At 44.5% G+C, this 144,179-nt stretch overlaps 2 protein-coding genes and 1 long non-coding RNA gene across 3 annotated transcripts; 1 reads left to right on the forward strand and 2 right to left on the reverse strand.

The window, feature by feature from the left end:
- Positions 1-5,225: 5,225 nt before the first annotated feature.
- LOC121550481 (neurabin-2) lies at positions 5,226-78,890 on the reverse strand. Its single transcript, XM_041862749.2, has 11 exons — positions 78,580-78,890; positions 74,136-75,669; positions 17,960-18,092; positions 14,826-14,946; positions 14,626-14,730; positions 11,968-12,103; positions 10,045-10,188; positions 9,860-9,913; positions 9,510-9,739; positions 7,440-7,536; positions 5,226-7,258 (listed from the first exon to the last, which is right to left on the reverse strand). The coding sequence occupies exons 2-11, from the start codon at positions 75,597-75,599 to the stop codon at positions 7,205-7,207; spliced, it is 2,538 nt and encodes an 845-aa protein (XP_041718683.2). The 5' UTR covers positions 75,600-75,669; positions 78,580-78,890; the 3' UTR covers positions 5,226-7,204.
- A 6,204-nt stretch (positions 78,891-85,094) lies between these two features.
- Positions 85,095-107,242, reverse strand: LOC121550483 (collagen alpha-1(I) chain). Its single transcript, XM_041862751.2, has 47 exons — positions 107,030-107,242; positions 104,638-104,829; positions 104,090-104,112; positions 103,807-103,842; positions 102,495-102,587; positions 101,742-101,813; positions 101,129-101,173; positions 100,573-100,626; positions 100,002-100,055; positions 99,772-99,825; positions 99,539-99,592; positions 99,220-99,273; positions 99,047-99,091; positions 98,841-98,894; positions 97,772-97,816; positions 97,580-97,633; positions 96,829-96,927; positions 96,661-96,705; positions 96,388-96,486; positions 96,176-96,229; positions 95,867-95,974; positions 95,016-95,069; positions 94,710-94,808; positions 94,437-94,490; positions 94,199-94,297; positions 93,734-93,841; positions 93,384-93,437; positions 93,215-93,268; positions 92,969-93,013; positions 92,528-92,734; positions 92,183-92,344; positions 91,794-91,847; positions 91,396-91,503; positions 90,941-90,994; positions 90,758-90,811; positions 90,223-90,384; positions 89,954-90,061; positions 89,496-89,657; positions 89,174-89,281; positions 88,796-88,849; positions 88,571-88,678; positions 88,298-88,351; positions 88,052-88,159; positions 87,664-87,946; positions 87,225-87,415; positions 86,855-87,097; positions 85,095-86,422 (listed from the first exon to the last, which is right to left on the reverse strand). Exons 1-47 carry the CDS (start codon positions 107,109-107,111, stop codon positions 86,276-86,278), a joined length of 4,350 nt encoding a protein of 1,449 aa, XP_041718685.2. The 5' UTR covers positions 107,112-107,242; the 3' UTR covers positions 85,095-86,275.
- Positions 98,836-99,819, forward strand: LOC121550484. The gene is made up of 3 exons (XR_005996963.1): positions 98,836-98,922; positions 99,016-99,125; positions 99,735-99,819. It is a non-coding gene; the product is annotated as an uncharacterized LOC121550484 (long non-coding RNA).
- Positions 107,243-144,179: the final 36,937 nt, after the last annotated feature.

Genomic DNA, 144,179 nt, shown 5'->3' on the forward strand with positions numbered 1-144,179 from the left:
CATCAAAGTCAGTGGGCGGGGCTAACGCGAATCTAGTCTGATCCATTGCTTTGGTCTGAAGTAGAGTAGGCCAACCTGGATAGAGACAATGGAGGATCTCCGTGAACTTTCCAGGGAGTTGGTTAGAGACATTTTAAACTTAGCAGAGGATGTAGAAGCAGGACCTGCTGACATTATCCGGAATTGATTTGTCTTGGCTTGATGCAGAGGGTAACCAATCAGGCGTTAGGTTCCGCCTACCAACTTTTGATGGGTCAGTTTGACAGTTTTAAGTAATTCAGGAAGCACTCCAACGCAGGACCATGAAATGTAAATGTAAATAGTGAAATTATTATATATGTATTTTACATAAAATGAATCGGTATTTGAATTAATTAATGACACATTTAATAACACATTTATGTATTTAATTCTAATTTTAATTAATTAATGACACATTTAAGTAATTATTTAATGGTGTATTTATTTATTTAATTGTGGCACTTTTAGTCCTCCATAATTTGAAGAATCTCAAATATAAAATATATTTTGATTTGTTTAACACCATTTTTGGTTACTACATATTTCCATGTGTTATTTCATAGTTTTGATGTCTTCACTATTATTTTACAATGTAAAAAATAGTAAAAATAAAGAAAAACCCTTGAATGATTAGGTGTGTCCAAACTTTTGACTGGTAGTGTATATGTTATAGGCCTCATGCACCTGATAGGATAGGTGCTATCCTATACTGCAACCACTGTAGATAGCCTATTATTAATAGTGCTTACATATAAGACTAATATATGACTAATATGCCTATCAATATCAGATGTTATGATTATTACAACTTTTCATAATTAATTAATAGGCTAATGATTGGCAAACGTACTGCAAATTGAGAAATCATGTGACTAAACTGAATAAAAAGAAGAAATTACACTATGAAACAAAGATAAATGACAAAGAATGATAGTAAAAAGCTTTGAGCACCTTAAATGAAATTTTGGTCAAAAAGGCAAACTCCGCTCCATCATTCATTGATTCAGATAGCCAACCAATCAGTCTGTTACCAACCCTTAGTAAACTTTTGGAAAAAATGGTGTTTGACCAGATAAAATGCTATTTTACAGTAAACAAATTGACAACAGACTTTCAGCACGCTTATAGGGTAGGACATTCAACAAGCACAGCACTTACACAAATGACTGATGATTGGCTGAGAGAAATTGATGATAAAAATATTGTGGGGGCTGTTTTATTAGACTTCAGTGCGGCTTTTGACATTATCGATCATAGTCTGTTGCTGGAAAAACGTATGTGTTATGGCTTTACACCCCCTGCTATATTGTGGATAAAGAACAGAACACAGAGGGTGTTCTTTAATGGAAGCCTCTCCAACAAAATCCAGGTAGAATCAGAAATTCCCCAGGGCAGCTGTCTAGGCCCCTTACTTTTTTCAATCTTTACTAACGACATGCCACTGGCTTTGAGTAAAGCCAGTGTGTCTATGTATGCGGATGACTCAACACTATACACGTCAGCTACCACAGCGACTGAAATGACAGCAACACTTAACAAAGAGCTGCAGTTAGTTTCAGAATGGGTGGCAAGGAATAAGTTAGTCCTAAATATTTCTAAAACTAAAAGCATTGTATTTGGTACAAATCATTTACTAAACCCTAAACCTCAACTAAATCTTGTAATGAATAATGTGGAAATTGAGCAAATTGAGGAGACTAAATTGCTTGGATTAACCCTGGATTGTAAACTGTCATGGTCAAAACATATTGATACAGCAGTAGCTAGGATGGGGAGAAGTCTGTCTATAATAATGTGCTGCTCTGCATTCTTAACAGCACTATCAACAAGGCATGTCCTACAGGCCCTAGTTTTGTCGCACCTGGACTAATGTTCAGTCTTGTGGTCAGGTGCCACAAAGAGGGAATTAGGAAAATTGCAATTGGCTCAGAACAGGGCAGCACGGCTGGCCCTTGGATGTACACAGAGAGCTAACATAAATCATATGCCTGTCAATCTCTCCTGGCACAAAGTGGAGGAAGTAGTTCATCACTACTTGATTTGTGAGAGGTATTGACATGTTGAATGAACCGAGCTGTCTGTTTGAACTACTAGCACACAGCTCAGACACCCATGCATACCCCACAAGACATGCCACCAGAGGTCTCTTCACAGTCCCCAAGTCAAGAACAGACTATGGGAGGTGCACAGTACTATATAGAGCCATGACTACATTGAACTCTATTCCACATCAAGTAACTCATGCCAGCAGTAAAATTAGATTTAAAAAACAGATAAAAATACACCTTATGGAACAGTGGGGACTGTGAAGCAACACAAACATAGACACATGCATACAAACACACGATAACATACGCACTATACACACATGTATTTTGTGTTATAGATATGTTGTAGTAGAGTAGAGGCCTGAGGGCACACACTTAATATGTTGTGAAATCTGTTATGAATGTATTGTAATGTTTTTAAAATGTATTACTGCCTTAATTTTATTGGACCCAAGGAAGAGTAGCTTGGGATCCATAATAAATACAAATAATATGCCCACTGCCGATTATAGCATTATAGCCTACTGATTGAGGCTATAGAGGCCTAAAAGTCTTTAAAACATTTGAATTATGTTCATAAACTGTTTGCACCACCACAATGAGAATATATAGCTAAATATCATGAATTATTAATGTTTTTATCAGCGGTCTCAGTCACAAGATGATGCCTCAAATTATTCCTGCTCTGCATTGGGCTGAGGGAGCTCGTTCCTGCACACGATTGCTTTTTAGCTTCATAACAGGACACACTTATCCAAGTAAAAACAATCCATAGGCTACAAGCCATCACCAATAACCATACCGCTATTGGAATATTTTAGGGCATAACATCTTATTTCCAATGCAGTCAATCAGAATAATCTTTTATATAGGCAACTTTTGAAATCCCATGTATTTCAAGGACTAGGCCTACCTTATTGTTATCCATAATTGATCACTTTAAGTTCTCGTCCACGTCTGTCTCAGCTACATGGAAGAACAGTAATGATGACTGATGAAAAGTAACAGACTTTATAACGGTATTGCGTCATGCAACCTAATGTTGTGCATGACCTCATACAAGTAGTTTCGTTCCTGAGGAGTTCGGGGGCTGGGAACAACATGGGGGGGCAAGGAGTTAGGCATCGTGCTGTGATTATAAGAGCAATAATTCAAGGATGTGTTGGCTATGTTCCTTGTGATACCTTTAGGCCAACTATTAGCCTAAAGCTCCTATAAGACTCAGGACAGCTTCCACTTCTAAAAGGATCCACTATGAGGAAATAATTTAAAAGTGAAATAGCCTCTGTTTTAGAACCTCTTGACTTTTGTGAATAAATTGAGTGCATCAAATTGAAACAGACACCAACATTACTATACCTTTAATTTATGAAAACGATACCCCTTTCAGTGATGTATTGCAGGTGCAACAGGTTATAACACAAAACAAGCCAACATGACCCTTGAGCTCTTGTTCAACACATCTGCATTTATTAACAAAGACAGTAACTTATGTGAGACAAACATGATGATTTCTGGACTTTCTCTCTTACTCATTGTGTTTGCAAACCACAAGGCAGAGATTTAAAAAAAATACAAAAGGAATGTAACCAGTTTCCTTCCCCTCAGAGGGCAATGCTTTTACACTGTACTAATGGGCCATGGTCAATAATGCAAGTGTCTCTAGTATGAAGCAGAGATCCAGAATGAGTTTCCAACAGCATTTATCTGGCATATTGAATGTCATGCACTCAAAGTAATCACAAAGTGTACAATGGAATGTTAAAAGATGAGAGTTCTGTACGATTGTTCTGGTCTGGAACATAATATAGAGCTCCTGTTTCATGGCCTCATTGGCGTGGTTTATGTATACATGTGGTTCCCCTTTCCTATTCTGAAGTATAGATATGAACATGCATTTCCCAGCATATTCTAATACTGCCTCGAGGGGTACTATCAGAACTGAAATCATAAAGATGCTAAATGTTATGTCAAATTCAAGGATCCACTTCAGTAAACCACATCCCTTTTTCACCCAGCCATTTCATTGGTCAACTATCCCATTTCTGACATGTTTCCCATGGTTGTAACTTTACTGACAGCATAGCTAGCCATGGAATGTTATTGTGTGAACATATTTGATTTAGTCCAGTTTGTAGTTAAATTACACTTGTCCAGTGTCTGCCTGCCATCTGAGAGGTGAGAGAAGGAGTCCATTTTGTGATGAACACTGTACAGGCAAGTCCCTTGGTTAGGTTCGTTTGAGAGTCATACAATAAACAGACACAGTATCTATCTGAATGTGTTCTATGCACAGTTCTCTTTCTTTTGGTTAGTAGAGGTCAACCGTTTTGATTCACAACTGTAGGCAAGGTATTCACTATGAAGATGGATTTAAAAGGTAAACATATACAGCATATAGCCAAGAGGAAAGCGCAAAGTAGCAATAATACAATTGGGAACAGTGGATATAAATGTCTTGAGATGAGAGAGGCACTGCTTATCTCTAAGGTGGACAGTGTGTGTTCCACACTGGCACACTCACTATGTAACGATCAGCATCCTATACAAGCATACTGTATGGAGTTAATAGGCCAATAATGGTTCAATGTCATACAAGACAAACACACAAAAATACTTTTTTGGAATGTGTTTCCTTTTGCTTAAAGGTCCAATGCAGCCATTTTATCTCAATATGAAATAATTTCTGGGTAACAATTAAGTACCTTACTGTGATTGTTTTCAATTAAAATCATCAAATATAAACAAAAATACTTTCTTAGCAAAGAGCAGTTTCTCAAGCAAACATTTTTCTAGGACTGCCTGGGGGTGGTCTGAGAGGGGAGAGGAAAACTGAAAACTAGCTGTTTGGAATTCCCTTATTGGTCTATTAACTAATGAGGGCAGGGCAAAACTCCATCCCACCAAAACAGGCAGAAATTCCCAGGCAGTTTTTTCAAACAGCTCTTACACTAAAAGGGCATTATCATCCTTTTCACAACTTTACAGTATTATTCCAACCTCATAGTGTGGAAATATAATTTAACACAAGAAAATCATGTTTTGACTGCAATGGGCCTTTAAGTCCCTTTTAAGTTCTCTGTTCAATGCCACTTCTCAGCATGTGGAAGTTGTGTGTACATCAACTCCAATATGACCTAATACTGGAAAACAGGATCAGAAAACGTGTCAGTTTATTCCAGATGGTACACCAGGAATTAGCCACTACCTCATGACCTAGTATTCCTTCTCTCAATCAAACTCACAGAAAGAGTGACACCTCCTGGTTTAGAGCAGTACTGCCACATAACAGATATAATGTAACATTGGGCCCATGAAAACTGTCAAATACATCTGTTTTCAGTTAAAATAATATACATTTGACATTAAAACACAAATAAAATGATACAAGATTAAATTAATAATAGGGCAATTTTTAAGATAAAAAATTAATACATACTGGGGGAAAATGAGTCTGACCCGTTTGTGCTACTAGGGGACAGAGAAGTAAGTTATGACAGGAAGTTCCAAATGCCTAGTCTTGGATAAGAAGACACGCACGACTGAAAACGTAAAGCCCTGAAACAGGAGACTGTTGACAAACATGAGCAGCACAGAGGGAGCAAGGCAGCTGACTGGTATTAATGGAGATTCAAGCGAGAGCATCGTGTCGACAGACAAAGACCTTTTACTGCACCTCAGTAGTCCACAGTGGCCTCCTCCTCCTCCCGTCTCCTTCATCTGCACTGACCTGAGATACCAGAGGACCTCTTGTCACCTGTCCAGTGTAGGAATCAGATCAGACACACTGCTTTGCTTTTACCTTCCCTGTGTTTTTCAGATCAGATGAAATGAAGGAAAGGGGACAAGGAGATAGGAAGCCACTTGAGACTATTGAGGCATGCTGGAGCATTCCCCCCCTGCCTCCGTCGATCTCGCTCTCTTTCATAAAGCTGCTATGTAACATCAACATTATCCCATGGTTCTAGTTACCCCAACATCACACAAAGATTGACATCCAGTCCCCAAATCCGAAGGGGGGCTATATCTAACCCCCTTTGCTAAATTAGCAGTGATTCCAGATGCAAATGTGAGAGCGTGAGTAAGACCTTACTGGTTGGGGCAGGAAAAACCCAGATTCTGAAATTCATATAGAGTGAAGCACAAAGTCAAATAATACTGACACTGAGTTATCAGAACCCAAGGTGAGACATACGCAAGTAAAACCACAAGTAACACATTGAACTGTTAAGCTTGCACATATTCACACCCTGTTTGCCATTTTGCTAATAGAAAAGGAAAATGTGCCACTTTGCGTGGCCTATATCCACATGGAATTAGACCATCTTCTGTATACCCAGTGTTCTCGATGCTTACGTCGATTCCATTCAACGCCCTCCCACTCCCAACCCAGCCACATTGCTTAAGCTTTTTAAGCAATTTTAAATATATGTAAAGAATATATACAAAACAAGCATATCATCACTGTACAAATGAATTTGAACCCAACCTGAGTCTTTCCATCATACAAGGGGAGCAGTCGAGCAAAAAGGGGAAGCGGCCATTTTCTTTTGTTCAGTTAGTAGAAATCAAGAGAGATCATGCCATACAGCAGAAGCACTGTCTGTCACCAGTAGGCTATACCAGTATTTGAGGAGTCTCTGTCATCATATCAGTTTCTTTTGTCCAATTCTGTTTCCCATATCCAGTTGATTTATTATTGAACCAGTAAGTCTAGTTTAGAAGCGTTAAGTCAGTAGGGGCTGTATTTCCTGGTTAGTTATTTTACAAGTGATAAGACAGAAAGAAGCGCATAGAAGACAAGCAACCTTCTTCACAGATTGATCAGTTGGGTAGTCAACTAGTTGAATGTGGTTCGATGCAACAAGGACTCCAGGTATTGTTGACGCGGCTCGAAGCAAATGACAGACATTAGTTGAAAACACACATTTCTTCTTCAATTTTCCCTTGCAGGTGTCTTTTAAACAACCCCCCCCCCCCACCCCTTCAAACTGCTGCCCCTAAAGTCTTTCTTTCTCCATTATTTTTCTTCTTCTTTTGTCGTTCTTACTATCCGTCAGGGAAAACGTGGATTCGAAAAAGGATGGCCCCAGTGTGAAGGCATTGTTCCTCCTTTCCCTCTCTCTGCCAGAGGTTTAGGAGGGATCAGATGTCTTCAGAGCATCCACCTTGGTCTCCAGGTCTGTGATCTGAGGAGAGGACAGAGAGTGAGGGGGCTTATATTACACACAAAATGTCAAGGCAGAATGATCATAACTCAGTAGCATCCTCTTGCTACGCGTCTTGATTAATCACAGCAAAATGTCTTACATAATTATTGAGAATGTCATAAAATATTTCCACATACAGTAGAAACTAAATATACAACACCTTATCCTGGAGGTTGTCTGCCTCTTCCTTATGAGTGGCCTCTGTCTCCTCTTGGGCTCTGCGCTGAGCCGTCTCCTTCTTCAGATACTCAATCTCCCTGAGACACACAGCGTGGTTAGGCTGAATCCTGCCCATCCATCCTCCTACAAATCCCAGAATCACCCATTCCTCTACATTCCACAAACCCCAGAAATCTTCCTCCTACAAACCCCATAATACTCCATTCCTCTTCCTCCTACAAACCCCAGAATCCTCCATTCCTCTTCCTCCCACAATCCCCAGAACCTCCCATTCCTCTTCCTCCTACAATCCCCAGAACCTCCCATTCCGCTCTTCCTCCAACTCCTGAATCCTCCATTCCTCTCTTCCTTCTACAAACCCCAGAACCCCCCATTCCTCTTCCTCCTACAAACCCCCATTCCTTTCATCCTCCGTGCTGAGGGATTAGTGCTTTTTTGAGGTCGGTTCGGTTTCGGTTTCGATTATACAAAACATTATTACGGTTTTCGATTTTGATCCAAAACCAAAAATAGTGAACATTCAATTGCCAAAACATTGAAAACATTCCATTGTCTCTGTCTGGTCCACATTGGGTAGACATCAATAGAAAAATAGGACATTACTATGAAATAATACAATATTTCAGTTGTGTTTATTATTTAGTTTTTATTTGATGACTTCATTATTTTTCATTCAGTCATCATCTCATCTCTGCTCAGGCAATAGCAGCCAGCCAGCCAGACAACCATCTAACGTTATCTCTGTGCTCCCCATACTGTACTGTCTGACAAACCTAGTAGCTGTAGCTGCCTAGTAGCTGGCTAAGTATGCTGCAGAGCTGTCTGACAATCATTTTACTAGTTCCCTTTCAGTCAGTCAACTTTGGTACAATATACTATGGGGAGTCGCACTCTCGTGACTTCAGTTGAAGGATCTACAATCCCGCTTGACAAGGCCAATGAAATCCGCGCCTCGCTGGAAGCCCTGCCTTCCATTGGTGATAGGTGTGAGGGAAACGAGGTACAACATACCTTCGGTTGAAGGATCTACAATCATGCCTGACGAGGCCAATGAACTTGTGGGCCATCGTCGTCTCTGGCGTTTTCTTAGCCATCTTACTCATTGCACCAGCAAATTGAAGAATAACTCATTGTTTGTGATTAGAAAACTTATGAGAACAAATACAACCTTCAGCACACAACATCCAGAGGATTAGCATGCTTTACCACTATGGGACAGTTTAGTTGGTGCAACGTAAGACAGTCTCATTTTCGAATTGTTTGTTTTAGTAGCGTGAATCATTCCAATTCATACTGAGCTGAATAATTGAAGGAATGAATCTGAGCCTCACCAATATCACCTGTGGAAGGCGGGGCTTCCAGCGAGACGCGGATTTCATTTGCATCGCCATAGTATGTTGTACCTCGTTTGCCACTTTCAGGGAATAGTAGTTATAGTCATAATGCTACGTTCGTCAAAGTAGGCAAGTCATCCTTTCAAGACTGCTTATTACCAAATACTACAACTATCAAATCAGGTAGCGCTACCTCACGAACTGTCTCTATCCACCTTGTCGTTGTGTTGTGTACATTCCTCTCTCGTGTGTGTCAGTCTCTGTCCGAGCCGGAAAGAACATGCGCAATTGATTATAGTCATTGTAGTTAATTACCACGTTTCTGCGGTGAACTAATTTGCTTAATGAAAACTACAACTCCCTTCAGCCCAGCATCTCACATAGTTCTTGACTTAATTTCTCTCATGAATTATTTGATTTCTCGCTAGAGAAACGGCACGTTGAGCTAAAAAAGTAATTGAACCGACGTAGGTTGTTAAATAACAAAAAAAAACGCAATTTCGGTTAATCGCTCAACACTACCTCATACAAACCCCAGAATCCTCTATTCCTCCTACAAACTCCAGAATCTTCCATTCCTCTTCCTCCTATAAACCCCATAACCCCCATTCCTCTTCCTCCTACAAACTCCAGAATCTTCCAATCCTCTTCCTCCTATAACCCCCATTCCTCTCCCTCCTACAAACCCCAGAATCCCCCTTATTTATCAGCCTTACTTCTGCTGGTATTCCTTGATGAGGCGCTTGGCCTTGCTGTACTTGCGCTCCAGGGTCTGGTACTGGGCCTGTGTCTCCTTCAGGTGTTCGTCCACCGCCTGACACAGACTCTGGGCCTCCATCCAGTAGCCCTCCAGCTTCTCCATGCGTTCCTTGTTCTCCCGAACGCTCTGTTCCAGCTGGGCACGCTCCATGCGCCAGCGCAGCTTGTCCTGCTCTGCATGCGCCAGCTAGATGAGGGGAGAAAGTGTAAAGTTTACTCCTGGACTGTGTGTTTATGTCCAGGGTTAAGGTGGGTCTGTGAAACCAGTCCGATGTTTGTTGGTTAATTGATTTTGGAGCAGGTCTACCTTTCTCTTCAGCTGTTGAATCTCAGCCTGGGTGACGGCATGCTTTATCTGAAGCTATAGAGGGAGAGAGAGAGGTAAAAAAATGGACACCATGGCTCATCTCATACACTCGCTCAACAAGAAGTTGAATTGAATATCCATTTTGAGATAAACATTTGCCTTTGGCATCAAGCCTCCCTGCTCACCTCTTTGAACTTGTGGGCCAGTTTCTCAGGGTCCATCTCCATGGGGGAGAGCATGTCCTCATTCTCCGCCAGGTCAAACACCTCTATGGCGTTGGGGAACATGGGGCTCATCTCCTCCTCCTCGTCCGTGGCATACTCACCTGTCTGGAGGACATTCAGAAGATTCACAATATATTCAGAGAGTGTATATAGACAAATTCCTGTCATGTTCCTGTCTTGTTGTGAACCACCAATGTCACACAGTAACCATCCCTGCCTATGTAACTACCATGTGAAGTAAATACATGGTTTCACCAAAGTGGAACCAACGTTTTTTGGGGGTCCTCGCAGGATAGGCCTACATTTCTATTTCTCAATGTTTTCCCTCTACCCTAAAATGGCCACTAGATGGTGAAGTTGAGCTTAGTGGAAAAAGCCATCCAGGAGTAGAACGCCAGTGGGCCAGAAATGACACCCTAGAATTGGGCAACCACCATTTTGTGTTTACCAGGGAAGCCTGTCAAAAGGCAAAGCTTGTCAGGGGACTCCGTGGATGCATTGATGTGAATCTTTGTGGACAAATAGTGTACATAAAAATTTGTCTATAATCAATTGTTCTGTTGATTGGTGCAATAAATCCCACTCTACTGTACTGTCTATATGGACCTGGTGAGGTCAATAACAAAACACACACACAAACCTCTGTTCGATAAAAGGAAATTCCCCCTTCCTTCACACACAACACACTGAACTCCAACACACTCACTCCTAACACCTCCCACCTCATGCACACACAACACACAGACAGACAGCCATTCCAAATCTTCCTTTAACAACAGCCACCTGGGACAAGCCCCAACAAAGCTCTCCTAACCTTGTCACACCAATGAGTAACTCTCTGAGGGAATGCCACACACACACACACATCCCCCCCACCATCAACCCTGGTCTGTCTGCCCGTCTGAACCCTCCCAGTTGGACCAAGCATCAAAGCCCTGAACGCGCCTGTCACAACAACACTGTCTGATGTGTCAACGCTTCAAACGTGCTGAAAATTCAAACACTGTTTGAATGTTGCATAGCCAACCAGAGTTGGGGAGAAACAAACAAAGCACAGAGACTAAGGGATGAGCTGGAGTCACATAGGACAATGCCATCAAACGATGCCTACCCATAAAAACAAGGCCAAATAACAAGAACTATTCATTTTTAAACGTATTACAAAGGACGTGTATGTTACTGGTAATGCATCTTTAGCAGGAAATTATATTGATTCAGGCTTAGATCTGTTGGGAGGGGGGCATGTTCTGATGGGGAGACACAGTGTGATGGAATACCAGACCTGGGTCATGGCATCTGGCCCACACTTGTCTGTCTTTCACACCCAAGCCCAGACATATATTGAACGTGATTGAATTTAACAAGGAGACGGATTCAATTATTCAAGCATTTCCTCTCCATGAAAGAGACTGAGGGGAGATAAAGAACTGAGAAAATTGCTGGGCAGGGTTTAATTCCACAACACTTTCCCGTACCGTCTCTGTCCTTATTCAGCCCCTTTCAAAGATCTGAGATGACTGGGCATCTGGTGCACCTATGTTCCGTCATATTGCTTACACCTATCCAGTCCTGTTAGATCAGTGAAGGGGAGGTGAACAGGGAGTGTTCTTTCTAGAATTATATAGTTGTATTATTCCATTGTGAAGGGAGCGTGATGGAACATCTGTTAGCGGTGGGGAGGAAGTGTCAAACGCTTCATTAGCACCATCTTATTTTGTCATATTATTGATTGATGGAATGAATGAAGATGTTTTGGATGGGCTGAACTAATATTTTTCATGGTGTGTGTGCGTTTGACCAGGGCCCTATGGTATCTGGCCAGAAGTAGTGCACTATAAAGGGAATTGGGTGCCATTTGGGACCCAGACATTGTGAGCCCCTCACCTCCTCGTCCTCCTCCATGTACTGGCTGTAGCGCTGCTCCATCATCTCTTTCTGCCAGCGCTCCTGCTCCAGGGTCTGCTGGATCAGCTGGGCCACCTCACTCTGCTCACCTGGCTTCTCTCGGCCAATCATGAACCTGCATGGGCAACAACAACCAATGGGGTGAGTGGAAAGGCAAGTCTGTCAAGGAGTAGCCAATGGGAAACGTAGGGTAGGATTTAGTGGGTAGTAAGGTAAACCTAGGGTAGGATAGTTTAGGTCTAGTGGTTGCAACTTCAGAAGATACACCGTAGATAGATATGCTATAATCACAGTCGGGCCATACTGTAGAATTCAAATAACTCATCAGTTACATTTGCCAAGAAAATAGCCCTCACAGTTTACAATCAAGTGCAAGCCAGGGCAGCAACTTTTGACGGGAAATTAAAATTACAGCTTGTGCCTGGAAGGAACATGACTCTCACTGTACATGGACGGATGAGTTGACATCACTAATGAGAATCAAGGAAAATGTGTAACCAGTAGAAAATGTGATAAGATTGCTCTGAGGGAGAAAGACAATTCAGGGAATAAGTGTGGCATGCTATCAGGATAGAAGGTTATGGCTGTGTCTTCAATTGGCACCCTATTCCCTATATAGTGCACAACTTTTGCCCAGAGCGCTATATAGGGAATAGGGTGCCATTTGAGACACACCTCTTTGTATGTATCACAGAGAATAACAATAAAATAAACAAATGTCAGTACTGGGGACCAGAAAGCATGAGAGGACATGCATGTTGTTTTTTAGAATGTGTGACTGAAGCATCTACAGAGCCATTTCAACTGTCTGACAGAGTTATCCTGTTGCAGATGGGACCCTTAAGACCGCGACACCAGTTCTGGCTGTCACATGTTGTCCAATGGAATGATCGAGCGGAAAGACCTCAACTGGACGGTTGCCTGGAGATAATTTTTTTCACACCCAAGCATGTGTGCAAAGCAGCCAGATGCACATTGACACGTAAGACAAAGAAAAACATGTGGCTGTAGATAATGCCACGTTTTACTAAAAGGGATTCTTTCAACAGAATATCATATTCCTTGATGTTAGTGCACTAGACAATATGATGAAAACAATCATTTCTAAATCTATTATAACGTCATATATTTTTGTACACCTAATATGGTTTACTGCAGAACAAAACGGCATTGCTCACTCCGTCTACATCATAAAAATCCCCTACGTGAGATTTGAACTAACAACCTTCTGGTCGCCAATCTGTCTCCCTGCCTGAGACTAGACTACCACACATGCTCGATGAGACCCCAGAGAGCGGTAACTACATAATTCAACACGGCCGCCGGCACCACTGTGGCATTCAGTGTGAGCGGGGGTTCCGTGATGATGATGTGAGTGTGTGAGGGTTAAGAACCCACTAGAGTGCCCCTTTCTTGCCTGAGGAGAAATAACTCAGTGGCGGTCAAAAGGGCGGAAGAAATGGTGACTAGGAATCTAACCACCATGTGGAAAAGCCAAGCTGTGCACGGAAAAAGATGTCAAGCAAATATGACACCTAACCTCTCCAGCATTTTCAAAACAAACCATGCCATCTATTTTCTGTGACTATGCTGAAGCATATTCGCCAAAGAGACGGCGCTTCTAATTTTGGACCAATCAAAATATCACCACCTGTCAGTGCACCCAGTCTGCAGCCTGTGAGGGTGATCGACGGATGTGCTAATCAGTGAATATTCACAAGCTCAGAGACACGCTCCATCCAGCCTTCAGGACATGAGGCAAAGTGGAAAACAACCAGGCCTTGTCTGGAACTGTCTGTACGTGTGAATGTGCAAGTATCCCCCTGCCACCATCTGTACAAACCCATCCGACCTTGGATGAGGTAAAACACCAGCATTCTCCACAGAGATTGTCTAAATCTATTTCTTAGGGGGGAGGGGGGGTGGGGGACTTAACAATAGGTGGCAAATTCACTTTGAACAAAGGTGCTTCCACAAGGGGAGACAAGAGTCCGATTTGGTAGGTGATTACATTTTTGTGGCATCCCTCCCTCCCTCTCTCCTTTGGTTACAGTCCATAGTGTTAGACAGCAACCTGAGCTTGGTCCGAAAATCAGGCTGGACCAGGCTGTTTTATAAATAGCGTCGCCACTCCTTCACTGACACCGGGCTCGCCGCTATCTCCCTGGGATCCAGGCTCATGTATTAATCAGCCTCTCCAATCTCTGGGTGGCTGTGATGTGAAAACAGGGAGAGACGTCTCGCCTAGCTACACTACAGTCAAACTGCCCCGACAATTAACACAAGGACCCCCACAGGCAGTTAATAATGCAGGAGAGAGGGATGAGAGCGGAGGGATGAGGGGATGAAGGGATTAGAGGTGGTGAATGGGAAGAGAGGGATTCCAATTGTGATCCGGTCTGAAGGGAGGTAGAGTTATGGTACTTGTGTTTGGTTCCTTACCACCAGTCTTCGTACAGTTCTGTATCTAGACCCCCTTCAATTCAATCCCATGCTTAGTTTCTCATAAAAAGATTTTGTCAGGGTACTGTTAAACCATATTTGACCAGAGTGCAGTGAACACACAATAGATATTGTACCAATAGCTTGATGTTGAAACTAAGTGTTTATTGACAGCTATTGAGTAAGGGTTCTTACTTGACAGTGCCGGTGGTGTTCCTGAGGACGGAGGCAGCAAAGGCCTGGGTCACGCCCACCAGACTGGTCCCGTCCACCTCCACGATCAGGTCATTCACCTGGATCCTGCAGGGGAGGGAGGAAGAGAGTGATAGTGAACAAGGGGCATAGAGGGAAAAACACTTTTGGGATACACTGCTGAAACACAGATTGTTCAGAACCTTTCATCTCGGTGTGCAGCTCCTCCATCAGTGACCGTCTTGACGAAGATGCCCAGTTTCTCCAGACCCATGTCCGCCCCGGCACCCATGCCGATGATGCTGATCCCCAGACCGTCCCCATCTGTGGAGAAGAGGGGATAGGATATGGGGAAATTGTATTTGATCAAATGCTACAATAACCTCATAAATATGAGAATGGCTTACCAAAAAAAGCTTCCAAAAGTACTAATTCGAGGTAACAAGGAGTTGGAGCACTAAACAAAAAAAGGCAGAGATTTATTTATTTTTGCTCACTTTAATCCATTGTACAGGATCCATTGTTGTGTCTCAATGGGCCATTAGGCTATAAATAGGAGCTAAGTGCAATGGCCAGGCCACTCTAAGGAAGACGTCTGCTTGACATCGAAACGTCAGTCACCCGTTCGCATTCTGTACAATGAATTAAAGTGCCAAAAATAAATCAAATCTCTGACTTTTTTTGTTGAGTGCTCCAACTCCTTTTTACCTCGAATTAGTCCTTTTGGAAGTTTTTCTTGGTAAGCTATTCTCATGTCACTGTTATTAAGTACCCCTCCTTTCCTTTGTTTGCTAAAGCGTGAAGGCCCACCTGAACTCTAACCTCATAAATATGTTACCTTCCAAATGTAAGGAAATAAATTGATTAAAATGGAGACCTTGGCTTAAAGATACAGTGCATTCTGAAAATATTCAGACCCCTTCCATTTTTCCACATTTTGTTACGTTACAGCCTTATTCTAAAATGGATTCAATTGTTTTTCCCCCCTCCTCAATCTACACACAATGCCGCATAATGAACATTTTCTTGCAAATTTATTAAAAATAAACAACTAAAATATCACATTTACATAAGTATTCAGACCCTTTTATTCAGTACTTTGTTGAAGCACCTTTGGCAGCGATTACAGCCTTGAGTCTTCTTGGGTATAACGCTACAAGCTTGGCACACCTGTATTTGGGGAGTTTCTCGCTAAAGCTACTACGCCACTTTGTATACGTAGGCATTATCCGTATTAGAACCCAATTAGCCACTGCTAATCTAGTGTAATATAAATCCAATAAGGAGAAATGGGCAACTCTGGATTCATTAGTGACCATTAAGGACTACCCAAGGGGTTAGCTCGTCATGTAAATACAGTGAGGGAAAAAAGTATTTGATCCCCTGCTGATTTTGTACGTTTGCCCACTGACAAAGACATGATCACTCTATAATTTTAATGGTAGGTTTATTTGAACAGTGAGAGACAAAATAACAACAAAACAATCCAGAAAAACGCATGTCAAAAATGTTATAAATTGATTTGCATTTTAATGAGGGAAATAAGTATTTGACCCCTCTGCAAAACATGACTTAGTACTTGGTTGCAAAACCCTTGTTGGCAATCACAGAGGTCAGACGTTTCTTGTAGCTGGCCACCAGGTTTGCACACATCTCAGGAGGGATTTTGTCCCACTCCTCTTTGCAGATTTTCTCCAAGTCATTAAGGTTTCGAGGCTGATGTTTGGCAACTCGAACCTTCAGCTCCCTCCACAGATTTTCTATGGGATTAAGGTCTGGAGACTGGCTAGGCCACTCCAGGACCTTAATGTACTTCTTCTTGAGCCACTCCTTTGTTGCCTTGGCCGTGTGTTTTGGGTCATTGTCATGCTGGAATACCCATCCACGACCCATTTTCAATGCCCTGGCTGAGGGAAGGAGGTTCTCACCCAAGAATTGACGGTACATGGCCCCGTCCATCGTCCCTTTGATGCGGTGAAGTTGTCCTGTCCCCTTAGCAGAAAAACACCCCCAAAGCATAATGTTTCCACCTCCATGTTTGACGTTGTGGATGGTGTTCTTGGGGTCATAGGCAGCATTCCTCCTCCTCCAAACACGGCGAGTTGAGTTGATGCCAAAGAGCTCAATTTTGGTCTCATCTGACCACAACACTTTCACCCAGTTCTCCTCTGAATCATTCAGATGTTCATTGGCAAACTTCAGACGACCCTGTATATGTGCTTTCTTGAGCAGGGGGACCTTGTGGGCACTGCAGGATTTCAGTCCTTCACGGAGTAGTGTGTTACCAATTGTTTTCTTTGTGACTATGGTCCCAGCTGCCTTGAGATCATTGACAAGATCCTCCCGTGTAGTTCTGGGCTGATTCCTCACCGTTTTCATGATCATTGCAACTCCACGAGGTGAGATCTTGCATGGGGCCCCAGGCCGAGGGAGATTGACAGTTCTTTTGTGTTTCTTCCATTTGCGAATAATCGCACCAACTGTTGTCACCTTCTCACCAAGCTGCTTGGCGATGGTCTTGTAGCCCATTACAGCCTTGTGTAGGTCTACAATCTTGTCCCTGACATCCTTGGAGAGCTCTTTGGTCTTGTCCATGGTGGAGAGTTTGGAATCTGATTGATTGATTGCTTCTGTGGACAGGTGTCTTTTTATACAGGTAACAAGCTGAGATTAGGAGCACTCCCTTTAAGAGTGTGCTCCTAATCTCAGCTCGTTACCTGTATAAAAGACACCTGGGAGCCAGAAACATTTCTGATTGAGAGGAGGTCAAATACTTATTTCCCTCATTAAAATGCAAATCAATTAATAACATTTTTGACATGCGTTTTTCTGGATTTTTTTGTTGTTATTCTGTTTCTCACTGTTCAAATAAACCTACCATTAAAATTATAGACTGCTCATTTCTTTGTCAGTGGGCAAACGTACAAAATCAGCAGGGGATCAAATACTTTTTTCCCCTCACTGTATATGTGGCTAGCAGATTTGTGAGGAAAAGGGTAAAGCTTACTTAAAGACTTCCACTAGCTAGTTGAAGCAATTTTGTGATTTAATGGGAACAACAGACTTCACTGAAAATGTTTAGCTACTAGTTGTAACTTTAATAGTTACAGTTAAATGTTTACAGTTAATTCTCTCTCTTTATGTTGTATTGGTTTATGCTATTGAACTCCAAAGCGACAGTCATGTGTGCATACATTTTACGTAAAGTTGGCCCCAGCGGGAATCGAATCCACGGCCCTTTGTGTTGCAAGCACCATGCTCTAGCGACTGAGCCATGCAGGGCTAACAATATACTGTGAGGTTCTGTAATGTTCTAGAAGATTCCACCAGGTTTTACCTTTCTCCAATTCCACAGGGAAGAGGTCCAGTCTCTCCACCCTCTTCTCCAGCTCGTACTCAGCCGACGCCGCCATGGGGTCCACGTCATCGTTACGCCGGTCGTAGTCCTCATTGGAGTACGTGGTGAACACCTGCCAAGAGAAGACAAAAGGTCATAGGTCAGTTCGACACTCACCAACACACAATATTTACACCACAACAGGTTTCCCATAGAGAAGACGTCCTCTAGAACTGTGGGGTGCGCCCCTGAGGGGTCGGTCCTTTTTAAAAGGAACTCAGTCCGGCTTTAAACTTACTCTTGAAAGTTGTAATAGTAGAATGCACAAGGTGCAATTTCGAAATTGGGTAGTGAATCATCAGTTCCTCTGGTCATGTCAGTCATTGCATACCTTAGAGAGCTATTTATAACTTGTCTGCTAACGTGTTGTAATTTATGTTTTTTAGCCCATAGATTTTGTTGTAATTTTTTGTCACTCAAATATCACATGAATACACATTAGACATGGCAAAATGTATAGAATTGCAAGAAAATTCTTTTTAAAACTGCAACATTTTCTTTGTACCTCTTGACACAATGTGTACAATTGCAGGAAATAAGCTTTAACCCTGCAAAATTCTCTCCACCAACAAGAGGGGTGTAAACAGTCATGAACAGTGTGTCATGAACAGTGCTTGTGCCCATAGAAATAGACGTGGCACGCGCGCAGGGTAGGCACGGGGATGTTCCCCAATGCTGGAAGGGGGCCCCCCACCCGAGTGAAAAGGTTTGGGAACCCCTGCTCTAGAAAATGATCTAAGGTCAGTTTAGCATTTTCACCACTAATGGTTAAGGATACGACTATGGGAAGAGTAAGCTGATCCTAGATCTGTGCCTACAGGCGTACAGACCTCTACCCGGAGCTAAAAGGAGAGCCAGGCAGGCAAGGCGCTAACAGGGCGGAAGGCGACGTCTCCAATAACCAGACAGACAGACAGACAGGGGTGGTGTTATATACGACCCGCTGATACATACACACACCCTCATTGCTTCTCGCTGAGCTAATGGCTTATCATCCAACCTATAAAGTCTATCTAGTTGAATGTGTGTGAGTGCGAGAGAGGGGAGAGAGAGAGCATGTGAGTGTGTTTAAGTCCTCTCTCATCCCTCTGCAGCGAGGAGATACTTCTGGGTGGTGTTGGTGTTGGAGTGCCCTGCTACACTGGCAGCTTGTGGGTGTAGAGAGCAGTGGAGAGGGTGCTCCAGTGAGCGGCTAGGCTAGGTGGGGTGTACTACTCAGGTTATTGTTTTTAGTGTTACTTAGGTCATTTATATTTAACAGGGGGATGTATTTTTCATAACCTCCCATCCTGCATTAGTGCATTAGAGAGGTGTCCGGGCAGGTCTGGAGAGGTAGGGGCATTTTTGGGGATGTGTTCCGTTTTCAGAGGGGTGAGGTTTAATATTTGAAATGGGGTCATTGCATGTGCACACACACACACACAAACACAATGGTCATGGAGTTTCACATGTATTATTCATATCATAAATTGGGAGGAATCCTTTATCCAGTTATTTGATCTGATCCAGGGTTGCCATGCCAACATTTTTAATATGCATTTGTTATTTCCATAGTAAAAACCCTCCACCAACGAATTACCAACAACAACAGCTCTAACAGAGTTATCCACAAGCGTGCTAAGAGGGTCAAATATAAATAAGGTGGATATCCTCTTGCTGAGGTTAAAGGATAAACAATCCTCAACCTTTAGGATTTTGTACTGCTAGAATTCTAACCCGAAATCCCATAGTGGCCTAGTCCAGTTCTATGTTATCTAGGCCCAGTGAGCATTTTTTTTATATATATACATATTTTCAACATCTTGTGCTCATAGGAGGGGAGTAAAGAAGGTAGATGTGAGAAATAATTAAAAGTAGGCAACAAGGGAATTGAGTTCATCAGCTGGTCATGGGAGAATTTAATGAGCCTTGTGGTATTTTACGGGAAATTGAGGTTTACTGTGTGAGAGGCAGAAGGAGAAGAGGCAAAAATAAGATGTGATAAACAAGGATTTGGAATTCAGCATTGGTTCAAGTCCTCAAATCTCCTCTTCAAGTTTCAGTCTTCCATAGAGTGACATGAACACTGTCTGCCTCATAAGCTCTTACTAAAAGAAGCCGAGACCTGACACTTCAATTTTCTAGTTTATTTGTCACATGCACAAGTACAGTGAAATGCTAAAATGCTTAACTTGCCCAATAAAGCAGGATTCAATGTCAAAATAGTACAACTACTTTTTGTTAATACAAGATGACAGAGACACCGAAATAAAGTGTAGGAGTGTGATGAGTCTTCTTGTCAAGTGAAAGATGTCACCTTATCAGCCGCTCTTATTCAGGGCTGCTAGTAGGTGTGCCACTTCCCTCTGCTCCAAAATGGCAGAAGCTTCATATTTACTACTGAGAAAGCCAGATCACTACCCCTAGAAAATACCAATACTTGTTAGCTTTCTTTTACACCAGAGACAGAGTACTTATCACAAAGCCACACTGAACCAAGACCAACCGTAATCACCATGATTTTAACTGATGAGGGCTTCATTTACATATCAATCATTTACATAACTCCTCCCGAATGGAATATAAGCCTACAAACTATGCCTCTGATTTTACAGCTCATTTCAGCTGGTGAAAACCCAGCACCGCCATCCAGATGTTTGAAATACAGAAACATTTCGTCCTGAGACAGCTCTGGATAAGTTACTTTACACTACTAGCATAAGAAAAGGAACAGCCATTTCAAAGCACATAAACCAGAGGTGTGTTATCGCATAATATCATACGATTGGGCCTATGTAGCAGCCAGCGAATATTTTTTTTTTCTACACCTATTAGATAACTACAACCAGACAGTCTATGGATGTGTCCCAAATAGCAACATTAAGGCAGCCCTCCGCCCCTCTGTGATTCAGAGGGGTTGGGTTAAATGCAGAAGACACATTTCGGTTGAATGCGTTCAGTTGTACAACTGACTAGGTATCGCACTTTCTCTTTCAGAAAGTATTCATACCGCTTGACTTATTCCACATTTTGTTGTGTTACAGCCTGAATTGAAAATTGCTTAAATTTATATTTTTTTCTCACCTATCTACACAAATTACCCCATAATGACAAAGGGAAAACATGTTTTTAGAAATGTTTGGTAATTTATTGAAAACGGAAATATCTCATTTACATAAGTATTCACACCCGAGTAAATGTTAGAATCACCTTTGGCAGTGATTACAGCTGTGAGTCTTTCTGGGTAAGTCTAAGAGATTTGCACACCTGGATTGTACAATATTTGCACATTATTCTTTTAAAAATTGTTCAAGCTCTGTCAAGTTGGTTGTTGATCATTGCTAGACAGCCATTTTCAAGTCCAGCCATAGATTTAAGTATATTTAAGTCAAAACTGTAACTACGCCGCCAAGGAAACTTCAACGTCGTCTTGGTAAGCAACTCCAGTGTATATTTGGCCTTGTCTTTTAGGTTATTGTCCTGCTGAAAGGTGAATTAGTCTCCCAGTGTCTGTTGGAAAGATTTTCCCTGTGCTTAGCTTTATGCGTTATTCCGTTTCATTTTATCCTAAAAAACAACCTAGTCCTTGCTGATTACAAGCATACCCATGATGCAGCCACCACCCTGCTTGAAAATATGAAGAGTGGTACTCAGTGATGTGTTGTGTTGGATTTGCCCCAAACATAACGCTTTGTATTCAGGACATAAAGTTCATTTCTTTGCCACATTTCCTGCAGTTTTACTTTAGTGCCTTGTTGCAAACAGGGTGCATGTTTTGGAATATTTGTATTCTGTACAGGCTTCCTTCTTTTCACTCTAACATTTAGCTTAGCATTGCAGAGTAACTACAATGTTTGTAACTGTTTTAAAGTCACCATTGGCCTCATGGTGAAATCACTGAGTGGTTTCCTTCCTCTCCAGCAACTGAGTTAGGAAGGACGCCTGTAGTATCTTTGTAGTGAATGGGTGTATCGATACACCATCCAAAGTGTAATTAATAACTTCACCATGCTCAAAAGGATATTCAATGTATTTTTTTTCTACCAATCTACCTAGAAGGTGCCCTTCTTTGCGAGGCATTGGAAAACCTCCCTGGTCTTTGTGGTTGAATCTGTGTTTGAAATTCACTGCTCGACTGAGGTACCTTACAGATAATTGTATGTGTGAGGAACAGAGACGAGGTAGTCATTCTAAAATCATGTTAAACACTATTATTGCACACAGAGTCCATGCAAGTTATGACTTGTTAAGCACATTTTTACTCCTGAATTTACAGTATTTAGGCTTGCCATATCAAACGGGTTGAATACTTAAAGCGAGAGGGAGATAGAATGATTGGTTCTGTGAGAGAAAATATAAATAAAACCATAAAAATCCTTAAATATCCAATAGGCCCCTTCTTTCACAACCTTGTTTTTGCCCCCTCCCCACTCCACACACATCCCATAATTCTCTCTCTCTGCTTAGGAGCATCAATATTTTATCAAATGCATTGTAACCTCGACTCTCTGCTTTTCAAGAATCTCTCGCTTGCGCTCTCTCTCAACAGCTTCCCTACTCTGTGTGAATACCATCACCATGGTCACGTGGTGCCCGTCACCATAGCAACCCGCAGCTTGGCAAATGTTACTTTGACACCAGTTTCTCTCTTTGTCTATCTCTCCCCAGGCTGCAGTCAGAGGGCAGTTTTTTTTCAGTCTCTGCATCTCTCTCTGTCTATGTTTTACACATATGCACACACACACACACACACACACACAAACACTTTTTAAAACGTGCACGGCACACACATTGAAAAAAACTGTTTTCAGTGTCTCCACTATCATGGCGTATTGCTCAAATAAATTGTGAAAATCTAATTATTTGACATTTGAAAACATAACCTACAATAACTTTGACAATATGGTCTAATTAGCGGAAGCTTCCATATCAGGCAAACAAAAAAGATACTGCCCTCCCTCACTCGATATGAACAAGCTGACCAGCTCAATGATATCTCTATACTAATCTCTCTATCTTCCTACAGAGAGTCAATTATAAATGTGCTGTCCTAAAACTATAATGGAAAAAAGCTAAGTAATGGCTTTATTAAGCTGCCCTTCTAGAGCTGTAATGGACCTTATGATTGTAACATGAGAATGAGGACAGACAGAGAGTGGTCTGTACTGTAGCTCAGTTAGTAGAGCATAACGCTTGCAACGCTAGTATAGTGGGTTCGATTCCCGGGACCACTCGTAGGTAAAATGTATGCACGCATGACTGTAAGTCGCTTTGGATAGAAGCGTCTGCTAAATGGCATATATTACTGAACAAAATATAAACGCAACATGTAAAGTGTTGGTCCCATGTTTCATGAGTTGAAATAAAAGATCCCAGACATTTTCGATACGCACAAAAAGCTTATTTCTCTCAAATTCTGTGCACAAATTTGTTTACTTCCCTGTTAGTGAGCATATCAAGAAGATGATTAAACAGCATGATCATTACACAGGTGCACCTTGTACTGGGGACAAATAAAGGCCACTAAAATGTGCAGTTTTGTCACACAACACAATGCCACAGATGTCTCAAGTTTTTAGGGGGTGTGCAATTGGCATGCCGACTGCAGGAATATCCACCAGAGCTGTTGTCAAATAACGTAATGTTAATTTCTCTACCATAAGCCACCTCCAACGTCATTTTAGAGAATTTGGCAGCACGTCCAACCGGCCTCACAACCGCAGACCACATGTAACCACGCTAGCCCAGGACCTCCACTTCCGGCTTCTTCACCTGCGAGATCATCTCAGACCAGCCACCCAGACAGCTGATGAAACTGAATAGTATTTCTGTCTGTAATAAAGCCCTTTTGTGGGGAAAAACTCATTCTGATTGGCTGGGCCTGGCTCCCCAGTGGGTGGGCCTGCCTCCCCAGTGGTGTGGGCCTATGCCCTCTGAGGCCCACCCATGGCTGCGCCCCTGCCCAGTCATGTGAAATCCATAGATTAGGGCCTAATGAATTTATTTCAATTGACTGATTTCCTTATATGAACTGTAAGTCAGTAAAATCGTTGAAATTGTTGCGTTTATATTTTTGTTCAGTATATTATGGATAGAGGCCTTAGCAATGGTATATTGGCCATATACCACAAACCCCTGAGGTGCCTTTTTGCTATTATAAACTGGTTAGTGGTTACCAGCATAAATACAACATGAGAATGAGGACGGATTGAGAGAGCAGATTCCAGATGAGCTCAGAGATCCAGGTATGACCAGTGGAAAATGAACACAGCTTCCCAGCATGATTTCACAGCCATAAAACACCAGCAAAGCTGAGAGTGAAGTTATTGTAGTGACTCAGGGTGGCTAAGATAGTTACAGTAGCCAACAATTCTCAGATAATGTATCCACGTAGATGTGCAGTTAGCCTGTGTACCTGACTAGCTCTGCATTCACCAATGCTATATTGTAGCCTTGCCAAAGACACACAATGACACGTAGCAAAACCAGGCTAGCACACAGGCTATTGTATAGCACACAAATGTAAATAAATAATTTTGATAGTACGGTCCAGTATGAGACCAAGTCAAAATGTTGGGCCCTGGTCTGGCCTGATGTGACCAGCTTGGAAAGTCCTCAGACACATGGGCCGTGTCCGAATACCCGTACTTGCGTTCTAAATAGTAGGCATTTTGGGTATGCAAAAATAAAACGTTTTATAGTGTGACATTTCGAAAATGTTGTATGCTTTAAATGACAATCAATGTAATTGTGCATTAGATTACACATTCTCAGTAGGAGGAGCCTATTATGTTGATATGTGTTGCTTACTGCATTCTTTCTTACTAAACAGTGTGTTCTAAATAGTATGTAGTAGGAGTAGCACACTGTATGTATCTTTAGTAAGTAGTAGGGAAGAGAGATTTCTTACACTGCCATGGACTAACCCAATTCACAGAGAGAGAGAGACAGAGAGAGAGAAAATGAGGGAGGAAAGAAGGAGAGGAGTAGGATAAAACAGATGTTCTGGTTGTGTTCAGCTTGTGGGAGCTGTTCTTAACCACTTATACAGGATCAGCTATCATTCCATCAATCTCCCTATTGGTTGAGATGAAGAATGAGGGTAAATCTGAACCTAGAACTGTGGTTAAGGGCAACCCCTACCTTCAGCGGGTCACTTAGGGGAGAGCGAGGTGGGTAGAAAGTGTTTGCGTCCCAAACGGTCCTTTGGGCCCAGATCAAAACTATAGGGAATAGGGTGCAATTTGGGACGCAAACAGAGACAGTGAGGAATGTGGCTGGGCTGACCACTGTATTTACCCATCTCCCTGTTCCTGCCTTTCAGCCATTCCACAGGATTTAGCTGGCATGTGGCTGGCACTACGCTTGCAGCAGCATAGCATGTTGCTAATGCTAACAGCATAGCATGTTGCTAATGCTAACAGAATAGTAATTACAACCATAGCATAGCCTGTACCTTCTCTCTCTGCTCTGCCCAGCTGTGTGTGTACTGCAGTGGGGTGGAGGGGGTGTGGTGGCTGGCTGGCGTGGTAGTGGTGCAGGGAGGCAGAGACATGAGGCAACATTTAAAGGCAAACACAACAGACGAATGTACGTAAAAGCTCTGGCACAGTCAGCAGTTTCGACTTCAGTGAGGCGGGGAAGCCTGTATTTCACTAGCTGTTTTTCCTTTTAAAAAATGAAGCATATGGTTTCATGTGCCTTAAGAGCGGGCCGATGTTTGACACCGCTGGCCTGGTTACCATGGAGACTACACACACACACACACAGAGCATAGATCTCAGCCAGGCCCGTGGACACAGGGAATGTGACTAGAGTATTTTCAGCATCCCTTATGGAGGAACACCATATAAATGCAATCAGTTTGGGCAATAGGGCTCATGCATGTGATTAAAGCACGAGGCAACCCGCAGCGATTGTGATACTCACCAGAATGACTGAGAGAAAGAGAAACACAGTAGAGGGGGAGAGATGGTATAGAGAGAGGGGAATGTGGAGAGAAAAGAGAAGTCCACCACTACTCCACAAGAACTGCCACAGAGCTCCACACCCCCCTTTTCCAAGACTAGGTCAATTTCCCATCTCCTCAAGAGGTCTGTTTTTTTGGAACAGTCTCCCGGAACACCTCAAGCACTGCAACAGCTTCAACAAAACATATCTGGTCATTGCAATAACTTCTCTGCCTTTCAGCCTTTCATTTTAATTTTCATTATTTCATTGTACTTGAATTATTATTTTTTCTTTACCCCTTCTATATGTACATCTCCAATCCTTTGTTTATCTCTCTTAAAATTCAGACTGTTTTTTTTGTATGGTTTTGTTTTATAAACTTTGAAAGGGGAGGTGCCTACAAGCATCTCCGAGTTTCTTACCTCTCCTGCGTGCGCACACACACACACACACAGAGAGTGTGTGTGTGTATGTGTGTGCGGAGCAGAATGAAGCAGAGTGTATCATCACACACACAGCAGGCCTCAACAGTGTGTCACATTAGGGGACGTCCTCAACCTCTGCTCTGTACTGTCCCCTCAGTGAGAGGCAGGTCACTGTGACAATACTGTCCACACACACAGAATGCAGCAGGGAGGGAAGGGGACGTCACAGACACCATTATCCTATCAGGAACATGAATATGTCCACATGTATAGTATCTTAATTACACTACAGTAGGGGTGTCAAACTCATTCCATGGAGGATCCAGTGTCTGCTGGTTTTAGGCTTTTCCTTTCAATTAAGACCTAGACAACCAGGTGAGGGGAGTTCCTGACTAATTAGTGACCTTAATTCATCAATCAAGTAGAAGGGAGGAGTGAAAACCTGCAGACACTCGGCCCTCCGTGGAATGAGTTTGACACACTACAGCAGGGTTCTTCAATTCCGGTCCTGGAGGGCCGAAACACTTCTGTTTTTTATTTCTACCTGGTAGTTAATTGCACTCACCTGGTGTCCCAGGTCTGAATTAGCCCCTGATTAGAAGGAGAGGATGAAAAACAGAGGTGTTTCGGCCCTCCAGGACCGGAATTGAAGAACCCTGCACTACAGTATCTGGCTTAAAGGTAGACTCAGCAATATGACATCATCATACACAACGGGGAGACTTCCTGCGTACAGACAACACTGTTAAAATCTGCCAAAATCTTCCAATTTGCAGCCTCCCTTACCGAGTGTACATTTATTTAGAGTATCTAACTGGTTGCTAAACTAAATCAAATAGTTCCTTTTGGAAACAGTTGAAAACAATTAATAAATCAGATTTGACAAAATACGTTGCTCAAGGGAAAACAGCAGGTGTACGCCTTTAATTCAATGCCCGAATCACACATTATAACACCAACTTTGTCCCAGCCGCTATTTTACATTGCTGCCTTAGGCCTAAAAGAATGTTAGCATAGTGTGCAAACGGCTACCACAGCAGGGGCAGGAGGATGCAGAGGAGGAGGAGGGTGTTTGCCTAGCTAAATAATCCACATGCTGGTTTTAACAGTGGAGGGGAGGGGGTCCACGCTGCTGGGGTTTAGAGAGGGAGGGAGGAAGGCGGGGGGAGAGAGAGAGGGCGGGTGAGGAGAGAGACTATTTTGATGAAGATGTTTTCCTGTCTAGATGTGCAGGTTTAGAGAAAGAGGGGAGAAGGTTTAGAGAAAGAGGGGAGATAGAGAGAGAGAGAGAGAGGGTTGATTTCCGCGTAGACTTGATGTGACGATGATTTGGGGATGTTGACATCTCCATCTCCTCAGACAGACAGTGGGCAGGCGCGCACACACACACACACACACACCCCATTAGCCTCAATCTGTCTGTATGTCTCTAGGGGGTTCATGTGTCACTACCCCTGACAGCTAAGGCTGATGGGTTAAAAAAATAAAAATATGTCGCTAAGGAGTTGCTATGGCGTCACTATGGCGTCTGTCACAACGTGGCGCAAGCGCTGTATCATAGGGCTATATTCAGCAGAATACGCTCAAGACTGACTCTGGAACAGTTTCAGACACTATTTGGGAGAGACGGGAAGCACAACATGACGACAGGAAGCGGTAGATACAGATCGGGCTTGTGTTCCACCTCCCTTGTGATAGGTCTGTGTGTGCGTGCGTGTCGGTGTGTGTGTTTCCACTGTCAGACTTGGGGGATTATGGTGTCTTCTCTTCGTGTGTGTGTGTGTGTGTGTGTGTGTGTCTGTGTGTGTGTGTGAGAGACTGTGTCTTTGCATGCTTCCAAACGTTTTAAAGCTGTATCTTCAATAGAGCTTTTGGGTGTTTTCCTGAACTATAAGCCACAAATAAAGGAAAAGCATACAGCCAGTGCCCAGTCTTATGACTCAACCCAAAGAAATCCACCGCAACCCACCATTTAGGAAACACTGGTCTAAAGCATTGTGCATTCTCAAAAGATGGCTTCAAAAACTATTAGATTAGATAAACATACTGTATACAGAGATCTCCTGTAACTAAAAACACAATTCTAAACACTGTAGGATACTTTATAGCCTACAGTCTGATCTATGTACATTATCTACAGTAAACATAGCAACTAGCTATATAGCTAGCCATCAATGAGATAGCCATGCTAGCTACAGTAATGTGCCATCCTTGGCTATCAATATCATTGACACTAGCACAGACAATTCATTAGCTCCATTACCATCAGATCACAATGTAAAGTATTAGATTAGCAGTAAGAAATCTAGTCTTAGTAGAACACTGCAGGCACTACAGCTGTTTCCTGTGTAAGAGTGGGGATATATGTCAGACGATATGTATGTCATAGTATGTTAAAGCCTGGCAGGATAGCAGCTAGGAGCTATTAAATCATGTGTTATAAATAGTAGACCAAATCATTTATTAGATCCATTTCCATCATACAGCATCTCAAACTGTTAGATTAACAGGAAGAGTATGAAATACTATATAATAAAATCAGATCTATTATATTACATTATAAATATATAATAGCAGTAGGTTTTGTTAATGACAGACAGAGCTCTGATGTCCTGATAGGATGGAATATCCCACATTCCCTTTCTCCCCGCTCAGCACCGCTCTGTCCACTTCCCCAGCCCCAGGATAACTTATGAAGGGAAGAAGGGAGGGATAGACGCTCCTCGTTCTGTGAATGGAGGAGGGAGGAGAGGAGGGGAGCAGACTAGCTGCAGGGCTTCTGGCTGTCATTGTCATCAACACATGGTGCTAGCCAGGGCAGGGTACCAGGGTTGAGGCCAGATCTGGTTTGAGACGAAATCAGACAAGGGGCAAGATTCGAACCAAACAAACAATGTGGCTCGGGTCTGGCACAAACATTATTTGCATTCATATAAATAACGTGTTGTTATTTACTGTATTTGATATTGGCTGACTTGAATATCGATTCATACCAGACAAATACATGACACATTGTAGCTAAACCCCACTAGAGTCTGAGCCCATCGGGCCGAAGCGATTTCAATTTCCTGTTCAATTAACCTTCTTTGGTTTTACATTACACAAAGGTCATTTGTCGCAGAGTGCTTAGCCCCCCAAAAATGTGTCGCCCCAAGCCTGCAGGCCACAAACGACAACAGATCTACCAATGTCCAAAACCCCATTTAGGGTTAAAAGATCAAAGCTTAAATACATTTTATTGATCCCATGAAGTATGGCTTCTTTTAGTGGTCACCAATCAATAAACCAATCACATTTCATTAGGGTGTACACCCAAGCTGTAGCCAACTCAGTGGCCTTGTGTTCTGAGTGTACGCCCTGAGATTGGAAGGTTGGGAGTTCGATCCCCTGCCGAGCCATACCAAAGATTGTTAAAACAGGACCCGATGCGTCTCTGCTTTGCACTAAGCATTAAGGAGATAGATTGGGGGTAAGGCTAGTGTCCTGTCCAGGGGGTGAACTTGTACGCCTCGTGCTACAGAAACAGGCTCCTGCTGCTATGAGGCATTCCGGCTCGCACAAGCATTCCTTTGCACTGTCAGCACATTGCACTGCTCTCTCATCTCTGCAGGGAGAGACACAGGAGATTGACAAGTGAATCCTCTGTGTTCTGTCTGTTTGACCCTTCTGGAGCACACAGATACACAGACACAACAACTAGAAATGATTGAACCTATACAAACATGCTGAGGGAGGGAGAAAAGGAGTGTGAGGAAAGACGGGTGGGGGGTGCTGAGGGAGGGAGAGAGAGGAGGAGAGCAATAGAGGGCGTGACACTCTCCTCCCTGCTAATCAACAATGGAGAGAGAGAGAGAGAGAGAGACAGAGAGAGAGAGAGAGAGAGACAGAGAGAGAGAGAGACAGAGAGAGAGAGAGACAGAGACAGAGAGAGAGAGAGACAGAGACAGAGAGAGAGAGAGAGAGAGAGACAGAGACAGAGAGAGAGAGAGAGAGAGAGAGAGAGAGAGAGAGAGAGAGAGAGAGAGAGATGGCAAGAGGTATGCAGCATTCCCTCTGTTCTAATAACCCACTACTTCTCCCCAGAAGGAGTGAGGGAGGTAGAAAATGAAGAAGGATAGAGTACTCTCCATCTCCGCTAAAAGCCCTGTACATAATGAGAAACGCAGAGTGAGCAGTAGGAGAGAGAGAGAGAGAGAGAGAACTAGGTAGTGGATAGAGGGAAAGAGAGAAATACAATGAGAGAGCGAGAGCGAAAGAGCGTATCTGGCTGTAAACGGTGAGGTACTTGAGGTGTTTATTCCTGGTCCGTCCACCATGATGAAAGGGGACGGTACTGCAGGTCAGAGCGACCCACAATCGATTTTATAAATAATAACCATCAAGTCAACGCGCAGAGTTGAACACTCTCCATTTAGAGTTTAAAAAACAAAGGAATGAAGTGTTTTACTGGCAGGCCGGTTATCCATCTTTCTAATGGTTGAGCCTTGCTAACCCCTTTAAGTTAACCACATACAGTCTTGATGACATCTTTTAAAACGACAAGCCTTGCCCACCAAGAACCCAACATAGCAGAAGCCACAATAGTCAAACGCCTCCCCCAAAATTGCCCCCACTCCTTCTGCACAACTGCCATTCAAAATAGCAGGCCCTCGACTTACTACTATTAGCAGTAGTGTCACTGCAGAAGAGAGAGACTGTATTTAACTGTCTCCTCTCTTCTCTACATCTTCCCTCCTTTCTGTGAGAAAAACAACCTGGGAAGAAAAAAACATCTGTCCTTGCATTGGAGGGGTTCTGAATACTGCAGTGTCCCCTCCCTGCTCCCTCAGCCCCCCTCTTCCTCTCTTCTTCGTTCTCGCCATGCCGACCCAGTGAGCAGTACTGACGTCAAACCCCCCCCGTTGGGACAGCCCCCGCCACTGGAGCAGCTGGACCAATCACAGAACAGCACCGCTACTGCTGCCACAGAGCACCCTGGCTGTCATAGACCGTCCAATCAGCTTAGAGAGAAGGGAGGAGGGCTTACACACACACACACACATATATATATATATATATATATAAAACTACACGCACACACTTGCATAAAGGTACGAACACCCTCTTATTCATACTGGCCAGTCGGCCACTGATACACATTAAGAACGCACAATGGTCTCCCCCTTTCTCTCTCTCATAAATACACACAGCACACACACACACTTCTGCTGACAGGGCTGCGTGTGTGAATCCCTCGCTAACAGGGCAGCCATTGAGCTATGTCTGTCTGATGAAGAAGCAGGGGCACGTCTCTCTCTCTCGCTCTCTTTTTTAGAGGTCATGTCCTTCTCAGCCAGCAGCCATTTAGAGATGAACACCCATATATACCCCTGCTGCTGGTGTACTGTACTGGACATCTATCAGCAGTTTGATCCACTGTGGCCAGCTGGTAGGGGACTATTACTGCACATTATGTCACTGGGAAACACTAGCTGTAGAACTGTCCACACATTGGGTTACTACAATGTACAGTACCAGTCAAAAGTTTGGACACACCTACTCATTCAAGGGTTTTTCTTTATTTTTACTATTTTCTACATTGTAGAATAATAGTGAAGACATCAAAACTATGAAATAACACATATGGAATCATGTAGTAACCAAAAAAAGTGTTAAACAGATTCTTCAAATAGCCACCCTTTGCCTTGATGACAGCTTTGCACACTCTTGGCATTCTCTCAACCAGCTTCACCTGGAATGCTTTTCCAAAAGTCTTGAAGGAGTTCCCACATATGCTGAGCACTTGTTGGCTGCTTTTTCTTCACTCTGCCGTCCGACTCATCCAAAACCATCTCAATTGGGTTGAGGTCGGGGGATTGTAGAGGCCAGGTCATCTGATGAAGCACTCTATCACTCTCCTTCTTGGTAAAATAGTCCTTACACAGCCTGGAAGTGTGTTGGGTCATTGTCCTGTTGAAAAACAAATGATAGTCCCACTAAGCCCAAACCAGATGGGATGGCGTATCGCTGCAGAATGCTGTGGTAGCCATGCTGGTTAAGTGTGCCTTGAATTCTAAATAAATCACAGACAGCGTCACCAGCAAAGCACCCCCACAACACAACACATTTCATTTAGCAGACGCTCTTATCCAGAGCGACTTACAGTTAGTGAGTGCATACATTTTCATACTGCCCCCCCGTGGGAATCGAACCCACAACCCTGGCATTGCAAGCGCCATGCTCTACCAACTGAGTTACACGGGGCCCAACACCACCTCCTCCATGCTTTACGATGGGAACTACACGTGGAGATCATCCGTTCACCCACGCCGCGTCTCACTAGGTCTGATTCACACAGTCCCCTCTGAACAGTTGATGTTGAGATGTGTCTGTGACTTGAACTCTGTGAAGCATTTATTTTGGCTGCAATTTCTGAGGCTGGTAACTCTAATGAACTTATCCTCTGCAGCAGAGGTAACTCTGGGTCTTCCAATCCTGTGGCGGTCCTTATGAGAGCCAGTTTCATCGTAGCGCTTGATGGTTTTTGCGACTGCACTTGAAGAAACTTTCAAAGTTCTTGAAATGTTCTGTATTGACTGTCCTTCATGTCTTAAAGTAATGGTGGACTGTCGTTTCTCTTTGCTTATTTGAGCTGTTCTTGCCATAATATGGACTTGGTCTTTTACCAAATAGGGATATCTTCTGTATACCCCCCTACCTTGTCAAAACACAAATGATTGCCTCAAACACGTTAAGATTCCACAAATTAACTTAAGAAGGCACACCTGTTAATTGAAATGCGTTCCAGGTGACTATCTCATGAAGCTGGTTGAGAGAATGCCAAGCGTGTGCAAAGCTGTCATCAAGGCAAAGGGTGGCTATTTGAAGAATTTCAAATATAAAATATATAACACTTTTTTGGTTACTACATGATTCCATATGTGTTATTTAATAGTTTTGAGGTCTTCACTATTATTCTACAATGTAAAAAATAGTAAAAATAAAGAAAAACCCTTGAATTAGTAGGAGTATCCAAACTTTTGACTGGTAGTGTATGTGTGTGTTCCTCTTTTGTATTCGGGAGAGACGGGAGAGGTTGTGTTTTCTCTAGCAGGAGGTAAGCTTGGCTTCTTCTATGGTGTTGAGTAAAGCTTAAACCATGTATTTAGATTGTAGGTAGGTATTGTAGTTAGGTATTATAGGTAGTTTACTCAGGTAGTTATTGTAGGTTATTGTAGGTAATTATTGTAGGTAAGTATTGTATTCGGCGGACCCCGGCGAAGCACGAGGCTAGCTTACCCACTACTTGGACCAACAAAGCTAGCTAGCTAGCTAGCGGGTAGCTACTGGTAACTTTTAGCAACTGTGGTTAGTTGTTTCCAATGTTATTTCATGCTTAAGAGTACCTGTGATTGAGCCAGCTAGCTGCCACCATTCAGCTGTTTTTCTAACCTCATTATCCGAGGCATTAACGTTAGGTGGTTGGTAGCTGCTGTACTGTAATTACAGCTACTGATAACAGTCTGCTGTAGTTTACAACAATTCTAATTTCTAAAGTGGAAGTTGGGAGAGTTTTATTCGGGTGGTTCAGTGAAACAATTATAGTTTCTGAGGTGGAAGTTGGGAGAGTTATATTTCTTTTGGTGAGGGAGGCCTGCTCTCTCCTTTCCCAGATGTTTAGCTCATTTCATTCCGATCTCCTCTGCATTATTGTAGCCATCTGCTGCAGCCTGTCAACTATGCCTCTGCCTATCCCTGTTCTCTCCTCTCCGCACAGGCTACACAAACGCCTCACACCGCGTGGCTGCTGCCTCTCTAACCTGGTGGTCCCTGCACGCACCACACACCTGGAGTTCCAGGTCTCAGGCAGCCTCTGGAACTGCCGTTCTGCCGCCAACAAGGCTGACTTCATCCCAGCCTATGCTACCCTCCAGTCCCTCGACTTCCTGGCGCTGACGGAAACATGGATTACCACTGAAAACACTGCTACTCCTACTGCTCTCTCCTCGTCTGACCATGTGTTCTCGCATACCCCGAGAGCATCTGGTCAGAGGGTGGTGGCACAGGAATCCTCATCTCTCCCAAGTGGTCATTCTCAATTTTTCCCCTAACCCATCTGTCTATCTCCTCATTTGAATTCCACGCTGTCACAGTCACTAGCCCATTTAAGCTTAATATCCTTGTCATCTATCGCCCTCCAGGTTCCCTTGGAGAGTTCATCAATGAGCTTGACGCCTTGATAAGTTCCTTTCCTGAGGATGGCTCACCCTTCACAGTTTTGGGGGATTTCAACCTCCCTACGTCTACATTTGACTAATTTCTCTCTGCCTCCTTCTTTCCACTCCTCTCCTCTTTTGACCTCACCCTCTCACCGTCCCCCCTACTCACAAGGCAGGCAATACGCTTGACTTCATCTTTACTAGATGTTGCTCTTCTACTAATCTCACTGCAACTCCCCTCCATGTCTCCGACCACTACTTTGTATCCTTTTCTCTCTCGCTCTCCTCCAACACTACTCACTCTGCCCCTACACAGATGGTAACGCGCCGCCGCAACCTTCGCTCTCTCTCTCCCACTACTCTCTCCTCTTCCATCCTATCATCTCTTCCCTCTGCTCAATCCTTCTCACTCCAATCTCCTGATTCTGCCTCCTCAACCCTCCTCTCCTCCTTTCTGCATCCTTTGACTCCCCTGTGTCCCCTATCCTCCCGGCCGGCTCGGTCCTCCCCCTCCAGCTCCGTGGCTTGATGACTCATTGCGAGCTCACAGAACAGAGCTCCGGGCAGCTGAGCGGAAATGGAAGAAAACTAAACTCCCTGCCGACCTGGCATCTTTTCACTCCCTCCTCTCTACATTTTCTTCATCTGTATCTGCTGCTAAGGCCACTTTCTACCACTCTAAATTCCAAGCATCTGCCTCTAACCCTAGGAAGCTCTTTGCCACATTCTCCTCACTGCTGAATCCCCCCCCCCCCACTTTGAAAAGAAGGTTGACGACATCCGATCCTCGTTTGTTAAGTCTAATGACACTGCTGGTCCTGCTCACACTGCCCTACCCTATGCTTTGACTTCTTTCTCCCCTCTCTCTACAGATAAAATCTTGCGACTAGTGACTGCAGGCCGCCCAACAACCTGCCCGCTTGACCCCATCCCCTCCTCTCTTCTCCAGACCATCTCCGGTGACCTTCTCCCCTACCTCACCTCGCTGATCAACTCATCCTTGACCGCTGGCCATGTCCCTTCCGTCTTCAAGAGAGCGAGAGTTGCACCCCTTCTCAAAAAACCAACACTCGATCCCACTGATGTCAACAACTACAGACCAGTATCCCTTCTTTCTTTTCTTTCCAAAACTATTGAGCGTGCCGTCTTTAGCCAACTCTCTTGCTATCTCTCTCAGAATGACCTTCTTGATCCAAACCAGTCAGGTTTCAGGACTGGTCATTCAACTGAGACTGCTCTTCTCTGTGTCACGGAGGCTCTCCGCACTGCTAAAGCTAACTCTCTCTCCTCTGCTCTTGTCCTTCTAGACCTGTCTGCTGCCTTTGATACTGTGAACCATCAGATCCTCCTCTCCACCCTCTCCGAGCTGGGCATCTCCGGCGCGGCTCACTCCTGGATTGCGTCCTACCTGACCGGTCACTCCTACCAAGTGGCGTGGCGAGAAGCTGTCTCCGCACCACGTGCTCTCACCACTGGTGTCCCCCAGGGCTCAGTTCTAGGCCCTCTCCTTTTCTCCCTATACACCAAGTCACTTGGCTCTGTCATATCCTCACATGGCCTCTCCTATCATTGCTACGCTGACGATACACAACTAATCTTCTCCTTTCCCCCCTTCTGATAACCAGGTGGCGAATCGCATCTCTGCATGTCTGGCCGACATATCAGTATGGATGACGGATCACCACCTCAAGCTGAACCCTGGCAAGACGGAGCTGCTCTTCCTCCCGGGGGAGGACTGCCCGTTCCATGATCTCGCCATCACGGTTGACAACTCCGTTGTGTCCTCCTCCCAGAGTGCGAAGAGCCTTGGCGTGACCCTGGACAACACCCTGTCGTTCTCCGCTAACATCAAGGCAGTGACCCGATCCTGCAGGTTCATGCTCTACAACATTCGGAGAGTACGACCCTGCCTTACACAGGAAGCGGCACAGGTCCTAATCCAGGCACTTGTCATCTCCCGTCTGGATTACTGCAACTCGCTGTTGGCTGGGCTCCCTGCCTGTGCCATTAAACCCCTACAACTCATCCAGAATGCCGCAGCCCGTCTGGTGTTCAACCTTCCCAAGTTCTCTCACGTCACCCCCCTCCTCCGCACACTCCACTGGCTTCCAGTTGAAGCTCGCATCCGTTACAAGACCATGGTGCTTGCCTATGGAGCAGTGAGGGGAACGGCACCTCCGTACCTTCAGGCTCTGATCAGTCCCTACACCCAAACGAGGGCATTGCGTTCATCCACCTCTGGCCTGCTGGCTCCCTTCCTCTGCGGAAGCATAGTTCCCGCTCAGCCCAGTCAAAACTGTTCGCTGCTCTGGCACCCCAATGGTGGAACAAGCTCCCTCACGACGCCAGGACAGCGGAGTCACTCACCACCTTCCGGAGACATTTGAAACCCCACCTCTTTAAGGAATACCTGGGATAGGATGAAGTAATCCGTCTAGCCCCCCCCAAAAAAAAAAAAAAAAAAAAAATGTTTTGTTGTAAAGTGGTTAACCCACTGGCTATAGGGTGAATGCACCAATTTGTAAGTCGCTCTGGATAAGAGCGTCTGCTAAATGACTTAAATGTAAATGTAAATGTATATAGTGTACATTTCCATCTCAGCCTTAGCAGCTGTAAAAACCTGATTATGACTGCTGCCCTTTTAATCCTCACAGGTCCTTTATTTCTCTCTGGCCGCTGGACCGAGGCGGATCATGGGCGTGTTACACTGACCATAATGGCTGCCGTTTGGCCACACAAAACAGACAGTGGCGTGGAGGGAAAAGGGTCACGGTCAAAGGCATGCCGCACACCCTGCCACCCCCTCAGGGCACTGTCTCAGCCTCTCTGTCCGTTGACAGACTGGCTACTGCTTCCGAGGTCACGGCTGCTAGTAGCTACTACTGTTGTGTTAACTGTAAACTCTGCATAGTTTCAATTATGTTAGTGAGACAATTGCCAGTGCTTCTAGCCTACCGCTACTAGCAAAAATACAGCTACTTTATCTGAACTAAACTACTAAATACCAGAGAGAGAGAGAGAGACCCACCCCAAAGCTTCTATCAGTTACAACAAACAAACCAATCATGAAATCTCTCCCAAAACCACTGCATCCCTCCCTCCTTCCCGATCCTTCCTTCCTCTCTCCCTCCTTCCCCTCCACAACCACCCAGCTGGTGGCTAAATGTGTAGCTCCAGGAATCCCATTTATAAAACAGTTAACCTAGCGCACACACACAGACAGAGAGACACACGTAGACACGCTTAGTGGCAAAATGGTCCCTCCTGTAGCATGTGGATCGGAACAAAATTACCAACACGTTTAAAAAAAAAACATGACCCACCAGGCACACACAGCGGAGGGACAATAACTAAAAAATACACATACATAATGCAGGAGCAGTGAGCGGGCTTTCAGGATGAGTTTGACACCCAGAGGCAGTGTGGCAGCGATTACAATGAGACAATTTATTTAAATGGCTGCATTGAATGGAAACGCAATGAGATGGCTGCAGCAGGGGTGGAGAAAATAAAGAGAGAGATCAAGTGAAGACAAGTGAGAGGAGGACAGAGTAAAAAAGGGGGAGTGTAGAGGGGGAGAGAGGGGTGACAAAAAGCGAGAAGGGAGACAGTGGCACTAACTGACTGAGTGAGCTAGGGAGGTTGACATAGAGACAGCAGACAGAGAAAGAAAGAGAGAGATGGAAAGAGGGGAAGAGAAGAGAGAGGCACAGTGGGAGAGTGGCAGAGAGGGCAGGGAGAGAGTGGCAGAGAGGGAAGGGAGAGTGGCAGAGAGGGGAGGGAGAGAGTGGCAGAGAGGGTAGGGAGAGAGTGGCAGAGAGGGCAGAGAGAGTTGCAGAGAGGGCAGGGAGAGAGTGGCAGAGAGGGTAGGGAGAGTGGCAGAGAGGGAAGGGAGAGTGGCAGAGAGGGCAGGGAGAGAGTGGCAGAGAGGGCAGGGAGAGAGTGGCAGAGAGGGTAGGGAGAGAGTGGCAGAGAGGGTAGGGAGAGAGGGTAGTGAGAGTGGCAGAGAGGGCAGAGAGAGTTGCAGAGAGGGCAGGGAGAGAGTGGCAGAGAGGGTAGGGAGAGTGGCAGAGAGGGAAGGGAGAGTGGCAGAGAGGGCAGGGAGAGAGTGGCAGAGAGGGCAGGGAGAGAGTGGCAGAGAGGGTAGGGAGAGAGTGGCAGAGAGGGTAGGGAGAGAGGGTAGTGAGAGTGGCAGAGAGGGCAGGGAGAGTGGCAGAGAGGGCAGGGAGAGAGTGGCAGAGAGGGTAGGGAGAGAGTGGCAGAGAGGGTAGGGAGAGTGGCAGAGAGGGCAGGGAGAGAGTGGCAGAGAGGGCAGGGAGAGTGGCAGAGAGGGCAGGGAGAGTGGCAGAGAGGAAAGGAGAGTGGCAGAGAGGGAAGGGAGAGTGTGGCAGAGAGGGCATAGAGAGAGTGGCAGAGAAGGCAGAGAGAGAGTGGCAGAGAGGGCAGAGAGAGAGAGTGGCAGAGAGGGCAGGGGGAGTGGCAGAGAGGTCAGGGAGAGTGGCAGAGAGGTCAGGGAGAGTGGCAGAGAGGGCAGGGAGAGTGGCAGAGAGGGCAGGGAGAGTGGCAGAGAGGGTAGGGAGAGTAGCAGAGAGGGTAGGAAGAGTGGCAGAGAGGGCAGGGAGAGTGGCATAGAGGGCAGGGAGAGTGGCAGAGAGGGCAGGGGGAGTGGCAGAGAGGGTAGGGAGAGTGGCAGAGATGGCAGAGAGAGTGGCAGAGAGGGCAGGGAGAGTGGCAGAGAGCGTAGGGAAAGTGGCAGAGAGGGTAGAGAGAGTGGCAGAGCGGGAAGGGAGAGAGTGACAGAGAGGGCAGAGAGAGAGTGGCAGAGAGGGCAGGGAGAGTGGCAGAGAGTGGCAGAGAGGGTAGGGAGAGTGGCAGAGAGGGTAGAGAGAGTGGCATAGAGGGTAGAGAGAGTGGCAGAGAGGGAAGGGAGAGTGGCAGAGAGGGTAGAGAGAGTGGCAGAGCGGGTAGAGAGAGTGGCAGAGAGGGCAGGGAGAGTGGCAGAGAGGGCAGGGAGAGTGGCAGAGAGGGCAGAGAGAGTGGCAGAGAGGGCAGGGAGAGAGTGGCAGAGAGGGTAGGGAGAGTGGCAGAGAAGGCAGGGACAGAGTGGCAGAGAGGGCAGGGGGAGTGGCAGAGAGGGCAGGGAGAGAGTGGCAGAGAGGGCAGGGAGAGTGGCAGAGAGGGGAGGGAGGGAGTGGCAGAGAGGGCAGGGAGAGTGGCAGAGAGGGGAGGGAGAGAGTGGCAGAGAGGGAAGAGAGAGAGTGGCAGAGAGGGCAGAGAGAGAGTGGCAGAGAGGGAAGGGAGAGTGGCAGAGAGGGTAGAGAGAGTGGCATAGAGGGTAGAGAGAGTGGCAGAGCGGGCAGGGAGAGTGGCAGAGAGGGCAGGGAGAGTGGCAGAGAGGGTAGGGAGAGTGGCGGAGAGGTTAGGGAGAGTGCCAGAGAGGGCAGGGAGAGTGGCAGAGAGGGCAGGGAGAGTGGCAGAGAGGGCAGGGAGAGTAGCAGAGAGGGCAGGGAGAGTGGCAGAGACGGCAGGGAGAGTGGCAGAGACGGCAGGGAGAGTGGCAGAGAGGGCAGGGAGAGTGGCAGAGAGGGCAGGGAGAGTGGCAGAGAGGGCAGGGAGAGTGGCAGAGACGGCAGGGAGAGTGGCAGAGAGGGTAGGGAGAGTGGCAGAGAGTGACAGAGAGGACAGGGAGAGTGGCAGAGAGGGTAGGGAGAGTGGCAGAGAGGGCAGGGAGAGTGGCAGAGAGGGTAGGGAGAGTGGCAGAGAGGGCAGGGGGAGAGTGGCAGAGAGGGCAGGGAGAGAGTAGCAGAGAGGGTAGGGAGAGTAGCAGAGAAGGTAAGGAGAGTGGCAGAGAGGGCAGGGAGAGTGACTAATTTACCCTCTAAATACACCTCTGCTGTCTTCAACCAGGATCTCAGCGATCACTGCCTCATTGCCTGCGTCTGTAATGGGTCCGCGGTCAAACAACCACCCATCATCACTGTCAAACGCTCCCTAAAACACTTCAGCGAGCAGGCCTTCCTAATTGACCTGGCCCAGGTATCCTGGATGGAAATTGACCTCATTCCGTCAGTAGAGGATGCCTGGATGTTCTTCAAATGTGCTTTCCTCTCCATCTTAAATAAGCATGCCCCATTCAAAAAATATTCAGAACTAAGAACAGATATTGCCCCTGGTTCACCCCAGACTTGACTGCCCTTGACCAGCACAAAAACATCCTGTGGCGTACTGCATTAGCATCGAACAGCCCCCGCGATATGCAACTTTTCAGGGAAGTCAGGAACCAATATACACAAGCAGTTAGGCTAGCTTTTTCAAACAGACATTTGCATCCTGTAGCACTAACTCCAAAAGGTTTTGGGACACTGTAAAGTCCATGGAGAATAAGAGCACCTCCTCCCAGCTATCCACTGCACTGAGAAACACTGTCACCACCGATAAATCTACGATAATCGAGAATTTCAATAAGCATTTTGCTACGGCTGGCCATGCTTTCCACCTGGCTACCCCTACCCCGGCCACCAGCTCTGCACCCTCCGCTGCAACTTGCCCATGCCCCCCCCGGCTTCTCCTTCACCCATATTCAGATAGCTGATGTCCTTAAAGAGCTGCTAAATCTGGACCCCTACAAATCAGCTGGGCTAGACAATCTGGACCCTTTCTTTCTAAAGTTAGCCGCCGACATTGTCGCAACCCCTATTACTAGCCTGTTCAACCTCTCTTTCGTATCGTCTGAGATCCCCAGAGATTGGAAAGCTGCCGCGGTCATCCCCCTCTTCAAAGGGGGTGACACTCTAGATCCAAACTGTTACAGACCTATATCCATCCTGCCCTGCCTTTCTAAAGTATTTGAAAGCCAAGTTAACAAACTGATCACCGACCATTTCGAATCCCACCGTACCTTCTCCGCTATGCAATCTGGTTTCCGAGCTGGTCATGGGTGCACCTCAGCCACGCACAAGGTCCTAAACGATATAATTACCGCGATCGATAAAAGACAGTACTGTGCAGCCGTCTTCATCAACCTGGCCAAGGCTTTTGACTCTGTCAATCACAGCATTATTATTGGCAGACTAAATAGCCTTGGTTTCTCAAATGACTGCCTCGCCTGGTTCACCAACTACTTCTCAGATAGAGTTCAATGTGTCAAATCGGAGGGCCTGTTGTCTGGACCTCTGGCAGTCTCTATGGGGGTCCCACAGGGTTCAATTCTCGGGCGGACTCTATTCTCTGTGTATATCAATGATGTCGCTCTTGCTGCTTTTGACTCTCAGATCCACCTCTACGCAGATGACACCATTTTGTATACATCTGACCCTTCATTGTTAACAAACCTCCAAACGAGCTTCAATGCCATACAACACTTCTTCCGTGGCCTCCAACTGCTCTTAAACGCTAGTAAAACTAAATGCATGCTCTTCAATCGAACGCTGCTTGCACCCGCCTGCCCGACTAGAATCACTACTCTCGGCGGCTCTGACTTAGAATATGTGGACAACTACAAATACCTAGGTGTCTGGTTAGACCGTAAACTCTCCTTCCAGACTCACATTAAGCATCTCCAATCCAAAATTAAATCTAGAATCGGCTTCCTATTTCGCAACAAAGCCTCCTTCACTCATGCTGCTAAACATGCCCTCGTAAAACTGACTATCCTACCGATCCTTGACTTCGGCGATGTCATTTACAAAATAGCTTCCAACACTCTACTCAGCAAATTGGATGTAGTCTATCACGTTTTGTCACCAAAGCCCCATATACTACCCACCATTGTGACCTGTACGCTCTCGTTGGCTGGCCCTCACTACATATTCTTCACCAAACCCACTGGCTCCAGGTCATCTATAAATCACTTCTAGGCAAATCCCTGCCTTATCTTAGATCATTGGTCACCATAGCAACACCCACCCGTAATATGCGTTCCAGCAGGTATATCTCACTGGTCATCCCCAAAGCCAACACCTCCTTTGGCCACGATTCCTTCCAGTTCTCTGCTGCATATGACTGGAACAAACTGCAAAAATCTCTGAAGCTGGAGACACTTATCTCCCTCACTAACTTTAAGCATCAGTTGTCAGAGCAGCTTACCGATCACTGTACCTGTACACAGCCCATCTGTAATTAGCCCACCCAACTACCTCATCCCCATATTGTTATTTACACTGTTATTTATTTTGCTCATTTGCACCCCAGTATCTCTATTTGCACATCATCTTCTGCACATCTATTACTCCAGTGTTAATACTAAATTGTAATTATTTTGCATTATGGCCTATTTATTGTCTTACCTCCATAACTTACTACATTTGCACACACTGTATATAGATTTTCTATTGTGTTATTGACTGTACGTTTTGTTTATTCCATACAGTGAGGAAAAAAGTATTTGATCCCCTGCTGATTTTGTACGTTTGTCCACTGACAAAGAAATGATCAGTCTATAATTTTAATGGTAGGTTTATTTGAACAGTGAGAGACAGAATAACAACAAAAAAATCATAAAATATGCCTGTCGAAGATGTTATAAATTGATTTGCATTTTAATGAGGGAAATAAGTATTTGACCCCCTCTCAATCAGAAAGATTTCTGGCTCCCAGGTGTCTTTTATACAGGTAACGGGCTGAGATTAGGAGCACACTCTTAAAGGGAGTGATCCTAATCTCAGCTTGTTACCTGTATAAAAGACACCTGTCCACAGAAGCAATCAATCAATCAGATTCCAAACTCTCCACCATGGCCAAGACCAAAGAGCTCTCCAAGGATGTCAGGGACAAGATTGTAGACCTACACAAGGCTGGAATGGGCTACAAGACCATCGCCAAGCAGCTTGGTGAGAAGGTGACAACAGTTGGTGCGATTATTCGCAAATGGAATAAGGGCCAGAAAACGAGAATAGCGCTTTTCCATCTTCCCTCCTCGGTCTCTTTCCACTTCAGCCTGACCCCTTGTACCCTTCTTAACAACCAGCCCCCTGTGTTACCAGCCAAAGATAGACACAATTTTCTCCCACGCGGAGGAGGAGTAGGAGAGGAAAATAGCCTTTGTGTCAGCAGCATTAGCACTTCCTCTCCGAGACCAAAACAACCCTCTGGGACCCTCCTGCAACAAAACAAGAACAATAAGACAACCAGAAGAACCGCAGAAGTCTATTCAAAGTCTGCCTGTTATGTGAAGAGACACGCTCCTCTTCACATAGCATAATAGAGGTAAAAACAAAAACAACAGCGGCAAAGCTCGGCTGTCATCAGAGAAGAGGTACTTAGTGGAAATTATGAATGTGAAAGGTAGAAAAACAGGACACACCCGCACACACGATTAAAGCTTGTCTTAAAAGGGCCTCTTCGTTGTCTCCCCTCCTCCCCTCCTCCTTTTCTTCCACCTCCTCTGGGTCTTTTAGCCACGACGTGTGAGAGCAAAAACAGCCCTGGAGGCGACTGAGCGACAGAGCCAGAATGACATTCCTCGCTGACGACAGCCATTTTGGGGCCAAACAGTCACAATGTTGTCCAGAAAAGCCATTCTCCAGGCGAAAGCAGTCTTAAAGTGTTGCACAGAAACTAAATGCCAGAGAAATAGGTCTCAGTCTACCAATGCTACTGGGGATCATTGCTATTGAACAGACTTTACATGTCATAATAGAGTGTGCGTGGCGCGCACACACACACACACACACACACACACACAACTTATCTGCTACTGGGTAAAAAAAAGACAGACAGTGATGTCAAAAGAATGACATGAAAGTCAGCTATGCCCACTAACACAATTAACTTTAAGGGTAACACATTTGTAGTATTTGGCATTTGTAGAACAGACTAGGCATTAAAACCGCCACACAAATCAGGAGGTAAGGACAAAGCACCAAACATGATCTCAGATCAGATCTACAAGTGTCAACAGGGCACTGAGGACGACAGTATCACTTTCCATACAAACCTCCTCTATAGAATTTAAAAATAGACCAGACAGACACATAGATCTAGAATTACCAGAAAATACCATAATTCTCTCTCAAAGTTGAGTCAATGAGCTATTTCTACGTGGAAACAATTACCATACTTTGGTTGCGGTAATACCCAAGCTATTACTTATACATCTATGTTTTGCGCTGCCAGTTGCGAAAGCCGAAAACACCTTGGTTTCAGTGCACTTCCTCCTCCTCCCGGGGCCTCTTGTACCACAGTAAGACTTAGCTGTGCGTCAAAGGCACAACATGAACACAGCTCTCTCTCTTCAGCTCTAACTGCTGTTTCCTGCCTGCCCTTGGCTCTTGTAAACAAGTTCGTATTGTTAAGTCTTTCATGACCTCGGCCCTCACAAGTCATGTGATTAGACCTTGAAGTCAACAGGTTCCTGTTGGATTGGCTTTTGAAATGGCCGTTGTGTTGTCACAATCTGTAACATGGTGATAATGGTAACAAATTGTTAAAGTAAACGCACAGTGAAAATCTCACTTTTAAAAGTTCTTAACAAACACAGCACTTTACGGTTTATTGACAGTTTCCACACTATTTTCCACACTGGCCCATAGGACTCTGGCCAAAAGTATTGCACTATATAGTGAATAGGGTGCCATTTGGGACATCGACATTGTCACATTTTGTGATTTTGATTCCAATGGATGTCGTGTCTAGCTAGCTGACTTCCAGAGAACATTTTTGTTTGAATAGTGTTCCTTGTTTCTGAGAAACTGGAAGGAAATTACAGAACCATAAACGCAACAGAGCTGCCAGGCCAGTGGGAGGATGGAGGATGCAACATGTTTTTATAGACATGATTACTTATGCAGGAGCATTTTCATCACGTCTTAGCTACATTTAGTGTACATAGGCCTTTTAGAGATGATGGCTTATGACACTAGACATCTGACGTTCAACAATAGGTTTGACATTTGGTGATATCAACAGTCATCATATTCAGTGTTCATCTACAAGGTGATCACTAAGCAGTGAGCACGGACTGCCTGGTATAAGCCTGACTTGACAGCCATCCTTCATTGTAAGGGTCATCAACTAGAATGAATCGCTTCAACCATCACACACGCGTCACATACTAAATGCCCCCAAAATGTCTAACACAAGAGTAGAAATCTAAGTGTGGGTTGGATGAATTAAGAGGGTTGTGTCACACTTGGATAAATACAGTCACACTAGATAGTCTAAAATTGGAGATTTTACGTTGAGCTCATAGACCAAACAAACTACTCTCCTTAAGTCTTGTTTTCATACCACCAGGTGTTGGGAACACTTAAGGAAAGTTGAAATAGAAAATGTAAAAAATTATATTACTGTTCACTTTAAACTTGAAACACACCAAATGTTTGAGACTTCAATAGAAGCCCCAGCAGGTTGACTGTAGTATACTAAGCCTCTTTTCACTAAGGGCATGCCGAATAGGCAAAAATACTTCAAAAATACTACAAAAACTGGGGTGCAACAGGGACGGAATATATTCTAGGTTAGAAATGAAAGACCTTGCCTCAAAAAAGACCAGCTTGAGACAGACATCTAAAAGTAAAGAAAAGCCAACGTTTGCTCCTATTAAAGGGATGCAATATAGGCCTAGCATTGCCAGGTTGCATAAGTAATAAAGCAAGCATGAACTGATCAACAGCACTACCAGCTAACGCGAGGCTACAGTGTAACAGAAAGAGCAGAGTAGTTGTAGTGACAGGCGAGGAGACGGTGCAGACAGCTTGAGGACAAGCGGAGAAAATAATAACCGCTTTCTAAAAATGGAGGCTGTGGGAGTTCCAGGCCGCCACACCACAAGAACAAAGCATCTCCATCAGAGTTGGTCTATGGAGGGGAGCTGAAGTGGGCTGAGAGAGGCTGGAAAGGGGAACGGGGTGTGTGTGTCGGGGGGGGAGGTGCATGGGCAGGTGTGTGTGTGTGTGTGTGTGCGCGCATTTGAAAGGGGGGCTCAGTGTGAAAAGGAGGATTCTTCTATGGTTTAAACGGACAGGGCCAGCCAAAGCTGGAGACACTGGAGAGCCAGCATGATAACAGAGAGAGAGATAGACAGTGAAAGAGGGACGTGTCAGGGGTTCAGATAAAGTGTTCAAGTGTCAGAGAGAAGGATGGGTGTAAAAGAGAGAGGGAGAAATGGACTGGCTATGTGAGTGAGAATGCACTGCGCACTTCATTAGACTCTGCAGTCTGGGAGAGACCTCCTGAATCAACCCCCCTCGCTTTCTCTCCTTCCATCCATCCCACCAAACTCATCCTGGCACATATCACCACCATTAATTGCACTCTATGCTCTCTGATCTCTCCATTGCCCACCCTCCCTCTCCCTCTTCTCCACTCCTCCCCGGCACCGACTTTTCCTCCTCGCCTTTCCCCCTTTTTCTGGCGGGCGCGGTTCACACTTCCACGTGCCCTCGTAGGCGTCTCTCCCAAACACCAGGAAAACATGTCGGAGAGAAAACACAATAACACTAACAGCAGACTCTAGCCTAGCTTCTTTGTGTGTCTGGGAAAGTCATTAGCTAAGCGTGTATCCAAAAGGCCTAAAAGCCTCCATGTGCTGTCCACAAAAAAAATAAACTCACAATACAATACGGCAGGTGCAGCCATTATACTGGGTTCTTATGAATTGTGACATTGTTATGACTACATGGTATCTTTCAGAGTTGGGCTCAATCCCATTTCAATTCAGTCAATTCATGGTGTGGATAGAAATTCCAAATTCCCCTAGAAAATAAAAGGCACATTTCTTTTTGTGACTTTGAATTGACACACACACACACACAGAGAGAGAGACGAAGCGCTAAAGAAAGTGAGAAAGCAGTCGGTCAGAGCAAGGTAAAGAGCTAGAAAGAGAGGACAAAAAAGAGAGCAATATAAAGAGAGCATTAGAGGAAGAATGAATGAAAGCAGCAGGATTGAGGCATGGCTCAGAAGTTTCTGGAGCATGTTGAGACAGAGACCAGGGAGTGAGTCATAACTAGTGAGGGGGTTGCCAGTTGTTCCCCTGCTGTGACCTTCCTTGGACAGCCTCTAGAGGAACTAGGCTAAATCAAACCCAACCGCTTTAGAAATGGTGGATTGAAAGGATCAGTACTGGCAACCCCTGCTTGTTGCTTTGAGGAGAAAACGTGAGCCATAAGCAAGTCATGCTTTAGATGGCATTGGTGTTGATATCTTGGTAAAGAGGCAGATGAAACATGGGGGTATTGTGCAGGAATGCATTGAATGTGTTGTGTCAGAGAGCCTAGCAGACAGACAGGTAAATATGGTGTCAGAGAGGTGTGTGTGTGTGTGTGTGTGTGTGTGTGTGTGTGTGTGTGTGTGTGTGTGTGTGTGTGTGTGTACAGACGAGAGGAAGAAAAAGCCATGGATGCTCCACAGACAGGAAATTCCTAATATAATTGTGTGAGTAGGAAAGAGAGATAGGGAAGCATAAATGAGGGAAATAGCGAAAGCCATTCTCCAGGAGAGACAGAGAGAGAGATATATGACATTTGAATTGTCTTTATTCTTTTGGAACTTCTGAGTGGAATGTTTACTGTTAATTTTTATTGTTTATTTCACTTTTGTTTACTATCTACTTCACTTGCTTTGGCAATGTTAACATACAGTGGGGAAAAAAAGTATTTAGTCAGCCACCAATTGTGCAAGTTCTCCCACTTAAAAAGATGAGAGAGGCCTGTAATTTTCATCATAGGTACACGTCAACTATGACAGACAAAATGAGAAAAAAAAATCCAGAAAATCACATTGTAGGATTTTTTATGAATTTATTTGCAAATTATGGTGGAAAATAAGTATTTGGTCAATAACAAAAGTTTCTCAATACTTTGTTATATACCCCCTTTGTTGGCAATGACACAGGTCAAACGTTTTCTGTATGTCTTCACAAAGTTTTCACACACTGTTGCTGGTATTTTGGCCCATTCCTCCATGCAGATCTCCTCTAGAGCAGTGATGTTTTGGGGCTGTCGCTGGGCAACACAGACTTTCAACTCCCTCCAAAGATGTTCTATGGGGTTGAGATCTGGAGACTGGCTAGGCCACTCCAGGACCTTGAAATGCTTCTTACGAAGCCACTCCTTCGTTGCCCGGGCGGTGTGTTTGGGATCATTGTTATGCTGAAAGACCCAGCCACGTTTCATCTTCAATGCCCTTGCTGATGGAAGGAGGTTTTCACTCAAAATCTCACGATACATGGCCCCATTCATTCTTTCCTTTACACGGATCAGTCGTCCTGGTCCCTTTGCAGAAAAACAGCCCCAAAGCATGATGTTTCCACCCCCATGCTTCACAGTAGGTATGGTGTTCTTTGGATGCAACTCAGCATTCTTTGTCCTCCAAACACGACGAGTTTAGTTTTTACCAAAAAGTTCTATTTTGGTTTCATCTGACCATATGACATTCTCCCAATCCTCTTCTGGATCATCCAAATGCACTCTAGCAAACTTCAGACGGGCCTGGACATGTACTGGCTTAAGCAGGGGGACACGTCTGGCACTGCAGGATTTGAGTCCCTGGCGGCGTAGTGTGTTACTGATGGTAGGCTTTGTTACTTTGGTCCCAGCTCTCTGCAGGTCATTCACTAGGTCCCCCCGTGTGGTTCTGGGATTTTTGCTCACCATTCTTGTGATCATTTTGACCCCACGGGGTGAGATCTTGCGTGGAGCCCCAGATCGAGGGAGATTATCAGTGGTCTTGTATGTCTTCCATTTCCTAATAATTGCTCCCACAGTTGATTTCTTCAAACCAAGCTGCTTACCTATTGCAGATTCAGTCTTCCCAGCCTGGTGCAGGTCTACCATTTTGTTTCTGGTGTCCTTTGACAGCTCTTTGGTCTTGGCCATAGTGGAGTTTGGAGTGTGACTGTTTGAGGTTGTGTACAGGTGTCTTTTATACTGATAACAAGTTCAAACAGGTGCCATTAATACAGGTAACGAGTGGAGGACAGAGGAGCCTCTTAAAGAAGAAGTTACAGGTCTGTGAGAGCCAGAAATCTTGCTTGTTTGTAGGTGACCAAATACTTATTTTCCACCATAATTTGCAAATAAATTCATTAACAATCCTACAATGTGATTTTCTGGAGAAAAAAAATCTCAATTTGTCTGTCATAGTTGACGTGTACCTATGATGAAAATTACAGGCCTCTCTCATCTTTTTAAGTGGGAGAACTTGCACAATTGGTGGCTGACTAAATACTTTTTTTCCCCCACTGTACGTTTCCCATGCCAATAAAGCCCTTAAATTGAAATTGAATTGAGAGAGAGAGAGCGAGACAGGAAGAGAACAAGAAAATTATTAACATTCAGTGTAAAATGTCCTATATGTAGATTCATTTGCAGAGGTTTGTTTTGCTTTTAGCTCATAATGGTCATGGCCTTTGGTAGAGATCTGATCCTGAAACAGATGTTAGAGACAGAAAGTAAGAAGGCAGCAGCGATTGGAGTTGCCTGGGGAACAATCACATCAACAACCATTAGAAGGTCAAAACCTACCCTGAGGCTGATGGCTTGATTTACTGTGTTCACATTATCATCAAACTATAATGGAAACCCATGCTGGTGTAATGCTATGAACCCAGACTTTATGGGTCAAAATTAGGTTACTTAAACAGTTGCATTGAAGCAGAGGGGAGACAGAAGAGACACATGCAAACCATGGTTTTACTGTAACCAACATGCAAATACAGTATGAAAACAATGACTAGTGTTGTTCAGGTCACCACATGGCTAGGTTGTTAATTTAAAGACAGCCATAAAAAAGTTTAGTTACTGATCATCTACATTTGCATCAAAGTGCACCATCTTGTTGATCTTGGTTCATAGTGAATTTCTGAAATCTCAGATTCCAACATGGCCACCCTTCCCTGTATACACTAGTGAGTGTTGCTGTTATCGGATAGTCATAGCAGTAATCCTATTATGACGGTTACTATGTGGCTAACTTCACGTCGTACCGTGGCGTGGTAAGGGTGGGGTTAAAGTTGAATGGGTTACACAAGAGATAGTCATTAGCCAACATACATAGCCTTATAGAAAATGCAGTGACCTCTGCAGTGAGCTACAGTGCATTCGGAAAGTATTCAGACCCCTTGACTTATTTCAACATTTTGTTACGTTACAGCCTTATTGTAAAATTGATTAAATAAATAAAAATCCTCAATCTACACACAATACCCCATAATGACAAAGCGAAAACAGGTCTTTAGAATTGTTAGCAAATTTATAAAAAATAAAAACCAAATTTACATAAGTATTCAGACCCTTTGCTATGAGACTCGAAATTGGCCTCAAATGCATCCTGTTTCCATTGATCATCCTTGGGATGTTTCTACAACTTGATTGGAATACACCTGTTGTAAATTCAATTGATTGGACATGATTTGGAATGGCACACACCTGTCTATATAAGGTCCCCCAGTTGACAGTGCATGTCACAGCAAAAACCAAGCCATGAGGTCAAAGGAATTGTCCATAGAGCTCTGAGACCGGATTGTGTCGAGGCACAGATCTGGGGAACGGTACCAAAACATGTCTGCAGCGTTGAAGGTCCCCAAGAACACAGTGGCCTCCATCACTCTTAAATGGAAGAAGTTTGGAACCACCAAGACTCTTCCTAGAGATGGCCGCCCGGCCAAACTGAGCAATCGGGGGAGAAGGGCCTTTGTCAGGGAGGTGACCAAAAACCTGATGGTCACTCTGACAGAGCTCTAGAGTTCCTCTGTGGAGATCGGAGAACCTTCCAGAAGGACAACCATCTCTGCAGCACTCCATCAATCAGGATTTATGGTAGAGTGGCCAGACGGAAGCCACTCCTCAGTAAAAGGCACATGAAAGCCCGCTTGGAGTTTGCCAAAAGGCACGTAAAGACTCTCAGACCATGAGAAACAAGAATCTCTGGTCTGATGAAACCATGATTGAACTCTTTGGCCTGAATGCCAAGCGTCACATCTGAAGTAAACCTGGCACCATCCCTATGGTGAAGCATGGTGGTGGCAGCATCATGCTGTGGGGATGTTTTTCAGCGTCAGGGACTGGGAGACTAGTCAGGATCGAGGGAAAGATGAACGGAGCAAAGTACAGAGATCCTTGATGAAAACCTGCTCCAGAGCACTCAGGACCTCAGACTGGGGTGAAGGTTCACCTTCCAACAGGACAACGACCCAAAGCACACAGCCAAGACAACGCAGGAGTGGCTTCGGGACAAGTCTCTAAATGTCCTTGAGTGGCCCAGCCAGAGCCCAGACTTGAACCAGATCGAACGTCTCTGAAGAGACCTGAAAATAGTTGTGCAGCGACTCTCCCCATCCAACTTGACAGAGCTTGAGAGGATCTGCAGAGAACAATGGGAGAAACTCCCCAAATACAGGTGTGCCAAGCTTGTAACGGCATACCCAAGAAGACTTGAGACTGTAATCGCTGCCAAAGGTGCTTCAACAAAGTACTGAGTAAAGGGTCTGAATACTTATGTAAATATGATATTTCCGTTTTGTAGATTTAATAAATGTCAAAAATGTCTAAAAACCTGTTTTTGCTTATGGGGTATTGTGTGTAGATTGATGTGGGGGGGAACAATTTTATCCACTTTAGAATAAGGCTGTAACGTAACAAAATGTGGAAAAAGTCAAGGGGTCTGAATTATTTCCGAATGCACTCTATGTGCATTTATGGGTCACTTGGAGTGAATGTAGGTCAATCACATTGTCAAACTTCCTCGACCAATTACATTTAACTCAAATGTGAGAAAGTTGCTAGATATTGAGGTTTGATGAAGGCTATTTTAAGGAGAAAATATAGGGAAAAACTTTACAGGGAATAACTATTTTCGCTACAATGAGAGCCAAGAGGCGCTGGGTAGTCTATTAATCATTACTACACACTCGTTTCATTGTGACCTTATGATGACAGGGATGTAAAGGGTTCCTCAATTCAGACCCTGCAATGCACAACATGGCACTCCAGCCTCTTAATCAATGTGGCACAAACAATCCATTCTCACCATCCTCCATCTCTAAATGTCAGACTCCACACTATGGAGAGGTTACTCACATGAAGATAAAACAAGTAATGGCTTATGGCAGACACTGCCTATACCTGAGGCTATAAAATAAACACAGCCTTGGATTGAACGTCCACAGTCATATGGTTAAATGCTGTTCCCATCTGACCCTGAGGGCACTCAGACAGACACAAACACACACACACACTAGGGCTAGGCGATATATCGAATTAATTGGAATTTATGATTTTGTGCGATATTCCTAATGCCCTTATAACAAGAATCAAAGTTTTGTTATTGTTCATTTTTATGAGCGTTTATGTCCGCTTGTTCTCATGTTGTCTTGTCTCCTTCGCTCCTCTGTGCATCTTCCCATTCACACCAGAGCTCTGTATATAATGATGAGATGCACGTCTCCGCCCTAACAATGGGAGTCGTTGTCCCAAAGGAGGGAAGACAGGCGACAAGTTTAGGTCCAAAACAAGCCCATAGAAAAGCATTAGGCTTATTTTGGACAGATTTTAGCGAGAGTGAAACCTCTTTCTTTTTTTTTCTTTTTTTTTTAGGGGGTAGATCAGCTTTAATATTGCAGATTGATTGTAACTTCCATCAATGTAATTGTCTGCATCACTTCCAATCCCCCATATGAAACCTCTTGCTGCGCCTCTTCCTCTATGGTTTAAACACACACCAAGCCCCTCCCCCTGCCTCTCACGCCAACAAAGTTGAGAGGTCACATCTTACTCCCTGACAAGCGGTTTCAACTCGCTTTTTGCATTTGGTTTGGTCCAACAGAATCGGTCATATGGACACCAAAACACATTGAGACATTATTTTAATGTAATAGAGGAGAAGTTAACTTCTCTAACGATACCCTTTTTATATCTCAACTACTCAAATTGCGCGCAGAGCAGACACTATTAAAACGGGAGTATCAATGACCATTGATTCTGGAAAATGAATGCTCAGTTGGTTACGCACGGCACCGCTAGCAGCATTTTAGACTGTTATACTAGCTGTCTATTCTGCGTTTCATAAAAAATTTTCAATAAGCATAAAACACAATTATCTACCGAATTGGCAACTTGTTCTCATTCTGAGAAATAAGGTAGGCCACTTGATTTCAACATCTGAACAAAGTGGACAGGCTATCATGCTTTTGAAACTGTTGGAGACAGACAGAAGGGTGTGTTCATAACAATTCAACTGTTCAACCTTGTTCGATAGCAAATAGATCCAAGTTGGCTAAACTTAAAATATAAAGATTATCTGGCTAATCACTAGCACGTGGGTTTGAGAGATTGATGAGACCAGTGTTCATTTTCTATAGCCTAATGCCTGCTATGAGAAGTTAGTCATTATTAGTGAATGTGCATTATGCATGGTTCTAGTTACATTTGTAACTAAAAAGGGCATTTTTCATAGACAGACCTGAAAGTCAGATCAGTGATTATTTCAAAAATATGCCTAGGTCAGCATCCCGGAGTCGCCTCTTCACTGTTGACGTTGAGACTGGTGTTTTGCGGGTACTATTTAATGAAGATGCCAGTTAAGGACCTATGAGGCGTCTGTTTCTCAATCTAGACACTAATGTATTTGTCCTCTTGCTCAGTTGTGCACCGGGGCCTCCCACTCCTCTTTCTATTCTGGTTAGAGCCAGTTTGCGATGTTCTGTGAAGGGAGTAGTACACAACGTTATACGAGATCTTCAGTTCCTTTTTTCTTTTCTTGGCAATTTCTCGCATGGAATAGCCTTCATTTCTCAGAACAAGAATAGACTGACGAGTTTCAGAAGAAAGTTATTTGTTTCTGGCCATTTTGAGCCTGTAATCGAACCCACAATTGCTGATGCTCTAGATACTCAACTAGTCTCAAGAAGGCCAGTTTTTTGCTTCTTTAAATCAGCACAACAGATTTCAGCTGTGCTAACATAATTGCAAAAGGGTTTTCCAATGATCAATTAGCCTTTTAAAATGATCAACTTAGATTAGCAAACACAACGTGCCATTGGAACACAGGACTGATGGTTGCTGATAATGGGCCTCTGTACGCCTAAGTAGATATTCCATTGAAAATCAGCCGTTTCCAGCTACAATAGCCATTTACAACATTAACAATGTCTACACTGTATTTCTGATCAATTTGATGTTATTTTAAATGGACAAAAAAAGTGGACATTTCTAAGTGACCCCAAACTTTTGAACGGTAGTGTGTATATATATATATATATATATATATATATATATATATATATATATATATATATACACATACATACCAGTCAAAAACTTTGGACACACCTTCTCATTCAAGTGTTTTTCTTTATTTAATGAATCCTGGGAGAAGTAGGATTTTAATCATCACATTGAATGCTGAAGCACAGCCAAGACCAGTTCATGCGGCCCCATACACTGACTGGCGGTACAGTACAGTCCATCGCTGAAGTTAACCTCAGAAACGATCTATGTCATGTACAGTAAGAATGCCTCTACTTCCAGAAATGGGGCATGTCACATAGGCCTACATCACTACCAAGATGGCCGCCTCATGGCCAGGAATAACATTCTTCCTCCCTCATTCTGAGCATGTTTCAATTCAGGTTCTAGTCAGGCATGGGCGTCCACAGAGGAGTAGGCTGTCTCTAACATGAGGGCACAAGACAAAGACGATACAGTAACAATTCACGAGGAGCGTCACAAACCAGTGGTTTTCCAGTTGGCAAAAACAGTAGACTAACACCGGTGTCTAATTACATTGGCTTTTACGGGTAATGTTGAAGTCATGCTATATCCTCATTTGTTCCAAAGCTTCCACTGACTTCCCCCCCCCCCCCTGATTCTGTAATGGGGGATTACAACAGCAGGCAATTCCAAAGGCATCGGAGTGATGGCATGAGGTTCGGAGATCATTTGGATCATTAGGAGCTATCGTTCACACAGGCAGAACACCGTTAGCAGACTGGAGAGAGACTCCCAAGGTTAGGTTAATGAACCAGAACAAATACAATAGCATCAGTTTAAATGGAGTAATATTGTCTAGACGTGGCATAGAAAGTGGAAAAGACAAACCAGCCTGGATAGTGGAGAATAATGTTGTGGTGTTTGTGAGCAAACCAACTGGAAGAAATGGAACATGCTCTCTGTCTGATTCCTGTTCTTGGAGGTCCTACAAGGAACTCGGAAGCAGTCTTTAAGGATTCTGCTAACGAGTCCTGCCCTTTGGATGCAAACCACCGTCAGCAAAAGAGCAAACGTCAGACGGCGGCAGAAAATGTATGTTGTGGCAAAATCTGGGGAAACGATAATAGGTCATGTGAGGTTGTTTTCAAAACCGAAAATACCACACAGTGTGGAAACAAAGACTTAAAGCTATGCTGTAATTCTGAGGTGTATTAGGTGTGAACAGGCACAATGAGACTTATGGCCTATTTCCTGTTGAGGATTTGGGAGAAAGAAAGAAAGGGAGAGACAGGTTTTTAAATAATCCTTCTCTCCAGGGAGAGGGGAATGGCAGACTGAGGCGAGGTTGGGAAAGAGAGGGAGGTCTGCTGTGCTGCTCAGGCATGCCATTGGTATTGTTCTCCTTCCTCTCTAATATTATGCACCCAGTTTCTCCAAACTCACTGACACAAAATGCACACAGCTCACCATTCTACCTCCATCACACAGTCCACCCATAGACATAGATTTAGACCACCTGTGCCAAACACAAGGCCCGTGGGCCAGTGACACATTTCTAGCTGGCCCGCCTAATGATTTAGGTTGTCAATTCATTTTGGCCCGCTTCCATACCGCCCTACAAGTCACAGCAAGCACTGCCAACGTGCTGCACGCAAAACGGCATTACCACACACACCCTTCCTCCCAGACCCACACACTGTATCATATCATCACTAATGGCACTGACCGAATCTTCTACCAGACCGAAATGTTTGAAGGTGTTGTAAGCTAAATGTCCATGGCAGGTTTCGGTTCCAACAAGTTATTGCTGTAGCCTACAGAAAATGTCATCTTGGTTGTCAAAAAGTTATAAAATAAAAGGATTCACACGCGGGTAGAAATTACTACTAAAAGGACAATAGGACACACAAGCGAATATAAATGAGTTATCTACTTTATGAAATAACAGCCTGATGCACTGGCATCGGTGAAATCAACGTCAATTGCGCTGCTTTCGTGTGTCCCATTTACCACGCGCAGTGGAGGGAAAGTGCACAGACATGTCACAGTCCTAGCTAGGGTGCTAAAATGTTGCAGTCTGGCTTCAGTTTTTAAAGCTTGACAATGAATAACCCCCCCAAAAAACCTGCAACAAAACACCATGCAAAGGAGAAACATGTAGGCCTGTTACAGCAACGTTTTAGCAGTAGCCTAGGCTGGCTACTCAGCTACAAGACATTTTGAGTGCAACATACAGCAGTGCTGCATTCAACTGCATGTTGAACATGTTTTAAGTTGAAATGTTACAACAACCTAGCTGAGTTTTTGTTATTTGGAGTTATTAAATACCTTTTGATTAGGGTCGCAGCATATTATGCCCATCTGCAAGCATAGCAGCAAATGATGGACAAATATTATTTATCTCTAAATTTGTTTTAATATGTTAAATTCTATATACAGTATCCTAAGTAGACATTATAAAGGACCATATGTTTTAAAATAAAACAATAGCCAGTTTTGGTCAGAGTTGTATCCACGTTTCTTTGTCAAAACAAACATAATAGGCTATGTCTGGCCCGTGAATGTGTTGTGTTTTTTCAATATGGCCCTTGCGCTGATTGAGTTTGACACCCCTGATGTAGCCTAGGTTATGATGTGGATTTAGAATTCTGAATAGCCTTCTATATGTCACGAACACAGAACTTCAGTACATTGGTCCTGTCTGGTGATTAGTCTTATAGGATACTAAACTAGCTCAACCCAAACAACGAGTCATGAGAGTGTCACCCTTTTGCCATTCTTATACAACTGACATTATCAAATCAAATGTTATTGGTCACATACACATATTTAGCAGATGTTATTGCAGGTGTAGCGAAATGCTTGTGTTTCTAGCTCTAACAGTGCAGTAGTATCTAACAATTCACCACAATACACACAAATCTAAAAGTAAAATAATGGAATTAAGAAATATATAAATATTAGATCGAGCAATGTCGGAGTGGCATTGACTAAAATACAGTAGAATAGAATACAGTATATACATATGAGATGACTAAAGCAGTATGTAAACATTATTAAAGTGACTAGTGATCCATTATTAAAGTGGCCAATGATTCCAAGTCTATGTATATAGGGCAGCAGCCTCTAAGGTGCAGGGTTGGGTAACCGGATGGAAGCCGGCTAGTGATGGCAAAACAGTGTCATTATCAGGTGGTGACGGAGGGGACAGGAGCTGGAGACGTTAGGACTTCCTGTCTATTGACATTATTTTTTATTTTATTTTATTTTACCTTTATTTAACTAGGCAAGTCAGTTAAGAACAAATTCTTATTTACAATGACGGCCTACACCGGCCAAACCCGGACGACGCTGGGCCAATTGTGCACCGCCCTATGGGACTCCCAATCACGGCCGGTTGTGATACAGCCTGGAATCGAACCAGGGGGTCTGTAGTGACGCCTCAAGCACTGAGATGCAGTGCCTTAGACTGCTGCGCCACTCGGCCCCTCCCCCCTCCTAAGCCTTAGGCAACATTGTAACCAAGGCTGCCTCTTTAAAGACTATAAAAAGCACTGTCATGGAATGCAGAAACTGACTGATAACGATCGAAAAGTGAACAGAAAGGCTGCTGACTGCAGAGCACAGCCTCTGTATTGGAAAGATACGGGCCTCTGCATAAGGGGGAGAGAAAGAGAATAAAATATCCAAGGTACAGCAGTGTTACGCTGCCGTCTATTGTACAGTACGTCTACCTAATCTAAGTGGCCTCTAGACCTGCCCCCCTGCAGCGCCATGCTAGCATCCTGACACAGGGAGAAGTCTTTAAATAACCCCGCCCGGCAGTACAGGAGGCTCTAAGAATCAAGCAGTGGATTACGGGAACGTTCAGAGCAGTAGACCTCTATTTATAACCACTAGGGCGTTCCGCTAATCTGTTTCACTACTTAGAATGTGGCACTGTACAAGGCCTGGGTAAGACAATGGACCAGGTTATGATACTATATAGCGCTTATAGCACAATGCTATGGATAGATGTTGATGAGAAGGTCATTCGTTCAAATAAGTAATTTCATTTGGAATGCAAAAGCTAGATCTATCAACCAAGGCGATTTAGATGATGCATAAAAAACAGTATTGTTTACTGAAGCAATCATGGTAGCTGACGGTTAGTTGGACACATACAGTGCATTCGGAAAGTATTCAGACCCCTTGACTTTTGCGTTACAGCATTATTCTAAAATGGATTAAATTCCTCATCAATCTACACACAATACCCTATAATGACAAAGCAAAAACATTTTGTTAGACATTTCTGCAAATTTAAAACTGAAATATCACATTTACAGAAATATTCAGACCCTTTACTCAGTACTTTGTTGAAGCACCTTTGGCAGTGATTACAGCCTCGAGTCTTTTTGGGTATGATGCTGCAAGCTTGGCACACCTGTATTTGGGAGTTTCTCACATTGTTCTTTGCAGATCCTCTCAAGCTCTGTCAGGTTGGATGGGGAGCGCCGCTGCACAGCTATTTTTCAGGTCTCTCCAGAGATGTTCGATCGGGTTCAAGTCCAGGCTCGGGCTGGGCCCCTCAAGGACATTCAGAGACTTGTCCCGAAGCCACTCCTGTGTTGTCTTGGCTGTGTGCTTAGGGTCGTTGTCCTGTTGGAAGGTGAACCTTCACCCCAGTCTGAGATCCTGAGTGCTCTGGAGCAGGTTTTCATTAAGGATCTCTCTGTATTTTGCTCCGTTCATCTTTCCCTCGATCCTGACTAGTCTCCCAGTCACTGCCGCTGAAAACATCCCCACAGCATGATGCTGCCACGACCATGCTTCACCGTAGGGATGGTGCCAGGTTTCCTCCACTCGTGACGCTTGGCATTCAGGCCAAATAGTTCAGTCTTGGTTTCATCAGACCAGAATCTTGTATCTCATGGTCTGATAGTCCTTTAGATGCCTTTGGCAAACTCCAAGTGGACCGTCATGTGCCTTTTACTGAGGAGTGGCTTCCATCTGGCCACTCTACCATAAAGGCCAGACTGGTGGAGTACTGCAGAGATGGTTGTCCTTCTGGAAGGTTCTCCCATCTCCACAGAGGAACTCTGGAGCTCTGTCAGAGTGACCATTGGGTTCTTGGTCACCTCCCTGACCAAGGCCTTTCTCCCCCGATTGCTCAGGAAGAGTCTTGGTGGTTCCAAAATTCTTCCATTTAAGAATGATGGAGGCCACTGTGTTCTTGGGGACCTTCAATGCTCCAGAATGTTTTTGGTACCCTTCCCCAGATCTGTGCCTTGACACAATCCTGTCTCGGAGCTCTACGGACAATTCCTTCGACCTCATGGTTTTTGCTCTGTGAGACCTTATTTAGACAGGTGTGTGCTTTCCAAATCATGTCCAATCAATTGAATTTACCACAGGTGGACTCCAATGAAGTTGTAGAAACATCTCAAAGATGATCAATGGAAACAGGGTGCACCTGAGCTCAATTTCGAGTCTCATAGCAATGGGGTCTGAATACTTATGTAAATAAGGTATACATTTGCAAAACATTCTAAAAACCTGTTTTCACTTTGTCATTATGGGGTATTTTGTGTAGATTGATGAGGAAAAAAACATATTTAATCAATTTTAGAATAAGGCTGTAACGTAACAAGATGTGGAAAAAGTCAAGGGTTCTGAATACTTTCTGAATGCAGTGTATAATCTACCAGATGCATTGACGGATGCCAGCTTGTAATACTACGGATGGCAGCCAGTTGTTATTCAATGTGAGGAAGGTGAGACATTGACCTGTTACAAGACATTGTCTGCAGGTTCAGATCCCAGGTTAGAGACACAAGCCCAGCTGGCTCTGGTGATAGGGGACTCATCAAGGGGCGCTACCCCAGCAGTGAGCCAGGTGTCCACACACTGAAACTTGATCTCCCTCTCCCACCCTACCTCTCGAAATTGGGCTATATCCTGCTCTGACACATGGCCTCACCCAGCCTTCCTTCCCCCTAAACTGCCCCCACGCCCCAGCCCTCCTTCACGCTCTACTGCTTCCTCCCTTTGAGAGGATAAGAGGGGCCGCCCAAGTCTGTCTGGGATCAGGAAACACCTAATAACAGGGTCACTCTCGCTCACAATCACACACAGGGATGGACAAATACAAACTCTCGCCTCACATACAAATACTCAACCACACTTCAGTGACTTCAAGTAATGAGTTAATTCATTTTCATACTGGTCCCCCGTGGTAATAGAACCCATAACCCTGGCGTTACAAGTGCCATGCTCTAGCAGCTGAGCCACACGGGACCAACACACAGAGCAGCCAGTTTATCAGTTTATCAGACTACTCACTGATCTGAGATAAGACTGGCAGATTGGGCAAATGAGGCTGAGACATTTTTTTTTAAATTATACCCTTATTTTACCAGGTAAGTTGACTCAGAACACATTCTCATTTACAGCAACGACCTGGGGAATAGTTACAGGGGAGAGGAGGGGGGATGAATGAGCCAATTGGAAGCTGGGGATGATAAGGTGGCCATGATGGTATGAGGGCCAGATTGGGAATTTAGCCAAGACACCGGGGTTAACACCCCTACTCTTACAATAAGTGCCATGGGATCTTTAGGTGACCACAGAGTCAGGACACCCGTTTAATGTCCCATCCGAAAGACATCACCCTACACAGGGCAATATCCCATATCACTGCCCTGGGGCATTTGGGATATTTCTTTAGACCAAAGGAAAGAGTGCCTCCTACTGGCCGTCCAACACCACTTCCAGCAGCATCTGGTCTCGCATCCAGGGACTGACCAGGACCAACCCTGTTTAGCTTCAGAGGCAAGCCAGCAGTGGGATGCAAGGTGGCATGACAGAAGGAATGTACTGCCAGCCAGCAGACACAGACAGAGCGACAGACAGAGAGACAAACAAAGAGCGAGCGCAGGGGCTAGCTTGCTCTAAATGCAGAGGGACTCTGTGTTTATTCTCAGCTCTCCACCATGGAAAGTAAAAAATGTGTCTGATAAGAGTGACAGCATGCCTGCTTAGAGGAAGAGATGGAGGAATATATTACATTTTCATGTCATATTACGGTGCTTTCAGTGTCATTGAGGTATGAATGCCATATCAGTCTGAAAAATCGAACGAATCAACCACTGAGAAGAAAAAGCCAAGGTAGGCTTGAACAGGTTAATGGCTTTGAGAGGAACCAAGGTAACACTACTGTTTCCCTTGGAGATTTCAGGGACAGAAAAGCCAATTTCAGTCATTGGAGCACAACAGAAGAGCCGAACTGGTTTGACATGTCCTTCTCTGGAAACCCCAAAGCACTTAGCCTTTCGGTCTGCCAGATCACCAGCTGACAGTAGCTACCCCTTTTACACAAGGCTCCTGTCCTTAAACCGTCAACTCTTAACCATGTGACGAGGGAAAAGTACCTTTCACAGAGGCCCTAAGGTAGCAATTCCTGTATTACCTGAACTGAACAAATTATGATTCAGAAAAGCAGGTCACAGACATGGAACATGTAAGTTAGTGTAAAAAGTGAAGGCAGACTCAAGACTCAAGTGTCATCCCCCCCCAAAATACCTCATGACCCTCACCTCAACTTCTTAACACTGTATAGCACAAACATGGATTATTCTACTACAGACTACTACCCTATGGCTTGCACAATGCTGCACATAGAATTAGAGGCCAATCAGGGCTCGCTCTCTCTTTAGACTAGAGGTCCTCCTACACCAGGCATTCATCCACCAGATTAAAATAATCTTGACCTTGCTTGAAGTAATTTCAGCATATCCCTTTCCCTGTTGTACAGTTATTATGAAAAGCTGGTAAATTACAGCAGGCCTCCATGATGCAGTACAAGTCCAAATGCGCCCTGTATAATACAATATATATATACACACACATATACAAACACACACACACACATATACATACATACATACATACACACACACACACACACACACAGTGAGGGAAAAAAGTATTTGATCCCCTGCTGATTTTGTATGTTTGCCCACTGACAAAGACATGATCAGTCTATAATTTTAATGGTAGGTTTATTTGAACAGTGAGAGACAGAATAACAACAACAAAAAATTCCAGAAAAATGCATGTCAAGAATGTTATCAATTGATTTGCATTTTAATGAGGGAAATAAGTATTTGACCCCTCTGCAAAACATGACTTAGTACTTGGTGGCAAAACCCTTGTTAGCAATTACAGAGGTCAGACGTTTCTTGTAGTTGGCCACCAGGTTTGCACACATCTCAGGAGGGATTTTGTCCCACTCCTCTTTGCAGATCTTCTCCAAGTCATTAAAGGTTTCGAGGCTGACGTTTGGCAACTCGAACCTTCAGCTCCCTCCACAGATGTTCTATGGGATTAAGGACTGGAGACTGGCTAGGCCACTCCAGGACCTTAATGTGCTTCTTCTTGAGACACTCCTTTGTTGCCTTGGCCGTGTGTTTTGGGTCATTGTCATGCTGGAATATCCATCCACGACCCATTTTCAATGCCCTGGCTGAGGGAAGGAGGTTCTCACCCAAGATTTGACAGTACATGGCCCCGTCCATCGTCCCTTTGATGCGGTGAAGTTGTCCTGTCCCCTTAGCAGAAAAACACCCCCAAAGCATAATGTTTCCACCTCCATGTTTGACGGTGGGGATGGTGTTCTTGGGGTCATAGGCAGCATTCCTCCTCCTCCAAACACGGCGAGTTGAGTTGATGCCAAAGAGCTCGATTTTGGTATCATCTGACCACAACACTTTCACCCAGTTCTCCTCTGAATCATTCAAATGTTAATTGACAAACTTCAGACGGCCCTGTATATGTGCTTTCTTGAGCAGGGGGACCTTGCGGGCGCTGCAGGATTTTGGTCCTTCACGGCGTAGTGTGTTACCAATTGTTTTCTTGGTGACTATGGTCCCAGCTGCCTTGAGATCATTGACAAGATCCTCCTGTGTAGTTCTGGGCTGATTCCTCACCGTTCTCATGATCATTGCAACTCCACGAGGTGAGATCTTGCATGGAGCCCCAGGCCGAGGGAGATTGACAGTATTTTGTGTTTCTTCCATTTGCGAATAATCGCACCAACTGTTGTCACCTTCTCACCAAGCTGCTTGGCGATGGTCTTGTAGCCCATTCCAGCCTTGTGTAGGTCTACAATCTTGTCTCTGACATCCTTGGAGAGCTCTTTGGTCTTGGCCATGGTGGAGAGTTTGGAATCTGATTGATTAATTGCTTCTGTGGACCGGTGTCTTTTATACAGGTAACAAGCTGAGATTAGAAGCACTCCCTTTAAGAGTGTGCTCCTAATCTCAGCTCGTTACCTGTATAAAAGACACCTGGGAGCCAGAAATCTTTCTGATTGAGAGGGGGTCAAATACTTATTTCCCTCATTAAAATGCAAATCAATTCATAACATTTTTGACATGTGTTTTTCTGGATTTTTTTGTTGTTATTCTGTCTCTCACTGTTCAAATAAACATACCATTAAAATTATAGACTGATAATTTCTTTGTCAGTGGGCAAACGTACAAAATCAGCAGGGGATCAAATACTTTTTTTCCCCTCACTGTATGTATGTATGTATGTATGTATGTATGTATGTACGTACAGTGGGGAGAACAAGTATTTGATACACTGCCGATTTTGCAGGTTTTCCTACTTACAAAGCATGTAGAGTTGTGTAATTTATATCATAGGTACACTTCAACTGTGAGAGACGGAATCTAAAACAAAAATCCAGAAAATCACATTGTATGATTTTTAAGTAATTCATTTGTATCTAATGAACTTATCCTCTGCAGCAGAGGTAACTCTGGGTCTTCCATTCCTGTTGCGGTCCTCATGAGAGACAGTTTCATTATAGCGCTTGATGGTTTTTGCGACTGCACTTGAAGAAACTTTCAAAGTACTTGAAATGTTCCGTATTGACTGACCTTCATGTCTTAAAGTAATGATGGACTGTCGTTTCTCTTTGCTTATTTGAGCTGTTCTTGCCATAATGTGGACTTGGTCTTTTACCAAATAGGGATATCTTCTGTATACCCCTCCTACCTTGTCACAACACAATTGATTGGCTCAAACGCATTAAGAAGGAAAGAAATTCCACAAATTAACTTTTAAAGAAGACACACCTAATAATTTAAATCCATTCCAGGTGACTACCTCATGAAGCTGGTTGAGTGAATACCAAGAGTGTGCAAAGCTGTCATCAAGGCAAAGGGTGGTTACTTTGAAGAATCTCAAATATAAAATATATTTTGATTTGTTTAACACTTAGTTGGTTACTACATGATTCCATATGTGTTATCTCATAGTCTTCTCTATTATTTTACAATGTAGAAAATAGTAAAAATAAAGAAAAACCCTTGAATGAGTAGGTGTGTCCAAACTTTTGACTGGTAGTGTGTGTGTGTGTGTGTATATATATATATTTGTTTTATTTTAGTTTAGTTTTTATTATTACACATTAAAATACAAAAACACAGTCATGATAAGCACAAATAAAACATCACAAATCACCCAGAAAAACAGTTAGACATTCCTCCACAAATAAGTTCCCAATCAATACTTTAAATTGCCCGAACGGCACCATCGAGATGAAATGTATTTTTATGTACAGTGGGGAAAAAAAGTATTTAGTCAGCCACCAATTGTGCAAGTTCTCCCACTTAAAAAGATGAGAGAGGCCTGTAATTGTCATCATAGGTACACGTCAACTATGACAGACAAATTGAGGAAAAAAAATCCAGAAAATCACATTGTAGGATTTTTAATGAATTTATTTGCAAATTATGGTGGAAAATAAGTATTTGGTCACCTAGAAACATGCAAGATTTCTGGCTCTCACAGACCTGTAACTTCTTCTTTAAGAGGCTCCTCTGTCCTCCACTCGTTACCTGTATTAATGGCACCTGTTTGAACTTGTTATCAGTATAAAAAACACCTGTCCACAACCTCAAACAGTCACACTCCAAACTCCACTATGGCCAAGACCAAAGAGCTGTCAAAGGACACCAGAAACAAAATTGTAGACCTGCACCAGGCTGGGAAGACTGAATCTGCAATAGGTAAGCAGCTTGGTTTGAAGAAATCAACTGTGGGAGCAATTATTAGGAAATGGAAGACATACAAGACCACTGATAATCTCCCTCGATCTTGGGCTCCACGCAAGATCTCACCCGTGGGGTCAAAATGATCACAAGAACGGTGAGCAAAAATCCCAGAACCACACGGGGGGACCTAGTGAATGACCTGCAGAGAGCTGGGACCAAAGTAACAAAGCCTACCATCAGTAACACACTACGCCGCCAGGGACACAAATCCTGCAGTGCCAGACGTGTCCCCCTGTTTAAGCCAGTACATGTCCAGGCCCATCTGAAGTTTGCTAGAGTGCATTTGGATGATCCAGAAGAGTATTGGGAGAATGTCATATGGTCAGATGAAACCAAAATAGGTAAAAACTCAACTCGTCGTGTTTGGAGGACAAAGAATGCTGAGTTGCATCCAAAGAACACCATACCTACTGTGAAGCATGGGGGTGGAAACATCATGCTTTGGGGCTGTTTTTCTGCAAAGGGACCAGGACGACTGATCCGTGTAAAGGAAAGAATGAATGGGGCCATGTATCGTGAGATTTTGAGTGAAAACCTCCTTCCATCAGCAAGGGCATTGAAGATGAAATGTGGCTGGGTCTTTCAGCATGACAATGATCCCAAACACACCGCCCGGGCAACGAAGGAGTGGCTTCGTAAGAAGCATTTCAAGGTCCTGGAGTGGCCTAGCCAGTCTCCAGATCTCAACCCCATAGAAAATCTTTGGAGGGAGTTGAAAGTCCGTGTTGCCCAGCGACAGCCCCAAAACATCACTGCTCTAGAGGAGATCTGCATGAAGGAATGGGCCAAAATACCAGCAACAGTGTGTGAAAACCTTGTGAAGACTTACAGAAAACGTTTGACCTGTGTCATTGCCAAAAAAAAGGGTGTATAACAAAGTATTGAGAAACTTTTGTTATTGACCAAATACTTATTTTCCACCATAATTTGCAAATAAATTCATAAAAAATCCTACAATGTGATTTTCTGGATTTTTTTTCCTCATTTTGTCTGTCATAGTTGACGTGTACCTATGATGAAAATTACAGGCCTCTCTCATCTTTTTAAGTGGGAGAACTTGCACAATTGGTGGCTGACTAAATACTTTTTTTCCCCACTGTATTATATACTTCAACAGCAAAGGAAGTTCAGGAATTAGGGCCTTGTAAACAAAAAGGGAGTAATGTAGAGATCTACGGGTCTTTAGTGAAGTCCAGACAACCTTTTGATACAGTGATAAATAGCAAAACTGTCGCCTGTAACAAAATGAAGGGCACTATGGAAGATGGCATCCAACGGTTTAATAGTAGTAGCAGCTGCACTTTGATAAATAATATCACCATAATCAAGAACAGACACAAAGGTTGACTGAATAATCTGCTTCCTACTGCATAGAGAAAGGCACAATCTTAGGCCACTGTAGGTCCTTTCTCTGTAGAAAAATACAACTTTAAATCTTAACTTCTTAACCAGCTCATCTATATGTTTTTTATAACGTCAAATCCATATCAATCCAAATGCCTAAGAAGTATTTATACGCGGTATCACATTCGATTGGAGAACCATCTAATGAGTGAACATGTAGATCATCTGAAACATTCTTACGAGAGTTTAAAAACAACATGTATTTTGTTTTGCCCGTATTAAGCACAATATTTAAATCAAGGGTTTCCTGCATAGCTATAAAATCTGACTGTAGTTTTGACAATGCCAGATCAACAGTCGGGGCAATAGCATACATAAAATAGTATCATCCGCACCTAGATTAAGTTAAATTTTTTACAGATTGACCAATTGTGTTTATATGAATAGTGAAGAGAACAGTTCCCAAAATCGACCCCTGTGGTACACCTTCATGTACTTCAATACATATTTTCTGTAAATAGCCTAAAAGAAAAGCTTTGACTATCATTTCTCTGATCATTCAGCAAGTTTCCTCTATCAGCATCCAGCCCAATATCATTGTGAATAGGCTTAGAAATTATTTCAAAGAGATACCCCTCTGAAATAAAATGGTGATTAAATGCATCAATGATGGCATTTTCTTTTCATAATGAGGCCAGTGTCTGAATTAATTTGTTATAGTGCACTACTTTTGACTAGGTCAGTGCACCATCTAGGGAATAGGGTGCAATTTGGGATGCAGCCCTCCTGTGACTCAGACACTCTGGAGCTGACTGAGTGGACAATGGACCTGCCTGTTCTGTCCTTATCTCTGCAAAGAGGACAACACGGGCGATTCACCTAGTCATCCCCATGGCCTGCTGAACACCTAACAAATTCATTCTCTTCCCCGAGTGCCCTCACCTTGGCTAAGAGAGGGAGTCAGTCAGTCACCCATGGTATGGGTATATGTTTAAGTATCAGGCACTACTGCAGACAAAACAAGACACTAATATACAGCACAGTTTATCAAGAATGGAAGCTGACTGCAGAATGAACTCCCAGGTGCAGTGAGCCACACCCTTGGTTGAGTTAAAGCCATAAGCAACATAACAGGGTCGATAGGTCAGAAAGGTAAAAGAAGATGCTGAACTGCCATCTCCAGTTCTTGCACAGGTCAGATCAATTCAGTGCAATATTCAAAAGTGCAACAGCAATGGCTGTGCAGAGATAGGTCTAGTAGATTTAACAGATTAAAACCTTCCAGTCTACACTATGATGGACTAGCCTATATGATAGCTCTCTATCCTCCGCCACTGAGGAATAAAGGGACACTGCTTGCTGTGACAGCAAAGTAATGGCATGCCATTACACGTTTCACAAGTGGCTGTGCTTAAGGGTGGCCTACTGCAAAGCAGTCATTTTCCTCCTCTACTAGGATTACAAGGCTATGCAGCAAATCTATTGGATCCTATCACAACCATGTAATCTCAGACACTCACTGACTGAGAAGAGGTGAAAATGACTGCTACTGAAAATCTCTCTACATAACATACAGTGGGGAAAAAAAGTATTTAGTCAGCCACCAATTGTGCAAGTTCTCCCACTTAAAAAGATGAGAGAGGCCTGTAATTTTCATCATAGGTACACGTCAACTATGACAGACAAATTGAGAAAAAATATCCAGAAAATCACATTGTAGGATTTTTAATGAATTTTTTTGCAAATTATGGTGGAAAATAAGTATTTGGTCACCTATAAACAAGCAAGATTTATGGCTCTCACAGACCTGTAACTTCTTCTTTAAGAGGCTCCTCTGTCCTCCACTCGTTACCTGTATTAATGGCACCTGTTTGAACTTGTTATCAGTATAAAAGACACCTGTCCACAACCTCAAACAGTCACACTCCAAACTCCACTATGGCCAAGACCAAAGAGCTGTCAAAGGACACCAGAAACAAAATTGTAGACCTGCACCAGGCTGGGAAGACTGAATCTGCAATAGGTAAGCAGCTTGGTTAGAAGAAATCAACTGTGGGAGCAATTATTAGGAAATGTAAGACATACAAGACCACTCGATCTGGGGCTCCACGCAAGATCTCACCCCGTGGGGTCAAAATGATCACAAGAATGGTGAGCAAACATCCCAGAACCACACGGGGGGACCTAGTGAATGACCTGCTGAGAGCTGGGACCAAAGTAACAAAGCCTACCATCAGTAACACACTACGCCGCCAGGGACTCAAATCCTGCAGTGCGAGACGTGTCCCCCTGCTTAAGCCAGTACATGTCCAGGCCCGTCTGAAGTTTGCTAGAGTGCATTTGGATGATCCAGAAGAGGATTGGGAAAATGTCATATGGTCAGATGAAACCAAAATATAACTTTTTGGTAAAAACTCAACTCGTCGTGTTTGGAGGACAAAGAATGCTGAGTTGCATCCAAAGAACACCATGCCTACTGTGAAGCATGGGGGTGGAAACATCATGCTTTGGGGCTGTTTTTCTGCAAAGGGACCAGGACGACTGATCCGTGTAAAGGAAAGAATGAATGGGGCCATGTATCGTGAGATTTTGAGTGAAAACCTCCTTCCATCAGCAAGGGCATTGAAGATGAAACGTGGCTGGGTCTTTCAGCATGACAATCATCCCAAACACACCGCCCGGGCAACGAAGGAGTGGCTTCGTAAGAAGCATTTCAAGGTCCTGGAGTGGCCTAGCCAGTCTCCAGATCTCAACCCCATAGAAAATCTTTGGAGGGGAGTTGAAAGTCCGTGTTGCCCAGCGACAGCCCCAAAAACATCACTGATCTAGAGGAGATCTGCATGGAGGAATGGGCCAAAATACCAGCAACAGTGTGTGAAAACCTTGTGAAGACTTACAGAAAACGTTTGACCTGTGTCATTGCCAACAAAGTGTATATAACAAAGTATTGAGAAACTTTTGTTATTGACCAAATACTTATTTTCCACCATAATTTGCAAATAAATTCATTAAAAATCCTACAATGTGATTTTCTGGATTTTTTTTCCTCATTTTGTCTGTCATAGTTGACGTGTACCTATGATGAAAATTACAGGCCTCTCTCATCTTTTTAAGTGGGAGAACTTGCACAATTGGTGGCTGACTAAATACTTTTTTCCCCCACTGTATATTACAGTGATACGGTGGCTGCCCGGTTGGTTAGCATGCTGTGCATGATGGGGAGATGAAATCCACACTACTTGCTGGTGGCATTTAATGGCAAGTCACCAAGGGACAGGAGAGAAAGGCCACTGGCATATTCTTTTGACATTTCATAATGACAATATACAGTAGCCTAGAGCTAATATCTACCTACCTACATCATTTCAAATGTTATGTAAACTATGTATTTGTGGTTCAGAGTGAAGCCCCTGAGAACACCTGGCCTATACCTGGCTGGAAATGGCCTATCATTGGAGCAGCAGTCAGCATTAGGAATTTAAAAATCAGTTCTCTACGCCCTGCTTTTTTGAGGTTCCCTTGTTACAACATACAGATCTTAGAGGAATTAAGCTATGGAAGGGGGGTTTCTACATTGGATTTCACGACAATAATTATTGCTGATGCAAGCTGAAACGATCAGCCTATCTTGTGTCAAGGCAGGAGGAACAAGTCTATATTGCTGTCAGGACTACTGAGTAGGTCCTCAGTGTCAAGCAAATGAATGAATGCTGACCAAGCCAAAAAGAGATTTCACAAGTTGTCAGTCACTTAGTCATACATAGAGCAGCTCACACAGTAGTGCTGAATGTGTTCTGCAGTAAACACGCGCTGTATTGGACACCGCTGCTGTGTTGAAACAGCTCGAACAATAAGTTGGCCTGATATCCGGAAGTCAAAACCCAAACCACAACGTCTAGCTATTAGCTTCTATCTCTGAAGCACTCCGTAAAAGGGTTAGGAAGTATCCAGATGTTCATACCTTCATACCATTTCTGTACCATACCGGGCAAATACGGTTATACCGGCAGTGCACACATCTTTCCAGATGTAAAGATTATTTTTTTCAAGACAGTATGCTAACAAATGCTAACAAAACTGCCGAATTCACATAGCTGACGCTAGCAAAATGCTAACAAGCGCAAGCGAACATTAAACTAAACCAGCCGCACCAATGTGTCGGAGGAAACACCATACACCGTGTCAGCGTGCACTGCGCCCGGCCCGCCACAGGAGTTGCTAGTGCGCGATGGGACAAGAATATCCCTGCCGGCCAAACCCTCCCCTAACCTGGACGACGCTTGGCCAATTGTGCGCCGCCCCATGGGTCTCCTGGTCGCAGCCGGCTTCTACAGAGCCTGGACTCGAACCAGGATCTCTAGTCTACTCGGGAGGCCCCGACAGCAGGGATCTTGATCGAGGAGTGGATTGATTGTCTCTGCTGTAACCAAGAAGCTTGATCTTGCAAGCTAGCTACTTAGCTAGAACGTTAGCATACCAAATGCATAGCTTGAGCCCTGAGCCGAAGAGAATGTATTTGGCACATCTTAGATACAGTTGAAGTCAGAAGTTTACATACACTTAGGTTGGAGTCATTAAAACTCATTTTTCAACCACTCCACAAATTTCTTGTTAACAAACTATAGTTTTGGCAAGTCGGTAAAGACATCTACTTTGTGCATGACACAAGTCATTTTTCCAACAATTGTTTACAGACAGATTATTTAACTTATAATTCACTGTATCACAATTCCAGTGGGTCAGAAGTTTACATACACTAAGTTAACTGTGCCTTTAAACAGCTTCGAAAATTCCAGGAAATGACGTCATGGCTTCAGAAGCTTCTGATAGGTTAATTGACATAATTTGAGTCAATTGGAGGAGTACCTGTGGATGTATTTCAAGGCCTACCTTCAAACGCAGTGCCTATTTGCTTGACATCATGGGAAAATCAAAAGAAATCAGCCAAGACCTCAGAAAAAAATAGTAGACCTCCACAAGTCTGGTTGGGAGCAATTTCCAAACGCCTGAAGGTACCAAATTCATCTGTACAAACAATAGTACTCAAGTATAAACACCATGGGACCACGCAGCCGTCATACCGCTCAGGAAGGAAACGCGTTCTGTCTCCTAGAGATGAACGTACTTTGGTGCGAAAAGTGCAAATCAATCCCAGAACAAAGCAAAGGACCTTGTGAAGATGCTGGAGGAAACAGCTACAAAAGTATCTATATCCACAGTAAAACTAGTCCTATATCGACATAACCTGAAAGGCCGCTCAGCAAGGAAGAAGCTACTGCTCCAAAACCGCCATAAAAAAGCCAGACTACGGTTTGCAACTGCATATGGGGACAAAGATCATACTTTTTGGAGAAATGTCATCTGGTCTGATGAAACAAAAAATAGAACTGTTTGGCCATAATGAGCATCGTTATGTTTGGAGGAAAAAGGGGAAGGCTTGCAAGCTGAAGAACACCATCCCAACCGTGAAGCACGGGGGTGGCAGCATCATGCTGTGGGGGTGCTTTGCTGCAGGAGGGACTGGTACAATTCACAAAATAGATGGCATCATGAGGAAGGAAAATGATGTGGATATATTAAAGCAACATCTCAAGACATCAGTCAGGAAGTTAAAGCTTGGTCGCAAATGGGTCTTCCAAATGGACAATGACCCCAAGCATACTTCCAAAGTTGTGGACAAATGGCTTAAGGACAACAAAGTCAAGGTATGGGAGTGGCCATCACAAAGCCCTGACCTCAATCCTATAGAAAATGTGTGGTCAGAACTGAAAAAGTGTGTGCGAGCAAGGAGGCCTACAAACCTGACTCAGTTACACCAGCTCTGTCAGGAGGAATGGGCCAAAATTCACCCAACTTATTGTGGGAAGCTTGTGGAAGGCTTCCCGAAAAGTTTGACCCAAGTTAAACAATTTAAAGGTAATGCTACAAAATACTAATTGAGTGCATGTAAACTTCTGACCCACTGGGAATGTGATGAAAGAAATACAAGCTTAAATAAATAATTCTCTCTACTATTATTCTGACATATCACATTCTTAAAATAAAGTGGTGATCCTAACTGACCTAAGACAGGGAATTTTTACTAGGATTAAATGTCAGGAATTGTGAAAAACTGAGTTTAAATGTATTTGGCTTCAACTGTAGTTAAACTTAAGATATTTACCTGGCAAACATTAGCAGAGAATTTCAAGTGTAACTTGATCACCTCTCTTGCGCCTCTCTTAAATAGTTAATTAAATAGTTACCCAAATAGCTACCCAGACTATCTGCATTTACCCTTTTTGCACTAACTTTTTTGACTCATCACATACACTGCTGCTACTGTTTACTATCTGGCACTTTATTCCTAGTTATATGTACATATCTACCTCAATTACCCCGTACCCCTGCACATCAACTCGGTACTGGTACCCCTTGTGTATATAGCCACGTTATTATTACTAATTGTTACATGTTTTACTTTTCTATTATTTCTCTATTTTCTTTCTCTCTGCATTGTTGGAAAGGACCCCTAGGTAAGCATTTCACTGTTAGTCCACACCTGTTGTTTACGAAGCATGTGACTAATACAATTTGATTTGAAAGTGGAAGGAAGTATGTGGATGCAAATCTTTGCACAGGCTTTCACAAGATGTTTTCACCAATACAGGAAATGCAAAGTCATTCAAACGTGTCAGTGTAGAGACGTAGGCCAATGTAAACTGTGGGGAAATATGTGGCAGCGTCAACCAACTACTATTAAAACACTTATGACTTCTACACAGATGAATCAGAGAGCTTTGTCTTCTGAATACTACTGTAAAACTATGAATAAAACTACCCCTAAGTACTATACCTACAGATATAAATAATGGTCTACCACTACAGAGAGCTTCGGATCTCCACTTCAGACCAGTATTGATGTCTCTTCCCTTATCATCTCTTGATAAACTGTTCCTAATTTCTGCCCACCTGAACCAGAGACTCACCTTTATTGGTCCAGTGCTAAAGCAGATCTTCCTGTTCTCCGGCAGTGCTTCCTCCTCGGCAGGCAGTCCCGGGATCTCAGAGCAGCTCGACTCTGGCTCGTAGGGCTCATCTTCCTCCTCCTCATCCTCATCCAGCTGGCTGCCGCCGGAGTCCTCTCCGATGCCGCTGTACGCGCTGATGTCCACCAGGTCGCCCTCCGAGTAATCCTCCTTACGAGACTCCTCCTCCAGGCCATCCTCTTCCTGTCCCTCACAATGGGGCCCCTCCACTGGCTCCTCCCTGTGGCCCCTCTCTCCCTCCTGCCTCCCTGCCATGTCGTTGGGGCCCCCAGGGTCCTCTCCATTTTCCAGTGAGGCGTGGACCTCGGCCTGCACCAGCCGGCTCCCTGCCTCGGGTGCGGAGGAGTCATCCTGGTCCCCGGGTATGGGTTCCCTGCCAGGCTCGCCTCCGGTACTTGAGCCCCTGGCTTCCTTCCCTCTCTCCCTCTCAGGCTTGGTTTCGGTAGAAGCAGAAGAGGTCCTGTCCCCTGTTCGTGGACTTCCTGAGGAGCCTTCATCATTTCGGGGAGCTGCTCTGTTCTTGGGGCTTCTGGGGGAACACTCCTGGTCCAAGAGTTGACTGCTCCCATCCTCCTGATTGCCTGGGGGCAAGACTTGCACCTTCCTGTCGATGATTTTGGAGTTGAGGCATTCTGCTGTTTTCGCCGGAGTGGGGCTTTCTCCTCGGGAGGGCAGCGGGGACGTGGAGGAGGGCCGGTGCAGGTTGTTCCTCACGTCGGCCTTCTCAAAGACGGCGCTAAGCTGGCTTACGGTAGGCGACACTGCCTCACCGGCTCCCCCTACCGTATCCAGGCAGTCCAGAGACTCAGTGCTGCCGTTGAAGCGCACTACCACGTCCAGTCGGCTGTCCTGGACCGCGGACGAAACCGGACGCTCCTTCTTGAGCAGGATGCGGTTGGTGGCGGACTGCTTCTCCTGTAGCTGGCGCTGCTCAAAGATCTTCCTCGTCTCCTGCAGCTTGGAGTATCCTGCTGAGGCCCCTCGGGACCCGCCGACTTCGCCGCCCTTGGGGTCGAAGCGGTTGACACGCTCGGAGACTGTGGCACCCAGCTTGAGCAGGGCGCTGTGGTTCACGTCCTCGTTGAGGCTGCTGGCCCTGGGCAGGGACAGCCGCACCGCCTGGTCATTGGCCTTGGACGGGTCATCCTCGTCGCCCGGCGACTGCATCTGCATGAACATGTTCTTGATGCGGTGGACATTGGAGCCGTACTGGCGGCGGCCCCTGCCGGGAGGCCGTGGCGGCTTGCCGTCCTTAGCAGCATCGTCTCCATTGGCGGCGTTGTTCAGGGCGTCATGGGCCTGCTTCAGAGCCTGGATGCCCGCCTCATAGGCGTTTCTGTGGGGGGACGGGCTCCGGAGGGTGGAGCTGGCACTGCCCGCCGATGGGGGTTCAGTCTTCATCATGGTTAATCAAACTGAGCCACTGAGACTTGGCAGTAACAGCATAGCTCCTCTGTCTTCTGTCTTCCTCCCCCTGGATGAGAAAAACAAACAAAACCACTCAATTTCACCTGAGGGAGTCTGCCTACACATTGGGTAGACAGACACAAATGCAAGAACAGCATTGAGCGATAGTGGGGAAGCGAGAGTGGGTTTGTGAAAACGAAAGGGAGAGATAGAGAGAGGAAGTGAAGGATGGATAGAGAAGGCTTGAAAAGGAGCATGATAGAGAAATCCAAGAGAGAGAAAAGAAATAGAAAGCCACACAGGTGGGTGTGAGTGGAAGTTTACTCTGACGTAAATAGGGAACAGCCTGGGGCGCTGCACATCCCCTATCTATTCACCTACACTTAGGAAGGAGAACTGTAGTGAAGGATATGAGATAAATATGATACGACTAGTCTAGGGATTACAACAATAACACCCAGATAGCAAATTGGAGAGTAGGCCTGGCAGAAATCCAACTGGTGACGGATTACTTGTGCTGTATCCGTTAGTCATTATATCATTTTGATCGCTAGGATTTTTCTCAGCTGCCTTAAGATTTCTGGTCTGCTGCTGCCAAGTAGAAAGACACCACAGGGTCTTAAAGCTAAATGTATTACAATAATCCTCATTCATGCAATCAGAGCCACGAGTCTGGGTGAGAGAGGAATAGAAATCCAACGTCTTTATGCTCACTCAAATACACCATATGACCAACAGTATGTGGACACCTGCTCGTCGAACATCTCATTCCAAAATCATGGGCATTAATGTGGAGTTGGTCCCCCCTTTGCTGCTATAACAGCCTCCACCCTTCTGGGAAGGCTTTCCACTAGATGTTAGAACATTGCTGCGGACACTTGCTTCCATTCAGCCACAAGAGCATTAGTGAGGTCGGGCACTGATGTTGGGCGATTAGGCTTGTCTCGCAGTCGGCGTTCCAATTCATCCCAAAGATGTTCAATGGGGTTGAGGTCAGGGTCAAGTTCTTCCACAGCAATCTCGACAAACCATTTCTGTAAGGACCTCGCTTTGTGCATGGAGGCATTGTCATGCTGAAACCGGAAAGGGCCTTCCCCAAACTGTTGCCATAAAGTTGGAAGCACAGAATCGTTTAGAATGTCATTGCATGCTGTAGAGCTAAGATTTCCCTTCACTGGAACTAAGGGGCCTAACCCAAACCATTATTCCTCCTCCACCAAACTTTAAAGTTGGCACTATGCATTGGGCAGGTAGCGTTCTCCTGGCATCTGCCAAACCCAGATTCGTCCCAGATGGTGAAGCGTGATTCATTACTCCAGAGAACACGTTTCGACTGCTCCAGAGTCCAATGGCGGCGAGCTTTACACCACTCCAGCCGACGCTTGGTATTGTGCATGGTGATCTTAGGCTTGTGTGCGGCTGCTCGGCCATGGACGAACTCCCGACGAACAGTTCTTGTGCTGACGTTGCTTCCAGAGGCAGTTTGGAACTCGGTAGTGAGTGTTGCAACCAAGGACAGAATATTTTTACACGCTATGAGCTTTAGCACTTGGCGGTCCTGTTCTGTGAGCTTGTGTGGCCTACCACTTCACGGCTGAGCCGTTGTTGCTCCTAGACGTTTTCACTTCACAATAACAGCACCTACAGATGACCGGGGTAGCTCTAGCAGGGCAGACTGACTTGTTGTAAAGGTGACGTCATATGACGGTGCCACATTGAAAGTCACTGAGCTCTTCCGTAAGGCCATTTTACTGCCAATGTTTGTCTATGGAGATCGCATGGTTGTGTGCTCGATTTTATACACCCGTCAGCAATGGGTGTGGCTTAAATAGCCAAATCCACTCATTTGAAAGGGTGTCACATACTTTGTATATATTGTGTAACTCAAACCATGTCATTGACTAAATATGCCTAATTGTTGTTGCAAATCATGTAAAACATACCAGACTGGACCATGATTATGCAAATAACAGCCACAATGACTTTATTCTTCAATCCGCAGCACTGCATTGATCCAGTTTCCTGTTATTGTATATTACCAGAGCGACCCCATATCCCATGAATTTTGTAATTGTATTTACAAAGAGAGCACAGTATCCTGCTACCACTACACATAGGTCTATGTTATGTAGACTGCTGTAGCCTACATGTCATGTATGATGTCAGTTGGATTTAAATATACCTATGATGACAATCTATCCAACATTAGGCCTAATTTAAATTGGACAGCGAATCCGGATATCCTTATTTGATCAGTGCCATTTCCATGAATGGAATAACCTATTGCAACAGCCTATGCATTCAGCCTATATGCATTGATGGCACAAATGACATCCTCTACAAAACACGAACAAAATCTCCTCGTAGGTCTTTAGGCATAGAGCATGCTATTTTGTCAGTGATTCAATTGATCTTCTCGGCGTATAGACCATTCCGTCATTTTGACACAAAATAGTCATTTTCTCAGCTACAGTCCAACAACGGTTCGATACATTGTATCAGGAAACGACACGTTCCATATAGGTAGTCTGTAAAATGTAGCAAACTTTGTCTGATGTGCAACCGAGCATCTAAAATAAACACATCATGGACTGTCATGTTATGATAGGTTTTTGTTGTGACGAATAGCCTACCTGGCAGACAGACAGACAGTTAGGATTACGGAGCGCTGTAACGTTAGTTCGCTATAAACGCTAGCGCTGCTCAACAAACTGTCTATCCAGGACATTTATTGTGGAATACACTTTCATTAAACATCCCAGACAATAGCCTATGTGCGTCTTTCAAAAATCCGTGTTGTCAAAAACATTAGGACCCTGCGGAAATTGAGGGCCTCGAACACCTCGCTTGCCTGATGTGTACATCGCTTCCTGCATCTTCCGCAGTCAGAATTACAGTTCTCTTTCTCTATTAGACGAGCAAGATAAAAGCAAAAAAGGAAATGTCGTTGCATCTTTACTAAGTTTGATTACCGTACCTTGTTCAGTGTTTCACAGAGGTTGGTTCAAGTTACGATCCGTCTTTTATAGAATCCATTGTGTCCACGTTCTGTTTTCGCTTCTGATACCCTTGCGAGCGTAGCGAACTGATGCCTTCTCTCTCGCTCGCTCCACTCCTCTCCTCTCCTCTCAACCAACAGCATATGGCATCACAGGCAACGTTAACCCTTGATGTCGAGCAAAACAAAATAGACAAAAAAACACAATAAATTCGGGACAATAATCGAACAGTTAGGCCTATGGATTATTTATTAGCCCACTGAACCGACTGCTAAATCTATGGGTTTATAGCCGATTAAACTCAACTCCACGATTTACGATGGAGTTGAGCGGCGACTAGTGGAGCTCCGACGTCACATAACATTTAGTTTTTATAAAAAATAAAATAAATACTGATTTCAGCACCCAAATAGTAGCCCGCAATTACAAATGACATTGGTATGTGTAATTGGCAATTGGGTTTATAGCCCCTTATATCCCAAGACCATTAGGCCTACTGGTGACCGAAATGCCAAAAGCTACAGTTTCATATAGGTCGAGCTGAAATACATTCAATCAAAGTATAGCCCAATGAAATGTTACACACATCATAAAAATGTATAATGATGAACGGTAAAACATCTATATATATATATATCGAAGGGGGAGTGGTTGTTACATTGTCAGGCTGTTCCTTGGAATGAAACAAAAATGTGAGTGTCGGCAGTGACCTCGTGAGGAAAATCTGTGAACACACAAGAAGAACAATGGTTAATGCTCACTATTCAAAAGCAATCACCACATCTTCCAAAAACACAATTGACTATTTTGCCGGGATGGTATGCTAGACCTGTAGTACTATTTGTATGTGTGTACAGTGCATAGCAGTGTAACAACAGCCAGTGGCACCTCCAAATGGCACCACTTTCCTTTTGACACTTCATCATAGGATTATTCGCCCCCTATTAGTTTTGTCAGAACGTTTATGCGATGGTGATAAGTGTGACGAGTTTCTGTTAATTGATTTGTAGTAAAATTGCAACAATCCTTTGAAGAATGTCCGACTTCCATGCAAGCACCATTTGCCACGGGCAGCTGCTCTTTAAATGCAGGGATAAATTGGATTTATCTTGAGCCTAATACCGTTATTCCTAGATTACAACAAAAAATATCTTTATCTATTATGGGTTTAGGGGGTTTATGAAGGCCTAATCTAGATGAGATCCTTGTCGAGGTTATCGGATAGGCTACAGGCGTTATAGTGCCTTTTCATTACATTAAACATATGTTGTCTAAAAGTCTTTCCATTTCCTTTATTGATGTATACAGAACAAAAATATAAATGCAACATGAAACAATTTCAACGATTTTAATCAGTCAATTGAAATAATTTCATTAGGCCCTAATCTATGGATTTCTCATGACTGGGCAGGGGAGCGGCCATGGGTGGGCCTGGGAGGGCATAGTCCCACCCACTGAGGAGCCAGGCCCAGCCAATCAGAATTAGGTTTTTTTTCCCACAAAGGGGCTTTATTACAGACAGAAATACTCCTCAGTTTCATCAGCTGTCTGGGTGGCTGGTCTCAGACGATCCCGCAGGTGAAGAAGCCGCATATGGAGGTCCTGGGGTGGCTTGGGTCACAGGGTCTGCGGTTGTAAGGCCTGTTGGACATACTGCCAAATTCTCTAAAATGTGGAGACTGATTATTGTAGAGAAATTAACATTCAATTCTCTAGCAACAGCTCTGGTGGACATTCCTACAGTCAGCATGCCAACTGCACGCTCCCTCAAAACTTGAGACAACTGTGGCATCGCGTTGTATGACAAAACTGCACATTTGAGTGTGGCCTTTTATTGTCCCCAGCACAAGGTGCACCTGTGTAATGATCACGCTGTTTAATCAGCTCCTTGATATACCACACCTGTCAAGGGATGGATTATCTTGGCAAAGGAGTAATGCTCACTAACAGGGATGTAAACAAATTTGTGCAGAACATTTGAGAGAAATACGCTTTTTGTGCATATGGAACATTTCTGGGATCTTTTATTTCAGCTCATGAAACATGGGACCAACACTTTACATGTTGGGTTGATTTTTTTGTTCAGTGTATTTTACAAACAAATTATCTCTTGACATAAATATGCCTTATAGTAGCCTATACCACTAACCACATCAGGGAGCATGACGTTGTTATTTACCAATGCACTGACCAGAGAATACACTTTATAGAGCTATTGCCTTATACAGTATTGAATAATTCTACTCAGATTATGAGTGTGATATTATTCAACCCATCATGTACACTCTTAGAAAAAAAAGGTTCCAAAAGGGTTCGCTGGCTGTCCTCATAGCAGAACCCTTTTTGGTTCCAGGTAGAACCGTTTTTGGTTCCAGGTATAACTCTTTTGGGTTCCATGTAGAATCCTCTGGGGAAACCCTTTTAGGTTTTAGAAAGCATATTTTTTTTCTAAGAGTGTATTATTACTATGCTAATTGCACATATGGACTTGATAGCTGAATGTACATAGGAGAAATGTATATTAATTAAGGTCTCTCTTGAAAAATAGATAAATAAATGAAAAATAGGGAATAAACCAAACCATCTCTTAAAATGCAGGCCTATCCCACTGAACATGACAATAACATGCAGGATTAGAGGGAAACGTGTATTCTATGAGGGATGTCATTGTTTTATGGTTCATAAATTGATAGAGTCATCATTTTGCACTTGGAGACACTTCGCCACCATTCTCTGGGCACCGGGGAATATATATTTTTTATGAGATTAAAATATAGGCATATTTTTATAGGCTCTTACCCATGTGATTTGCTCACTCACCCTCTATAGAAAGAATACCATAGGCTATATACTGTATTTTTCAGTTAAGACATTAGTTATAAAGGCATTGCAATACTGTAATCTTTTGTAAACCTTTTGTGTTGTTGTTTAAAGAACAAACACTGTCTTCATGTTCAGCCGTCATCATTTTACTTTGAGAAGGCCTACCCTCTTATAACTGTTGCCCATGCCTTTCTTTCTGTTCGATTAGGGTTAGGTGATTCTTCCTGTCAGTGTCACCACAACGTCCTTGGGCATGTAAAACACTCCAATAACAGACCTGATGGGCACAGAGGCCTCAAGAGGAGGACATGGTGAGAAAACCATGTTCTAAAAAAACTCAGTGTACATTTTTAATGTTCCAGTTTATAATGGGATTCCATCTGTCTAATCTACACAGAGAGAGATCATTTTCCTCCAGCACCAGGTTCTAATGTGCAGTGGCAGAATGATCATCTTTTGGGTTTAACCATGGGTCAATACAGCAGAGTAAAGTCTCAAATGGCACCCTATTCCCTACATAGCACAGTACTTTTGAACAGGGCCCATAGGGCTCTGGCAAAATAAGTGCACTATTTAGGGTTTGCAGCTGAGGACTTGAATCTCTCAACTCGAGTGCAGCCCTCACACACACACACACACACACACACACACACACACACACACACACACACACACACACACACACACACACACACACACACACACACACACACACACACAGTTGTGGAGGAGTCTCCATGGCAACGCCTCCCCTGCCCGTGGTCATGTGACTGCACACACACACACACACACACACACACACTGCAGTAATGACCCAGATTTGTGCTGCCTGTTGTCTCGCTCTGTCTGGAGACTCACTGTTGTGAACGAATGGAGCCTCCCCAGGCAACATGTGATGCATGTGAAAGACAGCCAAAGTGACTCAATAGCGACTGCGGGTGGTGGTGGAGCACATGTTGTCAGGCATCAAGCAAAAATACTGTTTATTCTCAAGGCTGTGATCCACAAGCAGCGATGCTTTGCCTAGCCACGCTAGCTTTGTCCAGAGTGGCTCGTCATGTGGTCGCTAGCAAGCGGACAGCATGCCCGGTAGTGCTACGTATCAACAGCCTATCCAGTAGAGGCTGGAAGTTATAGTGAGCTTTAATTGGTCAATTGCGTCATGATATCGCAGAGTCTTTTGCATGAAGTTCAGCTTTCCCAATTTAACTCCCGCCCTGTTCACGCTCCCAACCCATATTCGCATCGCCCAACGGTCCCCCATCCACTTTGCTTCTCGTCGCTTTTCTTCCATTGAAAATGAATGGCCTCTGTTGTTTCATCATCCTACATCATCCTACATCATCCCTAGTGGACATGGGGCATCAGAAAAGCAACTGACCAAACAGTGACTGGCAATACTTTGCTCAGGTCAGAAGAGCTATAAGGACCTATGATGGTGCAATACAATCTAATATATTCTAATATCTAATAATAATAACATCTAAATACAGAGGCAAGACTAGAGGTCTCCATTCTATCTTATTATCTTTGTTTTCTTTTGCCTCAGTGCATACGTCTACTGTTAATAGAGCGCTACTAGGCCTAGCCTATATGACCTTAACCACCTGGTTCCACAAGATGGCAGTATTCCCTCTATTGACATAAAAAATACCTGCACTCTCCTGACAGCACAAAAACAATATGCTTACCATTAATCAAATAGTGGGTCACTAACAAAAATGGAAACAACAGAGCAAATGCAAATGCATGCAATGCAAGTAGTTGGCCTACCTAATTTCTATAGCCAATATATCTGGGCCTGGTGAATGACATGCAATGAGAGCAACACAACTTTCTAAAACAAGCATGTTTTGCAATAAAGCAAGACAGTAATAACCTCCTCAATTCCAATTACTGGAATTTTACATACAGATTGTGGCTTTAACTATCTGTGTGTGTGTGTGTGTGTGTGTGTGTGTGTGTGTGTGTGTGTGTGTGTGTGTGTGTATTTGGTTTTACTATCCTTGTTGGGACCAACATTTTAAAACAAGGAAAATTGGGACAAGTGGGGAGATTTCGCCAGTCCCCCCATGGAAAAGGCTATTTTAGGCTTAGGGGTTAGGTTTAGGGTTACAATTAGGTTTAGAGGTCGAGGGTTAGATGTTAGAGTTAGGGTTACAATTAGGGTTAGAGGTTGAGGGTTATGTGTTAGAGTTAGGGTTAGGTTTAGGGGTTCGAGGTTACGGTTAGGGGTTAGGGAAAATTGGATTTGGAATGGGAATCAATTGTTTTGTCCCCACAAGGATAGTAAAACAAACATGTGTGTCGGTGTCGCTATGTGTGTGCTTGTGTGTGCACGTGCTTGCATGTTGTCACACTTTTCTTGACATTAAACAAAGTCCACATTGCAACAGGGTATAGAAAATATCAACAATATAAGAGATAAATAGCTTACTTATTTTTCATTTAGCAATGATTATAACGTTGTTAGTAAGATGCTTTCAGAGCGAAATTACAAGTGCATTCATTTACGGAATGAATGATCAATGTTCACAATATTCCTTCATGATTCTTCATCCCCTCTCTTTCAAAATCCCCATTTACTCCTACCCCAGTCCACCACCTCATCTTCAAAACTGCACACAAGCAGGAAAACCAAAACAACAGACTAGTCTACCCGAACTAAAATCATTTTGTAGCCTAGATTATTTAGCCAAAAAGCCGTTATTTGTGCTTAATATTGATGTTGCATATCCGAGAAATGTGAGCCCAAAAGTAGGAATTTACAGACTCATTCAATTCCTATTGCCCTCTCCGGAATTTGGGGGTAGCCGCCTACTATGCTGCTGCCTGCTGACACAAAAAGGTGGACAATCGGGCCCTTTGTGAAGCCAACTCAGGGCTAACTGGTAGAGTAGAGCCCACCTGAAAAGTGTGCCACTGAAAGGCAGAGATGGTTAAACTACGGTGCTGGGTCTCCACAACTGAATACCTATCAGAGAGAATGTCTTACGGATGGTTATCCTTTTGTATTTATTTTTCTATTTCGGATTAACTATGCTTGAAACAAATCGGATTTCAATTGTGTAGTGGTATTTATTTTGCCGATGGATGCGTAAACATCAATACGTACACTGTTGGCACGATAGATTTGGTTGCATACAGAGGTGTCGCGCACCGCTGCTGTCGCCAAGGGAGCGCCAATGTGGATAGTTATCACTGGGGGATATACGTGACAGAACTGAATGGAATATCTATTTCAATCAACCCTGTCGGAAGGAGATGAACAGCGTGGGAACTAAAGTCAAATGTCTTGGATATGCATCTTCAAACTGGATTTGGTCCCGAGTGGTTTTAAGTCAGAAAAAGGCTTAAACCATTTAGTCTATGTTGTAAAGGTAGAGTATTGAAGTATCCAGCTTCTGTGCTGTGTTTGTACTATTGAACGGTCTTTAACACTAACAATGGCCACCATGTGTTTTTACTTTAGCCTACTAATTGTTGACTTGGACATGGCTCCAACTTAAATGTTACGTGATTCTGAGAAGCATATAATCTTCAGAGGCAAACATTTCTGAGATTTTCTTTAATCTTCCTTTCAGTTAAAACAACTGTAACAGGTGCAAGCTGTGCCTCATTCAAGTCCATTGGGCAGTCAGGGAATAGTCAAGATCATGTCTGACAAACATAAGGTAGACCACTTAACATGCTTTATTTCAGCATCCAAAATAATTAAAAACATCTCAAATTTTTATACATATACAAAATAGGTACAGATCCTCTTGTTTTAATCCCCCAACGGTGTGTCTGCTTCTCTCATAATTTGACGATATTTCAATTTTTTCTGTGTTCAATCTTTTCCAAAACCCTTCGCATAAAATAAGAAAACAAAACAAAACAAAATAAAACAATGGGGGGAGAGAGAGGGGTACTGCTAGAAGCAATTGGACAACAAAAGGGGGGATTTCAAAACGAAACAAACAACAACCAAAAAGTGTCAAAAGATGTTCAAAACAAAACAGACAACAAATCCACCTGCTTATTCTACACTAGACAGGACCATGTGCATCCTAACTACAGTATACCTCTTGCTAAGCCTCTGTTGCAGAGGTTTTAGCCAACACTTGAAACACATCTGTTACGACTGACATCAAGATAATCTGCTAATTTAGCACCTAAGGTCCTGCAAGCAAGAATGACAACACAATAGCACAATTTCAAATCACCCTCCACTGACAGGACCTCATGAAGAATAGCACCTTTTGCAGCTGTTACTTTCAACCATACTTCTGCCGTGTAAAATCTAACCTGGGGTTCACTAACACTGGGTAACGTGGATTTCCTTTTTGAGGTAGCCATGAGATTAAAAAAGAAGTTGAACCCATGTCTCTAATGCTGCTTTCGTGTGACTTCAGAAGGAACAACTGCTTCTCTAGGTGGGTACAACAACAAGACACTTCACTGTCATTTTTAAGATTTATTTGACATCACCTGAAAGTTGTACAAAGCATTTGATTTTCTTTTTCATTGTCCTTCCGCAGTGGTAAAAAAAAGTCACCTGTATCTGGGATGTTTTTTCTGTCAAACTCCAGGGGGGATTTTACACTTTACAAGTATATATTATTTTCTTTTTGCCAGTGAAACCATTGAGTCTTCTAAAGTATCCTCGGTGTTGATGGTAATAGTGGTCGCAAAAAAGCTTGATGACACACAACCAACTGTCTTCAGAAGTGCAGTTTTAAGCAAGTGGACCATTTGAACGGCCAAATTAAACTCTAGGGTTTTTTAAATGCATAGAAATGGGTTGAGAGGGGTGATTGCTAGAAAAAAACATACACACACAAACAATTTCAAGTCCAGATTTCTTTTTTACAAGAAGCAGACTGGGCCAACTTCAATGCCAAATTCCTGATTGGGTGCACCAACGTCCATAGGAGCGATGTCAATAATAGGCAGACGGGATGTTTTCGTTGTCTTGTAGTCGATGACTGTCTTGCCCCATGCACCAGTGTGCGACTGTGATGAGAGAGAAGGTGAAAAAGGCCCAATCAGAATCCATAGTTTCCATTTCCTAATCAATTTAAATCATTCTCTTCCTTCCCCCTTTACCCTTTCAAAAGATGGCTCCTGGAAAAAGCACTTTATACCAAGTTATGAGGAATAACATCACAGATACTATCCCAAAGCCCCTCACATGAAACCCTCATCTGCTTCCAACTAGTGACCCTTGTCCTATACTAACACCACAATCCCAAAAGCCCTTTCCAATTCCACCTTGACAAGACTACTGCTGCTCATACCCACAGTCTAACACCAACTACCTCTTCAAAAGGAGCAAATTCTCTCTTGAACCATTCCTGAGAGGAATGATTCTTTCTAGAACAGTTCCTGAGCGGACACAGACTAAGATACAGCAGAGAGTAGGTAACAGGAGGAAGGAGGACTCACCGTGCAGCCATCCTCGGTGACGCTGTATGTGAAGCGGCTGTTGCCCTCGGCTCTGATCTCGATCTCGTTGGAGCCCTGGAGCAGCAGAGACTTCTTGAGGTTGCCGGACTGCTGGTCCATGTAGGCGATGCTGTTCTTGCAGTGGTATGTGATGTTCTGGCTGGCCTCAGTGGCCATAAGGCGCAGGAAGGTCAGCTGGATGTTAACATCCTGAGCGTTGGAGCCTTCACTGCCATACTCAAACTGTAGGGGAAAGGAGAAAGAAATGGAGTTAGCATGGTTTGGAGTTAGCATCAAGGACACTTCATCCAAGAGAATGGTGCGATTATGGTCCTCTTTTCCCAACAGTTTGACCCTCCGAGGTTCTCACCTGGAAGCCATCGGTCATTGCCTCGCCGAACCAGACGTGCTTCTTCTCCTTGATGTTCTTGCTGGTGTACCAGTTCTTCTTGGGGATATCGGCCTCGGTGGGGTAGACGCAGGTCTCGCCGGTCTCCATGTTGCAGTAAACCTTGATGGCATCCTGGGTGCAGCCCTGGTCGGGGTCGATCCAGTACTCGCCTGCATGGAGAAGAGAGTGGATTGCGTCAAGAACATCCAATGTGATTGTTGTTGTTTTGAGACTACACAGACAGCAAGACTCACAAGAAACTAAACAAGCTTGTGTATACTGAAGATGTCTTTACACAATATGCTAAAGCTTGTCAGAACCAATACAGCTCCATGCTTTCCTCAAAGCCAAGCAATTTATTGACTAATGATGAGCAAGCAACCGTAGTCTAGAATGGGTCTATGACTCTTCGACTCACCGCTCTTCCAGTCGGGGTGGCACATCTTCAGGTCTCTGCAGGTGCGGGCGGGGTTCTTCTTGGTGCCCTCGGGAGAGCGGATGTTCTCAATCTGCTGGCTCAGGCTCTTGAGGGTGGTGTCTACCTCCAGGTCGCGGTCACGCATCACGTTGGCGTCGTCGGCGCGGAAGTGACGGTAGGGATCGGGGGCCTTCTCCTGAGCGGGCTGAGCAATGAAGCCCATGTCGAATCCACCACCGGGAGGTCCGGGGGGGCCAGGGGGGCCGGGAGGGCCAGGGGGTCCCTATATGTGGAGGAAGCAAAGGCCAACCAAGATAAGATGTGAAGAAGAATAAGAGGAGTACAAGGAGCAAAATATACCGATTTTGAAGTGGTTGAAGTGACTTACAGAGGGTCCCATCTCTCCAGAGCGACCACGGGGTCCGGGAGGTCCGATGGGGCCGGGCAGACCGCTCATACCATCCTTACCGGCGGCACCAGCAGATCCAGAAGGTCCCTAGTGTAGGGAGAGCCATAGCTTAATACGAAAGTGTAGACTATCCACATCATATTGTCATCAGAGAAGTGATCCCCAGTCATAATGTTGCTGTGCTGATAGTTGTGTAACAGTTGTCATAATGTGGGTCATACTCACTCTAGGTCCAGCGGGGCCAGAGGCTCCAGCAGGTCCTGACTCTCCAGATGGTCCCTATGGGCAGAAACAACAGATTAAGGTGCCTGTTATATCAAACACCAATATTACAGGGAGAAGGTTGAAATATCTCTTCCTTGTGCCTTTGCAGGCTTGTACGAATCTAGCTATTTATGGTTTACTGCATTTGGATAAAGGGTAGCGACCCATTTCCCTTGTTTATGCTGGAGTCACTTGTGTTATTATTGTTGATTTGTAATCAGTTGGGGGACTCACAGAGGGGCCAGGGGGTCCCTGCATGCCAGTGAATCCTCTGTGTCCCTTCATGCCTCTCTCTCCAGCCTCGCCAGCCTCTCCCTTGTCTCCACGAGCTCCAGCGGGTCCCTGGGTGGGAAAAGGACAGGAGTGTTCAGTATACCGTTTCCTCAGACTCAGAGTGGAAGAGCAGATGTTGTATTCATCGTGATGGTTTTATGAATCTTTGATGGAGTATATACGTACAGCTGGGCCACGGGGACCAGCAGGGCCAGCAATACCAGCGGGGCCAGCAGGACCCTGAAGAAGAGAGAAAGGGAAAGAGAGAGAAAGAGATATGACAATCAATTCAATTGATAATCCCAACTCGAAGGCATGTCATAAAGGCTATGTAGCTCAACTATTAGGAGCTCCAGTATATGCTATATTCTAACAGGACTACAAACAAAGACCTCAACCCCTTCTACAGCCTTAACTAGTTACTGTGCGATGGGCGGCCATTTTGAGGCTACAACAGTTGTCAACATACAGTACGGTCTCTGAACATTATCATGTCTGAATTGCCCCCAGTTATGTATTCCTCGTCAGTCTAAGGGAGTAATGGCGGGGGATCTGGACACTTACAGACTCTCCACGGTCACCAGACTTTCCAGCGGGGCCGACGGGTCCAGGGGCGCCAGGGGGTCCGGGGGCACCGGGAGCACCAGCAACACCAGACTCACCACGTTCTCCCTACAGGCAGGACAGAGAGGAACAGAGACGGGTCAAGAGAAGATCAAACTCCTGGACATGATCCCAATACATGAAACTATTGGATGCTCTTTCAGCCATGCAAGTAGTCGTGTAATGGTGCCCAGTGTAGATTGTCTACAGTATACCAACAGGCTGGTTCCCAAAGTGAGGGGGTGAATCTGTCTTGAGGACAGTGTATGAGCATAGCTCTCACCTTGGGTCCAGCAGCACCATCGCGACCAGCAGATCCCTCGTTACCAGGAGTTCCCTCACGACCAGGCTCGCCAGGTGCTCCAGCCAGTCCAGGGGGTCCCATGGGTCCAGGGGGTCCACGCTCACCAGAGGGGCCACCAGGTCCCTGCTTGCCAGGCTCTCCCTAAAGCAGGAAACAAAGATCAGGGTTAGACCTCAACCATAACACTAGAGTACCACTACTGAAGTAGAGCAATGGTGTATGAACTGTATGCAGAAGCTACTGCAAGAGCGTTGCAGTCGGCTGCCATCTTGGCAGAGCTAGCACAGAGGGCCTTTAGCATCGTTGTGACAGGCCTGTAGACTATCTAATCACTGCCTTACTGAAAACTAGGGATATCCACCATGAACTGTGTCTCCTCTGCAAAAGCCTAACGCATTTAACATGAAGTTCTAGAACTAGCACTCTGCGGTACTGACCAGTTGTCCGGCGAGGCCGGGGAAACCACGCTCGCCTCTCTGTCCGGGCAGTCCAACAATACCACGCTGTCCAGCAATACCCTGAGGTCCGGGAGTTCCAGAGGGTCCCTGTAGGAGAGAAGGACAAAAAGAGAGAATAGGTCAGATTTAAACTCCATCAGCGTGTATTACAGGTGCACTCCAAAAGGAGTATTAGTATTGATCTGGCTTGTCAGCGTAGGGTGTTACTTTGTTAGGGTGACAGTGACAGCCAAAAAAGGGGTACTTACATTGGGACCATCTCCACCAGGCTGTCCCTTCTCTCCCTGGGGACCAGGGGGTCCAGCAGCACCAAGCTCACCAGGACGACCGGCGGGGCCAGTCTCACCACGGTTACCCTTCTGTCCTTCCTTTCCACCGGGGCCTGGGGGCCCGGGGGGTCCGTTGTTGCCCTGAAAGAAAGAGGAGAGGATGGTTGAGTATGAGATGAGGCTGAAGTTGACCGAATACACCTGTATCAACGGCTGTTATCGATGACAGTATTGTGATCATCTAAATGTTAAGCTAATGCCTAGCTAGATGCTTGTATGGGCATCAGGCAATGCAGTTATGTCTTGGGTTGGATGCACAATAATATGTTGTATTGATATTTGTGCTGTTGTGTTGTGGGATTGCTGTTTTAAGCTATTATTGAGCGGTTTGCTTGCTTAGTGTTCGCCTATGGTTAAAGTGGAACCTATGGCCAGAGCCAGGGTATTGCTATACTGATGGATGACGAGCATGGTTCAGTGTGAATGGTATGGTGGTAGAGAAAGAAGTACTTACAGATGGGCCGGGAGGTCCAACTCTGCCAGCAGCACCGGGGAAACCAGTGGCACCCTAAAGAGAGAAAGAGACACTGGTCAACCTAGTGTATCAGATTGGGAAGCATGATACTACTTTACAAATGCTATCGTTTACAGTCAGACAGATGAGAGATGTTGGAGGACAAGATACAAAGTTACTTACAGGGGGACCAGCAGCACCACGGGCGCCCTTAGGTCCGGTGTTTCCAGCAGGACCCTGTGTGGACACATCAGTGCTTCAGTCAGTAAACGAGAGCAATACAAACATCTCTGTAATACTGCGGTCTTACAGGGGAGACCAATATAACAATACTCCAGCTGAAGTCGCTGATAGTACCATTGTAGGGCTATGATGGTGTCATTCATTTGTGTAATGACTTTAATGCGTATCAATAAAGAACTATATGATAATATAATAATATGATATATGCCATTTAGCAGACGCTTTTATCCAAAGCGACTTACAGTCATCCATGCATACATTTTACATACGGGCGGTCCCGGGAATCGAACCCACTATCCTGGCATTGCAACTGCCATGTTCTACCAATTAAACTACAGAGGACCATTTAAGATGGGTCAGGGTGGGTACCCAGTGGTCAGTCACACGTGTTATACCTGAGGTCCAGGGGCTCCAGTAGGTCCAGCAGGTCCTTGGGCACCACCGTCACCCTTGGCACCGTTATCTCCAGCCTCTCCCTTAGCACCAGGCTGACCATCAGCACCCTGAAGGAGAAGAGAGAAGAAGAAGTGATTGAGTGAATGTAGAATATATTGGTGTGGAGGTTCATCTAGACTGGATGCTATGGTAAAATAAGCCTGTCTAATTTAATGTCAATGAAATCAATTTAGAATCGTCATAGTGTGCAAGATGTTACGAGTCATCATCTTGATTGACAACTGATGTCTGTTTGAATTGAGGACGATTTCTGTGTGAATTGAGAAGTGATTTCTGTGTGAATTGAGAAGTGATTTCTGTGTGAAATGAGGACAGGTGAAGAGGTGTGTGTACTTACAGGAGGCCCAGCGAATCCAGCGGGTCCGGGGGCACCAGACTCACCACGCTCACCCTGGGAGAGGAGAGAGGAGAAGGTTAGGGTTAGTCAGGTCAGGACTGTGTTACGGGTCAGGGACTAGCATCATATGAGTGTGGGTCAGTTCTTTCTTCTATATGCATTCATTTCTACTTAAGTTTCATTATTTATTGCTCTCTTTGGTGCTCACTAGGTTCTGGAACCATTTGAGCTTTGCTTCATGCATTGTGGCAATGTGGTCTCTATTTGAAGCTTCAAGACTAACTCCCATAGAGAGATGCCTGTGGTATGGATGCATGGGGAACTATGTTTTTAGGTCTTTGTGCCATGTCTGTGGAGAGGTGGTAACAGGGTGGGACTGAGGTACTCACAGGGGCACCACGGGCACCAGTAGGTCCAACAGCTCCAGGAGCGCCAGTCTCTCCCTTGTCACCAGGAGCGCCAGCAGGGCCGTTGGGTCCGATGGGGCCAGTCATACCACGGATGCCATCCTTACCACCAGCACCATCAGCACCCTTGATTCCTTGGTCACCCTGTCAACACAAGAATAGCTGAATTAGTATAGTCGTGGGTTATACAGATACAGAGACGGATGAGTGCTTTTATGGACTCAGTCAAGTCCACTGTAGTGCCACAGAAGTATGAAGTCAAGGCCCACTGATGAACATGAATTTAGGCATGGAGGATGATAAGTGAAGGATGGCACCGGTACTCACTCTGTCTCCCTTCAGGCCTGGCAGACCACCAGCACCACGCTCTCCGGGCATTCCCTGCAGGCCAGGGGGTCCCTGGCCACCGGGGGCACCTGCGGCACCAGCCTCTCCCTTAGCACCATCGTTACCAGCAGAGCCAGGAGAGCCACGGGCACCAGCGGGTCCAGATGGGCCGGGGGCACCACGCTCACCGGGGAAACCTCTGTCACCCTGGGGTACGGAGAGGAGAGGGGAGAGGGCATCAACTTTGGTTCCAGAGCATCACATCACATGTATATAAGATGAAGGATGTTATCGATGTCAATGCTAATGTCTTTAGCCTGGGTCGGCTGGGTGCTAGTCTGTTGCTGCTTTAGCTGTTAGCCGTTGTCTTGTTTGGCAACAGTGTAGCTGTAGCAGTCTATCACCCAGGAAGTTATGTCTTTATTGTTCTGGGATACTCACTCTGGCTCCAGCGGAACCAGGAGCACCACCTTCACCGGACAGACCCTAGACAGGAGAGAGAGAGAGAGAGAGAAGATATTAGAGATTAGAGATTTGAGATCTGCATTTGTAATGCTCAATGTTCAGCTGTGTCAAGTCACAAATCTTGACAGGAAGTCAAGTGTCATGTAGTGATGAGTACCAAGGACAAGGCATGAGGCAGTGAGTGACAACACCAAAGGTGCTGTATTCCTGTAGTGTTCTTACCTGCTCTCCGGGCTTGCCAGTCTCGCCAATAGCACCTTGGGGTCCTGGAAGTCCCTGTTATAGAAAGAGACAAGAGAGAGACAGGTGAGCCAATGGCCAGAGGACCTGAAGTAGGAGGAGGTCTGTGATTGGTCAGATACTGATTATTGCCCATTGCTCAGGGCTGTACCTGGAATCCAGGAGGGCCAGCGGCTCCCTGCTCGCCTCGCTCTCCAGAAGGTCCCTATGAGGAGGAGAAGAAGTAGGAGAGTCGGTTAGGAAAATCAGTGTGACCGGCATAATGGTGGGTGGATGGGGGTTACCCCCATATAATGTAAGCAAAAACAAACTGAGTGGAAACATTTGGTTTGGTTTTGCAGTCTCCTAGGAGATTCCATGCTGGCTTGGATTAGTGATAGTGTGTTTGCTTGCGTGCAAGTGTGACGCAGTGTAGGTAATGCTGAAGAATGTTGTCCTTAAAGCTTTGGGGAGAATGGGAGTGAAGCATTGTGGGATGCTGGAGGGTGGAAGTGTACTTACGGCAACACCGGGGGCACCAGGAGCACCAACATCACCATCTTTTCCGGGAGCGCCAACAGCGCCAACGGGTCCCATAACTCCTCTCTCACCAGGCTTGCCACCCTCACCCTACAGGGGAAGACAAATACCCATTAGCTCATTTCCCATCAGAGAGCAATACTGTATACTGAAACCTAGGTTTTAGGCTATGGACAACTATGTCATACATTGCAGTGAAGGCTGCTGAGGGGAGGACGGCTCATAGTAATGGTTGGAATGGCGTCAATGGAATGGTATCAACCACATAAACCATATGTTTGATACCATTCCATTGACTCCATTCCAGCCATTATTATGAGCCGTCCTCCCCTCAGCAGCCTCCACTGATACATTGTGTTAACTCTCAATGTCATATTTAATTTCTCGAATCAGCCCATCAATTATTGTGCCCCAATAAGAGCAGCGAGAGACAGAAGGGTTACTCACAGCGCCTCCCTTAGGTCCGGGGAATCCCATGACTCCGGGCTGGCCTCTGGCTCCAACGGGGCCGGGGGGTCCAGGGCGACCATCTTGACCACCGGCACCCTGTCACAGGAGAGGGTAGAGAGAGAGAGAGTCAGTGACCACAGTGATATTGGGCGAAGTAGTCATAGGACTTCATCTTTATCAGTGTCGTTGATTTGGTGTTGTGAGGGTCAGGTGAATCTGTAGCTGAGGAACTTACAGAGGGGCCAGTCTTGCCATCGGGACCAGGGCTGCCAGGGCTACCAGTCATACCCTAGAGATGGGGGGCAAAGGTGAGAGGGCAAAGGTCAGGCACATAACAACCGTAACATAAGCACATAACATAGGCAGCATACACATCTTGATATGCCATATTAACATGAATCTATGGGTTTCATTCTTATAGTATCTATTAGCTGTTGAATAATGATCCAACACTGATCGTGTATAACAAAGGCCCAGTGATCTGAGACCGGCCACCTGTCTAACTCACCTTGGATCCAGGCATACCAGGCTCACCGTTGCGGCCAGGCTCACCTGTGTTACCCTTAGGTCCAGCAACTCCGGCGCCACCACGCTCACCAGGGCCACCCTATGATGGAGGGAGAGAGAGAGAGATGGAGAGATGAGTTTGCTGTACTTAGCTAGTGACCATAGCATGTAGCAACGTTTGGAGGTGCACTGTAGTATATACATTTGAACAAGTGGGTGGGTGTTGCAGGTGTGGATGTGTGTGTGTTCCAGGTATGTGTTTGTTTCAGGTGTGTGTGTGTGTGTGTGTGTGTGTGTGTGTAGTCACCTTGGGGCCAGCAGATCCATCAGCACCAGGGAAACCACGGCTACCAGGGGCACCCTGTAGGGGGCGACAAACACAACACAGGTCAATACCACAACACTGTCTGTCACTCAGTCAGTACCACAACATTACTGCTACCTCAGCGCCATAACACAACCATTCAGTAACATTACATTACTGCTCAGCGCTCACAGCTCTCTGGTGGCCAAATGAGGTGAAACATCAGGGTGAGGGCTACAGTTACATTTAGCAGACTGGGAACCAGAGAGGTTATTAGCTAGCTATTGGTTCCAATGAGCTTAGCATTCATAAGTCATAATGTGATTATTTATGTGTTGGAATAGTGACATAGATATCATCGTTGTGTGGGTGTGTGCCAATACTAGCTGTACTGTGCGGAAGTAAACAATGTATAAAAAGACAAATGTCCAAGTTCTTGTATAGCACTCTCCTACTGACCCAGTTCCTATAGGTGATTTAAAGCATTATATTGGATGGTTCAAACGCCATCATTTTGATGGGTATGGGGCAGTAATGCAATGGTGGTTCTTTGGAATAGTAGGACAGTGGAGCAGAGTATTGTGGAACACAGTTTAGTGAGGCAGGGGGAGGGTATTCTAAAAGTAGGAGATAGGAGGACATATGGGATAGGAGGACAGTGAAACTGAGATATTGGTCAACAGATTATAACACAGGGCTAGTTCCTTTATTATAGCATACATTCCTCCTCTCTCTCTCTCCTAAGAGTAAGGGGAAGGAGGACAGTGAAAGGGAATGGGGGAACGCCTACATGTAAAGGACAGGAGAACATTATGATGAAGAGTGGACAGTGTGTGACTATCTGGGGTACTTACGCGCTCGCCGGGTGCTCCACGGGCACCAGCAGCACCGGGCTCACCACGGGCTCCTCTCTTGCCTTCCTCACCAGCAGAGCCGGGGGGTCCCTGGACTCCAGCGGGGCCCTGGGTAATGGAGAAACAAGATGAAGGTCAGAGAAATGGAGGGTGGCAAGGCATTGTGCTGAGATGTGGATCAGTACAGTGGTAGAGTTCAGACACATATGGACTGCTGACTGAGTATGTGAGTACATGATACAGTGTATGTGGTATGGGTGACTTGGTGGATCGTATTTGTCCAAAGACTAAGTCAAAAGGTGTACTTACAGACTCTCCCTTAGCACCAGCCTCTCCCTTGGCTCCAGTAGCACCAACCTCACCCTAGGATGAAGAAATAACAAACATCATTATCAGATCCCACACTCAATGGTCTGTGCATTCTGACCAAGTTATTGCAACAACATACGTTTCAAGATAACATAGATAATTGTATTTCTTTACTATATTTAGTGATGGAAGTCAGAGGGAGCTGGACTTACAGTGTTACCCTTGGGTCCGGGAGCTCCACCAGCACCCTGGGGTCCGGGGGGTCCACGCGGTCCGGGGAAACCAGGAGCGCCAGCAATACCAGCAGAACCCTAGAGGAGGCAGCAGAGTGACAACAATCATTATACTTCCTGGATTCATTATCACTGAGAGACAAATCAGTAACAACAATATTGGTTATTTCCAAAGTTGAACAAATACCAAGACAAACCAATGACAACTAAAATCACTAGTTCACTGAGGAGTGGGGTGAGGTGTATACTTACAGGGGCACCCTTGGTACCGGGGTTTCCATCAGCACCGTTGTTTCCCTACAAGAGATACAAACCAAAGGGTTAGAGGGGAAAGTCTCACAAGGATAGCAAATTTAACTTCAAGTCACCAACACAGTCCAGAGGTGTATTTCACTAGAGGTTTCTGAGGGTGAGACTCACAGCAGGGCCAGCAGCGCCAGCAGGTCCGGGGTTACCAGCCTCTCCACGGGCTCCCTGGGGTCCCTCGCCGCCACGAGCTCCCTGGGCACCAACCTCTCCCTGTTGGGGTGAAGATAGACATGGTCAGGGCAAGAACAGAAAGAACATGGAACTAGTATTGTACTAGTCCTACCCTAAGTACTACCCTACACAAGTACTACCCTTTAGTTGTACTGTACTAGCACTACACTACCCCATCCGTCCATTCCCTAAGTACTACCCTACACAAGTACTACTCTAGTAGTACTATTGCTACCAAGTTAAGTACAACTGTACCAGTACTGTACTACCCTACTCCCTAGTACTTCCATATGGTTGTACTGTACTATGCTGCCATTCAAAATTCATATCCACATCATGACCCCAAATAAATCAATGTGACCTCTGACCCCACAAGGACACATGGCATGGCACAATCACAATAGTGAAGCTGGATAGACTTTCAACTGGCAGCCAACTACACACGGTTTCATGCATTGTGCAAATGGATACCACTATCTTGGAAACACTGCAGTGTGTACACTATTATTACCATTGTTGTTTTGTTGTTTTCTTATGTGCTAGAATGGATGTACTGTATCTCATCTACCTCTCCAAATACTGCCCCCTGGGAAAGAGCTAGAGGGTGAGGGTAGAGGGTGGAGGATAGAATGTAAGAAGGTAGAAGGTATACAGGTGTGTGAACACGGATAGGTGCAAGTTGACATCTTACCTTGGCTCCGGGGCCACCGGGGAAACCGGAGGCACCAGCGGGACCAGTGGGGCCCTAGAATACAAGAAAACAAGAGAGAGAGGATTGAGTTACAGTCTAAATGATGAATACCGAATAAGTGTGCTTGTGTACCAATATGTTTCTGTTGATGGTTGTGTACTGTGTGAATAGACAGCTGGCGTTAGTACTTACAGGAGGACCAGCAGCACCCGCAGCACCATCGTTACCACGAGCACCCTGCAGGAGAGAAAGATGCAGAGAGAGAGGCACAACAGGGTCAGAATCAACTAGCTACCACCCTTCAGGGTACAATTCCAATATGGCTGAACTGTAAACATAAATTGTAAACAAACAAAATCGCTGACCATTTAATGTCAGAATCCAACATGACACTGTAAAACTAAATAACTGACATCCTGAATTGTTAGAACATAAAAATATGGCTTCCTACTGAGACCAGTATACAAGACTCATGTTCAACAATATAGGACATTCAGGTAAATCAGGTTGAGGCATTTTGTAGATTGAGAGTAAGAATGGTTAGGTTTCCAACAAGCTAGTCCTGGACTGATCAGTAAACATCTGAAAGATACAAAATGCTTGGGAATTGTGATGACCCTTGAGCTACAGGAATAGGGTCAATAGGACTATGTTGTAATGGTGCTATTGCACCCCTTGTTTATGGTCACAGGCAGTGGTGTAAAGTACTTAATTAAAAATACTTTAAAGGAATACTATTACGGTATCTTGACAGTTTATTTAATTATTTTTTTTACCAATTGGTAGTTACAGGCTTGTCCCATCGCTGCAACTCCTGTAAGGACTCGGGAGAGGCGAAGGTCGAGAGCCGTGTGTCCTCCGAAACACGACCCCGCCAAGCCGCACTGCTTCTTGACACAATGCTTGCTTAACACGGAAGCCAATGTGTCGGAAGAAACACTGTAGCGTGCATTGCGCCCGGCCCGCCATAGGAGTCGCTAGAGCGCGATGGGACAAGGACATCCCGGCCAGCCAAACCCTCCCCTAACCCGGACGACGATGGGCCAATTGTGCGCCACCTCATGGGTCTCCCGGTCGCGGCCGGCTGTAACAAAGCCTGGGATCTAACCAGGATCTGTAGTGACGCAGCTAGCACTGCGATGCAGTGCCTTAGACCGCTGCGCCACTCGGGAGGCCCAGGTATCTTGACTTTTACTCAAGTATGACAATTGGGTACTTTTTCCACCACTGGTTACAGGGGGTGGTTTTGGGGTTGACTTACAGCAGCTCCGTTGGGACCAGCACGGCCTCTCTCACCAGGCAGACCACGGGGTCCCTAAAAGAGAGGGAGAGATATTGGCACGGTAAGTAATCATGGCTGCCATTCACATTGCTACTGTATTGCAGAATGCTAAAAATGACTGTGATCTTCTCTCTACACTCATATTCTTGTGTAGGTCTGCTGACAAAATGGAAGGTGGGACTCACCATGGCTCCAGGGGCTCCGTTCTCACCAGATGCACCACCCTCTCCCTGAGGAAGGACAAACAGACACACAGACAGACAGGTCAGTGAATGGGGGATGAGAGAGGGGAAAGGGGAAAGGGGGGATGTGTGTGATTTCAACATCAGTAGGAGAGATGGAGGAGAGGGGGTCTCACCTTGGGTCCAGCAGGGCCAGACTCTCCCTTTGCTCCATCAAGACCGCTGAATCCCTAGAGAAGGAAGTAGAGCGTGATAGAGAGGAGAGAGAGAGAGAGGGAGAGAGTGAGGACAAGGTTAGAGGACAGGAAAACAGGGCAGATTCTATTGCTGCTATTTGTGAAGTATAGGCTGATGTTGCCACCAGACACTGGTCCAAGATCAGTTTCACGAGCATCCCCTTCATGGTTAAGGTTAGGCATGGGGACGTTTAGCTGATCCTGGATCTGTTCTGGAGAGCAACTTCTACCAGGACAGTTTGGGGGTGCGATGACTCACTCTGTGTCCCTTGATGCCGGGAAGGCCGGGGGTTCCGGGGAATCCACGAGCTCCCTGGAGAGAGAAAGAGAGAGAGAGAGAAAAAGAGAGCGAGACATGTTATCAGTGCAGTTGATGTCTTAACATCCCTTGAAGTATTTGAGATGTCTCATGGTGTCTGACTATTAGGTGCTATTGCTCGACACTAATGTTCTAGAGTGAGTGTATGGATGGAGAATGACATTGCGACTCACCTGTGGGCCGGAAGCTCCACGCTCACCGTTGCGACCAGGCTTGCCAGACTCACCCTGGATGGGAGGAGAGGAGGGTCGGAAGGAAGGAGAGAGGGATGGAGAGGAGGAGACAAGGTGAGGAATAAATGATGATCCAAATCCTTCCGCTTTATGAATATCTTACCCAGAAATTGTCCTGGGACATAGATGGTAAATGGTCGATTTTAATGATGGATATAATGGTGACTTACATCATCTCCGTTCTTCCCAGGGGGACCAGCAGCACCACGGGGGCCCATGGGACCCTGTAAGAGATAACCCACTGGGTGAGAAGGGTGTGTGTGTGTGTGTGTGTGTGTGTGTGTGTGTGAGTTATCTTGATGTGAGAAATTTCATTACAATTTGTCAGTGATGGAAATAATCTAGGATCATTTGACATTAATCTAGAAATCATAATTAATGGGTAGGTCATTCTAAACATTATTGGAAGATGGTGATGGGTGTGTGTGTCTGTGTTGTGTGTGTATGTGGGGGTGGGGGGTGACCCTGTGACTTAGTTGGCTCCATTCCAAGCATCAGGATAGGGAAAGACCTATGCAGCAGGTAATGGGTGGCTTAGTAGTCTGGAGGTTGTTTGGAAGTTGTTTTTTAAGTGAAGCTATTGTATGTTGAGCTATTTTTCTTCTTTTGGCATTGTATTGCCCTGCAGAATATGATGTAGAATTTAGCTCAAAGTGTGTGTTTATGAGGGATTGAGATACTGAAGTGATATTGAGATGATGGTGTATCATTTTCTGGAAGATTCCGGAACGAGATACTCACAGAAGCACCAGCCTCACCAGGCTCACCAGGGGGGCCAGTGAAACCCTGAGGTCCCTATAGGGGGAGACAAAGAGACAATGTCAGACTATGATGTTCATCCATCCAAAAAACAACATTGTTTAGTTCTGTTGACAATGGGCTATGAGCTCATGGGACAATGAGTCCTGTGGGTCAAACATTCCCACGGTCATTATAGTTATCGAAGACTGAAACTGAATGTAAAAAAAAAAAAAGGAACAAAAAAGCAATAAAAATAGTCAACTAAAAGTAAAGCCAATGACAGACACTATGAGCTAACTAAAACTGAAATAAAATGACAAGAACTAAACAGACACTAAATAGAAATGGTCAGGAACCTATAAATTAAACTAAGTTTACATTCAGCCATATATGCTTAAAAAAAACAACGAAACAACTCGAGAGCGACTTCAACTCCCATCATGCAATTCACCTAGGGTCATAAACTGACCTCTTTTTGACCTTTGACCCCAGTTCTCTTCACTTACATGACAAATATAACTTAAACAGCTAGAACACAAAGGGAAGGGATACTTACACTTGAGCCAGGAGGTCCAGGGGGACCACGGGGACCCATGGGGCCCTGTCAATCAAAAGGAAAAGAAACGATCAGTCAGTTATCGACCAATCACATCAGTCTTCCCATTAGAATATATATTTGAGAAGGAGCCAACTGACCAAAGGATCAACCAAAGGTTGGGTGGGCGAGGGTTAAAGTCCTTCCAAAGTATACATTCTATTGCCCTACAGTCACATCATGAAGAGTAATATTAGAATACTGGTATCAGTAACTTTTCAAGGCATCTACACAGTGGTAACACGGGGTTTGATGCTATTTTTGAAGTGACAAAGTAGGAAGAGTCAAAGTTTATGCAGATATCGCAAACATGTAATGTATGGTGTTAGTTATTTTACTCATATTGTTACATAATGTGGATATGGAAGTACATAAGACATGAAAATATCATATTTGTTTTATGGGATAGTATTTGCTGTGACCTATGGAGTACCACAGAGGTCAATTTGTAGAACTTCTGCTGAGCAAAAGTCTCTCATGGCCATAGTTTTTGGTTGTTCCTAAACATAAAACAGATTCCACAAGTGAGTGATACTACTTGGCCAACAGGCTCTGTGTAGTTGTATGTCCATACCATGGGGCCGGGCATGGACATGCCACCACCGCTCTTCTCATCAAAACCACCAGACATCTGAGGGGAGAAGTTCTGTAGGGGAGACACAAGGGAGAGATGTGTTACAGTCAGTCAGTATTGGGAATCATGAGAACAGTGCTGTGATCTCGACATACAGTATATGGATGGGCCTAACACGGCTAGAGAATGCAAGGCACTAGGCCTGTCCATATCAATGACAGATCTGTTCATATCCATTTCATATCTACAGGGTGACTACCTCTCTGGCGTTCCCTAGCTGTGTTAGGCATTATCTCCCTGTCCACTCCTGGCTGGGCGCTGTCCACCTGACCTGGTGCTGAAATACAGACTGCACTGCACTCTAACCAGGATAGCTTAGCATTTCACCTCCCGTGCTCTTGCCTCTACTCTTTTTGGAGGTGTATCATTATGATTTGTAGATTTCCATTCTGAATAAAATAGCACAATAGTTCCTGTTGTATTTACTGCGCTAACACTCTATTTGGAGCCTGTCCAGACTATATTGAGATCAGTGATTTGTGACATCATAAGAGGGTGTTGCTGTGTTCTCCACCCAGCTGTCAGAATTAGCCACTTTCTCCCATTTCTTTAAAACAGAAGCTGCCCCTAATCTCTGATCTAGGATCAGTTCTCTGTCTAACGCATAACCTTTTAATCTTTCGACCTGGGTCAAAGCTGACTCCGGGTCAGTGCTAAGTAGGTTAAACGTCCATCTTGGCCTGAGATACTTACTCCGCCGAGGCCAGGGGGTCCAGGGGGTCCTGGTGGTCCAGGAAGGCCGGGCTGGCCGGGAATACCATCGTTGCCGGGGAAACCAGGAGCTCCCTGCAGGAGAGACAAGAGAAAGAAGCTGGTTAGTCATGAACTATCACAGAGACATAGTAGTAGTCATTGAATATAGAAAAGGGCTTCATTATTATCTATGGGGGATAAGGCATCAGTGAAGAGTGACAAGGGAAAAGCTAACATAGGCCTAGGGTTTGGGGTGAACTCAAGGCATATAGGCCCCTAGTATATTAGAAGCATATTGATGGGTCATATCTGTAATAACTTCAGATTACTTGTACATTAGGCCATCTATCCATCTGTCCTTCCATACATCCATCTATCTATCTGTCCTTCCTTCCATACATCCATCTATCTATCTGTTCATCCAACTGTATACGTATCTACCAGTCTGTCAGTCTGTCAATTCATCCATCCATCCATCCATCCAACTGATCAGAGATAAAATGACACGCATGGTCTCAGTTATAAGACAATCCCAAGTGACTTAAGTCATAAAGATCGTAACACTACACTGTACCCACTTTAAGTATTTGGTTAGGGCCAACCAGTCACTGTCCCAGATATTGTGATTGTGAGAACCACATTATTCTTCTAATTCATTTGAAATGGAGTAGAATTCCTCAAGTTAAGAAATTGTATTTCTATTCCAATAAATGCACACTATATCTGCATATGCTGGCCCAATACAAATCCCCACATATCTCAAAATACTAGTCACCAAATGGGTATCTAGACAGGTTGGGCTTTGGCTGAAGTATAACATCTATACCAATTGAAAAATATGAATTGAGATTTAAATAATGAAGATAGTAGTCAACTATTTAGCCATTTAGCTCCAACAGTAAACTCCAAAGACTCTGGATGTACATGTCTATCCATTGCCTTCGATAATAATCTAACCTCATGTCAGACATTACCAACATAAAAGCAGAATCTACTAATAGCTAATATAGGCCAAAACTCTGCTATGAGTATTATGAGCTAATACAACAGTCATTATGAGTGATGTGCAAGATACTAGGCCTGTCCTTTAAAACTGAGACAAGAGGCACACAAGTACAAAAAGACACCAGAACATAAGGGCCAAATCCTAACTTGGGATATAGGTGCAAACCTTTAACGTCCACACACCTCTGTCAATGGAGGATTAGTGAAAAACTGTGACTTGAAGTTTTGCATGTATCTCATGTTTGTTAGGTTTTGGCCCCCAGAAAGTGAATACAAAGCATGATAGAAATAAGGAAGTGAAACGTACTGGCTCTCCCTTGGCTCCACGATCACCCTGGGGTCCCTATTGGAAGGGGAAATAGTAGCATTAGGTCATGGTTGTAAATGAGGATGTGGTTCTTATTGTCCTATGGCCTTACTAGATGTGCAGTGTAAGATCAAATAGATTTGTTTCAATTATGTGTTTATAATGAATCAACAATCAAAAATACATGTGAAGTACACTTTAAACATTAACAGTAATACAACATCGAATTATATTAGCCTTATCTGATAGTTAATAACAATAAGGATCATAATATCATATTTACCTCAACCTTTGGCTCCTGGAAGCCTATGGTAGTAACAGAAAAACAACAATTAGATTAAAATTTGAACTAGCTGAAATAGTCTGAACAGTAAACAAATTAAATATTTGTAGTGTGCATTCAAATTGTACATTAGGCCTATGTTATTAGATTTAGAACTAATAGGGGCCTACAATGTCTGAACTAGGCCTAATGAAAATGTACACAAATGCCCAAATTTGAGACTAGGTCAAAGTTGAAAGGAAGGCCAAAGGTAGTTATGAGGTGGCAGTGCTACCAGACTGGACATGCGCATAATATGTGCCTGAAGCACTGAATAGTATCCCATCCCATTTCGGAAGAAAATGGGGGAAAATGACTGGTGTGATTGGAATAAAGGTAAATCCAAGTTTATTCCTCGTTGGCCATCCATAAAATGCTGTCCAACCCCTTAAAAGTAAAAGCCGAACAGTCCCTCAAAAAACTTTTCAAAACTGATTCTGGGAGCGCCTGCGCCTCTAAAGTAAACTCCGTGAGCGCATGAGCGTTGCGTCGGGAGGAAATCGGCGTACCGTCGTCGGGGCAGATGGGGCAGCATTCGTCGTGGGGGATCACTGGATTGGGGCAGTCGGATGTGTCCTCGCAGATAACTTCGTCGCACATGACGGTGCCGCTGTCGCACACGCAGATCTGGCATGGCTCGGGTTTCCAGACATCTCTGTCGTTGTAGAATTGACCGTCCAACGTACAGCTGCCGGCGGTGCCTGAGAAAGATGCAGAGAGGAAATAGTTTAGAACACTCGCCTTCAATGTTGACCTAGAAAGGCACGGATGCTCATGTGATGACGCCTTGACCAGGTGATGCATACGAAAATGTATGCACTCACCAAAAGTCGCTCTGTATAAATCAGCGTTTCCCAACTCCAGTCCTCGAGTATGCCCAGGGTGTACACATTTTTGTTGTAGCCCCAGACAAGCTCAACTGATTCAACTTGTCAACGAATCATTAAGCCCTCAACGAGTTGAATCAGGTGAGTTTGTCCGGGGCAACAACACAAATGTGTGCTGTTGGAGGTACACAAGGACTGGAGTTAAGAAACACTGTGCTAAATGACAAATGTATTTGTAATGCATAAAGTCTTGATAGGAATGAACAACAGGACAGAAGGCCTGGAAAATTACTAAAGTAAGGCCTATTTCCTACATTTATGTTGACAAATATATTTGAAATGTAAAATGAGTTTCCGAGATAACTTGCCTAAATATTCTGAAATAACTTATTTTTTGGAAAGATAAACTTGAAATGGGCATGGTCTAATTGACTCAAGAACCAAAAACACATATTTAAGTTTAATTTTCTTAATGAACCAGAAAATCAATAGGTATTTCTGATTATTTTATTAAAGTTAGCTGGCAAACTCATTGATTCTGCTTTGTAGTATACTCATCAGGCCTCATCAGGCTTGACTACCTCAGAAAATCTGTCTTGAGTTTGTTTATTTATTGTTGGATATACAACCAGACTAATGAATATCCAACTAGACATTGCATTTCCAATGTAGGCCCAGCTAGCGCTAGAAATAGTTCTAAATAGCCTATATTTTATTGTATTGGTGGCTAATTTGTGGTCTTTGTTTAGCCGAGAGCCGGACTACCTGTGTCCAAACCAACAATGTTGGTCTACAGGAGTTACTACGATTTGACTGTAGAGGGCGAAACAGTCTAAAAATGTCCCACAATAGGCCTATAAAATTCCCTGACTGAGTCAGTGGAAAAGGTCCACGTCGTCTATGCTGTCCTCCAAACGCTGCTGAAATAATTGAAAACTGTCCGGTTGGCATGCGCCAGCGTTTTTCCCTCAGTGGAAAGTTTCCGAACTCTGAATGTGTTATCAATTATCATAAAAAAATTAAATGGGAGGGTAGGGGGCTCATCGAAAGCGTTTAAATGTTGGTGGAGTTGCATGTCAAAACCACATGGTGGCGCTACAGGGCCGTAGAGCGAATTTGCACATCTGTCCGCCCCAGATGCAACTAGAAACCCTATACTCAACCAGTCTAGACAATTTGACATCATACATCAAATAACTTAAAACTGCTTATGTAGTTTGTCTATAAGTAATGCATTTAGGTTCTTATCCTTTATCTCTATTAGAATACACTTTTTGTAAGTAGCTACCTAGGCCAAATAACTGAGCTTGAAACTATTATAGGGAATTTGCGCATGATGATGCTTTGTCCTCTCCTTCAACGTTTAGGTCACTGTATTCTTTCTACAAACGTTTTAAAAAAACATATTTGAAAAGATGTAGCCTACCTGTGATAAATGACTATATGCTAGGCTATATGCCATTTAGAAAAACTCTAGGTTCAAAATTTCCATCGTTCAGGAATGACCCTGTTCCTTTTCCACTTGGCTGACATTTAGCCTAAGGCTACGAATTATTGTTCAATAACCAACTGAATACATTTATCCTTTATTTACAGACTGTTGAGCCATATAGGCCTATTCAATTCCACTCAATCCAATGGGCAGATATTTGGCAAGCCTTGTAGCCTTCCCCTCTATCCCGTACATGCGTTCTAATATTTCCAGCTGTTAAAATGTACCTCCAGGGCATCAAATAACGAGTGGAAGGGAAAGCCTTGGAACCTGTACCAACTCGTTCCAAAGGCACGCGTGAGAAGGCCCACAAGCAATGATGCGCATACACTATGCTCAAGCTGCAAGAGGTAGGCTATCCTTATGAATCCCACAAAAAACAGGTAACCAGTCAACAATCAATAAACATTTACCACAGATAAAGAATAGAAATGTATCCTAATATGCATATGTATCTGAATGGCTCAGTCGTCACCAAACCTTTTTCCTATGAAAATCACTTTTCTCCTTCAACCCACCGTCTTTCCATATCAATTTCGTTAAGACAATAGAGGCAAGGATAGACTGAAAAGTGAAACTTACGATCGTCCTCGCCTTGTCCTCTTGCCAAAAGCACTGTTGCGCTGAGCAACAGCGCTAACCGAATATCCACAAAGCTGAACATGTCTAAATATTAGACATGTAGACTCTTTGAGGCGAGGGGGAAGTTATTTTTTCCGTTAGACTCCAATCATACAAGTAGGGTCCGGTCCTCTGTATTTCCAATCCAGACCCCGCAGAAAACTCCCTACTGCCTACAGAAACTTTTTGCCCTGCCTTTTATATTCCAAACTTTTGGGGAGGTGCTGGCCACACCAGAAAGCTCCAGCATGCTCATGTTCATGAAAAAAAAAGTCCCTCCTTCCATCATTGCAAAGGGGGTGTCATAGGCACTTTTTCACCTTAAAGTCTCAGGAAACTTGGATCTTTCTAGATAAAGTGGAGGTTTAGTAAAAAATCATCCCCTATCCTGGCTTAGACAGACGACAGGACATGACATCTCCAAAAGTCGATTGGCGAGGAGGGCCTGGATAGCTAGCTCACTGTCTGTAGATTCTTCAGGGTTGCAATTAAATAGAAACGACTTGTGCACAGGAAAGGGACTTCAATTAAGTTGCTTATCTCGCTTGTGTGTTTCCAGGCAGATGTTAATTTGTTGTCAATATTGAATGCTTTGCAGTTGTAGCACGGTCTTACTTTTACGAGTAAAAGGTGCCACATCAACTTGGGCACTAAATTGGGCATGCACTGTTCCCTCAGGAGCTGCGGTTTCGTTGCCATTTATTGTGCTGTGGGGATGGATTGGCTGTTGCTTAGCAGGCCTATACACCTCTGTGTCTAGGCCTGGGATATTTCTGATCGAAATGTATCTATCGGAAACGTTTGCCTACATTTTTGTTTAAGGTGAAATTGCTCATCGAATGAATCCAGATGTGGGGCACTATCGAAAATATTCCTAAGATTATTTTCGTTTTTGTAGTAAATGTGTTTTGAAGTTCTATGACCGATCATATTGGGAGAGGTGTGCAGGCTTTCGATAACACATGGATATTCGATAACCTGTTGCATGTAGCCCATCATCATCATATCGATAAGGATCCTGATTTGCTGAAAGGATGGCTGCTAGGCCTTACTGAGCTACAGTTTAGGGGAGGAGTGTGTGTAGTGTCGTTATGTGGCACAGTGGAACATCACAGTTTAGGCTATAGTATTATTTTGGCTGCAATTTTAAGTTTTTATTTCACATTTGTTCATGGTATAGTTCATAGGATATGAGCTCCGCTTCGGAAGGTACGTGGATTGAGAGGTCGGAAAATGGATTGCCTGTGGATTGCCAGCACTTCTTTAATCTTGGCATCAACCCCACTACAGGTCGCCTGAGGAGAATACCGTCAATTAACTCCCGGTTATAGCCTGTTTGAAGAAGATATAGCTGATTCTCTCTGTGGATGGAAACCGTTCATTCTTCTACTTCTGCTGGTCATGTGTACGCTGCAGAACTTCTGTGCACAGCCATATACACGCAAAAAAAGTTAGAATGACAGAAACAGATGTGGAATTTTTACAATGGAATAATTCGTTTCCAAGCGAAAAATAATGTATTTATTTAGGACGTTTGTCTCTCTCAAGATTGTTGTTAGTCGTGCTATAACGAATCAAAAAGCATCCTAACTCCCCAGATGAAGGTGTCATACAACATCCACATGCACATATAGCAAATCAATACAATGAGATATCAGTGAATAAAGTGTAATTGTAGGTCGCCAAAGGCACTGCTCTGTAACGCCCATACTGGAATTATCACGCACAGAAAAGACACCTCTCCATAGACGCGCCTGCGTCTTTCTTATGAAAAATACATTTTTTGGCATCAGTACAGTCTTTTCTCTGCACTGCAGACACGTTGCATCTTTGAGCAGAACTACTCAATCCCATCCCTGCTCTTTCCCTTCACTTCTGAACCTCTCTCACATGCCTTCACATTATCCAAGAAATGCATCTGTCTTTTTTTACGACGATGACGATGGAATGCTTTCTCTGAGATAGAAAGCGCCACCTCATCATTTCGAGTTCTGAATCAGGTGTATTTGGGACTAAATTACAGGTGCATTGTACCATTATAAAAACAGAACGTGGCATGATTGGCTTCTCATTTGTTTCTCATAATGATGGAAATTCAGTGAGAAAGGGCTATGCAGGGAAGCTTGCTTTGCGTGAATGCACCCTCCATTTGGATAGGTGGCATTTAGGATAGACTGCTGTACAGTCCAAAGTCTACAGGACCAATGGCGAGCCGCCCGGCATTTGTGTGAATGAGATAGATAACCGTTACGACCAAATCATCCGTCCTAAAGAAAATTTCACTCAGATCAACCGCATGTTGGATAGGCTATATGTCTACAATGATCAATGAAATTCACCGTAGTTTTGTGATTTTTTTTACGTGCGTAAAATACCCTACATTTTGTAAATGTAAGCCTTCTTGCTTTATTTTTGATGATGCAATTTCAGCGTCACTTGTAGATCAGAAGATTAAAATAGAAACGTAATTTGATGGAAGACTGTATATTTATGTTGAATGTTAAACAAGAAAGACTGAACTCCAATTACGCATTGGTTACTGCAATTACATATTGGCCACTTTTTTTTTCTTGATTGGCTTGTGTAGGCCTAGACTACTAAAAGTGTTTATTTTTGACAGACCGCTGGGTCGTGTAAAAGTCATATCCGACATAAATTGAGGTTATGCTTCCATACTTGGCGGCGTTACTTTGTTTGTCTAATCTTCCCCCAAACTCTCCAAATCGAATCGCCCCTAAAATTGAAACGTGACCGTGCAGTAAGAATGTCAAGTGAAACCGCAAAAGACAAAGTGTTTTCTGCTGTCACCCCCTGGAATTACTGGGACTCTTCAAGCTGTGTCAGCGATGTGGACACGTTATAACGCCCTGTAAATTGTGGTTATGGCGAGCGGATGGCCACCAATGTTTTTGTTGTTGCCTACATTAAAAAAAAATACATAAACATGGTCACGCTGAAGGATTAGCTAATGAAGGAGTTGTTACAGGGCTACTATTGACAAGCAAAAGTGTCAGATATCTCAAATTAAAAAGTCAAACTACAAGCCTGTAATTCAAGGCCCTGTCCTTGGCTTAGTTCTCAGTGTATCAAAGCCTGATGTGGGTAGAGAGAGAGAGAAAAGCTAGTCCAACAAGTGTTTAGAATTCCTTTGTTAGATGAAGACTTGTGTTTACTCAGGAAATAAATGATTATCCGGTCAGAAGTGGGGCAACATTACCATATGCTCGTAACGATATATGAATGTGTAAAAGCAGTGTGATGGAAATCTCCGCTGCTATAGCTGGTGGCTGCAGCAGCCATATTGCTTTCACCTCAGGAAGAAAGGGATAAAGAAAACGAGGAAGGAAAGACATTTAGGCCTATGAGTGTTTGGACATGGACTGTTGATGGTGGAAAGACAGCATGAAGAGAGATGGGAGGCTGCAACGAAAAGGGCTGTAATTTTGATCACTCAGTCAGAGGGCCAGAGCGAGGCAGAGAGAATGCAGAGGCCTCTATGATCTCGCCATTGTCCAGAACCAGCATAAAAAAAGGATCTTCATCTCTTGGCCAACCAAAACACCTCAGTTGGCTTATTAAGAGCTGCACATCTTCACTTAGATTTGCAATGCCAGTAATTGAATTGAGATGCCATTGACCCCAACCCTGCATGATTATGTCAGAAACCACAGAGGAGCATGTTAGGTAAAAATTGCATGTTAATGGGGTACAGTAATTGAGTAAAGGGCAGTTTACACATGCATGCCAGTTTACATATGGGCAATTCCACGGTGCAGATGCAAAGTTTGGTAACAGAATGACAGTTTGTTCTGTTTGTGCCGTCATTCTGTTACCGAAGTTTGCATCTGCACTGTTCTTCAAATAAATGTGTTTTTGTAAAAAATGTCTGTGGAAATTGATAGAAATTGTCTGTGTGCATAGAGTTGGTTTGTTTAACTTTGCAATCACTACGTAAACGCAGCCCATGAAGAGCCTTGAGCCCTGACCCTTGAGGCACAGCCACGTATCCTCATATTATTCCATCTTGGAGCGTTGTGTAATTCATCTAATCAACAACTACTGGCACTGCTTGTTGAAGGAAAATAGAAGACAGAGACAAGGAGACTGGTTGATGGGCGGGTGTCAGTCTTGAGCAAACAAGTGTTGGGACCCTCCTTGCCCTTTCAAGAGACTGAGCCTCTGAAAACACCAGCTTCACTCAGGTTGGTGTTTCACCACAGCTGTTCCCTCTTGGAAAGGGTCCCATCCTCTTTGTGGTAACCGGCAACGTCATAAAAACAGAAAATTAGTAGGAATCTCTGCAAACCTGGAAAGAAGGAGAGGAATGCAAGATGGACCCAATGGCACTGCAGGACCTCAATTATCATGAGTAAATCATGGAAGGAAAAGCGTATGCTGCTCATTCATAAAAAAATACATGTTTCTATTCTGTCTGTAGTAATAATAGCATTATTTTGCAGAAACTTGTTATCTTAATCACTTTCTGTACTAGACTCTAGAGAAATGTGCATTTGGAAAGTACATCTAGACTTATTCTGTGTGAGCATAGTTGAAATGCGACATCATATGGACATCTATGGACACTGGATGCAGTAGATAGGTCCTCAAACAGCTTCCAGCCACACACAAATATACAAACAAAACTAATCTCTCTAAAAATGACTTGAGAAAAATAGAAATTACTGACTTAAAGTTCTCGGAATGAGCCAATTAAAGGCCTCAAACTGTGACTTGATTGGCTCGTAGAAAACCATTGGCTCATTTTGAGAGGAAGTTGTCGCTTACCATAATATTTGGGTCCTCTCGTTTCATTCCAAGTCAATGAAATTGTGACACTCAACATGATTTCTTACAGCTAAGGTCTAGCCACCACGTCTGGAACAAAAGACGAACTGACTTAATCTGAGACATAAAAATATTTAGTTATGGGGTTTTAACTATCTGGACTACAAATAGGGAGACATTTGAGGTTCCATCATACCAATACTGCATACCAATACTGTCTATTCATCTAAGGGTGAAGATAAGTAACATATTATGAACTCGATGAAGCTTGGACATAGAACATGTGAGACTTCAGATCTGTCTCATCGTGTTACTATGCTGTAACTCTTGACAATACCATTATCATATTGACTTTGCTGCATGCTCCAACCAATTGTATGCAAATGAAATGAAATCACATTTTTGATTTGTCACATGCGCCGAATACAACAGGTGTAGACCTTACAGTGAAATGCTTACTTACAAGCCCTTAACCAACAATGCAGTTTTAAGAAAGAATACCCCAAAAAAATCACAAAAAAATACAATATAATACAAAATAAAAGTAACAAATAATGGGTAGCCATTTGATTAGATGTTCAGGAGTCTTATGGCTTGGGGGTAGAAGCTTTTTAGAAGCCTCTTGGACCTAGACTTGGCGCTCCGGTACCGCTTGCCGTGCGGTAGCAGAGACAACAGTCTATGACTAGGGTGGCTGGATTCTTTGACAATTTTTTTGGGTATAGAGGTCCTGGATGGCAGGAAGCTTGGCCCCAGTGATGTACTGGGCCGTACGCACTACCCTCTGTAGTGCCTTGCGGTCGGAGGCCGAGCAGTTGCCATACCAGGCAGTGATGCAACCAGTCAGGATGCTCTTGATGGTGCAGGTGTAGAACCTTTTGAGGATCTGAGGACCCCATGCCAAATATTTTCAGTCTCCTGAGGTGGAATAGGCTTTGTCATGCCCTCTTCACGACTGTCTTGGTGTGCTTGGACCATGTTAGTTTGTTGGTGATGTGGACACCAAAGAACTTGAAGCTCTCAACCTGCTCCACTACAGCCCCGTCGATGAGAATGTGGACATGCTCGGTCCTCTTCTTTTTCCTGTAGTCCACAATCATCTCCTTTGTCTTGATCACGTTGAGGGAGAGGTTGTTGTCCTGGCACCACACGGCCAGGTCTCTGACCTCCTCCCTATAGGCTTTCTCGTCATTGTCGGTGATCAGGCCTACCACTGTTGTGTCATCGGCAAACGTAATGATGGTGTTGGAGTCATGCCTGGCCATGCAGTCATGAGTGAACAGGGAGTACAGGAGGGGACTGAGCACGCACCCCTGACGGGCCCCCATGTTGAGGATCAGCGTGGCGGATGTGTTGTTACATACCCTTACCACCTGGGGCGGCCTGTCAGGAAGTCCAGGATCCATTTGCAGAGGGAGGTGTTTAGTTCCAGGGTCCTTAGCTTAGTGATGAGCTTTGAGGGCGCTATGGTGTTGAATGCTGAGCTGTAGTCAATGAATACCATTCTCACATAGGTGTTCCTTTTGTCCAGGTGTGAAAGGGTAGTGTGGAGCACAATAGAGATTGCGTAATCTGTGGATCTGTTGGGGCGTTATGCAAATTGGAGTGGGTCTAGGGTTTCTGGGATAATGGTGTTGTGAGCCATGACCAGCCTTTCAAAGCACTTCATGGCTACAGATGTGAGCGCTACGGGTCGGTAGTCATTTACGCAGGTTACCTTAGTGTTCTTGGGCACAGGGACTATGGTGGTCTGCTTGAAACATGTTGGTATTACAGACTCAGACAGGGAGAGGTTGAAAATGCCAGTGAAGACCTGGTAATCCGTCTGGCCCTGCAGCCTTGTAAATGTTGACCTGTTTAAAGGTCTTACTCACATCGGCTACGGAGAGCGTGATCACACAGTCGTCCGGAACAGCTGATGCTCTCATGCATGTTTCAGTGTTACTTGCCTCGATGCGAGCATAGAAGTAATTTAGCTTGTCTAGTAGGCTCGTGTCACTGGGCAGATCGCGGCTGTGCTTCCCTTTGTAGTCTGTAATAGTTTGCAAGCCCTGCCACATCCGATGAGCGTCGGAGCCGGTGTAGTACGATTTGATCTTAGTCCTGTATTGACGCTTTGCCTGTTTGATGGTTTGTCGGAGGGCATAGCGGGATTTCTTATAAGCTCCCGGGTTAGAGTCCCGCTCCTTGAAAGCGGCAGCTCTACCCTTTAGCTCAGTGCAGATGTTGCCTGTAATCCATGGCTTCTGGTTGGGGTATGTACGTACAGTCACTGTGGGGACGACGTCATCGATGCATTTATTGATGAAGCCAGTGACTGATGTGGTGTACTCCTCAATAACATCGGAATAATCCCGGAACATATTCCAGTCTGTGCTAGCAAAACAGTCCTGTAGCTTAGCATCTGCTTAATCTGACCACTTTTTTTATTGACCGAGTCACTGGTGCTTCCTGCTTTAGTTTTTGCATGTAAGCAGGAATCAGGAGGATATAATTATGGTCAGATTTGCCAAATGGAGGGCGAGGGAGAGCTTTGTACGCGTCTCTGTGTGTGTAGTAAAGGTCGTCTAGAGTTTTTTCCCCTCTGGTTGCACATTTAACATGCTGGTAGAAATGAGGTAAAACAGATTTAAGTTTCCCTGCTTTAAAGTCCCCGGGCCACTAGGAGTGCCGCCTCTGGATGAGCGTTTTCCTGTTTGCTTATGGCCGTATACAGTTCATTGAGTGCGGTCTTAGTGCCAGTATCGGTTTGTGGTGGTAAATAGACAGCTACGAAGAATATAGATGAAAACTCTCTACAGCTTATCATGAGATACTCTACCTCAGGCGAGCTGTTGTTTACAAATATACATAGACCGCCACCCCTTGTCTTACCAGAGGCTGCCGTTCTATCCTGCCGATACAGTGTATAACCCGCCAGCTGTATGTTATTCATGTCTTCGTTCAGTCATGACTCGGTGAAACATAAGATATTACAGTTTTTAATGTCCCGTTGGTAGGATATTCGTGCCTGTAGTTCGTCCACTTTATTATCAAGCAATTGTAAGTTGGCCAATAGTATTGATGGCAAAGGCAGATTAGCCACTCATCGCCGGCTCCTTACCAAGCACCCCGATCTCCTTCCGCGATATCTCCTTTTCTTTCTACTGCGATTGACGGGGATGAGGGCCCTGTCGGGTGTCTGGAGCAAATCCCTCTCGTCCGACTCATTAAATAAAAAGTATTTGTCCAGTTCAAAGTGAGTAATCGCTGTTCTGATGTCCAGAAGCTCTTTTCGGTCATAAGAGATGGTAGCAGCAACATTACGTACAAAATAAGTTACAAACAATGCGAAAAAAAACACAAAATAGCACGGTTGGTTAAGAGTCCATAAAACGGCAGCCATCCCCTCCAGCGCCATTAGAGTATGAGGCCGATGCGTCATAGTCTGAGATTGATTCTGTAACGATCCCGGCAGTCTGAGTCGGGTCCTGTCTGTGGACTAGTTTTTATGTTCGTGATCTCCAGTTTCCCGAGGGTTCTGGAACGCTCCGGGGAGCTCTCTTGATTTCCGCACCTGCATCCCATCAGCAATCTGCACACCTGGTCCTGATCATCACCCTTCTTAGGCTCTGGCCTAACATCCATTCCCTGCCGGATCGTTAGCCATTAACAGTATGTTTTGCCAGCGTATCAGCCTCAGAGTACTAGCGTTAGTTTTGTTGTTTTTTGCATCTTGTTGACCTGCCTTGTACTTACCTCCGTTTGTTCTGTCTACAGTCATTCTCCCGGAACCTTCACCCAACCCCTGCCGTGCCATCAGTTCATCTGCTACTTCACCACCACCTACTCATCTCCGCCACCCGCTCCGTCTACTGGACTATTCTGCATCTTTTTCCTGTAAATAAACACTCTCATTCGTTCAACTCACCTTGTCCTGGTCTGCTTCTGGGTTCGGCCTTAGAGAACCGTGACAGAACGATCCGGCCATTAATGAACCCAGCGGACCTGGACTCTGTTCGCCATGCCATTACCCATCAGGAGAAGATGTTGGGCCATCATAGCACGGTACTACAGGAGATCGCGTTGTCAGTTCGGAACCTTTCTACCGGTCTGACGGAGGTCCAGAACCAACGCAAGTCTCCGGTGGAGGATCCACTACCGGTTTCACCCATCTCGCCTGCCGCTTCTGGAGCTGTGTCCTTCCGTGAGCCCAAGGTTCCGACGCCGGATAAATATGAGGGGGAGCTGGGAAGATGCCGTTCCTTCCTTATGCAGTGTGGATTAGTGTTCGATCTACAGCCCTACTCTTATGCCACAGACAAGGCTAGGATAGCCTTTGTGATTGAGTTGCTGCGTGGTCGAGCGCTGGAGTGGGCTTCAGCCGTTTGGGAACGACAGGATCCCTGCATGGCGTCATACCAGGGGTTCACGGCCGAGATGAGGAAGCTCTTCGACCATTCCGTCCGAGGGAGGGACGCAGCTAGGCGCCTGTTTTCGCTTCGCCAAGGAACTCGCAGCGTGGCCGACTTCGTGATCGAGTTCAAGACGTTGGCTGTGGAGAGTGGGTGGAATGAGGAGTCTCTGCAAGCGGCCTTTTACCAGGGTCTGTCGGAGCAGCTCAAGGATGAGTTGATCTCCTATCCGGAGCCTAGTGACCTGGACAGCTTGGTAGCCTTGTCTATTCGGGTGGATAATCGAGTCCGAGAGCGAAGGAGGGAGAAGCAATGGGGTCCGTCCAATCGATCAGCTTCTCAGTTCCCAGTCGGGTCGGGTGGTGGACCAGAACACGTCGATCATTCTCCACCACAAAGGATTATTGGAGAGGTTCTCTCTCCCGATTCTGAACCCATGCAAGTGGGGCGGCACGGGTTAACCAAGGAGGAGCGTCAACATAGACGTAAGACCAACTGTTGCCTCTACTGTGGTAGCTCGGGACATTACATCTCCACTTGTTCCCGGCGGTCGTCAAACTGCCCGGCTCGCTAAAGTTGGGAGGACTTTTAGCGAGCCAGTTTCAACCTCTCAGTACCTCTGTCAGACCCCGTTTCCCGGCTACCCTTGTGAACAGGAATCAGAGCTTAGCGATTAACGCTTTTGTCGATTCAGGTGCCGATGGAAGCTTTCTTGATGCCGAGTTGGTGGAACAGCTGGGGCTTTCCAAGGAGCAATTGCCGGAAGCCATTGAAGCGACCACTCTGAACGGCAGTAGTCTGGCACGTATCACGATGAGGACTGAACCGGTTAAGATGCTGTTGTCGGGGAATCATTCGGAGATGATTTCATTCTTCATTCTGCCATCTTCCCATGTTCCTCTAGTCCTTGGATACCCCTGGCTGAAGGAACACAATCCCACGTTCGATTGGGTGACGGGCAAGGTAACGAAGTTGGAGCCTTGATTGTCATGCTAACTGTCTCAAGACTGCCTGTCCCCATTCGGTTCCCAGTCAGGTGATTGAGGCTAAACCCCCAGATTTGTCCCTGGTTCCCGAGACATATCACGATTTGGGGAAGTGTTCAGTAAGCAGAAGGCTCTGTCACTCCCTCCCCACCGACCATATGATTGTGCCATCAACCTGTTCCCTGGAGCTGTCTACCCCAAGGGAAGGTTATACAGTATCTCCCGCCCGGAACGTGAGGCTTTGGAGACCTACATCAAGGAGTCCCTAGCTGCTGGTCTCGTTCGTCCCTCGTCATCACCCCTGGGGGCAGGATTCTTCTTTGTGGGTAATAAGGATGGCTCTCTTCGACCGTGTATTGATTATCGGGGGTTGAATGACATCACGGTCAAGAACAAGTACCCCCTGCCCTTGATGAGTTCTGCCTTCGACTCCTTACAGGGTGCTACGGTGTTCACCAAGCTAGACCTACGCAATGCGTATCACATGGTCCGGATCAGAGAGGGAGACGAGTGGTTGACGGGTTTCAATACACCGATGGGTCACTTCGAGTATCAGGTGATGCCGTTTGGACTGACCAATGCTCCAGCGGTATTCCAGAGTATGGTGAACGACGTCCTGAGAGATATGATCGGTCTCTTTGTGTTTGTTTACCTGGATGACATTCTGATCTTCTCGAAGGAACCTTCCGACCACGTCCAGCATGTCCGGCAGGTTCTGCAGCGATTGTTGGAGAATCGCCTGTTCGTGAAGGCCGAGAAGTGCGAGTTCCACGCCCACACGACATCCTTTCTCGGGTACATCATCTCCAGGGGAGAGATTAGGATGGACCAGGAGAAGGTTAGAGCGGTTCTGGAATGGGCCCAGCCCGGTACGAGATTGCAGCTCCAGAGATTTTTGGGGTTTGCGAATTTCTACCGCAGATTCATCCGGGATTACAGCCGTGTGGCCGCTCCGTTAACGGCCTTGACTTCCAGTATCAGGAGCTTCAAGTGGAATCCGGAGGCGGATCGAGCGTTTCTGGATTTGAAGAGGCGATTCACCAACGCACCGATTCTCTCTCAACCGGACACGGACCGTCAGTTCGTCGTTGAAGTGGACGCGTCCGATGTGGGAGTTGGCGCCATCCTGTCGCAGCGATGCTCCACGGACAGTAAACTCCATCCCTGCGCCTACTACTCGTCGCCTTTCGCCTGCGGAGAGGAATTACGATGTGGGTAACCGGGAGCTTCTCGCGGTGAAACTTGCCTTGGAGGAGTGGCGCCACTGGTTGGAGGGGGCGGAGCAGCCGTTTATTGTCTGGACTGACCACAAGAATCTTGCTTACGTGCAATCGGCTAGACGTCTCAACTCCCGTCAGGCCAGGTGGTCGTTGTTTTTCGGACGATTCAATTTTTCCCTGACGTTCCGACCTGGATCTAAGAACGGCAAGGCGGGACGCCTTGTCTCGGATGTTCTCCAAGACGGAGGAGAGTGGGTCCAAGACCGAGACAATTCTCCCCCGGAACTGCGTCGTGGGAGCTGTTAGGTGGAAGATTGAGGAGGAGGTGATGGCGGCTCTTCGGACGCAGCCCGGTCCCGGTAACGGTCCACCCGGTCGGTTGTTTGTGCCTGAGTCGGTTCGTCCTGCGGTCCTCAAATGGTCCCACGCCAGCAAGATGGCTTGTCACCCTGGCGTGGCTCGGACGATGGCGTTTCTTCGCAGACGTTTTTGGTGGCCTGCCATGGCCGAGGATACTCGGGGTTATGTTGCTGCCTGTCCAGTGTGTGCGCAGAATAAGAGTACCAATCGGCCCAGCTCTGGACTACTTCACCCCCTTCCTATTCCCCGGCGACCATGGTCGCATCTGGCCCTGGACTTTGTCACTGGGTTGCCCGCTTCTGAGGGGAACACGGTCGTTCTGACTATCGTGGACAGATTCAGCAAGTTCGCCCACTTTGTGCCTATTGCCAAGCTTCCCTCTGCCTCGGAGACGTCCGAGATCCTGGTTAGGGGAGGTTTTCAGGGTCCACGGGTTGCCCAGTGATATCGTTTCCGACCGTGGCCCTCAGTTTACCTCTGCTGTCTGGAAGTCCTTCTGTTTGGCCATTGGAGCTACAGTCAGTCTCACATCTGGTTTTCACCCCCAATCTAATGGTCAGGCGGAGAGAGCCAACCAGAAGATGGAATCCACGCTACGCTGCCTGGCCTCTTCCAACCCCACCTCCTGGGTCTCTCAGTTGCCTTGGGTTGAGTATGCCCACAATACTCTCCCTACATCTGCCACTGGGATGTCTCCCTTCCAGTGCCTGTATGGCTACCAACCTCCCTTGTTCCCTTCTCAGGAGAAGGAGCTCTCAGTGCCTTCTGTTCAGGTCCATATTCGTCGTTGCCACCGGACCTGGCATCGGGCCAGAAAAGCACTCCTTAGAGTTTCGGACCGGTATCAGCTCCAGGCGAATCGTCGCCGGATCCCCGCTCCCACCTACACCATCGGAGATAGGGTCTGGTTGGCCACACGGGATCTTCCTTTACGGACTGAGTCTAGGAAGTTGTTACCGAAGTTCATTGGTCCGTTTGTGGTGGAGAAGGTGATCAATCCGGTGGCAGTTCGACTCAAACTCCCGAGGACGCTCAGAGTCCATCCCACCTTTCATGTCTCCTGCCTCAAGCCTGTTTTCCTCAGTCCTCTGTTGCCTCCTCCGCCTCCTCCTCCTCCTCCTCGGATGATCGGAGGTGGTCCTGCCTACACGGTGCGTCGCATCATGGATTCCAGACGGCGGGGCCGGGGTTTCCAGTATCTCGTGGACTGGGAGGGGTATGGTCCTGAAGAGAGGAGTTGGATTCCGCGGCGACAGGTCCTAGATGCTGACCTCATCAGTGACTTCTACCGCCTCCATCCTGGCGCTCCGGGAGTCCGCCCGGTGGCGTTCGTCGGAGGGGGGGTACTGTAACGATCCCGGCAGTCTGAGTCGGGTCCTGTCTGTGGACTAGTTTTTATGTTCGTGATCTCCAGTTTCCCGAGGGTTCTGGAACGCTCCGGGGAGCTCTCTTGATTTCCGCACCTGCATCCCATCAGCAATCTGCACACCTGGTCCTGATCATCACCCTTCTTAGGCTCTGGCCTAACATCCATTCCCTGCCGGATCGTTAGCCATTAACAGTATGTTTTGCCAGCGTATCAGCCTCAGAGTACTAGCGTTAGTTTTGTTGTTTTTTGCATCTTGTTGACCTGCCTTGTACTTACCTCCGTTTGTTCTGTCTACAGTCATTCTCCCGGAACCTTCACCCAACCCCTGCCGTGCCATCAGTTCATCTGCTACTTCACCACCACCTACTCATCTCCGCCACCCGCTCCGTCTACTGGACTATTCTGCATCTTTTTCCTGTAAATAAACACTCTCATTCGTTCAACTCACCTTGTCCTGGTCTGCTTCTGGGTTCGGCCTTAGAGAACCGTGACAGATTCTTAGTGTCAGATTGGGTAACACGGAGACCTATCATCCTATACCCCACCACCACACCCTTTTATTACACTGTGACCAGGTGAGGTCTTATGATGATGTCGTTACCATTTCAGTAGGCCTGGTAGAGGAAGAATGCAACCCAACACCACTTACTATGACTCATCGCCTCATACTGTATAATCTCTGTTATGCTATTATTTGTAGTTGGATACTGTATTTTTATCATCTGCACTGCAATGAAACTGTATTCTATTATTAACAAAGAATACAATGAAAACAGGAATTAAGGAATTACTCTTTTGATCACTCTTTTGTTGCTGAGAATTAAAAAGGCTTCTGATGTTTGTCATTTCCACTTTGTCATTTCAGACTTGATTTGCCCTTACGAAAAATGTATCAACCCCTACAAACATTCCCATTAAATGAATTATAATCCACATAATAATTCACATTTCCTGTTGCTGCAGGATTATTTTCCTGCTGTAGCAAACTGGCTCAAATTGAGATCCTACATCTGTACTTCAAACATCTTTATTATATTGATGCATAAAGCTGGATATTTCAGCAGAGGAGTCAATTGGATGTACTATATGTGAGTGTTGATTGATGTGCTGGTTGAAGCCAGACGGAGCGTGGCCCTGCCAGCAGACCGACCTGGAGCTTTCCTGGAATGGAAAACTCAGGATCAGGGAGGAATTGAAGTTTGGGAGGAACTGAAGTTCGAAAGAAAGGAGGAGATACTGTCGAAGCAGTTCAACTTTCCTGTCTATATATGATGGTTGGCTTTGTTGCTTTTCATTTAACTGGCTTCATTACTCTCAAGGTACCTGTGGAATTCAAAGGGTTGAACTGCATTTCCCACTAGTATTTGGCATTTTTAACACATGTTCATTCTTTAGTGAGCTTATGTAAAGTACAGTGATGGCCACAAGAGGTCAAATACCTTCACCTTTCGCCAAAATGGCTGAAAGTAGGTCACTATGCAAAATGCCATATATGCTAAATGGATTACTAATTGAATGTATTACTTCAGTACCACAAAGTCACACACCAGTTAGTCACCTACTCTCACCCATCCCCATTTGTGAGGGACTCAGCTATCCTGAGAGCACTGCTGGTGCCTTGCATTGGCCAAAGGGCAACCAGCATCTGAAATAGAAACAGTAATTTACTGGGCCGGCTAGCCTGACAGGACTCTATGTAATCTACTGTTCTGTGGTCAGTGTCTTGTACAGTTCAAACTGGTGGTTAAGAAGGGTGGAGGCCCACTGTGTCAGGTTGGCTCAGACTATTAGAGAGAATGAAAGAGGGAGAGGATGAACTGTTGCTGTGTACATTTCTTCTGCAGACTGCAGCGCAGAAAGGTTACTACTCCTCTCGCAGTTGACACGAGACAATTGCCACCGATGGAGATAGCCGATGTCAGGCTCTTGAGTTTAGTTGGACACAAGATAGTGGAAAAGTTGTGAGACTGGATGCAATTGAGTGTTGAGTGCCAGAGAAGCAGATAAGATTAGCATTAGTCTTAATCGGGGAAAAATACTATTATTGTTTTTACCACAAAACGAAACAAAGGGTAATGGGATATTTTATTTACTCACATTATTAACCTTTTACTGCAGTGGGCTAAATCAGGTGTTTCTTGAAGTGTTTCTTGGTAGTCTTTTTGAAATTATGTTTATTAATTAAAATTAAATTATGAAAAATATTAACATTCCACCCATGAGGCCACTAGGTCATTTCATTGCAGGAAAGGGTTTTAAAGAAGGACAGATTATTCAATTTGGGGCATCTAAGGACAAAGCATAAGAGCAGGGTTTGTTATGCCAAGCTACTAGCAACATTTAGGGGTTTAGTTTGCTAACTGCCATATGTACACACACACACCATACCTTTCTATGGCTTGCCATTTACCCCAAAGTTGAAGACAAATCTTTGTTCAGACCTAGGAGGTCGACTCCTTAATATTGCGCAGACTGATTCTTGGTCAGCACAAGGTTTTAGAGCCAAATTGTACTTAAAAATAAATATAATTTTTAAGTACATGTAAATACAATAGAAAGATGATAAAGTGCACAGTAGAAAGATGATCAAGTGCCTCTTCTATATTATAGTACTTTCATCTTACTTTCGTCTTACTGATGAACGATTTGACTGAGTAAGTGTGTAAGCAAGCAGATTTCAATGAAGCAATAATGCAGAGAGGCTACAGGTGTATCAAGAATATTAGCATGGCTAGACTTTAGGCACAAGGCTTTATCTTTACTTATCAGTAGTTGACTTCACTGTATAAGCATACAGCAGCTACATGCTACCATAACACACACCAATGTAGCTTGATGTTATTTTTCGGTCTACCTTGCACTTCAGAGCAGCTTGAGGTAAAGAAAACAATTTTATGGTTATTATATATTATGTTCCATTTTCCACTAGGGAGACCAAAGGCTTGCAGAACAGAGCAAGCCAGCACAGCAAGTGATGAAAAGGTGACTGTTGCTTTTTCATTACCTCCATAAGAGGCCTTTAATGAATACACTGATACAGCTTTTCCCTCAGCACCCACAACCCTAAAGGTGCCTCTCTTTAAAGCCTGTTGTTTTTATGAACGGAAGCCTGCCGTTTGAAGTTTTGCAGGAGCCATATGTTTGCCAAAAGCAGCGAGTGGATGTCAGTGGGGAGGAGGGGGGTGAAAAAACGCGTTACTGGGGGGCTAATAATCATATATTTAAACACACAACATGTAGTTTACGAACATCTGCAAGACAGGAACCAGGGCACCAGTAAATTGGGCATTTTCTGTCTGTTGGAGGAGTGTGGTTACCTAAGGGTTTTTTCTTTGCTTCTGTGCAGAGGGGTTCAAGCGCCATGTCAATGGCTAGTTGGAAGTTTCTGCTAACTGTCTAATGTTGAAAAATTAAACATACCTGTACAGTAATGTGAACCTGTGCTCATCTCTCAGAAGATGCGAAGTAATCACATGAAGGTGTCATCAGAACAGTGGCAGCCTCTGATTGGCTGAATATCTGGGGCGCAGGGTGGTTGGAGTTATCAACAAAGCAGCAAGACAGAAATATAAAACCAAGTGTTCGAACTACCAGTATTTTCTTTGAGAATATATATAAAGTGATCTGTGCTTTTATACAACAGCATAAATACACCGATTTCACTTTTGCATGTCAAAAACCGAATGAACACTGCTGTAAAAAAAATGCCACTTGAAAAAAAGATTTGATTATACTATTTAGAGCAAGCAGCCAGCTCATGAACGAACGAGCGCACCAGGGAGAACGCAACAAGCATTTCGATGCAATAAGTGAAAACACATTATCCCTAACTGGGGGTAGCTAGCTAACATAATGTTACAAAGCATGATGTGCTAGCCAGTTAACTTTCATTCTGAAATAACTTCATATTTCCGAGTTAATCAGATATTATTTTAGAAATACTTAAAATTGGCATGGTAGTTAACTAGCTAGCAAGCCACCAGCTAGCTGCTTATCGAAGGTAGATAACTGGTTAATTTGACAACAACAAAAATACCAAACTATTTCTCAATGTTTCTGAAAATTATTGTAGCTGGCTAATTTGATCATGCTTTGTGATACACTCGGTTTTATGCTGTTTTAGTGCACACAACATGTCGACCTGTCAGCCACAGTAGAACCTTTGAGCAATAAAATTGGCCAACCTCCGTCCCGCTTTTTTGTCCTACTAGATCTGCGATGAGAAAGTTCTAGCTAGTGTATCCCTCTGTCCTTCGACTCTTGTCGGATGTACAGTGAGGGAAAAAAGTACTTGATCCCCTGCTGATTTTGTACGTTTGCCCACTGACAAAGAAATGATCAGTCTATAATTTTAATGGTAGGTTTATTTAAACAGTGAGAGACAGAATAACAAAAATTTTAATTTTAATGAGGGAAATAAGTATTTGACCCCTCTGCAAAACATGACTTAGTACTTGGTGGCAAAACCCTTGTTGGCAATCACAGAGGTCAGACGTTTCTTGTAGTTGGCTACCAGGTTTGCACACATCTCAGGAGGGATTTTGTTCCACACCTCTTTGCAGATCTTCTCCAAGTCATTAAGGTTTCGAGGCTGACTTTTGGCAACTCAAACCTTCAGCTCCCTCCACAGATTTTCTATGGGATTAAGGTCTGGAGACTGGCTAGGCCACTCCAGAACCTTAATGTGCCTCTTCTTGAGCCACTCCTTTGTTGCCTTGGCCATGTGTTTTGGGTCATTGTCATGCTGGAATACCCATCCACAACCCATTTTCAATGCCCTGGCTGAGGGAAGGAGGTTCTCAACCAAGAACTTACGGTTGATGGTCCCCGTCCATCGTCCCTTTGATGCGGTGAAGTTGTTCTGTCCCCTTAGCAGAAAAACACCCCCAAAGCATAATGTTTCCACCTCCATGTTTGACGGTGGGGATGGTGTTCTTGGGGTCATAGGCAGCATTCCTCCTCCTTCAAACACGGCAAGTTGAGTTGATGCCAAAGAGCTCGATTTTGGTCTCATCTGACCACAACACTTTCACCCAGTTTTCCTCTGAATCATTCAGATGTTCATTGGCAAACTTCAGACGGCCCTGTATATGTGCTTTCTTGAGCAGGGGGACCTTGCGGGCGCTGCAGGATTTCAGTCTTTCACGGCGTAGTGTGTTACCAATTGTTTTCTTGGTGACTATGGTCCCAGCTGCCTTGAGATCATTGACAAGATCCTCCCGCGTAGTTCTGGGCTGATTCCTCACCGTTTTCATGATCAGTGCAACTCCACGAGGTGAGATCTTGCATGGAGCCCCAGGCTGAGGGAGATTGACAGGTCTTTTGTGTTTCTTCCATTTGCGAATAATCGCACCAACTGTTGTCACCTTCTCACCAAGCTTCTTGGCGATGGTCTTGTAGCCCATTCCAGCCTTGTGTAGGTTTACAATCTTGTCCCTGACATCCTTGGAGAGCTCTTTGGTCTTGGCCATGGTGGGGAGTTTGGAATCTGATTGATTGATTGCTTCTGTTGACAGGTGTCTTTTATACAGGTAACAAGATGAGATTAGGAGCACTCCCTTTAAGAGTGTGCTACTAATCTCAGCTCGTTACCTGTATAAATGACACCTGGGAGCCAGAAATCTTTCTGATTGAGAAGGGGTCAAATACTTATTTCCCTCATTAAAATGCTAATCAATTTATAACATTTTTTACATGCGTTTTTCTGGATTTTTTTGTTGTTATTCTGTCTCTCACTGTTCAAATAAACCTATCATAAAAATTATAGACTGATCATTTCTTTGTCAGTGGGCAAACGTACAAAATCAGCAGGGGATCAAATACTTTTGATTATTGACCAATCACAAGTGGGGCCCCGCCCCTAACGCCCTAATGGGCAGGCCGCCACTGCATTTGAAGAAGCTGATAGTAGCAAGTCCAAGAGTTTTCACCCTAATTGTTTTGCATAGCCTCACTCATGCTACTCATAATTATTTTTGTACCAGGAAGTGGTGTCCTGTACATTGTAGCATTTTTCTGAAGGTTTTGGATACAAAGCACATTGTTGAAATAGGCATCCATTTCAACTGATACAGTACATGTTTCTTCATAGATTAGAGTCAATTTACACAACAAAACATCTATAAGGTTTGATAGATATCCTGTCATTATAGCCTTGTTTGCACCCTCCCTAAATACTAATTGTGTACATTCCTCCTCATAAAGTCATCCCCAAATTAACAAAAAATCCAAGCAGCTCAAAATGAGCACCCCCTTCAAGTGTCACTTGTTGCAGCTTTTTAGCAGATGTTTGAACCTGAATTACTTCCTTTACGCAGCCCTGTAAGGAAAGTGAATTTAGAACCGGCACTGTGCAGCCACCTCGTCACATTGGGGGCCTGCGTAGTTACAGTGTGTGATGCCACTTAGAGCTTCCTTCGTACTACAGTAATGAACCTGCATTGATAGTGCAGCGCGGGTTCTTATGTTCTCTGCTCACCTCCTTTGTAAAAAAAATTAAATAATACACCACAGTGAATACTATAGTATTTAAACCATAGTATACTATAGTATTTTCTTCATGTGGGTAAGGACTAAGGACAAAGGGAAAGAAGGCTATTTATGACTATTGGGGCTCTGCCCTGCCTTGGTGCATTTCCCTCAGTAATGAAGACGTGCCAGGAAGTGAAAAGTGCTTAAATCCATTGATGAATTATGTTGCCTCTCATGAGCCCTCGTCTAGATTGAGAACAGAAGCCATTGAAGGGAAAATGTACAGCATTGGTTGGCAGGATCCCTGTTATCAGCCAGGTGAAATAAAACTAGTTGAAAGGTAGCAATCAGGCCTTTAGTACCTATAGAGTGTTCATGCCTATTCATCGCAAGTAATGATTTCCCATCTTCGCCTTTTCAGCGCCTGTCTGCCCATAGATACGGGTATGTTTTATAGCAACCATTACTGCAATGCTTAGCAACCTCACAAGAGGCGAAACATCTGAAACTGTCAGCAGGTTGCTGGTTTGAATGCCCCACACGCCATTTCCCTTTTTGGTGTCAGAAGTGGGATAAGTGACCAAGGTGATGCTATCAGAAGTGAGAAATAAGTGAGGGACTTGTGAAAGTGATGCATCAGGGTATGCTTTGCAGACATTAATGTTCAAACGTCCATTTGGCCGATGCTAACGATCTCACAAGTCTGAACGTCTTGGCGCAATGGTTTCATGCGATAGTTTATCAATGTATCGTTTCACTGGCGGCAATTCATGTTTTGTGTGAATGTTCTTGTGTCTGAATCTGCATGCATGCAGAAGTGTGTGTTTTTCCATGAGTATTTGATTATATGCTTAGGTGTGTGTGTGCACCTCCGGGGCAAGGCAGGCAGGCAGGCAGGCAGGCAGCAGAGCCTGGCTGTGAAACACACTTCACGAGCCTCTGTTAAGAGGGAGGGGCGGGAGAGGCGCAGGCATTCGGCGCCTGCTTCCAACAAGGGCTTCTGTTACACAGCAGGTGTTCTGGCTGCGATTAGGCTGCTACCGGACGCCACCATTTTACTGTATCAGGACTCTACGCTACTCCACAATGGACAGTGAACCGCTACCGGGCTGTAACGTACAACTCCTATATGTGCTGTCAACTGGCTCCTCCATTTGTAGTAGGACTCCTACAAATGCTTCACATAGCATTTTTGCAAATTGGTTTCCAAGGCATAAAGTTGTTTCCTATAGCCTAATGTTGACTGACTATTTTCATCTTGTCCAGTTAGATTTTGGTTTAAACCTCAATGTAGCCAATAGGATTCTTTGGAAAGGCCCCCGTCTCAGCACTGACCATTTCATGCTGCGTCGCATATGGCCTCCTGGGCCGCGAGCAATGAATCAAATCAAATCCCATCCCTTGTTCCGTCAGTAGCTGACGTGGATGGTCAGGTGAGGTAGAGAGGTAGAGCAGAGCCTCCCCAGCCAGCTGCTGACAATTCAAGTCCATTGCTGTTTTGTGTGCAGGTTTAAACTTGCAGTCAGGCACCCCGCTGGACAGGCATGCTATTCCAAAAGGTTCACTGATTCTACCGGAGAGACGGAGCAGGACGGACAGCTACTGTATCGTCTATATTTAACTTGTCATATAGCTAGGTAATGGGAAGCCTTACCTAGTAATAATCACCATTTTAGGCTACACAGATGTTCTAGTGCACTACTGTATATTTAGAGGCATGGGTGGATCTTATAGACATTTGCTTGGGGCTATGGAGACTGAGGCGGCAGTATGTGTTTTGAGTTATGGGCTGTTTTATGTATACAGTATTTCAACCATATCTATAGTGACAGGGGTGTTATGAGGAGACCTACTGGTAGTATAGAGGAGCAGGGATACCGGAGTGAGACACGGGAGACATGGCTAATGTGACAACACACATGAGCATAGAAATAGAATCCCTTCTAGAATTCTAGTTCTGTGCTCATGGGGTTACAATGTAATCAAGTGTTTGTTGAAATGACATGGCGACAACTTCGATGAAACCAGGTTGTGCTCCAGTGGGATGAGATGAGACAAAAGGGTTTGTTAATGTGGAGATGATACCATCGCTCCCTTTTCCCTTCACAGACTGTCTGTTTTTCAACCCCGCCAGGCGCAGCGACGGTAGTGGATCCTCTTTGATAGGCCCTCGTGTTCCAGACAAATTATAGGCCGGGGGAGAACAGGGGCAAAATCGCACACCTTTCAAGCCGCTTCAATTTGGGAGACTGTAAAACGTCTGTCATTAACGCAGAGTTAAAAAGAATCTGCTCCAATTACAGGTACCTGCCACAGTCTTTCCCAATGCTACAGACACACTAGGATGGGGATGAGGGAGAGAGAAATGGTGAACTCTGTGCACTCCTGTTGGGGATGTCTTCACAAAGCAGCCTGGATGTCTTGAGTCTTAATTGGGTGAATGATGTCATTATGTTGACCAAAAAAAATGTCCAGAATTGATTCTTGCATTGGTTGCCATGGAAAATGGAACTGGATGACCTAAATGGGACATAAGGTCATGTACAACATCCATGCATCTTATAGCTTCCTTCCCCTATCATTAACCTTGGGCGTGTCCTATTGCAACTCAGAGTTGACTCCGGTCCATTCAATTGACAAATGGCTGAAATAATGGTAAACTACGTCATTGTTCATTAGCTATAGCATTCCCCGTTACTTTTCTAGCTTTATAGAAGACACACCTCAGACTGGTGCTAACACAGATAAGGCAGCTAAACTCAGACATTAGGGTTTTATGTAGGCTATATTCAGGAGACATGAAAAGCACCAAGATAAATAATGGGCCCAAAAGAAAACATAGAAAATGTCAGTCCTTAACAGAGAGAATTGCATTATGACAATTTTAAGAAAAATGTATAACTACGGGTATAGATGTGCTTAGACCTAACACACAAAAAAAGCAGCTTAACCTTCTACAAGTAGATCATTAAATGGTGGCTTCCAATGCCATTAGCAGGCAGGTCTGTCTACACATGGCTGAGGTGTGAACAACCATGTGTCACCAGCACCATTTCCACAACAGTGCTAGGTGCTCATTGACCTCTGTGAGCACTCTCTCTCAATTCAATTTCAATTCAATTTAAGGGCTTTATTGGCATGGGAAACGTATGTTAACATTGCCAAAGCAAATGAAGTAGATAGTAAACAAAAGTGAAATAAACAATAAATATTAACAGTAAACATTACACTCAGAAGTTCCAAAAGAATAAAGACATTTCAAATGTCATATTATGTACATATACAGTGTTGTAACAATGTACAAATAGTTAAAGTACAAATGGGAAAATAGATACAAATAAATATGGGTTGTATTTACAATGGTGTTTGTTCTTCACTGGTTGCCCTTTTCTTGTGGCAACAGGTCACAAATCTTGCTGCTGTGATTGCACACTGTGGTTTTTCACCCAGTAGATAAGGGAGTTTATCAAAATTGGGTTTGTTTTTTTCGAATTCTTTGTGGATCTCTGTAATCTGAGGGAAATATGTGTCTCTAATATGGTCATGCAGTGGGGAAAAAAAGTATTTAGTCAGCCACCAATTGTGCAAGTTCTCCCACTTAAAAAGATGAGAGAGGCCTGTAATTTTCATCATAGGTACACGTCAACTATGACAGACAAATTGAGAAAAAGAAATCCAGAAAATCACATTGTAGGATTTTTTATGAATTTATTTGCAAATTATGGTGGAAAATAAGTATTTGGTCATCTACAAACCAGCAAGATTTCTGGCTCTCACAGACCTGTAACTTCTTCTTTAAGAGGCTCCTCTGTCCTCCACTCGTTACCTGTATTAATGGCACCTGTTTGAACTTGTTATCAGTATAAAAGACACCTGTCCACAACCTCAAACAGTCACACTCCAAACTCCACTATGGCCAAGACCAAAGAGCTGTCAAAGGACACCAGAAACAAAATTGTAGACCTGCACCAGGCTGGGAAGACTGAATCTGCAATAGGTAAGCAGCTTGGTTTGAAGAAATCAACTGTGGGAGCAATTATTAGGAAATGGAAGACATACAAGACCACTGATAATCTCCCTCGATCTGGGGCTCCACGCAAGATCTCACCCCGGGGGTCAAAATGATCACAAGAACGGTGAGCAAAAATCCCAGAACCACACGGGGGGACCTAGTGAATGACCTGCAGAGAGCTGGGACCAAAGTAACAAAGCCTACCATCAGTAACACACTACGCCGCCAGGGACTCAAATCCTGCAGTGCAAGACGTGTCCCCCTGCTTAAGCCAGTACATGTCCAGGCCCGTCTGAAGTTTGCTAGAGTGCATTTGGATGATCCAGAAGAGGATTGGGAGAATGTCATATGGTCAGATGAAACCAAAATAGAACTTTTTGGTAAAAACTCAACTCGTCGTGTTTGGAGGACAAAGAATGCTGAGTTGCATCCAAAGAACACCATACCTACTGTGAAGCATGGGGGTGGAAACATCATGCTTTGGGGCTGTTTTTCTGCAAAGGGACCAGGACGACTGATCCGTGTAAAGGAAAGAATGAATGGGGCCATGTATCGTGAGATTTTGAGTGAAAACCTCCTTCCATCAGCAAGGGCATTGAAGATGAAACGTGGCTGGGTCTTTCAGCATGACAATGATCCCAAACACACCGCCCGGGCAATGAAGGAGTGGCTTCGTAAGAAGCATTTCAAGGTCCTGGAGTGGCCTAGCCAGTCTCATAGAAAATCTTTGGAGGGAGTTGAAAGTCTGTGTTGCCCAGCGACAGCCCCAAAACATCACTGCTCTAGAGGAGATCTGCATTGAGGAATGGGCCAAAATAGCAGCAACAGTGTGTGAAAACCTTGTGAAGACTTACAGAAAACGTTTGACCTGTGTCATTGCCAACAAAGGGTATATAACAAAGTATTGAGAAACTTTTGTTATTGACCAAATACTTATTTTCCACCATAATTTGCAAATAAATTCATAAAAAACCCTACAATGTGATTTTCTGGATTTTATTCCACATTTTGTCTGTCATAGTTGACGTGTACCTATGATGAAAATTACAGGCCTCTCTCATCTTTTTAAGTGGGAGAACTTGCACAATTGGTGGCTGACTAAATACTTTTTTTCCCCACTGTACATTTGGCAGGAGGTTTGGAAGTGCAGCTAAGTTTCCACCTCATTTTGTGGGCAGTGTGCACATAGCCTGTCTTCTCTTGAGAGCAAGGTCTGCCTACGGTGGCCTTTCTCAATAGCAAGTCTATGCTCACTGAGTCTGTACATAGTCAAAGCTTTCCTTAAGTTTGGGTCAGTCACAGTGGTCAGGTATTCTGCCACTGTGTAGTCTCTGTTTAGGGCCAAATTGCATTCTAGTTTGCTCTGTTTTTCTGTTAATTCTTTCCAATGTGTCAAGTAATTCTCTTTTGGTTTGATCATGATTTGGTTGGGTCTAATTATGTTGTTGTTGTTGTCCTGGGGCTCTGTGGGGTCTGTTTATGTTTGTGAACAGAGCCCCAGGACCAGCTTACTTAGGGGACTCTTCTCCAAGTTCATCTCTCTGTAGGTGATGGCTTTGTTATGGAAGGTTTGGGAATCCCTTCCTTTAAGTTATTATAGAATGAAACGGCTCTTTTCTGGATTTTGATAATTAGCGGGTATCGGCCTAATTCTGCTCTGCATGCATTATTTGGTGTTTTTCGTTGTACACAGAGGATATTTTTGCAGAATTCTGCATGCAGAGTCTCAATTTGGTTTTTGTCCCATTTTGTGAATTCTTGGTTGATGAGCGGACCCCAGACCTCACAACCATAAATGGCAATGGGTTCTATAACTGATTCAAGTATTTTTAGCCAGATCCTAATTGGTATGTTGAATTTTATGTTCCTTTTGATGGCATAGAAGGCCCTTCTTGCCTTGTCTCTCAGATCGTTCACAGCTTTGTTGAAGTTACCTGTGGCGCTGATGTTTAGGCCAAGGTATGTATAGTGTGCTCTTGGGCAACGGTGTCTAGATGGAATTTGTATTTGTGGTCCTGGCAACTGGACCTTTTTTGGAACACCATTATTTTTGTCTTACTGAGATTTATTGTCAGGGCCCAGGTCTGACAGAATCTGTGCAGAAGATCTAGGTGCTGCTGTAGGCCCTCCTTGGTTGGTGACAGAAGCACCAGATCATCAGCAAACAGTAGACATTTTACTTCAGATTCTAGTAGGGTGAGGCCGGGTGCTGCAGACTGTTCTAGTGCCCTCGCCAATTCGTTGATATATATGTTGAAGAGGGTGGGGCTTAAACTGCATCCTTGTCTCACCCCACGGCCCTGTGGAAAGAAATGTGTGTGTTTTTTGCCAATTTTAACCGCACACTTGTTGTTTGTGTACATTGGATTTTATAATGTCGTATGTTTTTCCCCAACCCCATTTTCCATCAATTTGTATAGCAGACCCTCATGCCAAATTGAGTCAAAAGCTTTTTTGAAATCAACAAAGCATGAGAAGACTTTGCCTTTGTTTTGGTTTGTTTGTTTGTTTGTCAATTAGGGTGTGCAAGGTGAATACGTGGTCTGTCGTACGGCAATTTGGTAAAAAGCCAATTTGACATTTGCTCAGTACATGTTTTCACTGAGGAAATGAACTAATCTGCTGTTAATGATAATGCAGAGGATTTTCCCAAGATTGCTGTTGACGCATATCCGATGGTAGTTATTGGGGTCAAATTTGTCTCCACTTTTGTGGATTGGGTTGATCAGTCCTTGGTTCCAAATATTGAGGAAGATGCCAGAGCTAAGGATGATGTTAAAGAGTTTAAGTATAGCCAATTTGAATTTGTGGTCTGTATATTTTATCATTTCATTGAGGATACCATCAACACCACAGGCCTTTTTGGGTTGAAGGGTTTGTATTTTGTCCTGTAGTTCATTCAATGTAATTGGAGAATCCAGTGGGTTCTGGTAGTCTTTAATAGGTGATTCTAAGATTTGCATTTGATCATGTATATTTTTTTGCTGTTTGTTCTTTGTTATAGGGACAAAAATATTGGCGAAGTGATTTACCCCTACGTCTCCGTTTTGGATAGATAGCTCTTCGTGTTGTTGTTTGTTTAGTGTTTTCCAATTTTCCCAGAAGTGGTTAGAGTCTATGGATTCTTCAATTACATTGAGCTGATTTTTGACACGCTGTTCCTTCTTTTTCCATAGTGTATTTCTGTATTGTTTTAGTGATTCACCAGAGTGAAGGCGTAGGCTCAGGTTTTCTGGGTCTCTATGTTTTTGGTTGGACAGGTTTCTCAATTACTTTCTTAGGTTTTTACATTCTTCATCAAACCATTTGTCACTGTTATTACTTTTGATAGGGAAGCTGAGAGGTCAAATATACTGTTTAGGTTTTCTACTGCCAAGTTTACACCTTCACTATTACAGTGGAACGTTTTGTCAAGGAAGGGTGGAATTTGTTGTTGCCTAATTGTTTTTTCATATGTTTCGACACTACTTTCCTTCCATCTATAGCATTTCTTAATATTATTCAGTTCCTTTGGCTTTGATGCCTCATGATTGAGTATTTCTCTGTTCAAGTAGACTGTGATTTTGCTGTGGTCTGATAGGGGTGTCAGTGAGCTGACTGTGAACGCTCTGAGAGACTCTGGGTTGAGGTCAGTGATAAAGTAGTCTACAGTACTACTGCCAAGAGATGAGCTATAGGTGTACCTACCATAGGAGTCCCCTCGAAGCCTACCATTGACTATGTACATACCCAGCGTGCGACAGAGCTGCAGGAGTTGTGACCCGTTTCTGTTGTTTCTGTTGTTGTAGTTGTGCCTAGGGCGGCATATGGGGGAGGGAATGCTGTCACCTCCAGGTAGGTGTTTGTCCCCCTGTGTGCTGAGGGTGTCAGGTTCTTGTCCAGTTATGGCATTTAGGTCGCAGTTATGGCATTTGATTTCCCCCTCCAGGATGGAGAAGCTGTCTTCATTAAAGTATGGGGATTCTAGTGGGGGGATATAGGTAGCACACAGGAGGACATTTTTCTCAGTTGAGATAATTTCCTTTTGAATTTCTAGCCAAATGTAAAATTTTCCTGTTTTGATTAATTTAATAGAGTGAGTTAGGTCTGCTCTATACCAAATTAGCATACCCCCTGAGTCCCTTCCCTGTTTCACACCTGGTAGTTTGGTGGATGTCACTACCAGCTCTCTGTAACCTAGAGGGCAACCAGTGGGTCCGTCTTTTCTATACCATGTTTCTTGTAGGATGGCAATGTCTGTATTTCCGATTTCTTTGGTGAAGTCCAGGTTCCTGCTCTTTAGGCCAAAGGCAGATGACCTCAGGCCTTGGATATTCCAGGATGAAATAGTGAAGGCTTTGTGTTCCATAAAGTGTCTAATGTTGTTGGTCGTGTGGTTTGGCCTCAGGCCAGTAATTGTGAGCAGAGCCTGCTGAGCATCTGGTACATGCCATTGGCTTGGGCTAGTGTAAGAGTGTGGGTTGGGCCTGTTTGCCTGCTCACGGCCTGGGCGTATGTGTGACTTTCATGTTGAGGCCTTCTTTGCGGGAGTGGGGGGCATGGGGTGGGTAGGAGGGGCATAGGTCTGATCTGAAGGGGGCTAAATGGGGTGTGGGCATGGTTGACTTGGGGGGGTGTTAATTGGTGGGGGTGGGGGTGTGGATGTGGCTGGTGGTGCTGTGGTCTGGATGTAGGTCCTCTCGGCGGGGGTCCTCTATGTGTAAGTCCGGGGGGATATCCTTTATGGTCCGGGCGAAGGTGGGCACTGCTGCCTTGTATAGGTGGACCTGATCGTAAATGCTCTCTCTCTCTTTCTCTCTCTCTCTCTCAGATGAAGGGTTGTGGGTTTTGAGTCCTGCTTGAGCTACCCCCCAAGTTAACTGCATTTCCTGAAAACTTTGGATACATTTTACCACGGTACAGTTAGTCATTTGTTATCAGGGAACTGTACAACTCTCATGGTTGAAGTAAGATAAGCCTTAGTTCTGTAGCTTACTAACTACTGTTGTCCCCACACAGTGTGTTTTCAACGTTCCCAAACTGGATAATTCTGAGTGTACTTCTCTGCCTTTGTTTTTGTTGGTCAGGGAAGACACTGGAGTAGCATGGAGAGGGAGAATATGAAGCCAAACCCAGGGACAGCCACGTCGACACGGAACAATTTGATGACATATCTGTAGATGCTGGAGTTGTCCGTTTCAGGGTTGAGGTCAATTCCATTTTGATTCAGTCAATCCATGAAGTTGATTAAAAATTGTATTTCATGAATCAAAAAGTGACATTGGTTGACAGCAGCTTAAAAAAAACTAAATTGAATGTCAGTTTACTTCCTGAATTGAAAATCTGAATTGACCCTAACCCTGATCTGCTCCCTACAGAGAGAAACCCAAGCTTCCATTCAGAAATGCATCAACACACTTCTGCTGCATTTTAGAGTGATAATCATCTGGTCTCAGATCTATTATAACCATCTTAACCTAATTGGCATGGCTCTTAATCCCTTGACCTCAGATGAGTGTGAGTAAACATCACTCCCTCTAGAAACATTTGACAGTGTGTAGCACACCTGCCACAGCCAGCCAGCCAGTGCCACACACCCAGACGGGCTGTTTCTCTCAAACCCAACACAAACACAGACAGGACCTGAGGACTGGTGTCTGGCACCAGGCGGTCTCTGTGTGTGTATTTTTTGTGTGTGTTTGTGGGGGAGGGAGGGAGGGAGAGAGGGAGAGAGGGAGAGGGAGAGAGAGAGAGAGAGAGAGAGAGAGAGAGAGAGAGAGAGAGAGAGAGCGAGAGAGAGAGAGAGAGAGAGAGAGAGAGAGAGAGAGAGAGAGAGAGAGAGAGAGAGAGAGAGAGAGAGAGAGAGAGAGAGAGAGAGAGAGAGAGAGAGAGAGAGAGAGAGAGAGAGAGAGAGAGAGAGAGAGAGAGAGAGAGAGAGAGAGAGAGAGAGAGAGAGAGAGAGAGAGAGAGAGAGAGAGAGAGAGAGAGAGAGAGAAATACACAGAAGGAGAGGCAGAAATCAAGCATGGGAGGGGTTCAATTACAGGGTGGAAAGGCGAGCCTTCTCTGGTTCACTGGCAGCTACAGTATAGCAACGTGGAGTAGAGCGGAGCGGAGTCGGCATGGACATCTATCATCTGTGTGCCAGGCCTAACACTCTTGCATTAGCATAGGCAGACTGCCCATTGAAACTTAGGGGAGGCTCTTTCCTGCTTTCTTTTGTTATTTTCCATGACTCTTTCAGATCCATGGCCATGTCCGAATACCCATATTTGCGTTGGGTATGCGAAAAAATAGTTTTATAGTATGTGACATTTAAAAAATGGTGTATGCGTGCTTTAAATGCCAGGATGTCATACTCATTTCGCCTTTTCACCTCGTAGAATTCGCTGCACACTATTGAGGAAGAGAATCGTCTTTCAAGACCTACGTTTGTTTGACAACCGCTGATAATCAGCTGAGAGGACGAGCTGTACCAAAATTAACGAATGGCGGGAATCAACGCTACTGTGCATTAGATGACACATTCTCATTAGGATGAGCCTAGTATGTTGATATGTGTTGCTTGCCGCATTTGTTTTTACTAAACAGTGTGTTCTAAATAGTATGTCCTACGATTAGGACACAGTATGCAGTTTAAGTAAGTAGAAGGCAAGACAGATTTCGGACACGGCACATGACTCTTTCACTTCTAAAGCACTGATATGGCTTTGCAGTTGGAAGATAACAACATGGGTTTCAGAGTCCAAGATCCCAAAGAAGTGTGTAATTTTCTACTGTTTGATTATACCTTTTAGATCCAAGGACTACCTTTTGCTTGACTCCAATTCAACAACAGGGTGCTTCATGGGATAGCTAGGAGTGTGCTCCCGCAGTAGATACTGCCTCCAAGCGGGCTAGTCATGGCTGAAGTGGACCCCCACAGATGAAAAACATAAATAGTTATAGGTTTTCTTACCGGGCCAGATGCAGTGACCTCACCATTGCTTCCTGCCTGTGTAAGCTTCCCACTTTGATCATCTGTGAACCCACATCACTGTGGCAGCCATTTTGGTTCAGACCAGAAGGAAACACCATAAAGGGAACATCATTCGCTCTGGAAGAAAGAGAGTGGTCCACTCATAGAATTAAGAACTAGAATATTCATAGTTAAAGGATCTCTATGGAGATCACTGCCCTCCATTGTGGGTCCTCCTTTTCAAGACATAACAATACACGCTCTATAGATTCCTTAGGGGTAAATACTTTGGCCTTTTCTTAGAGGTAAATACTCTGGTAAAGACTCTGACCTGAGGGGGAGACATTGCAATCTCCATACCATATTCAATCCTCTCCTTTCCCCTCTTAATGGCACCACAGAGGCAAAATATATGCCCGTCCCCCCGTCCCCCCCCCGTCCCCCGTCCCCCATCCCCCTGCTGAGACTGTCCTCGGTGCGGTGAAAAAAGACAGACAGGGAGCGGATGGAAAGTGTGACCACATTCGGCTCCTGCCAGACACGACACCACAGAGGAGAGGGATAGACCAACACTTTAAAGGAGAAGGGCCACGTGAAGGGACAGCAGGATTTTAGGAATGTGGGGCATATTAGAAAGAGACAGAGAGCGGGAGAGAGAGCAACAGAGAGAATGTAGTGTTGTTTCATCTCAGAGATATTGTTTTCCATTGAAGGTAGGGCTGTTATGCAATATTTTTTCCATGGCAAAAATGAAAAATATTGTGTGCTGCAATATAGCTTGGGAAACAACATAATTATGTTTGTTTCCAATATTAGGGCAGTTTTCCTAAAGAAGTTAAATCCGCTTCATGGTTTTTTTCCTTGCCACGATACTAACGAATATTGCGATAGTGGTATGTCCCTAATTGAAAGTGCTTCTTAGTCCAAGACTAAGCTTAATCAGTATCTGGAAAACTGTCCCTATAGGATTTAAGTTGAACCACTAAAATGCTACTTTTCTAGGCTACTTCAGACATCTAAGCCTTTGTAGATGTAAGAACAATGCTGATATAAAAGGCGCATTTGGTATTTTCTCACTAGTAAAAAAATCTGACTTTCCAGTGGAGACATTGTTCTTCCCACAAATGCCCTATGACAGACAGTCCAAAACTGGGTTAGACCATTGCACATTGTTCAACGGGGGTCGGCCGAAGAGAGGGGTGTGTAATGGAACATTCCTGGCTGAATAACAAAAGTGAAAACAGATGATGAAATTGACAATGTGGAGGTATTTTTCCAAATGGAATTAATGTGTTTTCATGGTCTTGAGGAAGTCATACTCACTCAGTACAGTATTAATTGAAAATAACTAACTTTCGTAACTCTCTGCAGTGTTGTTCAGTATTCTATAGTTTATTATTTAGTGCAATATTGACTTTAAAATAAAATACAATTGTATTGGTCACATAAACATATTTAGCAGATATTATTGCGGGTGTAGCGAAATCCTTGTATATAATATAATCGCAAGAGTTAATTCAACTACTTTGGAGACAAACTCAACATTATTTTGGGTTTATTTGGTCCCATTTGAGGTGTAAGAGTATAAAGTCTCATTTACATATTTCTTAATGCATCATATAATGGTGGCTTGCAATGTGACATCCAATATCTATTTGTGTCCATTTAAGAGGGAGGATGTCCAGCAATTTTACATCACCCACAACTTACATTCCGAATTCATGTCAGAGTAGGGAGGATAGTACTGTTATTAGAGACTACCTACATGTAAACTGGTACAGCCTTCTCATTTATGGTTGCAATAAATCCAACCACTTACAGATTAGATTAGTTTAGGAAAATGTATGTTACATATAATTTTGTAGTACAAGATAAAAAAATCATTAATAATCATGCGAAAATAGATATTGAAATAATAAATTCTAAAAATCAACCTTCAACAGAGCATGCTGGGAAATATGACACATCTGTGCATACTCCATAGTTTTAACTCCCTGTCTCTGGTTACTCTTAATGGAGTTAAAAGTACTCAGTCCCAATCAACTCCAGTTATCAACACTAACTCCAGGGAGCGTATAACTGTTGAGGGTTAAGATAACTCCAGTAGAGTAAATTTAACTCTAAATTATTTTTACTCTGTGATTTTTTTTTACTCTCCTTGATTTACTGTGTAGCTAACTATTTGTATTTGTATTTATTACGGATCCCCATTAGCGCCTGCCAAGGCAGCAGCTACTCTTCTTGGGGTCCAACCACAATTGACATACAGTGAGGGAAAAAAGTATTTGATCCCCTGCTGATTTTGTACGTTTGCCCACTGACAAAGACATGATCAGTCTATAATTTTAATGGTAGGTTTATTTGAACAATGAGAGACAGAATAACAACAAACGTATCCAGAAAAACGCATGTCAAAAATGTTATAAATTGATTTGCATTTTAATGAAGGAAATAAGTATTTGACCCCTCTGCAAAACATGACTTAGTACTTGGTGGCAAAACCCTTGTTAGCAATCACAGAGGTCAGACTTGTAGTTGGCCACCAGGTTTGCACACATCTCAGGAGGGATTTTGTCCCACTCCTCTTTGCAGATCTTCTCCAAGTCATTAAGGTTTCGAGGCTGACGTTTGGCAACTCGAACCTTCAGCTCCCTCCACAGATTTTCTATGGGATTAAGGTCTGGAGACTGGCTAGGCCACTCCAGGACCTTAATGTGCTTCTTCTTGAGCCACTCCTTTGTTGCCTTGGCCATGTGTTTTGGGTCATTGTCATGCTGGAATACCCATCCACGACCCATTTTCAATGCCCTGGTTTAGGGAAGGAGTGGCTTCTGAATCATTCAGATGTTCAATGGCAAACTTCAGACGGGCCTGTATATGTGCTTTCTTGAGCAGGGGGACCTTGTGGGCGCTGCAGGATTTCAGTCCTTCACGGCGTAGTGTGTTACCAATTGTTTTCTTGGTGACTATGGTCCCAGCTGCCTTGAGATCATTAACAAGATCTTCCCGTGTAGTTCTGGGCTGATTCCTCACCGTTCTCATGATCATTGCAACTCCACGAGGTGAGATCTTGCATGGAGCCCCAGGCCGAGGGAGACTGACAGTACTATTGTGTTTCTTCCATTTGCGAATAATCGCACCAACTGTTGTCACCTTCTCACCAAGCTGCTTGGCGATGGTCTTGTAGCCCATTCCAGCCTTGTGTAGGTCTACAATCTTGTCCCTGACATCCTTGGAGAGCTCTTTGGTCTTGGCCATGGTGGAGAGTTTGGAATCTGATTGATTGATTGCTTCTGTGGACAGGTGTCTTTTATATGTGGTCCTCTGTAGCTCAGCTGGTAGAGCACGGCGCTTGTAACGCCAAGGTAGTGGGTTCGATCCCCGGGACCACCCATACACAAAAATGTATGCACGCATGACTGTAAGTCGCTTTGGATAAAAGCGTCTGTTAAATGGCATATTATTATTATTATTATTATTATTATACAGGTAACAAGCTGAGATTAGGAGCACTCCCTTTAAGAGTGTGCTCCTAATCTCAGCTCGTTACCTGTATAAAAGACACCTGGGAGCCAGAAATCTTTCTGATTGAGAGGGGGTCAAATACTTATTTCCCTCATTAAAATGCAAATCAATTCATAACATTTTTGACATGCGTTTTTCTGGATTTTGTTGTTGTTATTCTGTCTCTCACTGTTCAAATAAACCTACCATTAAAATTATAGACTGATCATTTCTTTGTCAGTGGGCAAACATACAAAATCAGCAGGGGATAAAATACTTTTTTCCCTCACTGTACAATAAAACAATACATAACACAACACCTTATTACACACTACTCTACCATAACATAATTACAATACAAAATCAGTAATACAGCAAAATAACAATATTAAAATGTGTGTGTGTAGAGTGCGTGTGTTAGCATGTGTTTGCGAATGCTGTGTGTGTGCCTGTGTGTGTGTGTGTGTGTGTGTGTGTGTCTTCACAGTCCGCGCTGTTCCATAAAGTGTAGTTTTATCTGTTTTTTAAATCTGATTTTACTGCTTGACTGAGTTACATGATGTGGAATAGAGTTCCATGTATTCATGGCTCTATGTAGTACTGTGCGTTTCCCGTAGTCTGTTCTGGACTTGCGGACTGTGAAGAGACCTCTGGTGGCATGTCTCGTGGGGTATGCATGGGTGTCTGAGCTGTGTGCCAGCATTCCAAACAGACAGCTCGGTACGTTCAGCTTGTCTACACCTCTTAAAAAAACAAGCAGTGATGAGGTCAATCTCTCTTCCACTCTAAGCTGGAGAGACTAACATGCATGTCATTAATGTTAGCTCTCCGTGTACTTTTAAGGGCCAGCCGTGCTGCCCTGTTCTGAGCCAACTGTAATTTTCCCAAGTCCCTCCTTGTGGCACCTGACCACACTACTGAACAGTAGTCTAGGTGCGACAAAACTAGGGCCTGTAGGACCTGCCTTGTTGATAGTGTTGTTAAGAAGGCAGAACAACGCTTAATTATGGACATACAGTGGGGAAAAAAAGTATTTAGTCAGTCACCAATTGTGCAAGTTCTCCCACTTAAAAAGATGAGAGAGGCCTGTAATTTTCATCATAGGTACACGTCAACTATGACAGACAAAATGAGGAAAAAAAATCCAGAAAATCACATTGTAGGATTTTTATGAATTTATTTGCAAATTATGGTGGAAAATAAGTATTTGGTCAATAATAAAAAGTTTCTCAATACTTTGTTATATACCCTTTGTTGGCAATGACACAGGTCAAACGTTTTCTGTAAGTCTTCACAAGGTTTTCACACACTGTTGCTGGTATTTTGGCCCATTCCTCCATGCAGATCTCCTCTAGAGCAGTGATGTTTTAGGGCTGTCGCTGGGCAACACAGACTTTTAACTCCCTCCAAAGATTTTCTATGGGGTTGAGATCTGGAGACTGGCTAGGCCACTCCAGGACCTTGAAATGCTTCTTACGAAGCCACTCCTTCGTTGCCCGGGTGGTGTGTTTGGGATCATTGTCATGCTGAAAGACCCAGCCACGTTTCATCTTCAATGCCCTTGCTGATGGAAGGAGGTTTTCACTCAAAATCTCACGATACATGGCCCCATTCATTCTTTCCTTTACACGGATCAGTCGTCCTGGTCCCTTTGCAGAAAAAACAGCCCCAAAGCATGATGTTTCCACCCCCATGCTTCACAGTAGGTATGGTGTTCTTTGGATGCAACTCAGCATTCTTTGTCCTCCAAACACGACGAGTTGAGTTTTTACCAAAAAGTTCTATTTTGGTTTCATCTGACCATATTACATTCTCCCAATCCTCTTCTGGATCATCCAAATGCACTCTAGCAAACTTCAGACGGGCCTGGACATGTACTGGCTTAAGCAGGGGGACACGTCTTGCACTGCAGGATTTGAGTCCCTGGCGGCGTAGTGTGTTACTGATGGTAGGCTTTGTAACTTTGGTCCCAGCTCTCTGCAGGTCATTCACTAGGTCCCCCGTGTGGTTCTGGGATTTTTGCTCACCGTTCTTGTGATCATTTTGACCCCACGGGGTGAGATCTTGCGTGGAGCCCCAGATCAAGGGAGATTATCAGTGGTCTTGTATGTCTTCCATTTCCTAATAATTGCTCCCACAAATGATTTCTTCAAACCAAGCTGCTTACCTATTGCAGATTCAGTCTTCCCAGCCTGGTGCAGGTCTACAATTTTGTTTCTGGTGTCCTTTGACAGCTCTTTGGTCTTGGCCATAGTGGAGTTTGGAGTGTGACTGTTTGAGGTTGTGGACAGGTGTCTTTTATACTGATAACAAGTTCAAACAGGTGCCATTAATACAGGTAACGAGTGGAGGACAGAGGAGCCTCCTAAAGAAGAAGTTACAGGTCTGTGAGAGACAGAAATCTTGCTTGTTTGTAGGTGACCAAATACTTATTTTCCACCATAATTTGCAAATAAATTCATTAAAAATCCTACAATGTGATTTTCTGGAGAAAAAAAATCTCAATTTGTCTGTCATAGTTGACGTGTACCTATGATGAAAATGACAGGCCTCTCTCATCTTTTTAAGTGGGAGAACTTGCACAATTGGTGGCTGACTAAATACTTTTTTTCCCCACTGTACTTCTCCCCATCTTAGCTACTGTTGTATCAATATGCTTTGACCATGACAGTTTACAATCCAGGGTTGCTCCAAGCAGTTTAGTCACCTCAACTTGCTCAATTTCCACATTATTCATTACGAGATGAAGTTGAGGTTTAGGGTTTAGTGAATGATTTGACCCAAATACAATGCTTTTAGTTTTGGAAATATTTAGGACAAACTCATTCCTTGCCACCCATTCTGAAACTAACTACAACTTTTTATTAAGTGTTGCAGTTATTTCAGTTGCTGTAGCAGCTGACGTGTATAGTGTTGAGTCATCCGCATACATAGACACACTGGCTTTACTCAAAGCCAGTGGCATGTCGTTAGTAAAGATGGAAAAAAGTAAGGGGCCTAAACAGCTGCCCTGGGGAATACCTGATTCTACCTGGATTAAGTTTGAGAGGCTCCCATTAAAGAACACCTTCTG

The sequence above is a fragment of the Coregonus clupeaformis genome, chromosome 35 (genome assembly GCF_020615455.1).
Source record: "Coregonus clupeaformis isolate EN_2021a chromosome 35, ASM2061545v1, whole genome shotgun sequence".
In the NCBI taxonomy this organism is placed as follows: domain Eukaryota; kingdom Metazoa; phylum Chordata; class Actinopteri; order Salmoniformes; family Salmonidae; genus Coregonus; species Coregonus clupeaformis.

Excerpts from the sequence above, each read along its gene's own strand:
- LOC121550481 (XM_041862749.2), bottom strand. The coding sequence starts at position 75,599 with ATGATGAAGACTGAACCCCCATCGGCGGGCAGTGCCAGCTCCACCCTC. Across the intron at positions 9,914-10,044 it reads TGGCCCACAAGTTCAAAGAG|CTTCAGATAAAGCATGCCGT; the intron begins GTGAGCAGGGAG and ends CTCCCTCTATAG. Across the intron at positions 7,537-9,509 it reads ATCAAGGAATACCAGCAGAA|GGAGATTGAGTATCTGAAGA; the intron begins GTAAGGCTGATA and ends TGTGTGTCTCAG.
- LOC121550483 (XM_041862751.2), bottom strand. The coding sequence starts at position 107,111 with ATGTTCAGCTTTGTGGATATTCGGTTAGCGCTGTTGCTCAGCGCAACA. Across the intron at positions 101,174-101,741 it reads TGTCCATGCCCGGCCCCATG|GGCCCCATGGGTCCCCGTGG; the intron begins GTATGGACATAC and ends TTTGATTGACAG. Across the intron at positions 96,928-97,579 it reads CCGGTGGCCCCGGAGCCAAG|GGAGAGGTTGGTGCCCAGGG; the intron begins GTAAGATGTCAA and ends TCACCCCAACAG.